General features: G+C 39.8%; 1 protein-coding gene across 1 annotated transcript; it reads right to left on the bottom strand.

Moving 5' to 3' along the window:
* Positions 1-63,352: 63,352 nt before the first annotated feature.
* hs3st4 (heparan sulfate (glucosamine) 3-O-sulfotransferase 4) lies at positions 63,353-142,540 on the bottom strand. Its single transcript, XM_085783819.1, has 2 exons — positions 141,089-142,540; positions 63,353-65,165 (listed from the first exon to the last, which is right to left on the bottom strand). The coding sequence occupies exons 1-2, from the start codon at positions 141,685-141,687 to the stop codon at positions 64,511-64,513; spliced, it is 1,254 nt and encodes a 417-aa protein (XP_085639945.1). The 5' UTR covers positions 141,688-142,540; the 3' UTR covers positions 63,353-64,510.
* Between the last annotated feature and the right edge of the window lie 1,639 nt (positions 142,541-144,179).

Raw genomic sequence — 144,179 nt, 5'->3', positions numbered from 1 at the left:
AGCTGGTGGCCGGTGACGAAAGCTGCCTCCAAAACGTCATCTGCCTCCATCTCAGCCAATAGAAAAATTTGATTGTAATAGCCGTGTTTCAACCCATAGAGGGCAGTCACTCTACATTTTTACTACAAAATACACCAAATTGAAATATTTTGACTAAAATGTCAAAAGTTGGACCAGAATCAACTGACAACACTACCTTATACCCAAATACATTTGTTTTCAGCAGAAAAAAGTGGTTTAGGGGTTTAGTTCCTCTTTAATGACCCCAATTGTGCAGGACAAAGAGAACCAGGAGAATGTAAGATGGTGCAAACAACCGTCCTTTATTACAAACTGGTTGTGTATGGTGCAAAGGGTTACCATGATAACTACAAGATTCACTTTGAGAAGGCTCCTAATTGAGCCACATGGTCAGTGGCGTGCACAGACAGAGCTAGCACATCCTCGCCACTGAAGAGGGCACTTTAACGTGCGTGTTGGCTCCTAACGTGCGTTTTTGCCCCCCCCCCCCCCCCCCGTGCACGTCACTGCACATGGTACATGAAGGAGCGTTCTGTAGACTTTTCTCTCCCCAGAGAGCAGTCTGATACTCTTGCACTTGCTATTATTCAAGTTATTTAATTCAACTAATTTATTTTTCATTTTTAGACGAGAAATTGGTGTGCTCTGATAGAGGGACTCATCTGTGGTTTATGAAACATTTTTTTCAGGGCAATCAGAAATCGGTAATGATAAAAACTGAAGATATGGTCTTTTATTCCTCATAAGAACAAAACATGCTCCCATTAATGGTACATTCATTATTTTCCATTTACAGTGGAGTAAACAGGAATATAATTGGAAAACTGACAATTACTCAAACTGAAGAGTTTCCTTTGTTTGAACCTGTAGCTGTTTTTAATGATCAAGCTTTTTTGAGCCTTGGGAAGGATTTTGCCTTCACATCCTCACCACAAATTATTTATCCAGTTTCATTTAAAAAAAAAGAAAAGAAAAAAAATAGGGTATGTGACTTTAAAACATCTCCTGTCTCAATCTGATTTTTTCTGTTTTGGTCTTAACTAATCTTTTTATAGCTTTAAATGTGTTGTGTTCTTGTTCGTTTATCACAAAGTGAGGTTTTCTTTCTTTAGTACCTTTACATGTTTCAGATAAACATGGAGGAACATCTGAAAGCCGTTCAGGAGAAGGAATCAATCGAAACAAAAAGACGCCACATTGACAAACTGCACAGACCTGAAAAAAAAGAAATCAAATATTTTCTTTTCTTAAATAGAAATCAATGCATTAAAAAATGTGGACCACCAGAAACAGATAATCTGCTCTGTTGTTACGTCTTCCAGCCAGAAGGCTTTGGAAAATCATTCTTGAGCAGTCTGTACTGTAGGTGATACGTGTAACTGAATTGGATCTCTATCAGGTTTATGCTTTTAACCCTAACCCTTTGCGAGAGGTAGGTCATGTGGCTCCATGCTGCATTACCATCATCAGCATCCTTCCCTTCTTCATCCCCAGACTTGATGCAACCTTGCAACCACATGCCCTCTGAATAAATAATGAAAAAAGCTCAGTTGGTTGAAGCCTCCATGAAATGGGCTGAGCTGTTGTTCACCTGTTCACCCCTCTGGATACAGCCATAATTTCATTGTGACTCAGTGTTTACATGCGATAAATATCTAATACTTGAGGTACCTGCAGTGAGAGGGATGGATAATACTGTAAATCTTTTTTCAACCAGAAAAAAACAAAACATTTCATTATATTGGAAGTAACCAATTTGTATCAGTAAACAACAGCTGTGTCTGAAGCCATATAATTACAATATACAACACCTCTCAAAAACTGATTTGAAACATTGCATTTATCAACCTGGGAGGGTAACATTTATCTCTCTTTTTTTTTAATGGGTGTGCCATAACTGTGTGTGCGCTAACAAGCAGCAAGTCACAAGAGTAAATGAAACTGAAACTGCTTTTCTTTGATCTTGTTTGAGGGACAATATTTGCAAGGAATTAAATGAGCCTTTTTTGGCACAATGAGTTCCACATGACTTACCACTGAGAGTGAATTGGCTTATAAATTCAATTCTTAAACACATATAAAAAGCATTTGCAATGCAGCATGTATTGGATGTGTTCAATTCTGGAGATTTACACAATTATAAGCAAGAAAATCTCTACTGACATAACAAAAACATTGTAATGAAGGAAACAATTCCCATAACAAAAACATTCAATGCTAATTTCTATATAAATTAAGCAGAAGGAAAATGAAATGTCCTGTTGTGGCACTATAGCTGGGATTTTCTGGCTCAGGACCTTTGTCTCATGTCACCAGGGTGTTATAATATTTCTGTTGCTCAATGATTCTTTAAATTTGTTTTCTAATCTAACATCCAATAAAAATGAAACTTATTATTCCCAAGTAGTTCTGAGTGATTAATCAACTACTGAACACATCATCACCACAGTCAAGTTTGCCGGTCATCCTGAAGGCGACGTATGTGAACAGCAGCAATCAATCACTGTGGCGTGCAGAAACACCTTGGTTGCGATGTTTAATTTCCATGTGCCACAGGGTCTGCTGTTTTTATGAAACAATTACTGAACTGTTTTTGAGGCAGACTTGTCATTATTTTCATGCTGAATAATTAAATTAAAAGCACAGGACACACAAAGGTCTCAGTTAACTGTATGGCTGCATTCAAAACCACTCACTTATAAAGTCCACTATAGAGTGAGAAGAGAGAGATGAATGAGTGACACAACCTTTATACAAATAAAATACCCTTGAAAGAATAAAAGAAAACAGTCTCTGTCTTATAAGTTGTAGCTATTCAGTGGCTGCTCTATAGTGGAGTAGCTACATTATAACAAACATCTTATCTTCAGAAACCGAGGGAATTCAGTCAGCCATTTTCCTGTTATTGCACCATGTGGCTACATGGAATTGATTAAGCAAATATGACATAGTCTTGTTTCCTGAAAATCCCTCCAACTCACAGCATGTAGCTCGACCAACAGGAGGATATGGATGAATTTGTGGTGCAAATCATAACAACCCAACTGTCTGAGCGTATGAAACACACTTCCAAATTAAATTAGGGTTTGACTAATCGCACAGTCTAAACACAGATTTTATTTGCATGTGTAGGTCTATGGGAAACTGTCAGAGTTGAGTTTTCATGCTGTTGAATAATATCTTGACATAAATAGGGGAAGCTGTGAAAAGCAGATAACATTATCTGTCAAAACAAACTCTTGAGACAAGACAGCAATCTGACATGTGATCTGACTGTGTAGCAGTCATCTAATTGACATTACAGAATGGTTCTTGACAAAACGTGTTCACAGAATCATGTAAGCCTACATATTGTCTTCATTTCTGTATCCTTGCAGATACAGTAAGCAATGGCACAGGCAGTATATTCATAACAAAACTAAACGTCTGTTTTGCCAGTTTGTATTTTACAGCTAATTTCCTCTTCAGGCAGCTGTGGACAAGAACAGGATTCTCACTTCTAGAAAGCGAGTCTAGGTTTTGTCGGCAGATGTTATTAGCTAGCTACCTACAGTAATTGGCTACACTGTTTTCTTTGTAAATTAGCATCTCTGTTCAGACGAGCAGTTTTGTTCTGTATCATGAGTAGTCTCCATCTGTGCAAACACACCTGAAATAGCAAACATACGTTGTAAGTAGGAAGAAGATGATCTACTCTGAAGTTGGTTAGCTGTAACAAAACGTGGGCATACTGTAGACCACTGGTAGTTTTATGAAAAGCAGAATAAGTCTTTGGAACAAAAATGAATTAGCCCTGATATAGACTAATGTTAGCTTCATGAAATGGTTTCCTATTTTGTTCCTTACTCTTGAATGCTTCATGCCGAGTCGACTCCTAGTAAAGCTGTATTATAAGAGCTAAGAGCTAAACCTCATAAACATGGAGAAAAAAAAACACGAGAAACCTCAGGATGAGCAACAGAGGAGGGATCCCTCAACCAGGACGGGCAGACATGCAATTGCTCAATAGAGCTCACTAAAACTCATAGCTTGCTATAGCTGGCCAACAATTGCAACTTTGGTTAGAATACATAAACAAGTGTTTAATTACTGGTAATATAAGTTTTAGAGTAGGAAGAGGAAACTTCATTTACGAAGTATCACTTTTACTCTCGCTGATGCGCTATGACTGGGACGATCGGTTCTGACTCCAGTTCTGTGAGACTATTTGTCATGTTGTAGTTGTGACAGTAGGCTATGTCTGAGTGTAACTATTCTTGAACATTATGGCCAGTATCCAGATCTTACGGAGAACACATCATACTGTGACTGCACCTGTGATTAATTTAATGCAGTTTTTCCACATGGCTCTCTCCAGCTTAGATTCCTTCCTCTGCACATCCTATTCTCTCACCTTCTGACCCTGCTTTTCCTGAGACACTGCTTTAGCACACCTGGCTGCCTCTTCCTGTGGATGTGTTAGATCTGCCACCATTTTTCTTCTCCCAGATGATGACACTATACCTTTACTCGATGTTGCCCTATTTACAGGTTGAAGCCCCCTCGCCCTTGTCCCACCTGCCCTGCAATGTACAGTATATGCCTTTGTGCTGACGGTGCCAAAGTCTCCTTCCTGCTTCCTCACCTTTTTTTGTTGTTGCAAGAAAACAAATTAATCATGACTAGTAAACCCCTTCCCACTTCTCTACAGCGTTATCTGCCTCCTTAGTTACACTTACTGCATGTTAAGCTCCTCTTAATGAGTGGTAAAATTCAGGTAGACCGAGGTTAATGGTGGTAAATTAACAGAACGTAAATTGAAACAATATCGTGCCTGGTGTATAAAGTGAGGGTAATGCAACCTGCTGACATCATGAGTGGGTTTCTCTAACCATCCAGTCAGGGCAGGGCAGGTCCAGTCCACATTAAGCGCTGCATGATAAGTGGACAGGGTTGCAATAGATGGCAACTGCACTGACGCCACGGAAACCATCTGGTCTCAAGATAACAATAACTGGGGGAAAAAAAGCACTTATTATCAAGATAATGAACCAATACATTAGCTAATTGAGCATTCATAAACAGAAAACCCTGTCTCTTTGCGCGTGTGTGCAAAAAAAAAAGAACAGAAAAAGACAAAAAATAAAAGTAACCTGACAGATCTTTGCAGTGAAAGCTAGAAAAAGGAGGAGGATCGGCTCGGGGAAAATGATGAACGCTCATTGTTTTTCATCTTTTGCTATGCTTCTAGTCATCTAATACTAAATTAGATTAAAATTAACGATAATAGATAACAATAATAATATCTGATATAGAACAAGAAGTCTCCTCCTCTTGGCTTTTCTCCAGATCAGATCAGACCACGAGACAAACATATGTTCGACCGCTGTTTGGCTGTTTGTGGTGAGCCATCTGGTCCCTTCTTGTCAAGGTCATGCACTACATCAACCACGTCATGCAACTTCACCCTGTGCCAGTTCCTTGGCATGCTATAGGTGTTTCACTTTTGTCATTACGGACAAAGTTCCTGGGGATATGCAGTGTATTTTCGGTTTTGGTCGTGAGTAGAAAGGAGAGGTGCTCAGTGGGAGAAATGATGACATTGGTCATCTGTTAAAGTGCTTAAAATGACTGTGATTTTCCATACGAGCAACCTCTTGCAGTTGTGCAAAGAAGGGCAGCTCTCCCTCAGGATTAAAGGTAAAAGTACATTTGCGTGACATCTACTGCCCCAAGAGGTCCTGCAGAAGAGGTTGAAGGTTGGTATTTTAATATTTTTAGTTAGACGTTGATAATTGGCTCAGAAAAATTGGTATGAATTTGACACTTTCTACCAGTTTCCAGTTTCCCGTACAGTACTATCTTTTGCTTTATATACTCTGAAACACTCAGCCTCTTTAGCACTCTTACTTACTTGTTATGCACATTCTCAACTGTTAGGATAAATATTTCATCGCCGAAAGTATCAGCTCAGACAAGTTAACCAGAAAAAAAAAATCTTCAAAAGAATCCCGAACACGAAGCGAAAACATTCCTACTCATCGCATCACTGTCACGTAAAGCTTTACTAAGTGGGCTGAAAAAATGTCTACAAAGACGGCAAAGTGGGTGAAGCAAAGTGTCACGTGGTCCCCCTCTAATGACAGCTGTGAACATTAAGGTGCATTTTTAACATCTAGCCTCTGTAAATGTTTGAGAACCAAAAATGAACATGCACATTGAAGATCTAGTTTTCACTCTTCATGGTTCCTACGTAGCACAATCTACCTACCTCATTTCATACAGATATTCCATGTAATATATACACAAGGTAACACACTTGTAGGTTAATGCGCTCAACTGATGTGAGGTCTGTCTGTACGGGGCTTATGTATTCTCCTTGCATGGTGTAGGTATAAAAAAAAGACTTAGAGTCGTTTACAATGATGCCACGAGGGAGTTATTTTGTGTGCCAAGACTTTATGGTGTTAGTCATGTGTTTGTCAGCCTAAATGTACCCACATGTGAGGCAGTGATAAGCAACCTTATGTATAAATGTATGTGTAGATTGAATAAGGTAGAGAACTGTATAATTGATGTACTGCTAAACCCTGCCAAAAGCTGCACATGTTGTGCATCAGACGGTCTCTGGTGGTAGAGGCTGCTTGTGCGATTTGATGTTGAAGTTTTTAATTGCAACGCTTTAATTTGGAATCCTGGTTCAGAATGAATCTAAATTACTATTTGATTGATTGAAACATAGAGCTGTGGACACTGGGTAATACTGGCCTATACAAATAAACCTGACTTGGCTCATTGATTTCCTTGTTTCAATGACCAATACACATCAGAGTGTGTACAAAGCATACACTTCTATTCATGTCTACACTCATTAGCATTGCACATCTTCTACCCTCATGAAAACATTATGACAAGCTTAACATAACCTAAAAAATAGGCCATTTTAAAGGTCCCGTATTTTAGAAAGACTTAATTGTTTTTGTTGGTCATGAGGCATGTCTAGGTTCTATAATAATAGTGTGAACGTATCAAAGTCCACATAGAAATGCACATATTCCTACAACAAGCTGTCTGGCCATTTGTGCCCTGGTGATGTCACAACAAAAACCATACCCCAAGCTCCGCCCACTCAAACCATCATTCAACCTTGCAGGATGTGTTTTCTGTCTGTGTTTACCTGAAATTTGTCGTATTTGATATATATTGGATTTATCAGAAAAAAACAGTCAGCCAATCAGTGGAGGGGCTCAGAGTCTCTTTTCTGATTGGCTGACTGAGTTGTTGTTAGAGCTCCAATGAGAAGCCTGAGACAGGTGATGTAAACCTACATCAATGTGTTTTGGTCCATGAAACCACATATATATGTTTGTATGGATTAACACTTCAAACAAAACACCAGGAAAGTGTCAAATATGGGCATTAAGTGTATGTTGTAATAAAACAGTGTTTCTGTCGTAGCATGCGTGCAATGCGTAATTCATATTTAGTTTGAAAAAGCAACTAGGGCTTAAGCTTGTTTGAGATATTGCACCATATGTTAAAGGTGCTCTATAAATACAGGAGGAGATATTAAAAATGTGATGTGATCACTCAATGTTGTGGTGGAATGCAGTTGCCAGAGCCACTGACATTTTACATCAGACTCATCATATGCCTGCAATGAACCATGGAAGCATCAAATGAGGAGTGTTAAATGATGCACGTCAATTACTAGCCTCCAGTTATTAACTGACTCAAAATATTTACTCTAAGAATTGCGCTTTAAGTAAACAAAGGGGAATTGTGAGAGCAAATGGGATAGCTTGGGAAAAATTCTACGTGAAGTAATCTGCAGAAACACCCAGGTGCATATCCACAATGTCCCTGAAAACCATTTGGGAGCAGTAAAGTAAATATGACTGATACCACCATAAGCCAATACATTTTTCATATAGATTCACACTGTTTCTCTGTTATGGTTAACAGATGCCCGCTTTTGGGCCCCAGAGTCATTACCTATGTTCTTTGCCATTAGATTTAGCTCATCTGTTTTGATTTCCAAGTGCATCGCCGTTTAAATAATGCTTCTCTCAATGTGGTTGTTACAACCTTGACATTATAGATTTGATGATAATGAGATGATGAAACATTTATGCTAGGCATGTATAAATTGGAGAGCTGCAGCAGTAATTGGGAATATGATGCATCAACAAAAATAAACTATGTTGAGTTCAGCCCCTGTATCAGCATGTGAAATACTTTCTTACAGTAAAAAGTTGAAGGTACTTAAATAAAGAAAACTGCTAATATATGATATATTAAAGAAATGGTGAGTAAAAAAGATCATCATATGGGAGAAAAATTCATAACATCAGCAAAAAAAACGATACTTGTGTATATCTCATTATCATTGTCATGATCAGCTCTGTATTAAGGCGTCTAACAGTGTGTTTATAAATGCACTTTCCTGATAAACTTGCATCATTTTACACACAGCGATACCATGTCCAGAAACCAATTTATATGGCGAAAACCACACATTTGCTGAATGCGATGGTACATTTAACAATCACAGACATATACACAGTGAAGACGTATGACTCATGTAAGCGGCGCTGTATAGAGTCGCCTGGAGCATAAAGAGTCGATGATAGTCAGCATGTGCAGGCATCTTTTGCTGGCTGAGGCCGGGGGGCCGGGGGGCTGGTGGGCAGGAAGCTCCGTACAGTCTCAAGTCTGATGGCTGACGCCTGAAGTGCTCTGTGCAGCAGCCGCGAAGAAGGTGCTTTTGTAGCTTGATCAGCACACGCTGTAGGGGGTGGCAGGTTTGTTATATGGTGTGAAACAAGTGGTTCTGGATTCAGCAGTGATGACACACACTCCCCTCTGTGCACCTCTTGGCAGACTTTAAATAACACACACAAAAACCCCTGGCATATCTGACATCAACATATTGGCCTGACCATCCGTGGAGCAGGGGTCTTACTGTAGGAGTGACACATGATTTGGAAGGGACTCTATGTCAAACTGTTGTTTTTGTTTTTTTAAAGCAAAATATGCTCAGTCACTCTCTTTTGCTTCAGCTCACAAACATGGACTGGGTGTTTTGGTTTTCAGTTGGCCTTAGTGTTAAAATACATGCTGTGTTCCAGGGCTTGCGAACTTGGCAGCTTTACCTTGTAGAGACATTAGTTACAGACTGGCAGTGCTATGTACAGTACTAAAGGATGAGGCCGGATGCTGAAACACATAATTTCTCTTATTGTGAACTAAATCCTACAAAAAGCCCAATAAAGCAAAGTCTGTTTATATTGCTTATTCCTCTCTGCGGTTCCAGGGTGCCATTCCGAAGGGCCGCCACTCCGAACGTTTACTTTAATTTGTCGGAATGCCGACCCCTCGGGAAGTTCGAAATGACGGACCTTCGGGAATTTTCGGACTGGCAGACCGTCGGAATGGCGGTCCTTCGGAATGGCGGTCGCCCCCCCCTCTCTGCCATATATAGATCTCCATTGTTGTTTGAAGAATGATTAAAAGCACAATACTGAGTGAGTCACATTGTTTACGTGGCATTTATTTTGTATTTTAAATTAATCCAACATACACTGCCTTGCTGCTGCACTGCTTAGCATTTATTTTACGTGAAACTATGTAACTACTATAGATACAGTAGTTATAATAACTTGACTGCTACTGTATATTTGTGACCTGTTTTTATTTATTTGTGTATCTAGTAGTAAATAACAGGCTTTGGTTCAACACATTTGTAAACATTGTTTGTACTTTAATGTAATCTACTGACACTTGTCATATACTGTAGAGAAAACATCTAATCATTACCAAATCATGGCAATCAAGGAATTAATGCACACACAGCCTAAAGGGAGCAGGTTATCAAAATCAATTTACAACCCATCAACACATTTTCTATATTATAGCTGTCATTAGATGCTGGGCGCCGATGATAGCCATGGGTCCCGGATAAATTATTTTCATTTAGCATAAGTGAAAATTATTTACCAATGAGTAATGTGAGAATTAAAGTGTTTTCACATGCAGAAAAAAAAAAAAAAGCAAAACAATTATTTAGTGTATGTATTGTAATATTCAGTGAGTCCTCTCTCATTCTGTTGAAGGTGTTATTAAAGTAATATTGCTGAATGCAGTGGATAAGTGCATCTGCATGTATGAAAAGAGGCCTATGTCCCCTCGCCTCTTTGAAAGTGCTGAGATGGTACAATGCAACAGCTGCATTCAAATGACACTGCCTTTCAGGTGGAGCTCTAAATATAAAAAACTCATTACAGTGTCATTTTATGCCAAATTTTTTGTTTATTTCATATCAGTGCAAAGTGTGACCTCTTAATCCTGCGCTAATGATACCAATCATTATAGTGTATAGTATACCACTGGCCCACATACTGAAAATTACAAACTATTATCTAATCTAGTGAAGGGATATACTGTATTGTTTATAAAGGACACAATAATAGCCTAATATAGAGAGTATTTACAGTAAAGACAGTACAAATGAGGATGATGCAATAGTATGATATGTAATGACTTCTTACAGTGTTGAAATTGTGTAACAATAGACACAGACGACAGGATACATCTAAGTGTATAATTAAATAAACACAAGTGATGATAATAGTGACACTTTCTGGGCAATAGCTGTACAACATTAATGCTTTTGGAATTCAGTTTGACAAACTTTGCTTGCACTGGTGCAGCTGCAGAGAAGCTTTAATGATCTAATTATCCATCGTTCTCCACTGAGGCCTGCTCACCACTCACACATCCTGGGAGCAGCAGAAAAGTCCCAGCTCAGCCTGAGTCAGTCTGTGGAGATGTGAAATCTGTGTTCGTACCAAAACACCATACAGTACATATTGTGTGTTGTGTAGAGTTTTTATTTTTGTCTCTTGCATAAATCAATAGCAGTTATACGATTATGTAAAGCCCCATAGTTACACTATTCCAGTGTTTTATCTTAAGTTTTGATGTTCACAAGAAGATATCTGTGGTTTTAAGAACCAAAAACTATCTCAGAGTGGTTTTACATCTCCTCTCTCACGCTCCTCTCTGGAGCTCTAGCACGAACAGGGAATTTTGAGTCTGTCTCATTAATATTAATTAGCTACTTTTACAACTGGCTGACTGCTCTGAGTGACACACAGCCAGACCAACTACAGGTAACAAATTGTAGAGTGCTACTTATAGCTCAGTGAAACATTTGTAGTAAATGCAATAGTTGATGATCACGGTCATGCTTGGGAGTTGTGAGTGGCGATGGAATCATTGTGACATCACAAAATTACATAAGTCGTGAGGGCTCATTTTAAGCCATTTCTCCATTTATTGAGTATAATGATATTTTCACAGTATTAATATCTCACTTAGACCTGCTTTATAGTTATCAACATGAAAAATGGAATATTAACTGTAAAGAATGTGACAGCTTTACGTTAAATCATTCTCTGAAATGTGTGGACAAGAGATTATGACATCTCTGAGTTTATAAAATTGACATGAATATCGTTAGGGATAGTTCAGTATTCACTGTGTTCCCACATGCTGGTATACTCAAGTTCAACCACTGTTGGAGCACGGGTGAAACGCTGTGGTTGGTGATGATTTTTTAATTTAGATTTTAACAATTCAGGAGCTACTTTAACATTCAGTGTTGAGTATTTGGCAGCAATAAGTCAATAAAAGATTAGATTTTTATTCAGTAAGGAACCCAGGTGCATCTCTTGTGGTCAGATAGATTTTCAAATATTCCTCAGAATCAAACTGTTGTTTCCTTTTCTCACACGCTTTACACTGCATCAGGCTTGTTTCCACAAATGCATATGTTGCCATGTCCTCTTAATGATCATATTATTATTTCTAATTTCTAGGCAAGGGGGTGGTTGGTCAAAGCAGCTACCATGTTTAAGGTTGTCTTCACCCATATAACCTCTCTGAAGGTGAGAGCAGTAAAAAGCACTTTCAGTTATTTCATAATTAACTTTCAGTGTATCATATAGTATATCATCTTCAGGGAAATTAAGACTAAAACGTTTTAATTACCCTATCATTCTCATTTATTCTTACAGGGAACCAATTAATACATGTAATTGTACTTGTAAAGCTTCTCATTAAAAAAGCTTTTAAATGACATCCTTTTGTGAAGTGTGTTCATCATATCAGCTGTAATTATGGTTTTGTGTGTGTGTGTGTGTGTGTTTTTTTCAGAATACAGGATTGCTCCTAAGAAACGCGCTGACGTCAATATAATATTCATAAGACCCAAAATAAGGATAAAACAAATATTGTCGACTTCCCAGTCTGAAGTCAGGGAAGTTTTTTTTCTAGTTATTTTTCACAAGCTTGAGGCGTTTTAAAATAATGTGTGAGAAAAACAGAACTTTTATTCTTGTTAATGACCTCCACATTTAATAGAGCAAAATTGTATGATGAGCGGAAATTTTCTCACAATGTTCTCTTTTCAACAATTCAGTGATCCTAACTAATTCGTGTGGTGCAGATTTAAACAGTGCTGGCCAGACCAATGTGTGAAAATTAGTTTTCTCCATTTCCAATCCATTGCTGTGTATTCCTCTCACATGCCCACCTGCCTCCATGCTGTCTGCATTATTAATTTAGCTATCATATTATGACACATTATTTTTCCCCTGACATAATGACATAAATGGAAAAATCATTTTCACTAGATTGATGAGATGATGTGTCCGTTCATGTACTTGATGAAATTTAGTTTATTTTCCATGTACCATCCAAGGGCCCGGGGTACCTTTTGCTTCCAGTCCTATACCTGCTCTGTTGATTAGGTGCTCAGAGACAAAACCAGCAGTCCTAACATGGGATGGATCCTACAGCTTCGTTACTCCTCCTCCAGGAAGTAATCTGGAGCAGAGGAAGGGGAGGGATGAAGCAGCAAAGGGAAGAGAACAAGGGAAAGTCAAGGCAATTTGGCACAGTGTGCTTTCTCCTCCATCATGGACGTCAGTTATTTATGAAGCAGCCCTATTGCCATGAATGCCAAAACCAAAATACACCACATTGCCTATCAACTTTTTGAATTTTGCACAATATGTCCATTTTTTTCCACACACTTTCATGGATTAATCCTTTTCCACATTCATACTGAGCACAGAATGACTTGCTTTGCTCACATTGGCTCTTCTCTTTGATGCTGAGTTACAGTGCAATCTCACAACCTGCTGTATAACCTATTAGTCGGCTATGTAGGTACCATGTGAAGCCCTAATAAGCTTAATAAAAGTAGACATTTGTGTCTGTGCTCACAGCAGCAGCAGCCTCTCTTGAGCTGATCCATAATTACAGTGTTTATGCTCTTGCTAAGAGGAACAAACTGGCTAAACTCAGTTGTTGTGCAGCTTCGTTGGCCAGAGGCAGGGGGCATGTGAATGTCTGTGTGAATTAATGAAAGGAAGAGACAAAAAGAAATAAATAAACTCCATAATGAAATTAAAATAATATTGTGAAAATAAGAATGATTAAATTATATATTGAAATAACAAATTCAATTTTATTTCATTTAACATTTAATTATTATGTGATTATTCATTAGTTAATTATTCAGTTATATACAGACTGGAGCTCCATACTCAACTTTTTAACACAACATGAAAACAGTTGTGGCAGTAGAAGCTGAGCTCCATGCTGCTGACTTAGTCATGTGAAAGAATCATTTACGTACAGTAAGTGAAGCTGATATTTACAAACTACGAAAAGGACCATATTGCATTTTAAACCTTTTTCAGCCTCCATAACTCTTTTTTCTACCCTCAAATTAACTCAAATGTGGGGATCTGAGTAGAAAAAGTGAACACAAGCAGCGGTGCCCTAACCAAAATGTCCTTGTGAAAGTATGTGCACTAAAGGTAAGGAACACTGACATCCATTAAGTGCAGGGAAAATACAAAACATAAAAAGTCCTGCCAACTCTTTCAAAAAATAATGGAGCTATCAGCTGTAATGACATGGCCTCTGGAGCGGGAGACTCAGGGAATATTCAATCTGAAGGCTATAAAAGAGCATTGTCAACCCTGTTAACAGCCGACCCCTAAAAGCAATGTCTGGTTACATGTTAGGACTTAACCGGTGGAAGCACTTCCTCTGTGCACTCCATCTACCCCAAGGAGATTGAGTGTGAAGATAATGCACCAAGAAAGATGTCATAGTCACAGCTTAGGCCTCCCCTCCCATACCAATGTAGTCATACTCTGGAGGCATCAACAAGGTGTAGGGACAAGAAAGTGATAAATCTAATACACGCTGACTGAAAGCTCACAAAGTCAGATGCTGTTAAGGGACTTTTTCCCTCCCTTTTTGTTCATTTTTTAAAACGTTGCTCGAATAAGAGGTGCATGTTCACTCAGTCTCAAACAGAACAGATTTCTATATTCCACCCATTCCACCTTGAAAAATCGCACTCACCGTCAATGATCGTAGATGTCATTAAAATTGCACCACAGGCTCGTCGCCGTACGAGCATGTCTGCAGCCTCACCCTTGCAGCCTTTGACCTTGTGTGACTGAAGAGAGCAAAACGTCATAAGTATGGATTGTAATATATTTTTGACAGGGTTATTTCTCCTGGTCACATGGGAAATGGAGATGTCAGCACACTGTTGTCAAGCTATAATGTAAACAGATATTTTACATGCCTGTCAGACCGGGCCTGACGTCAGGAGACTGCGAGGGCGCAGCAGTTGCCCGCAGGATCACATATTCGCTTTAAAACAAATAGATGAGAGTGTTTTATGTGAAAGAAAATAGCATTATAGCACAAAATGCATTTGTCTTGGAAAATAAATGCAGTCACTTACGGGTTTAAATGAAGACAAAATCATGAGTTATGAATTATATGAACAATACACCATTGTTTAATGCAGACAGGGCTGTCGCAGAATTTTTGCCCGACTCTGTTGGCCTGCATGGTGATTGTGTCCTCACATTAGCAATCAGGGCTATGTACTTTAAGGGTGACAGTAATGAATTACTTGCTCTTTATGGACAGCAGGGCACCCAGATAAGTGATGGCTTTCCATACATATTATTCTGTTTTAAGATGTGCACTTATCAGTCTCCTGCTGATTAACAACGGCTGTCGGTTATAACTAGCACTTCTCTGATTGTGACTAAAGATAATTACTGGTTGAATGTTTTTCTTTACTTCCTCCTGGTAAAACACTTGATGGGCTTTGTTGTGAGAAAATGTTCTGTGACAACTGCTTGAAATATTGTCAAAAATGGACACTATTCATTCATTCTCTTTAAACATGACCTTCTTTCACTTTACATGAACTATTAAAATACTAAGTGTATTAACGCTTATGGTATCAATTATCAATGAAAAAATATTGCTGAAGCAGTTATCACATTACTGGCACTTTATATCATTTATAGCAGGGTTTATTGTGTTTCTTTTCCACGTAGGGGCAGTGGATCAGGCTGTAAAAGCCCTAATAAACCCCATAAAGTTGTTATAGCCAATCTCTGTTTACACATGCAGCAGACATGGAGCAATGTTACCCTTCATTTGAAACCTTTTTTTTTTTGGCATCTCCATGAATGCAAGTCCAATAGGCTATTTATTCTCCAATATTTCACCTCCTTTTTTCTTTTTTTTCTATCAACTCTTGGGGGAAATATCTGGCTCCTAAGCTGTTAAATGCTCCACCTATATTAACTAATTAGTTGCTAATTTTGTCTGTCAGCTGTTTGTTATACTGGGCAGGTACCATACGGCCAAAAAACAGCTGCCTGCTGCTGCTGGTGCAAATAAGGGCGAACTCAGTTCTGACTATCTGATACCGAGGCTGTTGTGGTGGACTAAGAGAGATGAAGATTTGTGTTTTGTTTTTCATTACGGCTGCGTGATGCGGTCGCTCGCGCTAATGAATTAATAAGTAAATAAATAAATAAAGCATCATCACAAGGGCAGAGTGGTATCTCAACACGGCAGCGACATGCAGTCATCCACCCTCACAGTCCTGCTTTTGGGACATCCACAGCTGCTTTTCAGTGCCAGTTCGTCCCTGCTGTGTTAATTCAGATGGAGTTTCCATTACGCGTGCCACAGCCTTTGATCTCTGCTTTGATCTGACGTCAGATGTGACGGGACAATCTATATAGATATAAATTCACGTGTTGATTCCGTTAGTTGCATTAAATAGTGTTAATTGTGGATATTTATTGCATTGAAATGTGCCTGTGAGGTCTTGGTGACGTGTGTGCACTGCAGGTCAGTCAGCCAAACTTCCACTGCACCTGCTGCGCTCCGCCCTGCGCTGAGAGTAGACCTGGTTGGAGGTGGCGAGCTTTCAGCGCAACCTCGGCGGGACATTTTCGCACAAAACTTCCACTGCACCAAGCTGAATCTGTGACGCCTCCCCCTGCTGCGCGGCCACGCCTATCTCAGCGCAGCGCGATCTACCAATCTTCCAATCTGACTTTGCACTAGGCTGCGCTGGTCGAAACTTGCATTAGACCGGCTGCGCTACCTTGCGCCACCTGCGCTGCGCCAGCAAACTAGGGCCCTATAACTTTAGCCTGATGTTAAAGGGGGAATGCAAGTCTGGTCGCTCTTCCTCTGTTTTGCTAACCCTCCTCCCGACCATGTGCATTAAAGGAAGCCGGTGAGAAAGCAATCAGTGGAGAGGCGGATAACGTTCTATATCACACAATATATGTATTTGTGTAGTCTTATTGATAGAGATTGTGGGTTACGGGCTGCATTTACAGTATGTTGTGGTGCCACCGTGATGAGAGATGGGACACCAGGTCGACAACGCTGATATTGCAAGGTTGGTTGACCAAGAGATGTCATGTGGAAGGCAGAGAGCCAACAAGTTACAGGTCATTTACAGTATTTAACCAACACAATTACTCCAAAGCTGTTTAATTAAGGTAAAAATGTTGCATTGTTAAGGTAAAAATCCTTCCTATTTAATGTGTAGCCAGCTAATGAGTTAGCTACACTATTAAGCTAGCTGACTTTTCTAATGTTAGCTTGGCACTTAATTAATATTAAACGTCTTACAGTATCTAATGTTAGCAAACACTGTTGCTCAATCATGAGCAGTGAGACAATTCAGATTAGTTGTTGTAGCCTAGAACTGACATTGATACCTATAGATCTTTTAAAAAAATCTCATGTTATGGTTGTAACACTCTTACTACATTAATTTGTGTAACAGCTCTTTACTGAGCAATTCATTTTTATTATTTAGCTATTTATTGATTGGGTCATTGAACATGTGTCCAATGCCCCCATTCACTGGAGCACAACTGCACTATACTGGCTTCCCTTTAACCCTGGAGAATTCCCCCGACTGTTATTGTATAATTCACACATGTTTTTTTCTTTATTTTTTTTTATCAGAAAATGTTTCCTTTTAAAACAGCAGTTTCAAACACAGCAGATGAAACATATAAAGTACAGCAGATTTCATTTCAGCAGTCCCGAACAAGTGGAAGCTATAAAGCTTTTATGCCCAACAGTAACTATAACAACACCCTCAACACTTCCACCACCTCTGGAGCTACACTTGAGAGCCACTCAGAGTGCACACCCCACTGCGCTGGTTCCAACCTTGGAGCCTCACATGAGAATATGCAGCTTCCTGCAAGATACACACTGGAGGTCATGAATATGGAAATGAATGCCACATTCAAGTTTTAATATGTGGACCCAGACTTATACTACTTGGATCATTTTATGCTCTTTTTATGTGCACCCCAAACTGCAACATCTGATTTCCCCAGATGTTGTTTATAATTATTAAAGTGAAATATGCATGCTGATAAATACTGTGGACAGCCTATACAGTCAATGTTTTTTTTGCAAAAAAAAAAAAAAAATCTTTCATCCTTCATTGAGTTTTTGGAACATGTTTTTATTGGACTAATGTCTTTCATTTCCAATCTTGCATTCGCAATAGAATTGGCTTTACAATTTTGTATGCATCCACACACAGCTTTGTCTGTCACTCACAGAGGTTGGTTGAATTTTAAAACATCAACAGAATAAGCAAGCAAACACCATCAAGGCTCGAAGAGGAAGCAAACGTGATTGTAATGTGCTGAATTTAACATTCAGTGCATCCATAGTGCATGGATATGACTCGGATCACTGAGGTGTGCTGCCATGCCTCTTCTAAGCCGGTGGTGTCCAGTGCTGTGCCCTGCAAGATATGCAGTTTGAAACTCCAGCCAAATTCAACACCAGCTGATTTGTTCCTCTCTGTCTGGTTGAAAGCATGCCAGTTATTAAAATTAGTGGGTGAGGTTTGATTGGATTGAAAACCAGCACACTCCACCACTGCCAGGGAACAGTTCTGTGAATGGTGTCCTGCAGTGCCAGATTGAACAGCAGACACCCTCCCATCAGCCAAACAGGGTGTCCAGGAATGTTGTAACATTAAACTCATGTCCATAATTCTTTTAAGCACAACGAGCACATGCAACACACATTTTAGAAATTTCAGTCTATGTCAGAAATTCATTTTGTGTTTTGCATGTGATAATTATTCCCAGTTAAATGCCTTAACTGCTTACAATGTAGCAAATTGCATCTTTCTGCACTTTAGTTTGAAATAAAACCAAATTTCACACACTCTGCACCATACTTGACTTACACATGGTAGAACTGTACAGAACTCATTCCATGTGATGTGCAAGATGAATAATTTAGAGAGGTTTTTTTTTTTTTTTCTGGACTGAAGACCTTTTTCCTTCTGAAATCGTCTGAGCCTCTGAAGTAATACCATTTAAGGACTGACAGAATATGATGGATGCTATCTCTCTAATTGAGACTTTATCTGTTTCCTCGTTGGTTTGGCAAAATGACCCAGAAATGACAACCTCTTTCACTTTAATCGGCCCGCTAGAGTCCCAGAAAACGTCCTACAGAAACATTTTCTTTAAAAATGACTTTGGTTGAGTTCCTTTCACGGGGCACTTTTCAGCAAGTTCCCTCTGTGATACCTGTTTCAAGAGATGAAATGTTGTTTTTACTCTGGGAAACCCTTTTTTTTAATATAATTCAAATTAAAGCAGAAGTAAGTGGTCCGGTCGTTTTCGCTAATGCTGCGTTCCAGGCAGGCTTTTGAAATCGTAAATTACAGCTTCAAGTCTCAACTTACAACTTTGTAGCGTTTCAGGCAACCCACTCTTGTTTTTCCGACCTGTTTTACCGGTGAAAGTCACTATAACGGCCACTCGTAACTTCCGACCAGTGAAGTCGTACCAGATCGAACTGGTACGACTTCACGGTCGGAAAAATACGAGTTTCCTTGAACGCACCATAACAGTCCTCATCCCTACGTCGCCACATTCACGGCGTCCCTTGGCTGCACACACAGCCCTGCATGCCGTTCTCTCTCCTCATTGGATAAAAACTGTAGGATACGATAAATGTTTTCTCCTCGGCTCAGAGCAGAGCAGAGTGACTGACAGACCCGTGTTTCGGTCCAAACACTCTATGTAAGTGATTGCTGTCGGAAGATATAACTATTTAAGACTTATATTAACACAAATATATCACTTACTTCTGCTTTAACATATATATTGTAAAAGTTCTCAATGAAAAGTGATAGCATTTGTAACTCATACCTGCTTCATAAAAGGAACAGCTTTTATTCTGAAGTTGTATCATTAAATCTTTCAACAGTAAACACTTGAATAAAAGCCCTAAATAACCAGGCTCCATGGTGGCAGTGTAATCTCTGGGTTTCTGGCTCAGTAACTTGGTGTGTCCATGGGGGACTTTGGATGCCCTTTTGCAAATCCTTGTTTGGACAGATGTCTCTGACAATCCAGGAGATCAATGTGTTTACCCACAGATTTCAAAATGGATCATGACTGAAATTATTCTGAACTCAAGTTGAAACATTTTTTTTAAGAGGGGCCAGTGGTGTAATAATAAATGATTACATTGCATTGCATTTCAATGTTGCAGAGGCTGTAGAGTGAATACTGTGGTATCAGATCCGGGTCCATACTGTACAGTCACTGGTGTAGTACAACTTGGGCCATGAACATATGCCACAAAACCAACAACTACAGTAAACACAGGCATCCGTAGTGATTATGAGAGTTTATCAGACATGTGAGAAAGACTGTCTCCTATTGTGTCTCAACATGCTGCGATTACTGGGTGAAGATTTATGATGACTGATGATTTAGAACAAAATTCCCAGTTGTTATAGTTGAACATGAACCGAGGACAAAGGTGGAAAATCATCTGACTCTTGAATAAAGACTTGAATAAATCTGAATTTTCAGTGGATTCATGTTCTCTTTGTTTCCTGGGCTGATGCACAAAGAACCGTAATCACATACTCCAAAAATATCTTAAATTAGGTATTCAAAATAAAAACACGGGGCTAAAACCAGCTACTGATGGTGGTGATCGGTGCACTAATTGCAGATCGAAGCTAACTTTCAGTAGCGGGTTTTGTGAGGCCTTCTTCACTGTTCCCCTCAGGGTTAGGATTTCCCCTCTGTGCACAGCAGACAAATGACTACTCTCATTTTGCAGATTAGATTTTGAACAATCACATTGGGCAGGGTGAGTTTATCGGCATACACGCAAACAAACTAATGAACCTCTGAATAGTCAAAACATGAATCTAAAGTATAATCTTGTTTTATATCAGATGCTGAATATTTGCATGGGATGCTGCACTGGTAAACCTCCTGTTATCTTAAGCAGTATCTGTGTAATATAGACATAGTGTGCAAAAAAAACGTGTACATGATAAAAGATTAAGACTTGTGTAAATAATACTCACAGTAAAACAGAGAATACTACTTTTCCAGTTATGAATCACCCTGAAAGATGTTATTGACTTGGAAATTACATGATTTATCCCCAAGGTTGTACCCGACTGTATTCATATTTTACACACCTGAAAGAGTTGTACTCCTGGTTTTATAAACTACATTAAATATGTTCTCAGAAATACACACAAGATCTCGGGGCATATCGGCTTGTTGAAATATTAAATGGTTTGCTCAGCGTTGTTTAAAGGCATCCTCATAGAATAAGCACACAATTCAGTAATAAAAAATAAGCTTTTGTTGGAACATTTAATACACACTTTTGCAGGAGATAATTTTCAAATTGGCTACACTATAAAAACCTTGTCTTATTAATTGTGGTGGAGGTCGTTTGAATTCACAGGGTATTGTTGCTGTGATGCTAACAGTCAAAGATAATGAAAAACCTTATGTGTAGCTCTGCCCACCTCCTCGGAGTTATGATTTCAATTGCTATGCACAACTTGATTTTCAAGGTCTGGAGTCTTTCTTGAATGAATGCTTGGAATCTGGCTCTGGGGGTTAACAAGGAGGCTCCATCTACTGTTTAACAATTCAGTCCATGCTCACCCCACGTGACTGTGCATGCAATAGGGCCTGCACTTGTTTATATCTCTGGATAAAGCATCCCACTGGCCGCAAATTAAGCATTCAGGCTCGGCAGCCTTGTTGTGCTCCAGTATGACGTGTTTGGAGTACCAAATCTGACTCTGTGCCCTAGGTACACCACAGTCTTGTTTGGGAGCTTCGTACGTCCTGAAGATGTCATATCCTTTGAAATGACTTCAATACACATGTTTCACACTTGATTTAGAAATGAATTCATCCATTGCTTTTAAATGGAAATTCTTTAGAGCAGTTTATTGCTGGGGAGCAATAACAAATTAGAGCCATAGGTTTGTCACACAATAAAATGAGATTTAGTAAATCCAGTGAAAAAAATACCCATTCTGCTGGATTATGAATGGTATAAAAGGTCAAATTAATCAGACAGCAGAAGAAAAAATGACTTTGTTTGCGTCGTCTGATGTCGAAAACACCCTATCAGAAGACAAAAATAAATATTAAATGAAATGTCACCGACATTTGTAATCCTGCTTTACCCTATTTCTATTAAAATCCCTTAAAAATAACCAAAACATTACAGATATTCACCTGACACTAAGTCAGGTATATCAGAATCGACTTATGAGCAAAATAATTTCTCGCTCATTCGCACTCAGTCAGAGAATTCAGCTCGCAGGGGCAGAAATGTCAGTGGAGGAATGCAGATCAATGAAATGAGGAAAATACATATCTGTGATATTTCCCTCAGTCATTCTGAAATCTGGCCTGAATAGAACCATCAGCCATCAATCAAGAGCAAAACATGACACCCATTGAGTCATTTTTAAATTCCCCAGCATCCTGTACTCTTTGTTTTGTTGAGACACGTTTTTTCCCCCACATACAAAAATGTCATATGAAAAGTGCTCTCTGTGTAAATACAGTATTCCCATCAGCCACAGCACTAGAAATTCACTGTGTTTGAACTTAGTCCACTGGATGCACCAGTTCAACTCAGCCGTGTATTAGACCGCAAAGTTCTCCACGTACGTCAGAAACCCAACAGAAAGAGTTCTTATTAGAGCAATTCAAATCTTATCTGGCACTGACGACAGGGGAAAAGCCGGATCACACACTTTGGCGACAATTCCTCTGACAACATATTACATGCATAATTAAGCACGAGATCTCAGTTAAGCACGAGAGGTGAGTCTCTGAGGATGATACAAGAGGAGACACATGTCCTCATATCATATTTTCAGCACTTACCGTGGCCCCTGTCTCAAGTGGTCTGCATCTGACACTGTGGCGCAATGTGGACAGAGACAAACCATGGTGTGAACTGCCTTTCTTTTTTATTATGTCTCCTCTCTTCAATTAAACTCCCCGCATTTTGCAAAAAATCAATACAGTGAAGTCTATAGAAATGTCAATACCTTAAGCATAGACTGTAGCTCCACAGAAACTGGAGATAATACAGCATCCCCCATGTGTGTTTGCCTAACAAGTTTCCCTCTTTGAACTTAATGCAGGCTTCTTTTGTGAAATACCAAAGCATTGATTAATCCATCTGTACTGATCTGAATTTTCTCGAAGTTGTGTTGCATCTCTTTGAAATATTCAAAGCAGAGCTCTTGGAATAACCATTATATGGACCTCTGCTCTCCTAGGGGCAAGCAATGAAAGTGGCTGCATACAAATTAAGCATCAGCAAAGCAAAGGGAGCACGGAGTGACTGAAACCACACTTGCATAATCATTTTGGATAAAAAAATAGCAAGTCATTCATTGCAGAGAAGTTGTACACAGAGCTGATTGCTTATAAGAACTGCAGAAGTTTTGTGCGTATGTTGCGGAAAGGTTAAATATGTGCATTGCTCAAATTTGAGTATTTTTAATATTTAATATAAACTGAAGTATTAAACATTTCTGCATGGGATGAGAACATTTCCTTTTGTGTTATGTTACATAAACCATTTAAACCCCACTGGACTTTTTCAAAAATTCATTGTCACAAAGCTGAAAACAGGACCCTTTCTTTTAAAGTTGATGATTTGGTGGAATGTGGCTTTGACAGCTCTTGTACTACACAAAGCGAGAGTGATGATAATACATTTGTTAACTTAACAGAGTGCATTTTGTCCTTGAGAGGAAACATTTAGATGATTTAATCCATGGTTGGTGTTGGTGAATCTCATAACCCTGAGTTTGTGATCATAAATTCAACTGAGTAACAAGAAAAAGTCTGTTGACATGGATTGATGGGTCAATAAACCATTGTAACTGTACAGTAATTATTATCACCATGACAACAAGATAATCCGAAGCTAATCAAAGTCATTAATTTATTTACTCATGTATATCAATATACTTAGACGTACTCAATAGCTGTAAGGAGCAAGTATCACAGTGTTTGTGGCTGATGCTAATTAGCGACACCCATCTCCAAAAGGGCTTTTATAAATATGAGAAATTAAAACAAGGCATACAGCTATGAATACAATTAAGCACAGATTTAAATGTATCACATTCAAAAATCAAACATGAGCCCTTAAACCCAAATCCTGTCAGGGTTTGAGAGGGGATGGACTCAAATGCACACATGAAGAAACACACAGGTGAATGATTCCCAGGAATTTACTGAGGGAACCAAAATGGTGCAAACTCAAAGAGCCTCTGAACAAAAGAAAATCAAGGAGTAAAAGGCCTACAGGTCTAAGTCCCGGACGTCATGAAATAGAAACACACACACACAAAAAAATCTGCAACCAAAACTACAAAACAACTCAGAAAACCAAAAAAACCCAAAGGAAACACAACTGTCTCACTGGGAAGGCAACACACTAGTGCACACGACACGACACAAGGCAGAACAACAAGAAAGACACAGGCTGTATTCGAAACCACATATGCCTACTCTGTTAGTATGTACTGTATACTGCATACTGAATGTGGGATTCAGTATGCTATTTCAGCAGTCCGACACTGTTCACACCGCAGTATTTCCCAGAATGCATTCTGCAAAAGTGGAGCTTCCTGTGTGTATTGCACAGAAGAGCAGCGCTGCCTTGGGGCTTTGTATGTAGCTACAGAAATCACCACATTTACATCAATAAATACATGTTTTACAATGAACTGATCAGTCTGCTTTAAATTTTATTTTATTTTATTAAGTTATATAGCCTAACATGGTTACGGTACACGGCAAAGATACTTCACTACTCTAAACCGTCTTTGGTTACGGTTAGAGGTCAGGGGCGCATTGCATTGTGGGATACAGTGTCAGATGCATACTGGAGATATTCCAGGAATGTTTTGCATACTGCAGATTTTGCTTTTGTTTGCATACTTTATGTATACTACATAGGCTACTGCATTTTGGCCAAATCAGTACGTACTAGCAGTATACAGTAGTATGTGGTTTCAAATACAGCCACAGTGAGAAGATGAAGTGCAGTGGGACAAGAAGGCACAGGTGAAACACATTAGGGCGGGGCATGTAATCACACAGGCGGGGGAACTCGACAGGAAGACAGCAGTAAGAGACTTATAAAATGAAACAGGAAGTGACAAGACAAAGACCGAAAACTGAACTAAAAACTTGACAGACAACATTTACTGACTGGTCCTGACAAATCCCAATTTTTTTTCCATGTAGTTTTTGCTCCTGAACCTCACAAATCCATAAACACCATGGCAATGAAGCTAGGTAGGCTACAGAACTCTTCTTCATTAATGTATTGCTGTAACCATGACAACCGTGGTCCGGTAAGCCTACCTCCATAGGGGTGTTATTTCAGGAGACGTTCCTATGGGTCATATCAAGGGGCTCAAAAACAGGATGTATATATTATGTTCAGACTTGTTGGTTTAAACACTCACACCCTTTGTTTTTCTACGTTTGTCCGCACATTAGTGCTTCACTCCCCTCATGTGGTTAGCTCTATCATCTTCTCAACATCTAATTGGCATAATCAGACACTATTGTGTTGTTAAGTTACACACAACAATGCGTTGTTTAAATTCACATAACAATATCATTCCACGTTATGTATTCTGACTAGATTGAATAATTATGCTAATAGTTTTGTAGCTTGTGTGCAAATTAATTACATCTGAAAATAGATTCATTTTGGATGTATGGTACAAATTTAATGAGTAAATAAATCTTTTCCTTTTGCTGTCACATTGGGAAGCATGATAATATTTAAAAGTAAAACTGAAATTAATTGAAATATTCAGGATTAAGGTTGTTGTGATTACGCTATAAAGCATTACATAAGCCCACAGGGTATATAATGACTAAGATGTTTTAGAGGCAAGAGTGAGTAATGCGTGACAAGAAAGTTGTGCTGAACATGTTAGGAGACACGAGCCTTACCCCTAAAGGCTGAATTAAATATTATCACATAGCCTACTTTTGCTGTCAACCTGCACCATGACTCAGGATTTTGTTGAACCTGAGCTGTCACATTTGTGTTTGGTTGGTTAGGTCAGTTAATTTGATTCAGCCTGTTTAAGACCTCAATTAAATCCCATTAAAATATGACAAAAGATTACAGATATTAAGTATTTCTATATATCTACGATGAGCAATCAGCGAGACACTTCCAGTCTCGGTGGGTGAAGGTCTTTAAAGTTTGAACTTGCCCACTGGTGATAGAATAACATAGGAGACAGTTGGCCCCTTCGGTGCAGGAGGCCAACCTAGAGTCCTCATTAAACAAACAGGTAATGTCTGTTCTCCCGGTTCCTGTCATGTTTATGATCTTCGGTTTTTGAAAAACAACGCCGCAGGGTCAGACTCACCTCATCAATGTGGTCCATGTTGGCACAAATCAACAAGTCATACACCTAGCTGGGTCATCTGTAACCCTCCGGGCGAAGCTACCTGGGCCTTGACAGACCACTGGCAGGCCCTGCCCCGACACCTCAGGCGTCTCACAGCCTCGGCTGCTTTATTCTCTAATTTAGCCTTAAAATATGCAGCAGTGTTTAACTCTCAGCTGTTATCAGCACGGCTGGCTGTCTCCGTGCAGAAATGCAGGGTGTGTTTGACTTTTCTTAAGAGATTCTGCAACAGGGGTAAGCGTCTCAGCTGGCCTCAGTGTGTTATCTCTGGCACACTGCCAGTGTGATACAGTGTTCTGCACTCGGCTGGTTTCATCACATTAGAGGCTGACACACTCGTGGCACGATAGGGGAAATTAGTGGTTACAGCCAGCCACCGACTGTCTCACAGGAGACTGAATTCATGTTAGCAGTGGACACAATGCTGCTTAGCGTGACTTTTGGTTAACGTCTTCTACTTTCACTACAAATTCTAACACTGAAATCCATAGATTAGTTTATTCCCTTCAATAAACCCCAGCAGTGGACCAGTCAGTGGACCGTTGGTGCTAGGGTAAGGACAGTAAAGGGCTTGGGCATGCTGACCATGCTGATATGCCTCACTACTTATCCATGGTAGCTATTATCCCTCTGTATACTTTCATACGGGGATTACAGTGAGTTATTTTGGCAAACCTACACTCATGTTGGCCTTGAACAGAAATACCCCAGAAATACAAGAGAAATGCACATAAGTTATCATTTCAGATTGTAGTAATAGAATGCTGCAGCAATCAGTCCTAAAACCCCACTGTAAGTTAAGCATTGTAAAATTTTACTTCCCTCATGCAGAAGTCATTGGGTTTTGTGTTTTGACGTGAACAGTTGGCTAAATGAGATTACATAGGTTGTCTCAGGAAAGTTAAGTATCATAGAGATGGCATTGACTTCAAAACCAACACCAACCAAAGTAGCCTACAGTACAAGCTGGTTATAGCAAAGTGATGTGAGTGACTGACAAACATTAGCTTTTTACTTATAGCGATTGTAGCTATTAATGCTTCAACAATACAATACAAAAGTAGTGTTCATTAGTAAAGATTGTTCTACTAAGCAGAACATGTAAGTATCATGAACTTTTTTGTTTGTCTCTGAGCTTTTCTTCTATTTGCAGTAATCCAAAAGCCCACAAAGATACATGCAACCCTCTAAAATCTGAATTCTTTATTCAAACCACAGATACCTGATGCAGCGATGAATCAAAACTGCATGGGCATCACGAAAAAGGCTTAAATGTAGATTCCAGCATTTGAAGTTTGTGCAAGGAAGTTTGGATGAGTTGTTGCTGCTGCAGTGGTGCTTCAGTGTGCCCAGTGCAATGGTCAAGTGTTGGTATTTCGGTCATTTTCTATGACTGCAACCACTTCCACATTTATAAAACAAAACAGTGGTTGTATACTGCAATGACTATATTTTGTAATTTTGTAATACAAACCAACGTTTGGTTGTATTATACAACGAAACGTTTTTCTGCAATTTACATGAAAAAGTTATGTCAGATGAGTGTTTATGTGTATCAGATTTTAAACAGTGTCACTCTGACGATTAGTTTACACTGAGGATTATAAATGGATGTGATTATTTCATCGATAATATAAAAAGTATAATCCAAGGATTCTAATTAAAATCTGTAATTAGTTTTTTTTTTTTCTTTTTAATGAAGTCTCAGTTGACAAGGAGCAAATAATATGAGTCTGTGTACTGCACCACCTTAAGAGCCTCCAGGGGCAGCACTGGTTTGCAGTATGAAATGCTAATGAACAGACTCATTCAAAGCCATGTGCATGAGAGAAAGGATGAAAAAAACATTAAAGCTGAGTTCTTTTAAGAGATTGTGGACCAATGCTAAAAATAAAACAGTACAGTATCAGCCACACTCCTACAGAGTAAACTCATTTTTTAAAACAGAAACTCTGTGCTATAGACAAACAGAAGTGAAATCAATACTTCTATTTAGTGCAGCAGTTATTGCAGCAGTATTAGATGCTGGTGCCAAGAATTCAGTGTTTTATTGTGTAATCTATTTAATAGTGTAATTTTCATTTGGACTGACCCCCCACATTCCTATAAAAATAATCTAAACCATAAAATCTGACAATTTCCCCCAAATCTGTTTCTTTTCTCTGCCCTAAATAGCATATTAAAGTTGAGCTGTACTCCTCCACACTCCCTCAATTTGTCCTCATTATATTGTGGCCATTACTCTCTAAGCTGACACCGGGATGTCTTATATGAGAAATGGGAGCGTATTTTACTTTACGCAGCTGGAAGTTACCTCTTTGATTTTCTTGAGAAGAAAAAAGAGAAAAAGTTTGTGTTGTCTTCAAAAATGAAAGGAGATTGTACAAATAAAATCTGACATGTTTGTCCATTATAAATGTCTACAGATACATACAAATACCCCAAAGCTTATATAACACCATAAAACTGTGAGTGTAACACTGTACGTCGTGGGATTTGTGAACACTTGGCAAGTACGCATCATGGACATCAGGCTGCCTATTAAATCCCAAATACTGAAGACATGAAATTGAAGGTCTTGGAAAATGAATACATATGTAGGCGGCAACACAATCATGTATGAAAGCACAGAAGGCAATACTGTGTCTGAAATCACCCTCTTTTTCCACCTGCACTACATTTTCTGTTATTTATTTTAGGGCCAGAACTGAGGTAAAGCCTGTGCAATCAAAGTAGAGGGAAAGTGTAATGAAAAATATAGTGCCCATGGCCTGTTTACTTCTTTTTTTTTTGCCAAACAATCCCACAATACACTGCTTCCCCTTCTGATTATGAACTTGAAAACAAAGAAGTACTGCAGTAGCTTCCTGCTGAAAGAAAAGTATAAACACGGAGGAAACTTAATGTTAAAAAAAAAAGCTTTTTTTTGTTCTTTTATGTTTTTTTTTTTTATGAGCTTGGTCATTTTCATTTCCTGTTTTATTTTGAAGAAACTTCCTAAACAATTAATGAGCTTGGTTATTTTCCTTTCCTGTTTTATTTTGAAGAAACTTCCTTGTATGACTTGTTTTTACTTCCTGTCTTCCTGTTTGTCCTGTTTCCCTCCAATTTGATTTGTCTCCCCCACCTGTTGTCCTTGCCTCCCTGTTGTAACAGTTTCTCTCTTCCACATGTTTGTCTGCCGCCCTGTATTTTTAACAAGTGACTTTTTATTATTTAAAAAAACGAAACAAACAAAAAAAACATTTATTTTCCACTTAACTCGGCTTGGCTGCATGTGGGTCCTGTTTGAAGAATCCTTAGCAGCAGCCTTTGGAGTAGGTGGGCTATTTAAGCTTTCAATGCTTTGCTTTCTCTTTTGATCTGACCTTAACCATTCTGTTTGAGTAGCATTGACAAAGAAGCTCATCTTTCAATAGGATGGCTTCAAGGTGACAATGGAGTTTTCTTTGACGCTGATGGGAACCTGTTGGCCTACTGAGATGTCGGAGTGACTTCTTCAACCAAAGGTAAGAATTTACTAGCTACATGGTCTTGGTTCTGCTCAATCTTTGTGTACTTATATTATTATATATTATACAATATGACAACATCAAGCTGCAGGCTGATTATTTTCTGAAGGTTGCTTCATTTCTTTACTGTGGAACTGCTCGCAGGCAAATTGTGGTTGCAAACTTCTGCTCTCATGCTGGTAGGCTACTACAGTATCTGTCTGAGTCACTTTGCATTGGTTGAATCTCTTTACTGCACTAACTGCTCATTGTCTTTGTGGCTGTTGTTTGGCATTGTTGCTTTGATGCTCTCGTGTTGCTTGTTGTGATATCAGTGAAAACTAATGCTCATGTTACTGTGTCATGTTTTGGGCCTAGTTAGCTGTGCCACATATTTTCCCCTTGGCTGTAGCTGCTGTTTTATTGGGTTTCTTCCTGTTGCGAGAGGCAGGTCTCCAGTGATATTGTATGTTGTTTGTAGTCATTGTAGTCCTATACACATCCCAGAGTCATAAAAATTCAGTGCTTTTAATTAACTCTCACAGGTAATTGTAGTAACCATTTTGCTTCCTCATCTGTTTCTCAACCCGAACAGTCTTTTTTTTGGGGGGGGACTCGGCACAGCTGGTGCTTTGTTTATGTGAGATCACACAATGGCCACCATTTTTATTTCCTACACAAAGAAAATGATTTTACTGTGCAAACACCACACAACCAACCAACATGATTTAAGTACAAGAGTCCGAACGGCATCATTTATGGATGTAAATGCACGGACTGTGGTACAGCATTAACATCATCTTTGTAACATCTGATTACAAGCATCATGTATGGGATGGTAGAATCTGTAGACTGCACATAAGAGGTGCATTCTGCTCCCGGTGTGCAGGCATGCCTTTAAAATCATCAATCATTCAGAGCCTGCTCTATAGGTTTTAATATTGCTGTCATGTAGGACTGAGGCATTAAAAGATGTTAAGCCATCTGGCAACATATTTGCATTACAAAATGTTATTCTTAATGGTATTCAAGTGGTATAGTGATTACTGACAGTGCAGGGTTTTGCATCTGCAAGTATGCATTGTATCCAAAAACACTGGGCTAGCCGCTAATACTTGACTTGTTTGCTAAATCATCTTTCAGCCATGATGTTATTGTTTTATTTTCCAAGTACAAAGTCCCAAGTCTGAAGTCACACTAAATAACTCAGTTGTGTTAGAACAAGAAGTAGCCTAAGACAGTTCATTCAGCTCTCGTGTGAAGTGTAATGACAATAAGGGAACCATTAACTTCTTTCCTCTCATTATAAAATCTTCTCCTGTGGAAGCATGTGGTGGATGACGGCCTACAGCCCTGGGACTACATTTCAGAGATACAAGTTAAAGTAAAATATTTAATTGAACACACACTCCTGCTTCACTGATCACTGCAACAAATCAGATTTAACTTATCCTGATGGTGCCTCTCCTGCCACACAGAACAATTTTACACCTCATGAGATTGGGGATTTAAAAGCCTTCTCTTTCATGCCCATTCAAACTTTTATCTGTGGTTACGTGGGAATTCATTGTGAGTTGTCTTGCAATGAATGGACACTTCATCCGCTGTGTAGCTTAATATCGCTGCTGCTCTTTACTTTCACAATTGAATTTTCATTCAATTCAGGGCAATAAATGTCAGAAATTCCTCCTCTATATCAGACTTATGGGTTGAACTTTGATTAAATGTAAAGCATCTTAAATCTCGTACTATAGAGAGGGCATCAGTTAGTTTTTTCACTGAACACTTGGAAGAGTTGTTTTTTAATGTTTATTTCCTTAGTTGCAGTCATCAAGGGTATTTGAAAGCACTTTGATATTAATGCTGTCGTATTTACCTGCAGGTAAAATCAGCTCTAGATTGAAACCCATGCAAAATTACTTTAATTAATGCTGAGACTTTAAATGAACAAATGATATTTTAATCTTAATTAAATCTTGCATTTGAGTTGGGAGGTGTTTATTGCATAAACAGGATAAAATAATCTCTTTCATTATGTAGTAAACTGCACCCAAAGTGAAACTATTGTTTCACAGAGAACAGGTAGAGCATAAAAAGCGTTAACCCTCCCTACACATAAACAAATCTGTATTTTACTGTATGTGCAAACTGAAATAAATTTGGAGGAAATGTCAAATTGAATTTGCCATTGAAAGGTATTATCGAGCATAATACTCAACCATTTTATTTATAGCCTGCTGAAAGGTTGTTATACACCACAGCCAGTCATTCTGTGAGGCAGCTATATTATATATATTTTACATGTCTGAATCTGTCAGTTAAATTTTTCCTCTAAAAGGATATTTTATAACATAAATCCATGATGAGATTCTGCCTAACACACTATGTTCAGTCATAGTCACAAAAGACAAAAGCAATATGCATTTTTTTCCTATTACCATTATTATAATTGTGGACAAAAAGAGGTGATTCATCATATTTTCATTGCCAGTGGTGGAGTGTGTGAGCGTCTGAGTGAGCTGTTAACCTGCTAAAATGGATCAATCGTGTCTTCCATGGAGAAAGTAGTTCACAGTTTGTTTCTGGTTTAACAGTATTTGCTAAGCCAGATGTTAGAAGATGTGTTTTTTGTCCAGTGTGAAAGGGGCTTAAATATCAAATATACTAACTTTTTACAGGGCTAGATGAAAATTCAGCCCTGGATAGTAAATGTGTTTAAACTCTTGAATTATATAAAACCTAGAGTACATCTTATGATTAGGTTCCCCGAAATTTTGTGAGGCTGTGGGGAGAAAAAAAAAAAAAGTAGTAAGACGCACTAAACTGTCAGATGTCCCATCCCTCTACCAGGGAATCTGCTGCCCTTAGGCAATTAGAGGAGCTATCAATGCAACAAACGGAACAGCTGATAACATTTATTTGGAGAGAGCTAAAAAGGGAGAGAGGAAGCGAGAGAGAAAACAGAGACGGATACAGATCCTCACTAACTTGCCATGACACGTACTGATACCGTGTTTACTGCCAGTAATGCCTTAATTATGTGTCAACTTTTGGCTACCTGACAGAAACAGAACACCTTGGTTGATAACTGGCGTTAAAACAAAACTGTTGCCAGCAACCCTTTTGTAAATGCATTAAAATCCTAATTAAAATAAAGCTGTTACTTAGCTGTTTTGATACTTTTTCTCTTTTTTTAACTTTCTGTCAAGTCATTACTGTGTCTTTCACTTATAAAATGTCGCTAAAGTCAGAGATGCAGTGTTTCTCCGCTTCCACTGTCACACCTGGTCACCGTGACTTGGGCTAAATTAAGCATTACAGGGATGCATTTATGTGGAAGTTCCAGCCTGCTTTTCTGAATTTCTCTCCATCTGTAAAAAAAAAACTTGAAATCTCTTAGGTCCCCTCACCAGGGTCAGATTGTCCCGAGGACAAGGTTATAATTCAAAGGGGGCTGCACGTTTGCCATCTGTGCTCAGAAACGTAGGAACAGTCTATCCCTTGATATTAGACTGATTAAACAAGAACTGCAATTTATATTCTATGCTTTAACTAGCTTCTCATATATATATCAACTCTTGCTTTCATGCATTTGGTGAGGTACTTTGCAGCCTTAACTAGGAAAACTGTTCTATAGAGAGACTTATTTACAAAAGGAAGATTTCATGAAGGTTAACGCTTGCTGAAAAGGACCAAAGTAAATACATATTGTAATTGTGGTGCGATAACAGCAGATATGATGATGGATTGTATGGTGTATGATTGCAAGGACTCAGTCATATGGCTGTACCAAGTGAAGTTCAGGTCTGTGGCTGCGGTGCGAGTCTGACAAGAGATCCCTACACTGTGCTACTGTAACCCTCCCAGAAGTTTTAATTTCTTCCAGAGATCTTCATCAGATTCTGTCAAATCACCATCTCAAAGCAGAACAAGCAAGCTGAGCTCCCATTTGAGGGGCCGTCGCAGCCTTTGGACAATGAAGGTGTGGCCCTTGAGACGGTCGGTGCCAGCCATTACCCCGTAGCTCCTGTCACTCAGCAACCCTTGACAACATGTCATTTTTCTTTCACTAAAAGTGGAGGTTTAAAGGCCCTTGATTTTAACTGTTGTGTTCTTAGCTGTTGAACTGAGCTGAAACACAATACTTAGAGTATCTCTATCAGTGATATTTGGTTTCATGACTGGTGCACAGACAGTCAATCTGGGAAAAGGTTGAGACATGAAGGATCCACTAGTTAGACACAACCAGTCTTCAGCTTTGGAAGGATACGGTGCCTGAATTGGGACACAAATATAGACACAAATACATGATCTCAGGCTGGACTAATCACAGCAGAGCTGAGCAACACTGTCTAATCCTCCCACATGTAAAAGGCCTGTCCCTATGGAGGGCACACAGTTCAAGTCAGTCTGTATATGGCCTGCTGTGCTTTGACTGTGCCTGGTCTCTGCTAGATAGAAATGTTGCTTTAGTAAAATAGTTGGCAATAGCTTTTACAGTGTAAGATTCTTTTTTTTTGTGATCTAGCACCTGTGAAAGTTGTTTTTGATGTGGGTGCTTTACACTGTTTGTCCAAACTATTCGAAGGTGTCACTGCTGCAGCGCTCGGTGACAACAATCAGATAGTGCAGGAATTAGATTGAAGTCTTTGTGCCAGCCACTGGCAGAAGGTTGAGGTTGGTCAAAGTGGACAGCAACACCAGTATGAATGTGGCAAAAAAAAATAAAAAATAGAGCAGGCTCCAACCAAACGGTTCATTTGCTCCACTTACTGTATGTGTCGAAGAAACTGGGAGACTCTTATCAAACAGTCTTATTTTCAAGGTCTTGAGCAGAGGCTCTCATGTTGTTTGCTAACTTGCTGTGACTCTGGTTGGCTCAACACTTTCAGTTATATAAATACACAGTATTTAATGCTTTCTTTGCTGGCGAAGATAATATTCCACCTTCCAAATTTACTTCAAAAGGTGAAAATAACGTGGAAATGATGGCTGGCTTCCTGCCAGAGTGTGTCTGGCAGAGTTGACAGGCTTTCCTGTCACTGCCAAAGATTCAGCAGCATTTGATCTGCCTGGTGGCTAGTGTTAATTTGCCACCCGCTAACATGAAATAGTGCTCTTCAAGTCAGGCAAAGAAACTAATTGCAAAGGACTTACTCTTTCTTTTACAAGCAGCAACCAAGGCCAGCCTCATTTGTGTTGATTGACAGACAACCATGCTCATGAACAGTGTCATAATGAAAACAGAAATGAGGAAAATATGTCATTTGATAAAGACAATTAATAAAGAATACAAGAACCAAGAAATAATATTGCAGAATGTGGGATTGATTATCTTAACGGCAAGTTTTGATTACAATGACCATTTAGAAGATTATTGGTGATGCCATTTTTCTAGTATAGTATACCAGAAAGCTGAGATTTGACAGTTGGTTAATAAAAAAGTGAAGAACCACAATAACAGCTGCCCTTTGGAAAATCAATAATGGGAGTCAAACATATTTAATGTTGCTCTTCATGTTTGAGTTCATACAGAGAGTTAAAGAAAGAGTTTATTACAAATTCCATCCCATATAAAGACTTGAAGGTTACACACAGTAATCCTCATTCTGTAAGAAAAAGAATGTGTCTCTATTGGATTTACTGCACATAATAGATCATACTGTGATTCATCTTATACTGTATAACTTTAATGTTATGTATTACTGTGCTCTGGAATTACAAACCACTCACAATCTCAATTTCTGGACAGAATTTTTACCTATTTACTTCTCAGGTGAGAGGAATAGATGCATCGGCCCTCTCTTTATTTTGGACAGATGTCACAAATATTCATCAATAACAATGCAGGTCTCAGACTGGTTTTCTTTTAAAATTTTGTCTCATCACAAATAACTCCAGACAAGACGTCTCCTTTGTGCATTTTAATTGGACTCATGGATTTACTGTGGATTTTTGCATTAGGGCCTCTGCAGCACAAACTATAAACTTAGTATTGACGCAGGCAGCTGTGTGTGTGTATATGTGTGTGTGTGTACAGTATATGCCCGAGGCTTCATTAACTTAAGATGTGACCATGACTGGCATACTTCATAAAAAATAACTCACGGTCAGCCTTCTAAGACTGTCAAGATATTGAAATACATCTGCTGCAATTAATGCATCCTATATTTGCCTATGAATATTTTAAGATGCTGGCTACATTAGAGGAACAGGTGTTTTATACATCTTCACACTCAAGCGTTCCTCCATACATTTACCTTTTTTCTCCCTTTCATACTGCACTACTCTTGATAAGTGCTGTAAAAAAAAAAAAAAATCAGGTTTATTGAACTTGTTGTGGATATGAACCACCAAATTAAAGCTTTTACATATTGATGCTGTGGAAAAAATCTATTTGATTGTTGAACACAGCAAACACACAAGTGTAAATGGTTTGTTGCTCAATGTTAGTGGTAATAGTTAGGATTTAATTTTCTATGCAAAGCAACCTGTTTTTTTAAAAAATGGGCTAAATGTGCACATGCAGGTGATAAAAGAAATAGTTAACTGAGTGGAGAACGCAGACACTTCAGGGTGGGGTAGTCTGTGCGTGGTTTGAATATGAAAATCAAATGTGATATTATTTTTCTCCTGTCACTTGTAATGGGATTACTATCATTGGCCTACTTCATGGTGTTCTTTAAGAGAAGAAGAGCATTACTCCAACTAACCCATCACTGCCAGCTCTTTTAGATCGCATTCATCTGCTGACTTTCAAACAGTGAGCAGTGTTCATCGTCCCCGGCCTCCTCGGATCATTTTCTGCTTTTTGTTGTGACTCTTGTCAATCTCCCAGCAAACAGCTCAGTAAACAAAGATCTTCTTTGTGTGTAATTTCTCCTAATGACAGGGTAACAGCAAATGTCTGTGTCACTATCACTTGAGATGTAAACTCGTCCACAGGAAGAAAAGATATTGCCAGACTGTATGTGCACAAATAGCCTACTGCACCGATCCACATTACTATTATTATTAACTACTTCAAGCTGTCAAGTGTACATCCAATGTAGTGACACAATAATGCAAGAGATAAAAATGTGTTTTATTTTGGACTGAAGTTACTTTAACAACACTCTTTAGTTCTTGTGTTTTTATTTACATATTCTAAATTACTAAAAATTTAAATCCTCCTTATCCTCCCTAGAAGGAGAAGCTTTTTTCTTATCTCCAGCCCTGTGTCTTCAAGTTGTAATAAAGATCAGTAGTGCGGAGCAATGTGGAGGAACAACATCCCTGCTGTACTGCAGTGGCAGGACAGAAGAGTCTTCACCCTCTCCCATCAGCAGGGCAGTGGAGCAGACCAGCAGGAGGAACTGGTCTGGCCTCAGTGATACTAAATTAGTGATCTAAATAGTAGAATATTCAACACAAAAGTATACGAGCAAGAAACTCTCCCTTTTATCCCTTTTCTTCCCCATGCAGCACAGTCGGTGCAGCAGGGAGAAACAAACAGTTCCGCTTTGTTTCTGTGACGAACATGTTTCTTCCACAATCATAATTAAACCTCGAAATATCAAGTTGGAAATATGAAATGTATCTACACATTATTCATGCTTTGCCCCAACACTGCTGAGACACATTCATTTGTTTTATTTTCCTCACTCACATTCATTTGGTTATTTTCCTCACTCACTTTCTCACATACTGTATTATATCACTTCTGCCAATCTAAATACAACTGTTAAGAATAACATGCAACATCTTCCACATTGTATTATTATTATTCTGTTGCTAAGGTTTAATCTTGATGACACAATATACAAAGACTTTTATACAGCTCCTACAATTATAGCTCTGTGTATGTACTCCAAAAGAATAAAATCTGGAAAATAAACTAAACTGTATCCAAGTAGGGACATGACAGCCCCATAGAGCATTACAGATCCTATATCTGACACTCTTCCTGGTCCTTGATGCATAAGAACATTATACTTGTGGTTTTAAGGACCAAAAATCATCTCAGTGTAGTTTTGAACCTCCTCTCTCAGGGCTTTCTCTGACTGGCCGACTGTCCTTTGAGTGTTCCAGTGAAAGTATACATTTAGCACATTCGAGGTAAAAACTCACAGAAACTAAATTGGACAGTAGGTCCAGGTGAATGTGGGCTTTAGGGCATGACTGAGGGCAGCTTCATTGTGACATCACAAAGTTATAGAAATTCAGACAGCTGGTGTGCATTTCTGTATTAAGTGCTTTGAGACTTTCATAGTATTTATAGAAAACCTGCAGCTTTGTTATTGTAATCAAAAAGATAAAGGAATCTACTGTATGGGACCTCATTATAAAGAGCTGTGTTATAATTTGCTCAAAGGGAGTAGTGAGAATTTTGGTGATAGACTTAGGTGATTACAGTTGAGATATGGATTAAAAATAATTAAAAGCTGACAACTGGCCCTTAAAGGGATAGTTCACCCTAGAATGATATTTCGCTCATTATCTACTCACCCTCATGTTGACTAAGGGCTGGAAGAAGTTTCAGAGTCCTCCGTCCCTTCTCTGAGTTACAGGGGGTCTTAGCGTAGCAGTGCATTTCAAGGCAACGGTTGTAAAGGGACACCAGAGCTCTTCGTAAAAAAACACACACAAAAAAACATCCAAATACCTCCATGATGCTCGTATGTAATGTCCGTCTTGTGCTGAAGCCCCAAATTGCGTAATTGTCCCGAAAAAAATTAAATAAGTCCACATTCCAAGCATGTTTGTAGCATTAGCTCTGTGTCTGTTGTCCGGTCTTCCGCTGCCAGCGCGCATGCGCAAGGTTCGCACTGAGACCGACTCGAGTCTCAGTCTGGTTGCGCATGCGCGCTGGCAGCGGAAGACCGGACAACAGACACAGAGCTAATGCTACAAACATGCTTGGAATGTGGACTTATTTAATTTTTTTCGGGACAATTACGCAATTTGGGGCTTCAGCACAAGACGGACATTACATACGAGCATCATGGAGGTATTTGGATGTTTTTTTGTGTGTGTTTTTTTTACGAAGAGCTCTGGTGTCCCTTTACAACCGTTGCCTTGAAATGCACTGCTACGCTAAGACCCCCTGTAACTCAGAGAAGGGACGGAGGACTCTGAGACTTCTTCCAGCCCTTAGTCAACATGAGGGTGAGTAGATAATGAGCGAAATATCATTCTAGGGTGAACTATCCCTTTAATATCATTTTCAATTTCTCATTTAACACCACTAGAATACAGAGCCAACATGCAATAACACAAACAATATAGTGTGTCACTGTGAGACAGTTGTATTCACTGCATGTATGTCCAGGTCCTGGCTGAGATTTCCATAGTTTGTTTGTTTGTTTGTTTATGAGAAAACTAATATTTCCCGTGCAGGCAGCGCTGAGCTTATTTTCTTATGCTTCCTTATAGCGCCCGTCTCCCCCTCGGTGTGGCTGGTTGGTTCCACATCCTGTAGGATCCTGTCTGAATTATTATCATCTTACAGCAGGACAGAAAGAATCCAAGAACAGAAATACATGTGTTTTTTCTGTCTTCATTTACAGTAGATTAGACAAGATTCAAGAAGTTTCCTTCTGGGAGCGTCTTCACAAACTGCTTTAACTAATCCTAAAACTAAAAATAACCAGTAGTGCAACTTTAAGCCATGCAGCATGATGAGGAGAGTGAGGGGGAGGAGGAGGAGGGTAGTCATGCACTGCACAGGTGCTGTCGCTATGGCTCTATGCAGTTATTTTTATTTGTCATTATGATGCACCAAAAAAGTTGAGAAGGCACAGCACAGATTTCTTCCCCTTGCCTGCACCCACTTGCAGATGCCATGCTGCTGTTGACACCCCCCGATTTCAAATAAGGAAATTTAGCTCTGCAGTGCTAAACACAAGGAGCTTCAAAGGCCAACAAACTGCCAGCTGATGACAAGCTCTGTGTCCTGGGGTAAACTCTGCAATCACCAATCCAATAAATGTGACATGAGCAATACGGAGGTTTGTTGTCTCTTTGGTGACAATGTGGAATACAAGATTTATTTCTGGTGTAGAGACTTAATATAAAACTGGAATAAATCTAAATTTTAATCTTCATACAGTAGAGGACTCATAAACATTGAAATAATCCACTGGTGGGTGCTCTCATACACCTCCACCCACCACCAGCTCTTCCCGGCTGCCCCGTATCCCTCCCCACTTCTCGGGATCTCCGCCCAGGCCGCGGCGAGAATGAGCTCATGCTTTTCAACGAGGTCAATATGAAGACAATTTTAGCCAATGATATATCCTCACCGGTGTAGCCCGGCATTTCTCAACTGTCATCACCACCCCGGCTCAATAACTTTGAAAGATTGTCCAGGACAAGGTCAGTCCTCAGTCACCGTGTCCCAGTAGTTTCCAGCCGATCTTAGAGCAATCACAGGCAGCCAGAAGGAGCTGAGATGAAATGATCTAACACATGCTCAGCATATTGTTATAGCTTGCAAACTTGATTTGGACAAACAGAGCAGTTCCCTGCAGCCTGTGTAGTGACACAGACAATATAAAGAGGGGGAGAACAAGCAGAATATAGCTGGAAGACTGTCATTATACGAATAACTGATAAATGTGGAGGCAAACCCTGTCTTTCTTTTAAGTAATAAACATTGTATTATGAGATGTTCTTTATGGGAAAATATAAAACTATACTAATGACCTTCGCACACTGTATTTCATTTCCCTCTCCCAAAGAAATATTATTATCTTTTGAAGGCTTTGTTTGTCTGACCTGACAGGAAACTGGCATCAAAGCTCCTCAAATGGGATGTGGCCTTGAATAAATGCCCTGATAAATTCAAGCTAGAAGGAATGATTCACACTGGGTATGAGTTTTTGCTCAGACACTACTGTATTTGTTTGCCGCACATGCTGCAGTCTGTTTTAATAAACATTCCACTCTGTCTCCCTTTTTGTGCTATAGGGAAGAAAGGCACTGACACAATTGTCAGATGTCTCCGACAAAACAGTGGAAATCTAAGTGACTATAGCAAACATTACCCGACTGCAGCTGTGTCACTTACTGAATGTGCTCACTGCCACAGAGGTCGCTGATGTGAAAGGAGTACAACACAACTCAACACTATCTATTAGCAACCTTACTTTTTTTTTGCCACCACTAGTTGGATATTTATTTCAATCAGGACAGACTAATAAGGAAGAAGAGAGTCAGACTGAAAAGTGAAATGACATTTATTGTGCATAAAAAATAGACTTTGGCGCTTAGACGCCGGGGGAGTAGATCAGCGTGGTGCACTGATCTATGGGTGAGAGCTTGCATCTGGAGAAGATAACCCCCCGGGCCTAGACACTGGTGGTGGTAGAGAGCATGGGGCCGCCCGTCGAGGAGACTTCTGGTTGAAGATCCCAATGAAGATGGTCGGCGTCTAGATGGAGGTGATGAAGGGGTGGAGGTGGGCTGAGAGTTTTGCTAGATGACAGCGGGATGACAGCAGAGAAGGAGAACACTTTTACATTTGACGCTAGTGACTGATTGGTAGGAGAGAGAGGAGATGGCAGGCTGTGATTGGATGACTTGGGTGAAGAGGGCCGAGCGAGAAGATGGTGGGAGAACTATAGGGAGAGGCTTGTGCTTAAGAGATAGTCTTCCTGTCTGAACTTTCGCTTAGCTTCATTTATTGAATTAGTGTTCCGTCTTTAGATCACAGTGCTAAAAGCTAAACGCAAACACGACTACCATTTTTTTTGTAGGGATATACCGAATGGTGACCTGACACAAAGTAAAAATAACACCACATGGTCGTGTTTAGCTTTTAGCTAATCTAGCATTTGACTGTTTTCTTAGTGCATCCCAGCATGGTCTGTCACTATTTGTGTCACTGTTTGTTGTTGTTGTTGTTTCCATTACACCTGTCGCCAAATTGATGAAGTTGTTCTCTGAATTTGTAGCACATTTTTCACTTTGCATATGTTTTCTTTTAGTTTCAGTGAAATGATCCCTCAGGGCTACTGCAGGGCTGCCTTTTTAAAAAAACCATTGGACAAAGTGACATTTCATCTAGTGCCGTCATCAGGTCAGACGTTTAGAGGCTACTCAGTTATTACAATCGATCCAGATTGGGACAATACTGTTTGTGTGATGGCAAGCCACATAGTGTATGTAACTGCTCATATGTTGGACTTAAATCCGCAAATATCAACCTCATGTTTGTACAGGCAAAGTCAGAAAATCACCGCAGATAAAGGGATATATCATGTGTGCACCTTTTTGTTGAGATATTTCAGTTCATAGCGCAGTGACACTGACTTTTTCCATCCGTTGAGTCAGGCTGCTGCTCAGTTAAAGAGTCATTTGTATTTTGCCGATCTTATTATCATTTTGTGTTTTCGGAAAACATGTTCTAAAGAATCTAATAACTTTCTGATTTTGGATTGCATTGTGACAAAAACAGATAATGAAAATATCCTTCACACAGCTGAAAAAAACTATTTCCAACACTGTTGCCACACAAACACCTTGTGTACGATACATGCCCTTGGTCACAGCGTTTTGGTTTCGCTTGGCAGCAATTTTATATATTTACTTTAAAAGTCAACCATATTAAAGTCATTTGTATTGTGAAACTTCATTGTGACATGGTAGAATAGAAATACCAGGGTACAGCATGAAAGAATGGGAAGGTTATGAGCAATTATGATTCCATTATCCAGATTTTTTTTTTCATCCAACAGTGAAAAACAAAACAGGCCTGTCAGTCCACTGTGATTTTAACAAACATGGATTAGCTGCAGTATATCAGGAAATAAGAGAGGGCAAAGTGGAAACTGCTGGCATTGAGAGAGGGGGGGGGGGAGAAAAATGAAAAAAATAAATGAAATAACGCTTAAGTGACAGGGATTAAATCAATGGGACTTTAAACATGAATAGCGCACTATGCCTCCAGTACAAAGCAAAACACTCAATTTCTCAGCAGTGGCTTGATGTGGCCAGTGTGCAGCAGTGACTGTTCTCAGGGGTAATGATGCTGCCTTTCACTCTATTAGACAGGTCCATAGGAACATTGGTTGCATATGGCGATTGTCTTCATGATCCATGCGTATGCAGCAAATTGTGCTGCAAAATGGGCACAGTATAGGCCACGAAAAGTCTATAGCCTATCTCACATCCCATAATGATGACCATTGCCTCTGCACTGCCTGCACTAAAAGGAAATATGCATTGATTTAAAAAGCCACAGTGATTTAGTCGTTTCTTCTAGCTATATGATGGTGGTTGAATAATTGCTATTGAATCATTAACAGTTTTCATGCTGCGACCACAACAGTAGTGTAGATGGTAATTCTAAAGATTGTGTTGTTGTACAACATTAGAAATCGTATTCTTTTCTAGGATAAAAATCTATCGGAAAGAGACAAACAAGACATTAAACCACACACACATTCACTGCATCCGGACATCTTACTGTGGCATGTCTGAGCAGTATTTTGATTTATTATAAATAGCGACTACAGAGTATATTAAATAATATATTTTTTGAGATTTTTAAAATTATTTATTTTGTACATTTCACTGTTGCTACATCAGCATTAGCCTTGACAGGTGTTTACTCACTATAGCTTGTTGATACATTCAACCAGTGTTGTGTTTACAAGACAAGGGGTTAGTCTGAACGCTGCTGCGACTCGGTATCGGAGAGTGGTGAAACAGACTGGAGCTAGCTGGCTAGCATGCTGGAAGCACAGCTCTTGTCAAAAGGTTGAAGCTGAACTCAACTTTTCTTCTATTCTCATTATGCTTATGTACAGTAGCAAAAGCAAAAAGCTTTAGTATTTGTTCTGTGGTTATGATTTAATTTCCTTTCTGTGCGGTGACTTGCCGTTTGCTTTTCATATCTTTATTGCAGTCTTACACATAAAACATACAGAAACATTGTTACATAGAAATATATTCACAAACATTGTGGATTTTTCTGTAGGCATATTATATTTCAAAAATGTATTAGCTGTGCTAGTGTTTGCCTGAAAACATTGGTTAATTTATTAAGTGACTTATGAAACAAACCAAAGTAGATGTTTATGTGAGGTCGTTATGAAAGGATTAAAATGTTTTGTTGTCGCATATTTGATTAGTAAAGCCTGGAAGTGAGCTTATTTCAGACATTTATTAGACAAGTAGTAAGTTAAAGCGAATGCATTTGGGAAATCTATTAAGTCAGTGACCTGGATACCCAGAAGACGGCGTACTTAAATAAGACTAAATATCTTTGTCAATATAATTGTATTGCATTGGACTGACTAATATTGTTCTGGGGCCCAGTGCATGGGGTTCTGGTCACCCTTTGACAATCTATTCATCAATACTTAAATGCAGCAAGACACAAATGGATTTTTTTTTTTTTGCGCTGACAAAAAAATGTTCTCTTGACTAATACATCATTACAAATAACAGTGGAGGGGCAGCACAGTGACAAATGCTGTTTTGACAGACAACTGCCCAGCTGAATCTATTAAAACACAAGCTGGTTGGTTCTCTATAAAGCACATGCCTCACTGTTTGAGTTTCCAATAGTGCGATTGAGTGCACTCCTGGGATGAGCAGCGGTGATTTCCAGCATATTGCAAGTCGGTTTTTTTTTCTGACATTGTGGGCAAAATGCAGGTGCATTCATTATCCTGTAATTACCCTGCTGTTAGTCCTCTGGTATATTATTCATTACATGCGTTCTCCACACGGTGTTGTGACAGGAAAGGTAAAATGAATGAACGCCATAGATAGGATCAACTACACCAACCAGCACTCACATCATTAATACTGTGTTACAGCCCAGGAAGTAACTCGCTCTCAAGGCCACCGCTAAGTGACCGCTCACACACACATATACAGTATACACATAGACACACACACGTTCACTAAACCTCTCATCTAGTACTGAAAGCGTGTGAGAGCCAGTCCAATATTGGCCTGTGATAGAAACAAATCTCCAAAATCTTTTGTTCACATCGCTCTATGAAGGTAAAATTCCAGTCCATTACTCTGGGTGCAGGTGGCACTTCATTCTTGGAAGTTTTTCATTTTGGTGCAGGAAAACGACAACAGCTGGAAAATGTAATGCTTCCATAAATGATGCTTTGCACCTGATGGTGGAGCACGATGCTTGCTGACTAATAATGTTTCAGGGGGGGGGTTGTTGAAAACAAGCCAACATAGAGGGATTTGTAGAGATGGGGCAGTGAATCACTCTGTAGGGATCACTGTGCAGGTGGGGTAGGAAAGCCGGGGGTGGGGGGTAGATACCTGTGAAAAAGGTAAGGATACATTGCCATTGTATCGATTTAGATGAACACAGCGCAAAAAGTCTCATGGACATCAGACACATTATCAAGATTTGTTATGCCGCCCAATAGATTGCATGTAACTGTACAGTTTTCAGCCATCGTCTACCTCCTGTAACGTCAAGAGAACAGACAAAACTGTTTCTATAAATTCAAACCTCTTTATTTGAATGACATGAAATGCTTAACTCCAGCTTTCAAATGAATGCAAGCAAGAATACACTGTAACAAGAATTTGAAAGCCACAGCTTGTTTTAAGAATTAAATAATTCACCACACTTCCAATTCAAACCAGATATAGAATTTGAATATCATTCCAATGAAAAATAAAGGCACGTGGCCTACTTTGCATTTTTATGAGGAAACTTGTTTGTTCATATAATACTAGACAAATACATCTTCACATTTGCACTGAACAAATCATATTAAGTACCATTGTTAGTGCTTATTCACTGAAGCTTTAAAGTTGTAACTCAACAGCTACATTTCCAATTTTCATTTTCAGTATTTCACACAACTGTATTGCAAAAATTGACTTACTGCTAGGGAATATTTTTATGTTTTGTTTTTATATATTTTTTTCTATTGTCAAGATCTAGCGGGGAGGTTTTTAAAATCTACAGTAGATCTTGATTGACAGGTTGGTGCCTCCTCCTGTACATGAGACTGCAGTTCACAAATTCTATAGGCTGAATAATAGAAACACATGCCAGTGATGCAGTCCACTTCAACACCACTGCTAACTACACTCTTCATTTTAAACATATGTGGCAGTGTCAGTCAAAACTGAATCTGTATGGCTGTAATATTGGCTTGCTTTACCTAATGAGGTGTCCCCTGAGTGTATTGTAGGGAGAGATCGTTTGCACCTGAAGGTTAAAATACATTGTTATTGATCATAATCCAGGCTTTTTGTAGAACATCTTAGCCGAGCAATACATGTGTCAGTAGCTTCAATATCGGCCCTTTAATTGTGGTACCCTCCGCCGGCAGAGACGTCTCCCTCTTAAGTCGGAGTGAAATTGTGATCAATGTTTTGCTTTTTCCTGCAGTTTAGTATTTTGACATTGTCTCTGCTAAGGTCAGACACTCACGTTGTTCATGGACAGACTACAGATTTTACAATATTTAGCACGCTGCTTCTTTGTCTGGGTAAAATAATTACAATTCTCTGAAACCCCATCAGTAATAATTATCTTAAAATAAAATAAAAGAACAGACAAATCCTGTCTGGACCACATGTGTTCAGACTGCTCTTCATCAATGAGAAAACACAGTACTGTATATGGCTGTGACACATTTCACCACACTGCTGTGAGTATAATATGTCCACGATACATGGCGTCATACTTGAGACCTTTTTGCAACACATATTCCGACCGAGAATGTGTTTCTCATCATGGCCAATTAAACGGACACCTTTGTTTATGTGCATTCAAAATTGATTTTTGCTACAAGCGGTCCAGAAGTGTCCAAAGCAAAGCAGTCCTCGCCCGTACGTTTTGCCTTGAACCTGAAGTCCCACTCGGGGTTTGATTCCGGCCCTCATCTTGTGCCTCGAGTTTCTGCAACACAGCAACATTTATATTTCAACGGCTGAATATGAATTATGCACAATAAGCAGTGAGAAAGAATTTAATGATGCCTCTCTGGTACAGTCTGCCTCAACAAAGGAAGAGTGATTCCCCCTGTCTTAGCTGCGGGGATGGAGGTGCTGATTTGAACAAATCTTTGACCTCATCCTTCTCATTTCTTAAGGTTTGCAGTCAACACGCAGGTTTGGGGCGAGAGACGGGAATGAGGGTACCACACCCTGTCAGAATATTGATCCACCCTGACATCTAATGTAATGATTCTTTGTCAGTAAAGAAATGAGCGGGCAGAGTGAATTTAGGTCGTATGACCAGCGACTTTTAATTAAGACTTCTCTGCCATCTCCCTTTGACCCCGTCATCCTCGTGCACTGAGAGCAGATTTTCTTTTTTTTTTCTTGTCGTCCGAGAAGGCGACGCTTCTCCTGCTGAAATTGGCTGAGTTATCCTCTGTCGCTCGGTATAACCTTGATTTGTGAGGCAGATAAAATCTCCTCCTTGAGATCAAATAATATGTTGTAACAGTAGCAGCGTCAACACACTCTTGTATGCACAGGACGCTTCACTCTCTGTGTCTCACATCCCTAAGCCTCATAAACAACAGAAGGACAGTTTGGGCTTCCTTTACAAACATTGAATGTGAGCTCTAGGACAAACAGATTAAGTGGTCATTATCTTCTAAAACTATTAAAATATATAATATCTGATTACTGAACAATATGCAATCCTTCTCTAAATACCAACCTTATTTTAGAATCTAATAACAGCAGCTGCCCCATGTGTTGAGGCTACAGTCCTGGTTCGAATCCCGCATAGAGTGGCCCTTTCCTTCATGTCATTGCCCCCTCTCTGCCTCCCAATTTCCTGTCTCTCTCGACTGTGCTTTCAATTAAAGGCGAAAAAGCCCAACAACAAAACAAAACAATTAATTCAATATTATCAGTATTATTGCAATCGAAGCTCATTGTTATTTGGAGTAGTGGGCAATTAATGAAGCATTTTGTAACAGTGATGATACCAATGGGCTATTGGTTGCTCACAATATCAACACCCACTCATCGCTGTGATAGAGGCTCCTTTAATCTTGATTTTCTATAAAATGCACATGTTAATATTTATTCTCCAGCTATTAACATTTTCACCCCAATTAACCTGGTGCACCCCTCCTTCCATACACCCAACTGAGTACGCACACATTAACACTGCATTGACAAGTTTCTTAATCAGTTACATTCATGTCTCAGGGGGCAATTGGGGATAAGTAAGTCTGCAAACATTCAAGTGCACAATTTAACAAAATTGTGTGCAGTGCTGAAACACACAAAGGCTGTTTAATCTGTAGCTGGGAAACAATATCCAAATCCACACAGTCGCATTATACCATGCATGCCCTTAAAGTGCAAGGGTAATTTATCTGTATATATACACATAAACAGAACATTCCTTGCGCTGTGCGGTTCACAAGTTTAATGGCTTCTTCTTTTTCTTTTTCTTGTTCTACGTGCTGCCTGATATCTGCAAGATTTTATCCTCATGATAATCCAACTGTTCCTCCTTCAGCTTAATACGAAGTCAAGTATTTCCTGCTGTGATGGGGGAGCATAATATTATATAGTATATTTTATAATATATTAATATGTTTTACCCTTGGACTACTTGAAATCCTCCTGTTTCATCCCAACCATCCCTGGGGGTTAACGAGGGCGGTTGTTACATGCCAGGGTGTTAACATGAGATCACTCTGGATGTTGACATTTAATATTAACTATGACAAAAATAGGAAGAGAACTGTTGGATGTGGATGTGTGCACTTGCCTTCATGGGGTTTGATTCTGAGCCAAATCAAACACTTTTAAAATTAGACGCTCCTGTCGAGGCGTCAGTGTTAAAATAGAGGGGCAAAAGGCTGTGTGTTGGCCTGGTGTTTGTCTACCTGCTACCACATAGTATGAAAGTACGTAAATGCATAAATGTGTCATACATTTTGTCCTTCTTGCCTGCATGGTAGCTGTAGCCATCATATTGTGTTGTTTTACTCTTTCCAGAAATGGGCCAAAAAGGAAAAAAAAAAACACACACACAAACATTGGAAGGTGTTGGGTTGAAGGGTTCTTTATTTTTTAGGAGCTGAAATGGTTTTCAAAATGTTTTAGTTTGTCCGTGCATGGCCTCGGGCTTCCATTTGAATCAAGTCACAACACAGTAAATGCCTTTGGACATTCACTCTTAGCTGTGAGCTATATTCAGTTCACTACAGACTTTCTCGAAATGAATTTGGTCTCAATTCATGAGCAGATTCTTTCTCTCTCTCTCTTTCTCTGTCTTGTTTGCAAATCACAGAGACACCAAAGAGTGTTTATGCTCAGAACGAGGCGTTTTAGCCCCCGCTAGCCTATGCATAGCAGATCTCCTCCTCCTGAAACAGATCAATGACTCTGACACTGCATCTAAATTATAATTGGGTGGTACACATACTGTAGTAATACCGTGAAGACCCTTTGGCCGGCCAGCCATCCACACATTTCTGTAATGAATCTGCCTCAGCGGAGTTTCTGCCAGCTATGGATCACAAAACCTCGGTTTCATTCCTCCAGAGTGAATCCCCACCTGCTCTGTCTTTCCATTAGGGCCTTATGGGATGCAGTTATTTTTTGTCTTCAGCACAGCATGCCTCATCTTACTATCTACTGTGATTTCTGCTGCTGTCAATTTCCCATTCAATTAAATGATAAGCCTTTTTTCCCCCACTATTCAAATGAAGGCAATGTCCAAACAATTTTCAGGAACAAAGGTTATTCCTCTAGAATTTAAGATTTACGTTTTAAAGCTCTTAAACAGTCTCAGTTCCTGTTTATGCTTAATTCTTTCAACAGTATTTGTATTTATTCTGTTTGTTTGCACAATCTGTTTGCATCTCTGGTAATGTGAAGCTTCTTCTTGTTCCTTGATTGTAAACACAATCTTTGGGAGCAGGTTTACGCTGTATAATACACAAATTGTTGTTTCCAGCAGACGGGAGATGGTCTTATTTGCTGAAGACTTTAACATATTGCTTGTTGTTTGACAACATGGACAGCAAACTGGGAATACCTGCATGCTGCTGTGTAATCCCAAGAAGGTTCATTACACTAAAGCTGCAGAAACCTTATTCCCAACAGAATGCATCGAGGCGCAGACTGTTCAATGTTTTGAAGTTGTTGTCTTCATATGTCCTGCATTTATACAAGTTTTTTTTTTCCTTCATCATTTCTTCTTCCTTTATTGTTGCTCATTGTCACTCACTTAACATGTTGTTCTGCGCTGCAGTGGACTGCTTGTTGCTAAGAATGTTGCCAAGCCCTAATTATCTGTAAGAGATGTTATCTGTAAGAGATGTTTCCATGCACTATCTGTATTTTTCACTTTAGCACTGGTCTGCACTGGTTTTTGCTTAGGAGTTGGATTGCTTGAGGCAAAAACCTGCCACGACTTTGAGTCCTACATCATTTATGCATTGTCAGCATCAGGATGCAGTGGTTGCAGCAGACTCAGTCCAGTGAACAAACATATTGACATGTTGCCACCCAATAAAAGATTAAATCAGCACCATTCCTTGCTCCATATCATTCAAATGAAAAACAAATCAAATTTTTATTTAAAGTGCATTTCACACAGCAGAGGCCCCAGAAAAACAAAGAAATTAGGCAAAGGAGGGCTGCTGTTTAAAGAGCTGATGGAGGTAGAATATACGAACAAAAAGAGGTAAACGCCAGCAGCAAAAATATCCTCCAGACACTAAAATAACTGTGGTCGGGTAACGTTGCGTACATCACTGTAGGCAGTAGAGGTTTTTCCTGTGTGTGTTCTTGTGCTTTTGTGTTTGCAGGAGCCAATTTGAGCCTCAGACTTTCAAACTCATATTTTTCTTCAGTAAAAGGGTCTTCTTGACAGGTACTTAGGACTACAAGGGACTTTTCTTAAGGTTTGAAGCAGGTGTTATGGATGAGGGTTAGGGGAAAGTTTGGGAAAAGTTAAAGTTAGAGAACCAGTGTGTATAGGAATTAGAGGGGGAGACTATTAGCAGAAATTGAATTAAGTATTAATGATAATTATGCTTACATAAGTCTATAATAATCACCTGACATTGTGAGTCATTGTGTTTTCAATATCTTAGAATGAGCCCTTCATACTGCATCTGCCCAGGGACTGTCTGTTTTTGCTACAGGAGCCCAGACAGGACAAACAAAACACCAACCAGGTGTGTATTGCAGTTTCAAGCAACATAGAACATCTAGTAGAGAAGGCATGGTGCTATGAGATGTGTGAAACTATGATCAGACTATGGATATGTTATAACTTTTTTTTTCTTTAGCCTTGCCATTTAAGGTCATGTCAGGTGATTTGGATGACCTCTGCTTAACTTCATTTTCAACCAGAGTGTGGAATAATAAATCTTAATTGAACAAAAGCGCTAACACTTTAAATTATGCAGGGTGTAACAAGTCTTAAGTTAAAAGTGGGAATAAATTTAGCTTGAGGTCATCACTGCAACTTCTGGTTTGAGAAATACTGCATGTCAGACGTGGAGTTTCTGCTCCTCTTGGGGCCAAAAAAAAAAAAAAAAAATCACGATTCTGGGCTTATTTGCATTCAGCCCCGTGATGCTTTTCGTCGTCCTAAGATTTATGCCTGCCACATGTCGGGTCAAGTGTACTTGCTCAAACTTTATCTCCAGGCTGACAGAGGTAGAACTGGTGCGGGAGTGGGTAGTATATCATTTAGTAACATTTTAGCAGCAAAATTTATGCTGATAGGAAATGTAAACCGTTGTCGTGAACAGATGGAAGAATGGAAAATCAAGCATGATGAAAAGATGCAGCTGTCGGCTTCTCTTGTCCATTGCTGGCTGAGGTTAGATTGAAAGTTGAACCTACCACCATTGTCTCACTCGATACACTGCGCAATGCCCCCCCTTTTCCTCTACCCATCTGCTTTAGTATTTATGGAATGTGTTTTGAATAACCACAGGGTATATTAAACAATAAATAAACATATCATGATCCATACATTTGCTTAACTTTTATACATTATTATATGGCACAATGATGGTGTATACATGAACCCAAACTCAACATTTTTTCTGATGTACCGTTTCTGCTCTTAATTTTCAGTAATATTTCATTCCTTTCTTTTTTTTCATTCCAAAAAATAATGATTAAAAAAAATATATATACTGTATAGTTTAAGTGTTTTTCAACACTTTTTCCCACACAAAATCCTTTTATTAGTGCCAGACAATGGGCCACTGGGTGCTAAGTCCCTGAAGTGTGAAACTCTCTGGCTCCCTTTAGTCTTGTTGTAAAGCAATGCATTCACTTCTTTCTTCCACCTACGCAAAAGTATTCATCCTCCACTGAAATGCTGTCATCAGATTCCTTTATATTTTGGTTTAAACTGAGTCACAGTATTTTTTATTTTACAGTTTTATGCTCCAAAGTGACAGTGAATAATGATTTTTTTTTTTTTCTCAATGGTAACTTTTTCTTCTACATGCAACCTGTATGTTGCCCTCACCAAGGCTTTCTGCACCACATCAGGCTATAACCATTCCGAGCACATCCACTTTATGCACTATTCCTTTCTACTTGTCTTGTTTCTCTAAAACTCTTTGTTTGGTGGAGGATTTACTGGACTCCTGCTGTAGCTGCCTTTCAAAGGAGTCAGTAAAAATGAATAAGTGTCATATTCTGGTGTTGAATCCCATTAAACAAAACAAAAAAATATAGTACCTGTAATTTCCCAGTGTTATATGTATTATCCAAAGATCAAATGCAGGTTGAGTTATGAGCAGAGTACACACAGTGTGAGCTTGTGCTCACTCAATAATAAAGATTTGATTTCTTCTTAGCAAACTGACTTGTCGGGGAGAGATGTGGACAGAGGAGACGTTTTCAGGAAAGTCCTTTTTAGTGACTTTGGCAACTGCAATTACCATCACTTTAAAAATCACTTACATGTACAAGCCAAAAAAGTGCAGACACAGATGTGATGACGGTGAACATCAGCTTGGCAGAACTTGAATGCAATTTCAGGAGTAAAAGAGTCTTTAGTGGATTACTGGGCAGAGTTGCAAAAGCCCAACATAAAAAAAACTAAAAAGAGAGCGGGTGTCAACTTTTTAGATAAACACAAACTTTGTTGTGGGACTTAAAGAGGGAGCTTTATGTGTGATCGATCTGTTAGTCCTCAGAAAAAATAAAAGAAACCTGCAACATTTAAAACTTCTCCCAGCATATGGAAGAAGTTGTTTTTCTCAGGAGCTAAATACTAGCTGTTCCCTATGAGTGGAATTATAAATAAGAAAGAATTACCATTAAACCAGATGAGGCCAGCAGACTGTACAAATCATAGAGGGATGTAGCCCCCATGAATTCACCCAGAAGTGGTTTTGAAGCTCAGACTGGACTGCTCCACGGTCTTGATTTTGGCAGTTACTAATCCAAAAATGGGCAAAGAGGTTGGGCATGGGTGGAGCGACTTGTGATCCATCCGTCATTAAAGCCGCTGTACGGACTTTTCATTTAGTGTTGATTTTGGCGGTCCCTGTGGACGAAAGCGGCGGAATGAAGACTGCATTTCCCACTGTTATGAAGACGTTTGTCTGGCCGGCGCGTGTAGATTTGTTTTGGAAACGTCGGAAAGAAGACGGGACTTGCTTTTTTTTTTTTTTTAGCAGTGTAATGTATCTATTCGTATCGTTTCGTCAGTGGTCCGACCCGACCATGCCTTCCAGAGGTATAGAATTAGACTACTTAGAAATAGCGTATCTTCACACTGATGGGCTCATTTGCTGTTGTAGGTAACAGAGACACATCAGCAGAAACCAGAGACTTTTGCGTATCCAGTTAAAAGCTCCGTACAGGGGCTTTAAAGAGACCACATTCAGGGGCTTTAAAGAGACCACACTCTCAATCACGTAGAACTTGACGTACTGATACATTTCAATGAACGTACACCCCTGTACAGTTGTTCTTTTTTTTATTTATTTAACCTTTATTTAACCAGGCGAAAAATCATTAAGAACAGGTTCTTATTTGCAATGATGGCCTGACAAAAAGCACAAGCTTCTTGAGGGGAGAGGGGGAGAGGGCTGTGAAAAAAAGTACAAGTTAAAAAACAGTGGCATAAAACAGCTAAACAGACATGCAGCAGAACGACCATAAAGACAATACACAAGCAGAGGCACAAAACACAACTGAACAGACATGTAGCAAGACAGTCACAAAGACACTCTAACATTAGCTATTGGATGTGATTATTTTTGATGTAAATTGGGAGATTCTAACTATGGTAATTGATTTCCTTATGGTGTCAACCTCAAGTGGCCATTTTAGGAACTGCAGTTTTTTCTACTCAAATGTTGGTTGCATTAGCCCTAGGCCTAGAGGTTGCCATGGTCCAATTCCAACTTTTAAATCATCAATAATACTGACCTTTGAGTTCAGAGGTAAAGTGTGGAGCAGTGACCAGGTGCTGCACAGTGCTCCCTCATCGCCTGTTGCGAAGCTATGAGTATTCAGAGCATGATAATTGTCCTCAAAATACATGCATGACTACACAAAACAACACAAATAATCCCCCTTGTCACGTCCGGAGCAAAAACACACCCAGCATGAGGTGAGAGATTAGAGCAGTTCTGGTGGCTGGTGGAGGATCAATGAATCGATCATCTGAGTGTAAGAAGTCTGCTGGACATCATGAAAGACCCCGAATGTTAATTGTTTTGTTTATGTGGCTCCAATCACAACATATTACACCTCTCCCACAGAAAATTAATGATTACTGGCAAAAGGTTAATATCCACTCAGCTGAAAATGAATCAACAGTAAATTAATGAGATCATTACCTGCATGGATTGATAAGGAAATTAGTCTTCTTTCAGAGCAGCACTGTCTGGGATGTTGGAGGTATTGATTTGAAAAATAATGCATCTGTTGGTGAAGCCCTTGACCAGATGGCCCACGCTGAGTGATCCTCAACTGTTGGAGGTCACAGATAACTGTTAAGGCTGGAATTATATTGCCGGTAATTTCCCTTATCTTTGAAGTGGCATGTAGCGAATTAAAGAAAAATGTGTATTTTTAAAAATCTAAATGTCACAAATTGTAAAAGACGGTCCTGGAGGAAGCCTTTGATATTTGACTCAAGGTTTGTCTCACACCAGCTTGTTTGTGCAGTCCTGAAGAGCTAAACTATTAGCAGGTCCCTGCAGTAATTTCAGAGGTGATTCATACACATGAAATATGTCTCTGCAGAAAAGTGTGCTGGGTTATTAATTGGCAGGGAGTCAGACAGTACTTAGAGCAGACTCTAGAGATGGGTTGATTCATGTATCAATTCTTCATTTGAACAGCACTTCAAAGTTAACCAGTCAAACTGAATCTGCAACAGAAATGAAATTTCATATCAACAGCGGCCTGTACTGTAGCTGGGATGTGCTGCACAGTCTTCGTAAGATTATGAAGCTAAACTAAATGTTTAACAGAAATGCAAAAGGGGAAAAAAAGAAAATTAAATTAAGTCTTAAGTAAAAAAAAAAAAAAGAAAAAGATTGAGTGGGGCAGTGTTTTGCTCAGTTGGTAGAGCAGCCGCCCCATGTGTTACAGTGTCTCACTGCAGCCAGCCCCGGTTTGAATCCCACATCGAGCGGCCCTTTCCTGCATGTCATTCCCCTCTCTGACTCCCCATTTCCTGTATCTCTGTCGATTGTGATTTCTATTTACTGTAAAAGGTGAAAAAGCCCAAAAAATATACTTAAAAAAAAAAGAAATAGTAATAAGATTGAGTGTTTCTCCAGCAGAATTTTACTTCTGAGCAAAACCAGAAACAGCTCTCCAAACTTAAATGTTGAAGAAAAACATCCCTTATGACTTTAACTGGATGTTTATACTTGGTACAACCAACCTTATAAGTGCATTTAATGGTTTCTTGATATGAAAAAGTGGCATTTGTCGGCAGGCTGTGATTACTGTAGATTATCACATTCAGTAAATTTTTATTATCCACTAGTATGCACTCGCATATAAATTATGTGAGCTTTTTACCTGCTTACTTGCACAATTATGTTGTATGTCCATTCAACCAATCATTTAAATGTAGGTTATTTAAATTGAGTAAGTTGCCACCGCTTCATTTGTAAATATTCTTATGTAATAGCGTGAGAGTTATAGTGTAGTTCTCGTGGATGCATACAGGGATCAACAATGTAGTCTAGTGTCTTCCATGGCTGCTGCATCTCATCTCCTTCTGTGTATTTATGTAAATGATGGAACACGGTGCAGACAGTGAGGCAGAGCAGCAGCTGAGCTGTGGCGACGCTTTGAGATGGGAGCGAGCAGAGAGGAGGGAAACATAGTGAGCGATCATAATAAACAGCTTTTAAAAGACAGAAAAGGGGACTTCATTTTGACACGGTTCAAAACAGAAAAGTTGAAAACGGAAGAAAAGGTCAAAGAGGTTTCAAATCCCACGGTGGATTTGCGACACTGCTTTTACAGTTCAGTTTCATTTGTTTATTTTAGATCAGAGGTCCCCAGAAATGTTCTGTTTTTGTTACGTTAAAATCAACTGAATGCATGACTGCACCCATCAATGCAACTCTTTAAAGACAGAAGATTCTGCTACTACTTTTTTTCCCCCATATACAGACTGTTTTCTTATTTTTTTTTTTTTTTTTTTTTTTTTTTTTTGGCTTTTCATGCCTTTATTCGATAGGACAGTTGAGAGTGTGACAGGAAATGGGAGGCATGGGGGAATGACATGCAGGATAGGGCCGTCCGACGCGGGACTCGAACCGGGGCTGCCTGCAGCGAGGACTATAGCCTCAACACATGGGGCGGGTGCTCTACCAACTGAGCTAAACACCGCCCCAGACTGTTTTCTTATTTAAAGGTATAGTTGGAGATCCTATTCTGGAGCATTTTTTTACAAAACTGTTCTTCACACCTCCGATTGCAACCAATTTGCACAGTTTTTTTTGGCAATTTGCTTTTTCACAAAAATGTAAAAAGTCAGTCACCTGTGGGACGGACAATTCTGTGAAAACAGCATCCAATTAACGTGAATGCAATATTAATGTCAATTGGATCGTGATGTGTCAATCAAGCTGCCGTCTCTGTCCCTCCCTCCTCTGCTGCTCTTCGTGCACTGATCGCGTGCACGATCAAAGTCTTCATCGAGTTACGACCGCAGAAAAGACAACAATAGTAACCCAATGTACCACACTGCAGTCTGGTAGGGGGTGATGTAGCTCTAAGCTTGATGCTGGGTGGTTTATTATGATATGTGTGTTCTTTAACGTGAATGAGCCTTGAGAAAAAGCTGGGGGAAAGTCAGTGATGCTGCGCAGTGACACGCAACAGTATTGTTGAAAGCCCCATTGGCCCCGCTCACATTGGGATTACATTGGGTGACGCCGCAAGTGCGACACCTTCACAACTTCACCTAATGCTGAACAAGCGTTGCGTGTTCTTGAGCTCTGGAGGCGTGGCTTCAGAGAGAAGTCTGAGGAAAGGGGCTTGGACTTTTGACTTGTGTATTTTCAAAATGTGACCTGCTAGAACCATTTTTCCAGGATCTTCAAAGCTCTAAAATCTTGACACAAACAAGATTTAAAACTTTTTGTTCCCCGCTTCTGTCTCTGGCGGAATCACATGTCTGAAACCCTAAAAACTAATATTACATCTAGTTCATTTGAGGATTTGTTTTGTTTATTTTTAGAACTTTGAATGACATGAGTTATGCAAATGTTCCCCTTTTTTCTCAGAGCCTAACAACCGATCCCAGTTTCTTAGAAGAAATGTCCCAATTTCCTCCTCACAGACTGAAGCTGCTGATGTTCATACATCAGAAAAACTTCAATCATCATCCTCTTAGGAAAGGTTCATATCACTAATCTTTGTCACTCTGTTTACGAAGACTTGAATGACACTGTTAATTCAGTATCTTGGTTGTTTTTTAAACACAAGTAGCATCAAACTTGGCTATTTGATGACAGTGATGTTTGCTTGTTTGACCTTCTAGCTGGGATTTTCAACACCACAGCTCATAAATACATCGCTGTCCTTCAGCCAACTGTGAAGTCTCTGTTCATTAACACTACGGCTTGGCTTCTGGATAAGAATCTAACTGGATCCAACCATGACGTATATGCCTCAGGCCTCCTCAAACTGCCTGCTGAGGGCTCATCATTAACAGAATCAAAAAAATAAACAGTTAAATGAGATATTAATATCCTCAGTTGTATAATTTGAAAATGTATTATTGACTATTTTGCATGACAGTCATTTCAGTGTCCTACAAAATTAACCATTTATTTGGGGAACTAATCCTGTCCGAAACGGACTCAAATATTCTCAATGAAGTGAAAATACAAAAAGAGTACACACAATTTTGCATGGCTATGTGGTGCCAAACCTTCAAGCTCGCCAGAGTTTGTGTTTCAGCAGTGCCGTTGTATTTCCTAAAGACCTTGAAAGACAAGACTCTGTTGTTTCTACTGTGCAGTACAAAGGCCCTCAATTGAAGAAGACAGAAGACCACCTTAGAAGAGCTCTCCTGCCAGTAGAGTGCTGAGCTTCTTGACGAGTCCCTGTTTTGGCCTGAAGCCTAGACTACTCAATTCAGCTCCTCGAGGGCTGGTGTCCTCCAGGTTTTTGATCCTCCTTTTGATCCCATTCCTTGATAGTTAATGTATCGCACTTGGTGCCAAGTAGATACAGACCAGGTGTGGCTTGTTAACTGTCGGGGAGGATCACACACCTGCAGGTCATCGGCCTTAGAAGACTAGAATTAAGCACCAAGAGGCTGGATAAGTAGAGACGTTTGATTTTCCCTACGGAGTGGGGGGTGGGGGGTTTTAGTTGAACGATTTTGTTATGCTGTTGTTCAAGTCACATGCAGCTACGTGTGAAGGTATCAATTACCTCAAGGTTCCTTCAGAGGACAGGCTGAACTGTCAACTTTTTCTGGAGGGACAAAGATATTCCTTTGAGGCCAAAACTAATGTACAGGAGCAATAATTAACATTACGTGATAATTTCCACTTTCCTGTCAGTGTATTCCATCTTATTATTATTTTCCATCATCGTCATAAACATCAGACTTGTGGTTTCTGTTGACCATGATATGATGGTATAGATCTATAGTAGCCTAAGGTAGATCAAGTGAAACCCTGATAATTTCTAAATATTTGAGTAATATCAATACATACATTTCCCCCTCTGGTCATGTACATGATTTTAACAAAATTTAACTATTAAACATTAAATGTATGCTGCAGAAAAATAAAAAAAAATCTATCAATGTATTTATATGTTTTACATTTTGCATATCAGCAATATAGGATGCAGATCACTCAAAAAGATTTGACTTTCTTCTTTTAGTTGTGTTTACAGTAAATGTAATGTAAAACAGACCAGCAGAGGTGTCCATCTTGAAGGAATCTAATTCAAAACCTATACAATTTGGATTCGAGGATCATGATGGTAAGGTTAACAGCTCTCTACAGCTCAAACATGAGTGATATAACCAACCCAACATCCATTTAAGTGTACCATTTGTGTTACCAAGAAACCTCATGTCAGGGTTAGGCCAAGTAAAGCCAACCACACAATTCATGTGATAGGATGTATTTACTTTATTCTCAAGCCAACTTTATTTAGCACCAAGTCCAAGATGTTGGCCTACCTGTGGGCACTAGACTATAGAGCAGCTAACAACTGGGTTTCTAACGTTTGGAGCCAGACTGAGCTTCCTTGATTACACTAAATTAACTACATTTATTACATTTACAATTATCGCTTAGGGAGGCAGATTAATTGCTAAACTGAGCTAAAGAGGGGGAGTGTGAGGGAGAGCGGGAGCCATTGCTAACTCCTAACCTACAGGAAGTAGCTCATTGGAATGTGTAAAATACTGTCGGAGTCTCTTAAAGGGGAGAGCTGAGTGCTTGAGCAGCTCAAGAGTAAGTGCAAATGTATTGTGGGTAATCGCAGCCGATGTGATGACGAATATAGAAAATAAATGAAATGTAGCAAAAAGGCTACCTGTAAGACAGAAACACTATAGCAACAGGAAACACTTACCGCAGCACAGCAGGAGGACGTTGTGATAAATTGTGACCATTTGTTTCACATGCTGCCTTCTGACTTTGCACGTTGACACATTAATGATCACCACTAAATGACAAATATTAGGCTTTTCATTAATATTGAAAATAAAAGCTTTTGAGCAAAGACTTGACTTGTCTTTGACTTTGTCGTTTGGCTTGACTCTCACCTCAGTAATTTGCTTGAGACTTGAAGGTTGAGACTTGTGACTCGTGCATATGTGACTCCTCACACCTCTGCTGATACAAATGGAAACCAGATGTGGTCTGGATACTCAAGAAGGAAAGTGGCAGCTTTAACCAGCCATGAACACCCCCTGAGTGTGTGTGTATGTGTGTGTGTGTGTGTGTGTGTGTTTCTGTAAATTAGACAGAGCTGTTGGTGTCATAAGAATTAATAAGAGGAGGTTGCAGGGAGGAAACTAGTGGGTTATTAATATAATTCAGTTGCAACTGGATTATTGCACATTATTATAGCACAGTTTGAGGAGCCAATATGATTTTCTGCCGATTTCATTAAACATACATTAATTATGTATGCCTAATTTATTGGTCTACATTATCAACATGTTTATCTTTCAGTGATTACAGTTTAATTGATGATTAGATGATAGCTGTGTGTGTAGTTACGCTGAATGACATTTTTGGGGGGCTTTTGAAATCATCTTTGTTCAAGCGGGCCTTTAAACATCCCTGCAATACCTGCAACCTGAACACATGGCATCTCATTAATTAGTAAACTAATTAATAGTAAACAAGACAAAAATTAAAAAAAAAAAAATCTCTCAGGACTTTGTGTCAGATGAGGCAGGTCTCAGAAAGATGGAAAATCAGCCCAACAGCAGAGCAGAGAATGGGCTGTAGGTCAAGATTTATGAGAGGATACTTTTCCTCTCCTGAGGTGGTAGAAGAGGAAGTTCCTGACTCAGGAAACCAGGCATCAGATGAAATGATTACTTGCGTCATATGAGAAAATAGGAGCCATGTGTAATTGAAGACATTTTCTCCAATTTTAACTTATTCTACAAAGCGGGACAAGACTTGAATAAATTTAAGATTCATGGAAAATTTAGCAGATGCGGAGGAGAGGACTTTTGCTGAGGTAACAGGGGAGGCTGACGTTTATGGTTTGGGTTGTGAATCTCATTATGCTCCCTCATCAGTGTGTGGGTTGTCCTTGGCAACCGCTGGATGCATTGTCCTTATTTTCTGACACCCTTCCTCACACCTAAAGACAGACATATTGAAAAATCGAGTGAAAAAAAAAAGGATGACTGCACTAAACATGGAGGGGATTGTGCTTAATCCCTAATTTGCTGATCAATAAGATTCTGGTGCATGAGTAGCAGCAAATTCAATGAGTGACTAAGCCACCTTGGGAACATTTCCATGCAGATACAATTGCAGTGTGGTTAAATGAATGATTTCATTATGGATGAAAATAGATGAGCGCGTGGGGAGATTGTACAGTTGCATCTCATTTTCAGCTTATTTCATTTTGTGGATATTTGTTTTGCAGTGATTCACAGCTGTTCATAAACCCTTACTGTATGTTAACAATGAGCAAACTCCCTTTTGTTGTTTAGCAGAATTCAAAACCTTGTGCTGAAACTGCACCGGCTCACCTTTCTTTTTGGGGATTTCCTTGTCAGTGGGCAATAAATTGAAGTCATTTAGAGTCTGCATTAGAGAGCAGGGTATTGCAAAGTTAGTTGTAGAAGTTGAAGACACCATTGTGCCTCTTTACACAGCTGTTAATCATTCACTCAAATGAAGTGAAAAACCAATTAGTTGCTAGTGATGGAGACTTCACTACTTTTCAAGGGTTTGTGCAAACACTAAGGCTTCCAGAGTGAAAACTGTTCGCACTGGTGTAGTTCAGATGAACAGTTACTATTACTATTATTTCATTATTTTCTTCTTTTTTGCTGCACCATTCCATCATCCTAAGCACTTTCGCAGAATATAATTATAGCTCATGTAACAGAATAATGAAATACATCACTTAAAAGCACCTCTCATACACAGATTATAGCCCTTCAAGTAAAAATAAATAAATACAAAAGCTACAAGTGCGAATCATTTCCAGGTACACGCAGGTGCCTTTTCATGCCATAAATTACAGTTTTAGCACAGCCAAATAAATGGTGAAGACCGACAAAGAGTGAGTTTGCACTGCATTTTCAAATGACGACACTTAAAGCAGTGTCAGTTTGATGAGCGGGCAACGCTCATTTACTGTATCATCAGTCGTCTTCGCTTGCTGCTGCAAATACTTGATGAACGGCAACAACACAGCATGACCCCCGCCGGGAGGAACACATAAAGGACAGCTTAGCATGTCTTTCATGTGTCGCAACTCTCGCAGGATCTATCACAGGTACTCCACCTGCACCTAAAACAAGCAAGCGGAAGGCTAAAAAAGTTTAAAAAAAAGAAAAGGTGAGCGTACATCTCTGTTAATGAGAGGTGGGATCCAAGTTTTAACTTTGGAGGGGGAATTCCCTCGTGCGTGTGATCCTGGAAAATGCAAATGGCAACACATGTGCATATTCATAGATGGAAAATAGAGTCTTCATCTGTCCTAATACCGCTGCTGGGTGCCTGCTGTGGTGTTTCTTTTCTTGCATCTCCACACTGAGGGTCTTTCTGCTTGAGAGGGTGGATTATGCATGTTCTAAAGCTCGGGGAAAATTGTGGATAAATAAATAATGATAAAAGGCTTTTTCTTAACTGTATGATTAGCATGTCTTACTTGCAGTTGGGTTGATCTTTATACGGAGAAAGGCACCTTTGCGAAACAAGCTTCCCACCAGCTCAGGGGATGACATGTGTTAGCGTGTGTGTGTGTGTGTGGAGGGAGAAGGAATGAGAGGGAGAGTCGTGGAAAAGTGCAGAGAGACAGAGAGATTGTCAAGAAAACACCAAGGGATGGCTGTATAGAAAAAGCCTCAAAGTGGAAGTTGCGACTCTGGGATGGTAAGACTCAGAGGTAAGTGTTCAGGCTTGGTGCTACAAAGGGCAGTATAGTGCTTACTTTGATTGAATCAATTGCTCTGAGTAAGTAGCTGCTGGTACCGGCCTCCCCAGGGTGACAGAGAGGTCTGCAGAGAGTGAACCAATCCAACCATCCATGGCCGGAGCACAGGGAGGATTAACAGAGCAATGCATCATAGCTGTAGCAACCAGTGATGTGTAGCAGACTGTATTTATTGACTCATTGACTGTATTGATTGTCTCAATTGATGAAAAGTCCAGAGACAACAGACAGACGCACAGCGAGTTATGCATGAAGCAAATAAAAAGGAAAGAAAAGATGACGGGTCAGGTTGTTATTTCATTGCATGAGTAAAGGAGCATTTCACAGCATTAAAGAAAAAAAGAAAACCCTGTTCTTTTCATCACAATCATCTGCCCAGTTAAGTCCTGCTGATCACAAGTGTTTGGTAGCAAAACTCTGGTTACAGCACAGTTTCCTGGCAGACATAATCTCATTCAAGTTAAGTACATACAGTAATGGCTTGGTAATTTACCTGGGCATGTATGTAGCTTCTTTTTTTTTCTCGGAGTTCTCCGTGACAGCAAATTCTCTCTGACATTGACAATGTTCCAGCAGCAGCGGTTTATTTAACACGCCATTAATCTCTAACGACAGAAGACCGCATTGCAGCAGATGTTTGTGAACAAACCTCCGCTCAGTCGTTCTTCACCCTCTTTAACACATGTTTACCTTGACAAGAGGAGCGGTCACGAGGCAAACAGTCAAGCACTGTAAGAGTTAACTGATATTTTGGTAACAGGAAGTAGTTTTTTTTTTTTTTGTCTTTTTTTTTATTATTATTAAGATGCACAGCGGAGTCTTGGTATTTGTAGTACATGGATTCACTCGTCAAATTATGCCAAAAAACCAGTGATGCTGTGCCACATCTGAGTGCATGGTCATCAGTATGCTAATGTTCAACTATGCAGTGAAACAATCCAATTATTGAATGACGGCCACTGTACATCAGCTCTCTTACTGAATATGTGTGCAATTAATGAGTGCAGAGCAACCAGAACACTGAAACTGAGGAAATTAACACTTTGGTTAAACTTAGACTGAAAAAAAGAAAGAAAAAAGATTGTCTCCACTCAGAATATGGAAAACTAAAAAGATGAGCACATGTCAAAAGACTATTATACTATATGTCTATCATTTTACTCTTTTCTCTGTCTTCGAAAGCAGCAGGACAGTGTTGAAAGAAATGATACAAAGCACTTCATGGCGGTAGCCATTGAAATAGAATATCTTTTTGTACTGAATGCTGGTGAGTGGGTGTGAGGGCAAGAAACTGCAGGAAAGTAAAGGGAGGAAAAACAGGCAGAGTTTACCCTTAGGGCTCATGAGGTAAGGACACTTAACTCATCGCATGCATTGCCATAGTCAACATGATTTTTAGATCAACTCTATGCTTTAAAAACAAAGGAATAAATCATCTCCTTTTCACAAATATAAATATATTTTATGTTTAGTATATACAATAATGATTTGCCATCATCAACAACATTAGTACTGAAGGGAGAGAAAAAGCATGTCAGTAAACTCTTGCTAATGGATACAGACACCGCAAAGACAGCCATGACTGATTGGCGTGCTCAAGCACTCTCTCTGAAGACGAAGCGAGACAGTAGTAGTTTTAGTGTGAGAAGGCTGGTGGTGTGGCTGCGCCGTGCCATCCCGCGGCCCGCTAGTCCTGGGAGCCGCGAGACTCTCTGTCGTCCTCCAGCTCCCACTCAAAGTTCTGGCCGGTCATTTGGTAGAACATCATGTTAAAGGGTTTGTAGAACTTGTGCAGCCGCCGAATCACATCTGTGTCTATTTTAGGGTGAGTTCTCCCTTTAGACTTGCCGAGGCATCTGGGAGTGCTGCTGTCCTCTGGCTTCTTTAGACACGGGAATCCTTTAGTCTTATTGAAGTAAAAGTGTTTGTCCGTGACGATCCGCTTCAGTCCCAAGAAGTCCTGCACTTTTGCCATCTCACCTGCGGGATCCACGATGAGCCTCTCCCCGCTCACAAAGTGCATTTGGGAGAGAGGGAAGTACTGCATCCAGCTCTCCAAGTGGAGCGCGTATATCCCGATACGCAACGCGCTCCATGAGGCATCTATAAGACCCAGCGTCCGGTTCTTAAAAGCCAGAACCTCAAAGGTGGGGATCTCAGGTTTCTTGGACAAAGTCTGTGTGTAGTCTGAAATGGCTCTAGTGACAGGATTACGCACCACAATAATAAGCTTGATGTCCCTGGCCATAGAGTGGATGCGCTTTGGGGCATGGTTAGTCACAAAATAGCTGGGTGTCTTCTCCATGGTGATCTGCCCCTCCAGCGTCGAAGGCATCAGGTCTCTGGGAACACAAACAGCAGAGAGAAGAAGGCAGCTTAGTACGGTATTATCCTCAGCACGTCTTGCAGTGCGAGCGAAATATCCAAGGACACAGTGCAAGCAAATTTGGTACATTTATTAAGCAGTACATTATTTGAAATTACAAGTGAAAATAACTGTTATTATTACTGGACATTATGTTGTGAGGAGAAACATACAGCTAATTACATCCATGGAGTAATATGCGAGAGATAAAAGAAAGAAGATGAAACGGCAGGCAAGCAAGTATGCTCATTGCTTAATTGACTCCATCTGTGTTACTCCAGGAGCTGTTTTGGAACTTTAATAATGAGTTCACTGCATATCATTAATACTGGGGTGCCTGGGGTATTGTTTTGTCATACATTTATTATGCATGCCAAGCTCACACTCTGTGCAGGCAGTTTTATTTCTAATGCACATTCACTTCCCCTGCAAATGGGCTCAGGCAGCACTCTCCCTCTCCTTTCTCCACTACATTTAAGGTTAGGGGGCTATTCATTGAAGGCAGAAGTGATTAATTATCACATTCAAGGTGATAATTTGTAGTACAATAGAACCGTCGCCGACTTGAGAAATTTATCTCAGGGATAACAGGAAGCCATTTGCCATTGCCACAAATATTATGCTCAACTCAGTCTGGGAGAATGAGTTGTAGGATGTGACGGTGCAGCAGGCAAGTGCACCACACGCACAGGAGCAAGTCTTGTTTCTCCAGTGTCTATTTTTGTATCGATAATAAAGCATAGCATTTGCCTGAAGCAAATCCTTATCAAATGTTTACACTGATGTTAATTCCAATCCATGCTGTTTTCTTTGTTTGTAAGCTATGTGATTCAGTGCTAAATTGGGACATTAAATCCTCTGTGAGACACACCGTTTTTTTTTTAACTAGTAACAAGCATGAGCTCAGGAGCTCCACAATATGACGTAAAGACGGCAGAAAATCAGAACCTGAGCGCGCAGACCTTTTTTTTTTCCCATACTCATTTAGCTAATGTTTGCTTGGAAATTGTTATATGAAACAATCAACCACCTTCAGAATGATTCCTCCACTCTGAAACCACAGAGTTTGTGGCAGAAAATTCTCTATAAGTTTAGGATGAAAGCTATTCCCCTCCCTCTGCAATTTTTTTTTTTTCTTTTCCATTAGGCCTCCGTGCACCACAAACCTACAGTTGTAACGATATAGTCACATCAATCATTTGCATCTTGGACATATTCTAAATTAACTGTTCTCCAGCAAAGAATCCAATTTACTCTGCAAAACATAAGAGCTGTTATGCACATATCGACCACCCTCGCACACACACACATGCACCCATGGATACTGGGCTGAAAGTCTCACAAGTGGCCTGGTAATTGCATCTCAGTAACAGTATTGCCTTCCTGATGGGTAATTTCCCTCTGGATTATGTTTGTCTCTTGGCAGTATAGAACTGTGGTTACTTCTGGGCCTGTAATGGGATATTAAACATATCTACAGATAGCATACTGACTAGGAAGAGTATTAGTTTTCATTATATTCCATCACTTTCCTCACTTCCTTCCTTATAGTAATGAATGGCTAAAGATTTTTATAACCTTTCAAGGACTTCAGCTCTGTTTGCCACTTAACTCCAAAATACAGTAGTTGGTCTGAGCGTGCAACATCCCCATGTATGGTCATAAAAAATAAAAAAGTGCTCAAGTACGCTACAGCGAATCACCTTGAAACATCCGATATCCTACTGTATGGACACGGGCTTGCAGCATCTCGCTGGTAATGTGCTGTGCATCTTTGGAGCATGTCCAAATTGATGGGACAGATGTACAGCGTTCAAGGTTACCATTTTGAAGGCGCGCACATAACAGGCTATCGCCCTCGTCAGGCTCGGTGTTAATCATCATACACTTAATTATAAAACAATGCAAAGCACACGAAGCAAATACTTTGTTATTGTGGCTTTGATTGGGAATCAGTCATGGATCATGTGCGTCTAAAATGTCAGTGGGACGATGAGGCAGGATAAAATAAATAAAAATTAAAAAATCCAAATGCTGATAAACAAGCTAATTTCTCCGTGCATGGCAAACGACTCCCTTGGCCTTGTAAGTGGAACTGGAGTAAACAAGTTAACTCTTGCTTTTGTGTTTTTTCTTTCTTTCTCCGCATCAGCTGTTCAGCTCAACACAGGTCATTCAGGTGGGTAGGCAAATAAAATCCATAGCGCTAAAGAGGCCCAGTGAACCATCTGCTGTTTACTACCCTCACACCCAGGACGGACCACGTGACATTTACTTTCTTGCGTTTCAGCACATGTCCGCAGCTTCATTAACATTGCAAACAGAAGTGAGAAGATAACAGGTGCTTGGAAAAAACTTTTTTTTTTCTGATCTCTAACACAGGAAGCGTGCTGCTGTATTCTAACACAAGCATGGTGTTGCATTGTGGGATATAAATGCAGAAGTGCTAATAGGCTACTCAGAAAGTGTCTGTGATATACTTCATTGCACAGAAACTCTTCTCATTACATTTCTATAATAAAAAAAAACTGACAAAGGTCAGATCCGTTAAACGTAGTTCAAGCATTTAGAAAAAAGACCTTGCACCGAAAATCAATCTTTAAGACTACATTGTATAGAAACGGTGGATTAGAACTTAAATAGGAAACCCACGTCACACCAAGTCCACACAAACCTCTGACCCAGATGATGCCCAGTTGTCTCTAAAGGTTGATAAGTCCATCAGAGCAGTACAGTGTGTCATATCAGAGTGAAAAATGTTTGTGTTTGTAAAGACAGGAAGGAACTAATGTTCACAAATAATCACAACTCCTGCCTAAACCGCCCACCGCAAAAATGTTTTGGAAGATGCCCAGGCATTTAACTCAATGTTTCATTATGCTCTGTCAAACTCGAGCATGGGGAATATTTTGAGGCATGATGAGGTGAGGGATCACACTAATTTACATTCCCAGATACTAATAGGTCCAAGCTGTTTCTGGAGGAATAGAGTTTCTCCAGAGAAGCTCAGTTGTTTCTAATAAGCTCTGGCAGAGAAATAAAAGCTCCACCAGTCTCTCATTTGGATTGATCACGGCTCGGCTGCAGAGTATCAATCGGCCAAGCTTCCTTCCATGTCATGTCAAATACAATCAATTATTCTAAAGGAGTCCACTCATAATAAGCTCCTGAGTCCTTTTTGGAGTCAGTGCCAGAGATGTGGGCAGATTGCTGTGTTGCTCTAAATAATTCCTTAGAAAAAAGAAAGAAAGAAAGAAAATGTGATGATTTTGAAGAGTGAATTCATGGAAGGTTCTGTCAGTGTTTCAGTAACAGATGGAAATGTCTTCTTTTTGTCTTTTTATGCAAGGAACACATTTTATTTTGATATTTTTCAAGTAAAGGGGATATTGGGAGATGAATCAATCATCAATAAAAAAAATTTAAAAAATAGAAAAACAGAGCCATTTTTTCTCTGTGTTCCGACAATAGAGAGGCCAATGAATAGTAATGTTCTAGAGACCAACTGCAAATATCATTTGAGGGCGGCTGTTCAGCAACAACAGTCTCTCAAGACATCTGAAGTGATAGGTACTGTGGTCAGTTTGCAATGAATAATCCCATTATTACACCCTTAGTGACATGTCTGTGATGTACTACAGCAGCACAACCAACAAAGACATTGGTTTACTGAGAAGTGGTTGGAAAAATAAAAAAAATAAAACGGTCGGTCAAATGAGTCATTCCTCACTCTGCTCTCCACAAGAGGATGCGTACATGTTTAGCACTGAGAAAAACAAGCCCTACAGGCCGGAGCAAAGGGTCCTAGAGGGTCTGTTATGGAGTGGGAGGCATTGTTTTGTCACGGTTAAGGTGCAACTTTTAGGAGGAAAACAAACACAGAGTACGCTGACATTCTCAGTGATCAGATCAGACTCAAATAATAGTGGGGAGTTTGGTTTGTTTTTGTTTTTCTCCATCTCAATCTGACCTTTTCACCGAAAGGATAGTGAAAGGATCCTGTAGGTCGGCTTGCCTCGCAGCTATCCAGCAGATCTGGTTATGTAATATACATAGACCTACAGTGGGTTAAGTTGTTTTTCTTTTATACGTAACTGTTCTTTCCTTTTAGTCTGTTGTCAGTCAGTAAAGGTGAAAGCGACGGTGTGCTGCCTCCATGAAGTTGCAAACTAATCTTGAATGAGCGTGAAGCAGCAGCAGCAGCAGCATCATCCTCATGTATTTCTGCCTTCACAAATCTTTAATTCAGATACTGGATATTTAATGAAACTCTGGAAATCCAGCTACAAAAGCCACCTCGCCCTGACACTCCTCACTCGCACCTATTACCTCCCCATATCCTTTCATCCACTCTCCCTTAACACAGTTCTCTCCCTTAAACCAGTCGATCATGCAGCAGTTGTGAAACGCTCTCCTGTAATTTATGGAAACTGTTCCACAGAGCTGTACATTAATCTTTACAGTCGTGTTGGGTGGACAGAAAACAAGAACATATTACTGATAATTTAAATATCATCATATTTGCAATTTGTCAAGTATGTAAATCCACAACATCTCCTCATTGCTTCAGTCGAAAAACATGTTTTTATAGAAACGTATTTGCTGTTGCAGTTTAGTCGTGTAGAATTTTCTCAGGTTGTCTCAGAAGCTGCAGTTTGTGCTGCTGTGACACTTTATACTCATAAGTGTTTCTAATATTTTGTCCACCTCACTCATATTAATGAGCTATGACAACCTCAAGCTACTTTTGGGGAGATGGTCACAGTCAAAATTTGTCAGGTTTACATGAATGTAGGACACGGAAAACAACTTAGTAGCATTTTCTAGTAGCAGCAGATGTAACAGACTGTCACCCTCATAATAAACAAAACTGTACTCCTCTAAAAAGTATAGTTAGGTTTTCTCGTGGCCAACATAGTGTCGTAATACAAAAGGGTTGTAGGTAAGGTTAACCACATTGTTGTTATTGTAACCGACAACAAGGATGGTCTAGTCTTTTTTACCCAAATCACGATCAGAGGCTCCATCTTCTCAATTTTGCTCACTAATTTTGAGTCTGGTATGTCATATTATTCTGTCATTAATCAACATTGCTGCTGTTGGCGACTCCACTTACACACAAACCATGTTTTGTTGAATGGCATGGAGAATAGAAATAAGGAGACTAATTAAAACACCACACAGCCTCCCCACTCTATAAGCCCATTATACTTGTACTGCTGCAGGATTGTGGGCTTTGACAGAATAGTTGAGGACAGAAGTGACAGCTGGTCCTGATCAAAACCTTATTCCCCGCTCTCTTCCTGAGATCCCCTAAAGACCGCCCCACTTCCAACTGTGGGCAAGCCAGGTACTTCTCCCCCCCGATATCAGCAGACTGGAGCGTTGACATCTGAGGCTGTGTTCAGATGCCCTTTGGACATAAAACATCATGAAAAGTGGTGATGAGAGAAACTGGGAGGATGTTTGGGATGCTGCATCACCCTGCATCATTAGTCCATAACTGTGTATATGAGCCTGAGAGGCTATTTTTAACTTGTATTAAAGTCCATGGAGAGAATAGAAGCAATCTTATCTCACATCAAAGACTCACAGAGATATTGCTGTTTTCAACTTGCGTGTCTAGTTTTAACGTTACTGACTATAAAAAGGAAATGAGTTCTCCCTGCAAACCTAAATATACAATATAGACACTAAACCTAAAATAATATTCTTACATAATGTGCTCATCTGGGCTCTAATAACACAACATGCAGTGGCACTTCTCTGAAAGATGATTTTCTTCTTTTATTGTTATTTGCGTGTTTGTTTATTTGCCTTTAGATGAGCTGAAGAGAGCACTTCAGGCTACACTCATTCAATTTGATCACAATTGCCCTCAATATTCTGTTATTGATGTTGCCACTACAAAAACAAGCAGTCGTGATGTGCCAGGTCCCCACGCTGCAGCAACAGTAAGCACTTTATCTGAACACGAGCAGAAAACTATTACCTGAGACGTAACGCAGCGACCACGTATTATGTTAGTTCATGGAGTATCATATCAGTTGATATCAGTTTAAAACATAAAGGATTGTGCCTCCTTCAACACGGAACAACAAAGAGTTTTTCATCCATCTCTGCGTCTCCTGTAATTGGAAGTCACACCTGAATACGTCAGAGTCAAAGGCTAAAATTTACATCCTGGAAATGCTGCAGATCCGGCTCAGTTAAGCAGAACCAATTAATATGACAGTTTGAACATGATAGATTTCCTTTCCTGAGAAAAATGGCCAGTACTTCAGGATTCAGTCATTTCACTGAGGCTGACCACAGAAAAAAAACTCTACACCTGTCCCATTGAAGCATTCGACACAAACTCTCCTGTGTTTGTGTGAGCTCATATATTAACCTTACATATTCATGGGACTTTGTACTTTTATTTAGTAGGTTCATTTGAGATAACTCCAACAGTATATGTGAATCTATCAAGTGTAATTTTCAAAATGAGACCATTCCTGGCGTTTGGCATTTTCAATTTCCAATTACAGTCCATGTACCGAGCGTTGCAGTGATACAACAACTGACAAGATGACAAGATTGAAGGGCTTCAATTATTGTCTGAGTAAACAAGTGGCTGCAGAGGATGTAAACTGCCGCTGACACCTGGACGTGAAACCTTTCCGAGAAATAACCTATCACACACACTTTTTTCTCTCTGTTTTTTCCCCCCAATTCATTATGGAGCTGTAGGTCAGTGTGACACTGCAAAACAGGAGGCAGCACAAACTCATTCTTCCATTTTCTGAGCGAGACATTAGTGCATATATCAGGTATACAGACAGAAGTACATTCAGAGAATCAGCTGAAATGTTCTCCTTTTATCAACTTTTAAGTTAACTCAGTAAATGCCAGGATGGATATCCGGGAAATGTTACAACAGGCACACCTGTTACTTTTTCCATCCCTCATGCTGCAGATATTCGTAAGGTGTACCATAAAGCTGTTGGGAAATGTCATCGTCCGTCTCTGTCCAGAGAACTGTAATATTACCACTGGTTTTTACATATTTTATCAGCATTTTACAGGACACTATTTACTCTCACTGGTTTTATTTATTCCTTAAAGGTCCCATGTACAGACTGAGATTTAAACTGAGCTTTAAAACCAGCCGTCAGGACTTCTGTAACTTTGTGATGTCACAACAAAGCAATCACAGCTCTCAGCCATGCTTTAAGCCCCACCATCCAACCCTCTAGTTGGATGGTGGTTAGTTGCCTGAAATCTCCAGTATTTTTATTCATTCACTCGGGAAAAGAAAAATCAGGCTTGGAATATCTCTTCTGATTGTATAGAGCTCCAGAGAGAAGCCTGAGAAAGATGTAAAACCACACTGAGATGTTTTTGCTTCATAAAACCACAAATATATCTACTTATGGATCAACACTTCATATAAAATATCTGAAATATTTGGGAGCTTTTAAATGCATTTCTTGGAGTATAAAATGTTTCACAGCTACAGTAAGAGGAAAAAGTAATTCCATTTTGTTGCCAGACTCTTAACCCGAGAGTTATACACATTATCTTGATTTGAAAATCCAAAGCTTGGTTCAAGATTTAACACGTTTAACAGGAGAAATCTGATAGTTACAATAGAAATGAATGGTTTTAGTGCATTTTTCCTCTCTCACACATAGATGAGAGCTTAACCTTGCTCCTTTTCCAAGCTCAGCGGGTATTTCACAGGTATAAATGGTGTGGGAGTCTTGTGCTTTGTCAGGAATTAAGAGGAGCAAGAAAATTAAGATGACAAAGATACATTTCATCTGCAGCCCCTAAAATATTTATATAATCAGCAGAAAGGGGGTTAAGTAGTTTAGTTAACTTGCCAAACTTTGAATTAAAACTAATATGAAAGTCATTATGATTCAAGAGTCTTCATCTATACTGTACAGGCTCCAGGTTTTATGTTTGAATTCCTCAGTGGACTAATCGCTGTGGTTAAACGTCCAAATCCAACGATGAGGAGAACTGCCTCTAGCATGTATCTCTCTTTATTCTTGAGCCAGTGACAACGAGGTCAGGTCTTGATCATCTGTATCAGTGTCTCTGAAGTGCTGGTCTGACAAAAAAAGAAAAAGCCTTGAAAGATTTACTAATGGCGTGTGTGTTACCTCGTTGTTATGCATCCATTAAGATCATTAACACTATAGGCCTTTTATCTGCAGCGTCTCTTCCTGCCCATCTCCGTTTCATTTCTTCCTTTCTAAATTGAATCATTCAGGAGATTTAATGAAGAACAATAGTGGACTAATAACGGAATAAAAGTCATTGGATCGTAATTCTTCTATATTTCCACTGCAGAAACGTCTCCCATCAGCATAAGTGCAACCAATGCATTGTGACTTGTGTTTGACCCCCCTGCTATAATGGGCACATGTGCAGCACCAGCAGCAGCCACCCCACACTGACATGAAGTAGCACTGGAATGTGTATTGATTCTGCTATTTAAATTCTGCTGCAACCCGAGGGGATTTTAAAAGTGGGCTTAAAAAAGCAAAATGTATGTGAAGTGTTTTATCAGCAGTTTGCTGCTGCAACTGGTCAGCAACGAGATGTGACAAACGGAAATGAGTTTCTCTCTAGAGGCGGTGTCGGAGTCAATTCTATTGGGCTTGGCCTGCTGGTGTGTGTGATCTTAGATGATTTGAGACAATCCATATTGATGATACTGAAGACCTTTTGTAAGCAGTTTCCTACATTTAAAATACAGTGTAAATTGTGTGATAATGATGTCAGGCTGTTATTCTTGGTAATGCCATCCACACCGAGCACTGCAGGTGTGTGTTAAGCCTTTTTAATATCATCTGGCTCTGGGTGTTTTATATATAGTGCTACACCGAGGAATATTTCCCACATACGTATGCTTGAGAATGTGTCACCCAATAGACAGAAAAAAGGGAGGCATGAAATAAAGTGTATCTATTACTTTTTGTATGATGGATTCACCTGCTCCCTGTCTCTGTGTCTTTGCACAAAGATTTCTCACACACGTTTAATACACGCAAAATACGCAAGGGTGAGTAGTCTGCTGCAAAGGCACCTTAAATACCAATCAAATGCTGTGGCACAAGTTAAATTCTTTCCAGCTGCTGTGGCAGGTCATCTGGGCAGGATGGCCCACCCCACTACTCACTGTAAAATATTAATGTTGTCTGAGGTGTTAGAGAAGAAAGGGGATGGAAATGGGTCCTCGGTACATGGGGAAAGGCTGAAATGTGGTAAAACTGACACTGAGGAGAAACTATACAGTGTTCATTATAGAGGCATTTAGGTAGTTGTATCTGCACAGATCAGTACTGTTCAATCACTATATATTTTGTGTGTAGATTTGTTAATGCATTTTCGCCTAAAAGGAAACCGATTTGAAGCAATGTTAAAAAGGTTGTTGTAAGTTTGAACGTGTTATTGCAGGTGGTTGTCATTGTCAGTTGATGAGAGCTTCAGTCATTGTGTGAACATGAGGTTGTGATCCACTTTTGGAGTGGTGCTATATGTTCCTGGCAGATTCTGAGTTGCTTTCCGGAAGTGACGATGGGCTAGAGCTAGCCAATTTGCATGCTATCATCAGTAGAAGATTTACAATGGTGTTACTTTCCAACATTGGAAACAAGTAAAGAAACTCTAAATATCTCTTCCTGACTAAGTTAATATCTTACAATATTAAAGGTATATTTCAACGCCTATTGCCATAACCCCTATACTGTAGTCTTAGGGGTATAGGTTCATTTAATTGTTGGTGCAAGCTGTTTTTAGATCGGCGGGGCAAAGACGCGGGCTGCTCCTCAAGAGTGTTTTGGAGTTGTTGGATTGTGTATTTAGTTTGATGAGGGAAACATGGAAATATCGTGCAGCTCGCACCTCTGCCCCGCCGATCTAAAAACAGCTTGCACCAACAATTAAATGAACCTATACCCCTAGGACTGCAGTATAGGGATTATTGCAATAGGGGAATTTGCCAAAATGTTGAAATATCTCTTTAACACTGGCTATGTAGTGACAGCATAACTCACACTTTAAGTGGCATACTGCTGAAAATATTAACTTATTTCTAAAAGACAAGAAGAGCACAGCTCATCAGCTGAGGCCAGGAATGCTAAAAGGTGCACGTAACGTAAACGAAATGACCGCTGATCACCTCAGTGATCTTGTGCAGGATAATCAGTGTTTAACAATTATACTTTGCAGCCATTCATTGTTCCTAGATGTTCTGCAGTCGTGATGCCGCAGGCTGCCCTGCAGCGATCTGCTGGAGAAGTGTTGCTGCCTGAATGTGTTGCTCATGAGCTTCCACTTCAATGTTTGAAAATGTTATCTATATATAAAAAAAATCCAGTATTTTCCTGTGAGAAATGAACACTGACTAATGTGACGCAGACAAGTTGATGAAAATATAATATAGTGCACTTTTTGTGAGAACTGATAGTAAGATTGTTGAAGTCCTAAGAGAGAAACCTGTTATTAGAGGAGTCTGGGGGGTTTCTTCAGTGACACTCAGAAAATGACTAAACACAAAGCCATTCACACAAACATTTGGACTGTCATTTACAAGAAACAACTATTGATTTCTCAAGTAATCTCCTTTCCATCACTGACAACAGCACTTATGAAAACCTTTAACCTTATTTTGGCCTGTTGTACTGTACCACTTAATTGATTGTGCCGAAAATGATGCTGTGAATCAAAATATACAATACACCCTTAAATTCTTGGCATAGGCAAGTGCACTCGAGTAGTACCTGTGATATGCGTGATACTGTAATTTGCTTTCCCACCAGCTTGTTTCATCTAGAACTAACGTTACTGTTGAGAATGCATCCCCAGTGAAAGGTCTGAAAAGTTTCCGAACAAAATCTCAAAGCTATTGAAATGCAGAAAGTGTAAGAAATGACTGAGTTGCTAAATATCAATTCACCAAAAAGGCATCCTTCATATGCCAGCATTTGTAAATGAAGTGTCACAGCTGAAATGTCTGCTGTGTCTAAAGTAGTTAAAAACGCTGTTGAAGTTGACATTATGATGCTTTGATTCAGCAAACGGATAAAACAGCAAAATCACGTCCGCGATAATAACTTGTACAATAAATTGAATGTGGCAAATGAGAATTGCCTGAAATGTTTTACAGCTACAAGAAATGATTTGGAAATTTATTAGAATCGACATTATAGTAGCAATTTGGTGTCTTGTCAAGATACATCATATATGCAAAGATGTTTTAATGGTGGATCATTTTATGTCCCTGTGATCTAAATTTGTGTCAAGCTTATAGTGAGGCAGAGATGTTTGTGCTGTAACATCTGGATGCAAGGAAATAGGCTGCTGAGAATGTTATAATCATGCAGACAAGGCCTAAGCTGCTCCATTACGGGCTAAGCTGACCTATCAGTGGGGCTTTTACTAATCCAAATTGTGCTTTAGCTGGCAGAGATTGCTCAATTCAGACAGTCTGCTGGGGAGGAAAAAAAACAAAAACACTAAAATAGTTCACCTGCCATGCGAGCCATCATTTATAAGATATTTATCTCCCAGTATCATATGTGCACGAAAGCTGAGCTATTTCTTCACTTAGAAAAGCTCATTTTCATGGTGAATATTCCATTTGCTTACCATATAAATACCAGCTCTGACCAGTTCAAAGTGCCTTGAGGGTGTTTTTATTTGACACAAGCTTAATAGCCACAGCTGCCATACTTACATCATGCTTAAATGTGCTGACTGACAGTTAGATTTACTACAGCAGACAGCAGGAAGCACAGAGGAGGTTCTTTCATGGAAGAATTTCTGCGTTTACAGTATTTGCAGCAGTGCATTAATGGTTTCTGTTATGTCTGACAAAAAGCATTTTAGGGAGTATCTGTTTTGAACTTTTGAGAATGCAAATATTTGCAAAAAAAAAATTTAGTATCCTTAAAATCTTGTTTGTCTCGGGGGACTGTATGTTTTTACTTTGACTTTTGTACATCGGCCAGACATCAGGTCAGGATAGTTGTTTTGATCCAAACACTGGTATGGAGTCACAGAAGTGCCGCAAAGAGAAGAATATATTTGGATAAAAGTATGGAAAAAAGATTAAGTGCAAAAAAATAGTTGAATTACTATAGATATTTATAGGTATTTCTTTGATGTCATTCTATAGTATTATATAGCTATTGGTTTTGCTATAGTCCTTTAGGGACTGCATTGTCAATCATCCGGCAGTGGGAGGGCCGTTCTGCCCAGGTTAAGTGGTAAATTGTTTCAGACATGAATCATGGTTTGGCAGGGGCTCTTTAGTGCAGACAAAAGGAAGTAGATGTGATGCAGGCGTGTGCTGTGTGAATGTCGAAAGTATGAGCTTCCACTATGTGTGTGGACAGTGTTGATGTTATGTGGCCAGTTCAGCTGTTACATGTTCTGTAGTCTGCCACAGCAGGTGGTCGTTGTCTTTACATCTCCACATTTCTTTACATATCCACATTTATTTTTCTCATTCTTTTAAAGAGAACAACAATAAAGATATACATTTTTTTGTGTGTGTCGCCCCTATGACTCCAGAGACTACAGCTAATATCAGCAGCGTACAGTTAGCTCCACAGGTACACTGTGTTAGCCAGGCTGACATGACACAAGGGAAATTAATTTGCTCCAGCCACATAATGGTTGGTTATTTAATCACTGTTGGATTTAATCTAACACCTTAATCTCAGAGGCTTTCTTCTCCTCTTGGAGTTTCATAACCGCAAAAGACTAGAGGCATCGGAGATAGAGTCCACTTTGAAAAGGACCTATGAGTGGGTTCAATGTGCTGTCAGGAAGAAAACACGAAAATGGCTCATAGACAACCACTCCATTAAATGTCTCTCTTTATAGTGGAATGGCTTGAAATTATGGCATCTGAGTTGTTTGGTCTCTGTCATGTATATTTAATAATTTTCAGGATCAAAGCGTGGCAAGTGCCACCCCACTCTCACTAACTCAAAGACTTGCAATCATAATATTAGGTGAACACCAACCAACGATCTCTACATGCTGCACCGAGAGCCACGGCCTGCAGGACCTCTATCCTGCTTATTGTGGCTGCTCTGCATCACTTCTGCTGGTTACTGCCCCGGAAACCTACAGAAAGAGATTCGTTATCACTGAGGAAACGGACAGACAACACCTCAGCTGTGAAATGGCTGTTGCAAGTCATTGAACATCTCGCTGGTTTTCAATACTCAAGATGGGAGAAGATACAAGGATGTAATCCTTGAATGAATCATAATATAGCCTCCAGCCCCCCTGAGCAGCCTGTTTGAGCACTTCCAGTAAACCCCTGTACACACCCTTAATCTCCACAGCAGAGGTAGTTTGACACAGCAAGTGAATCTGCCATAAACACACATGACAAATGCAGGATAATGTTTTAGATATACAGATTAACTTGTGTAATCCAAGCTGCCAAAGGGAGAGCTTAAAGAGAAATGTGTCAAATATTTATAGATAGAATAAAACCAAAATATTGAACCTTAATCTCTGGGTTTTTTTTCCCATTGTTATCACGTGTTCTGCTCTATTCTGGCAAGGCGAGAGAGATTGGTTCAATTAGATAGCAACAGTGTAAAGTAAGCTAAATAAAACACATGAAAAACATCCTGACAAAATAAATCCCACAGTTAACTTGACTTAAGCTTCTTTTCGTTTGTGTTTTTTGCTGCAGAGGAACTTCATGTTTGGAAATTCAAACTGTCACGCAAATGGATGTGAATTGGAATTCAAATGGGCACAAAATTCTTTGAATAAATGTCAACGAGAAAAGAAAATCTCGGCACTAAAACAAGATTCAGTCAATAAAGTGGAGTCATCTTCCTCCACATGCTTTTTCTCCTAGTAATTTCATGGAATGACTGAGTGCTTCAGTGTCACACAGCAATTTGCAATTAATTTAGAAGACAAGGGTGTTAAACACAAAAAGATGTCCGCTGCCCTAAACAGATAACAGAAGTTCCTCTTGAGGGAGATGGAGATGTGCAGCTACGCCGGCGCCATCGCTGGATGTAGGTTTCATTGATTGCTGTGTCATTTTTTAAAATAGAAAACAATTTCCATTCTTTTAAATGTTTAATGTGCATTACTGGGACTTCACACACATATATTAGCATAGTTTTGTGAATATGAAAGCAAATGTTTTTAGTATTCTGGATCATTTGGGAGAGGGCATTGAGGGAGGAGGAGGGAATAAAAACAAAAGAACATTCAAAACATAGACTATGATTAACTCCTTTGCTGAAGCGGTCACACTTGATCAGTCCCACAAACGTCTTTCAGCATCGTGAGGTCGCATTTTCTCTGACACCAAGTCTGAAGGAATAAAAAAAAAAAAAAGAAGATGAAGAAAACAAAGAAAACAGTCTTTGTGTTTTCTGTGATGTTTTTGTCCAAAAGCTGATGCACTGATGCGCTGAGAGCAGACACAATTCTGGTCTAAATAATAAGAACAAACAGCTGAAGGGGGCACATAATAGTGCTGTGTGACTGTAGCACCATGGAAACCATTTGCTTTCAGGCAGCATATGGTTGATGCTCAGGAAGCGGCGTTGGCCTGCTGCAGCTGCACCTCTTGCACCTGAGAGCGGCCAGCACTGTTGTAATCCATGCTGTAGTTGCTCTACGATGCCTCTGTGTGTAGCCTCTGTGCACATACACCCGGGGCAGTATGACAGTATCAACCCACCAGTTGAAGGGTGAAATTGAAATTTCTGCAGGAGGTTCAGCTCTGACACCAGTTATCCTCAGCAGGTGTCGTCATGGTTGACTTTTGCCTACGTCAGTGTGATGTCACATCGTCTCTCTATTTCAAATGTGTGTGTGTGTGTGTGTGTGTATACCAGCTCGGCTGTTTGCTTGGCCCTCATCTTTGCCAAAGAAAACTTGCTGACTGGATAATGCACTGAGAGCCACACTGTGCGCCACACTGTCCCCATGCACATGACTACTAATTGATAAATGCATATTTGCAAAGCAAGGTATGGAGTCTGTGGTCTGTTGAACTTTGAAGTTCCTGTTGTCCTTGCGCTGGTGTTTGTCAATATTTACCGCGTTAATATGTAAATTAAAGGCGCCTTTCTGAACCTCTGCTATTGAACACACTTCTGCGACCTACATTGATTGTATCTGAATATTTCCCATAGCCAGAGGGGCACAGCTCTGATTTCATTTTCAAAGTCAAAACCTGTTTAATTATAATTGGAAAAAAACAAAACAACAACGATAAAACACTGGATAGCTCGATCACTGCTCAGTTGTGTCCATTGACAGGCGACGATTCATTTTCTGGAGAAGTAAAACCCTTATTGCTGACCGTGAAAATTCCTAATCAATAACCCAACACTTAAAGCAGATACACGTCCAACACACAGGATAAATGAGTCAAAGCAAATTGTCCATATGGGCAGAGTAGCATGTTTTAATTAATTGTGAATCCCACTCTGCTATCTCCTCCCGTCTGCATTTCACAGCATTCAATTAGCCACTGTGATCAGATGATTTAGCTAGAAAACTGCATTGCAGGTTTTTTTTTTTATATAGCTGAATTATATATATATATTATATATCTTGTGCTCAAGGTGTTTCTAAAACCATAGGCACATACTGTATAGGTGCTGCTTATATAAGACATGAAAAAAGGTCTTTTCGAAACATGCCGTTTTCAATGACGGTTCAAATTCAACAGCATGAACAGTTTCACACAAAAAAGAGAAACTGCTTTCTCCGTCAGTGCTCAGGTTTTCCTCAGGATGCAGTGAGTTGTGCGTTACTATACATCATTAAACACTGTGAGCACATTACAGATTTATCATCCAAAAGAAACAAAACAAGCCTTTCCTTGGTACACCAGTGAAGATGACCAAACCTTGAACTTGTTACGCTGCAGTGAGTGTGGACCCTCCCCTTATATAAAAGACAGCCCCAATTTATTTGAAGACTATAATTTCACTCTCAATCTACTCTCATAAACAGAACTGGACCCCGGGGTGTGTAAAGTTATACAATAAATTAATTACCTAATGACTTGCACATACAAGTAATATATTCTCTTGATAGCTGTGATAGGGGGCTTCTGAAAAGGCTCATGCTTTAGTCGAGGGCTTACAAAAGCTCCGAACAAGAGCGCTTTTTAGCTCCCTGTTTGCAGACATGCCTTGTAATCTTGTAATGGCAGTTCAGATATCATTCACAACACAGTGCGTCTTCATATTTTCTTCAATAGCAATCTGTTTAAGCAATAGATACGTGAGGAAAGCTCCAAACAACATTGCTGAAAGCCCGCTCCAGTAACTTAACTTTACCAGCTCAGAAAAGTGTAAAAAAGGGAAAACAGTTTGTTCCCTGAAGTGATATGATTATCTGCTCCAGTCTGAAATGTTTTGTAAATGAAGCTTCAGTGTGGAGCACAAAAAAAGTGAGGACAGGAATCTCCAGCTGCTATTTCATTTAGAAGTCATCAAGTCACCAAATTACACCTAGTTTTTTTCCTCTGTGTTGTAAGGAAGGGGGTTTCTTTCAGTGGCAGGATTCTATACTAGTAATTCAATCTGAATACATGAGAGCAGGGTATTGTCATTGACCTCCAGCATCAGGTCATTTCTGATCCACTAGGAGTCAACTCCATGTGATTTCAGATACGATTTGAATCAATGTTGATTTGGTTGGAAATTCCAGTTCTGGTAAAGTTTTATATGAAAACTAATCCTGTAAATTGAGACTCTAACCTGGTGCATTAAAAGGTAGTAATGTTTGTGTTAAGAATTGACCTAAAGCAGTTACATAAGAGCACAACAGCACATCTCAAGAAATTATAGGTACTGTAGCTAAGCAGTGTGTTGTGAAACTGCCCCAGTGGAGCAGCTACAGTGTGAACCGACAGATTATTTTTGCACATCTTGTTTCTGGCTTAGTGTTTGTTCAACTCTTTGCTATCATTGTACTTTATTTTTTTAAATCACATATGCACGTCCCTATGCATGTCACTAGAGAGCTTGTCAAGCCAGAGGGCCAGTCATATAAACTGTAATAGGCATGTATCAAAATATTGATCTATCAATTAGAATTTTTTTTTCCCAACGCTGCCCTAGTGTGTATTTATTTCCTGCAGAGAAAATGACATTGATCCTTTCAATTAAATGCATCTTTGAGCTGTGAATAAACTACCAAGAATTAACATTCTGTTTAGAAGTTGTGCTATTTTATTGTATGCAAATTGCTACATGCAAATTTTAGACTCCACGGATTTAAGAAATCTATGTAAAATCGTCTTATTTAACATGTTGAATTTACCACATAGTTTGTAATATATTGTCCAATTTACATAACGATTACTGAACAATCCTCACTGCAGCGCAACAGGAAAAACAAATTGGTACTACCACTATCAACATAATTTGTTAGAAATGGGGTTCTCAAAAGATGGTTTCCCAGTTTGATGTGGGAGAACATGCCCCAACTCCCAACACCTTAAGGATGAACTGAGTAGTTGACTGCTTTAGCCAGGTCTTATCACTCAACATCACTAGCCAACCTCACTAATGCTCTTTTGGCTGAACGGGAGTAAATCCCTGCAGCCAGGTTCCAAAACCTTGCAGAAATCCTCCCCAGAGGAGGGGAGGCTGTTCTCTTTTTTTGTTTTTTTGCAGTAGATGAATAGTGGTGGTTTTAGATAAGGGTGTAGTGTTCAAGTATCTTCATACTTTGCCCTTCTATTGTTTCTTTCTCTCTTTTTTCTGAATAAAAAGAGCAACAGGCAACCCTCTGAATTATATTTCACAATGTTCTTCACACTGTCATTATGCACATTATACGCTTGTTTTTGTTCCGTTTTAGTAGAATTGCATCCCAGTGCAATCATTTTTGTCACTTCCTGCGGTTTCTGAGAGCAGATGTTGGTATAATTAATATTACACACCACAGTCATCTTTCACACAACAAGGCCGTGTGCTTCATGGTTTAAACTGGAAATAACAAGCTGGTGGCCTCTCCCACCACTTGTATCTTGAAGAAATTATGAAACTAAGAGTCTCTTCCACAGGGATAATCTCAGATGAACTGAAATGGGTATAGAGTTATTAATGTTTTTAATGGACAGTTTTTATATCTGAGCAGAGCAGTTAAAAGCCTGTCGGAAAGAATTTTCTCCTCAATTAATCCTTTGCTTGGTTGTTCACATGATCACATTTCAAATATGCATTTTCAAGTCAACAGGCTCCACTAATCTTTACAAGCACGGCTGCATGGCGTGTGCAAAACCTTTGGCAATTTGCATGACTCATGTTAATATTCACACACAACTGCAGAAGCATGTAATGTATTGTTTGTTTTTTTTAAAGGTGTAATGAGCACGAGAGGAGTTTGGCTGCTTGTGTAGAGGGGGCAGGGTGGGGTGGCTTTTAGTGAGCCAGGAGAATTTCAACACATATTATGAGAAACAATATTATCACGAGGTCCACCTGATGATTGCCTCATTATAAATGGTCTCCACATTGACTTCCACCTCAGCGAGACAGAGCGCTATTAAAAGATGCTTTATTCTCCCCCTGGATGTTCATTATTTCTCACAGTTAAGGATGTTGACATCTCAAACAAAAAGCCTGAAGTGACCAGCCTCGGGCCTGTCAGAGAGAGCTGAGATAAGCCTCATATGCAAACCCCCCCCACCACCTGTTTATATTTCGTTCAAATGACTATGGGTTGTATGCCATGCATCATGATAGTGTCATTTCTTTGCAAACATTTTTTTCAAAACACATTGCATGTTTTAAACTGATCTTTGTCTAACCTGTTGGTACAGAGAAGGAAACAAAGGTCTCTACAGCTGTGTTAGACATTTCTGGGACAAAATGACGAGAGAAAAGACTTGTATTATTGATAAAGATATGGTACGAGTCCCACTTGGACGGCTCTGTATTCATGATGACTTAATACGCAGCTTGTGACAGGCACAACCAATCTCATGAACACTTTGTCAGACATTCCCAATAAAGCCTGTAATTATTCATGTTGCTTAAGTGCTCCAAAGCAGAGAAAGTGTTGGGTTTGACTTACTTGCTGGAGAGAAATTGGGCTTGTTTTCTTCTCGGCACAGTTGGACTCCGTTTAAATTTTTTTGAGACAAAACCCAAGGCGTTTTGCACGCCAGAGAGGTCTTTAAAGTGGTGAAGTGTTGACGTTGGGCAAGGGATTCACAGCTTACGGGACACTCACTGCTCCCATGCAGGTAATTAAAATTTCTAACTAGTGTTTGTATACCTTAAAGGTTAATTCTGTTAGCCAACACTGTGTTCTTCTGATGTCCCTGACATGCTAGTAATCAAATAAGACATTTATTATGTTGATTTGATTAGTATTTAGCAACAGAGCGTACCCATGATATTTCCCTCTTATTCTCAGAACAGATGTTCAGTGCAATCTGATGGAGCACTGCGGACATCTAAAAGAAGCTGTTAAAACGAATATTAAGCAGATACACCACGCTGCATGTTTACAGATATGATTGGTACTATAAAAATAATGAATACAATTTGTTTCAAAATTGAGAGGTAATTGTCATAAAAATAATTTTCAACATCCAGCATGTCTCCTTTTTGTTGCTGTGACTGACTGCTCTTTAAGCGGTGCCTTTCTTAGTCACTCTTGCAAAAATGTGTCAGGCTGTTGCATATTTACCTGATGAAAAATAAAAACCTTGGCTCACCATGCTGATGATCACCAGTCCCAATAGATTGGTTTTACCTAAGTTAGCAGGCACAATGGTAAATCATGAAAATTTGGAAAAATATACTGTGAAGTCTTAGCATAGCTTTTATAGTCTTGGTTCTCATTATGTTGCCTGCAACCCTCCCACAAAAACCCAAACCCTACCATTGTCGGTAAATAGCCAGTAAGCCAGTTAGCAGGGAATGCCATCAGTTTCAGCTCATGTTAAAGCATAAGAAAACACAATTTGATACATTCCTTACATTTTCGCTTTTGTAGTTTTGGCTTTGTCTGAGCCAGACAGGCTTAAGACGCATTCTTACATTTACATACAAGTTATGACTAGAAAATCACATTTGGGGGACAAGGGCTAGCTGTTGCAGTTTCTGTGGATTATTCAACAGGTATTTCTACGTAGTTCGCCTTTTCCACTTTTGGGAACATCACTTCCTATGAGTCTTTGTGATGTTTTGGTGATATGACACCCTCTCTTCTGTTGTGTTTTCAAGCAAATGTTTCTTGGCCCCAGACAATCCTCCACCTCCACTGTGGGCTGAGTGACAGAGTCCCATGTCTGGCTGTCATTTGGCTTGACCATGACAGAGAAGCACATGGCTGTGGGCTGCATACACATTTCTCTGCATTGAATCTGCCTACAACACTGACACTCCATTTCAGCTGGAATGAGAAGTGCTCAGACCCTGAAAGCAAATGATGCTGTCTGTTACAGAAGTAGTTTGTGGGTGCTTCTGAATACCTTTCCAGATGTGTCACTCTTGACCCTTTTGGCAATTTAAAGCAGCAACACAAGAATCACAACAGAGGCTCTTCAGCTGGTATTTTGGTGTCTTTCTTTCTTAAAGGAGCAGCATTCCTTTGAACACAATCTGATACCATAACTCTCATTCTCCATCAGATAGAGTGGTACAACTAAATAATCTTCAAAAATAGCTATCATTTTCATCCTGCATTTAACTAGCTGTGGCTACAATGGACAGTCCGCCTTGGTGTTAGAGGAAAACAGACTTTGCCAAGTATTTGTGAAACAATAATGAAGTTGTTCCACTGACCTCTAAATTTGATTTCAATTCAATAAATCGTTTGCCAAGACGCCCGCTGATGTTGGCAAGCGCATAGCACTAAGCTAGTTGTCACTGGTTTGTTTCAATTAGCATAAGCTGCTCCAAATATGCTGAACACTAAGCTTCTTCAATGGGCCTAACGCCCCAGGGCCAGTGCCTTAGAGAACAAAATAATTAACAGCTGTGCTGACACTTAAATCTGTGGTGTTTCACTCGTTTCATTATCTGTGTCAAAATCACTTAGCTGTGTCATCTCCACTGAGAACAAACAGGAAATCGTAAACATTTAGTCCTCAACTTCATATGTTTCATCCCTGTGAAACAAGCAGTAGTTCAAAATCAGAACAAAATCTTATGCTAAGCTAACCGGATACAAGGCTATAGTGTCATATGGACTGTGAAATGAGAATGGTATTTCATATAACTCAGCAAGATAGTGAAGAAGTTTCTTTTTCCCCAATACCAATATATATTTAAACATTATGTAAAGTTTAACTGAGGAAAAAGATGGCTGACAAGGGAGAAAAAAAATCTCTGGAGACTTTAACAACCACTCTACTGGTGGTTTTAGTGTTAACGCTAGGCTACTGTCTGGCCTTCATCCTCTGTCCTATGTAGCCTGCACCTTTTGTCCTTTTATCCACTTAAAAATGTACTCTCAGTCCAAGGCCACCTACCAACTGCCTCTCACGCCATCTAAGAGCTTTACCTCCTCTCATTCACAGCGTAAAAAAGACTCGACATGCCAAAACAAAGAGTTGTGCCCATCACTCTTCTTCCTGCACCTAGTTACTGTATTTCCTCCTACTGACTGCACGTCAGAGTTTCACAGTCATTAGAACTAGAGCCACCTGAGACTAATCAACAAGCTGAGGAATCCTATAGGGAATAACTCTCCACACAAAGGGATTGTCTAAAATAGCCTTATTATTATACATGGCCATTAAATATCTTCAGTATTTCCATATCCATCAAGTGATGATAAAACAAAGGAGACAATGTGCATGTATGTCCATGTGTGTTTTTTTTTTCTTTTGCATATTGTCTTTCTGTGTCTCTGATATATCCAAGGACCCACAGAGAAAATAGGTCTGACTTTTCAGTCTTTGTTTTGTCGAAGGTTACCCTGCTCTCTCCTGCACTTCTTGTTCTTGAACTTCTTGTTGTACTTTAACATTAGCATAAATCTTGTCTAAACGGCTGTCATTCCTCTGGAGTAGAGCTATTCCAAAGGTTGCACAAAGGAGATGGTGAGGCTATTATCCGCATAGGCTGAAGTGTTTTGATAGCTGTCTTGATAGGATGGCCTTGTGAAATCTTGTGAATGAAAATATGAAGAAACTGCCATTCAAAAGGCAGCAAAATGTCATCTAAAATTCAGAGCAAATCCGGGCCTAAAACTTCATTTCAGCCAATTAAATACAAATACGCCACAGATATGAGAGACGGTAGGTTATCAGGTCACTTCCATTTCATAGCAATTAGTCTGCTGAAGTTCCTGTGAAGGCTGAGCTCTCAGCACAGTGTGAGGAGCTCTTTGGACCTGGCACATGACATCAGTTAGCTCAAATCAAAGTCTCTGACCTTTGCTGCCTCAGAGGTTGTCGAGTCGTCTGTACAGCGCTTCCCACGGTTGTAGCATGTACATATCACAGTGAGGGCTGATCCTGCGACCCCTAGGCCAATGCACTGGCCACTTTTTTTTACCCTTCACTTGTTGATGCCCTTCATGCTGCACAACACATGGCCTTTACGGACTAAAAAAATAAGGAAATACCTTTTGTGACCTTTTGAATGTTCTACCGTTGCCATTAAATTGACCCGTGGTCGCAATTACTTACTCCCACCTGCTGGAAAAATAACAGTTTAAGGATATTAACATAAGACAAATAAGTCCTTTCAAGTTCAGCGCCAACAGGAACATAAGCAAAGTAAAGTAATTCACTTTTAAATACATGATCTCACAAGCTACGATTTCATTGACTTTATCAGAAAGATGACATGTTATGAACCTTGTTATCAAGGATCAAAATGTGAGCCAGGTAGCACATTCAATTTCACCTTCTGCTTGTTCTCTACTTTGCAGCCCATTAACCTTTGCCCAAGTTTAAAATGTAATGCTAGCATTACTAAAATAGACACAGCAAAACTGAATTAAATTTATACAGTTTCTAAAGAAGACTGAGACCAGTGTAACACGCACCTTCTGTTCCTGTTCCTCTCAGATAATGAATTCGAGAGAGGTGATCACATATTTACACTCCTGTGACATTATTTCATTAAAGACAAATGCTGCTGCTGTGGTAATTATATGGAAGCCTATAGGAGACCATATTAAAATGGTAATGTAAACTTGAAAATGAGAGTGTGATTCCACGAAAGCATTATGATTTCCCTCCTATGCACAATACATGTTAAGTAAAAATCAAATTGGTATTTTCCTTTACACATGCTACTGTAGTTTGAGTATTTTATGCCTGTATATGAAAATGAACATGCAAACGTTGTTTGACAGCTCATTTTCAAAGTCATTCCTCACTGTACAGTGAATAATCTTCAAATATTAATTATGTTTTGAAAATTAAAATGCAATCTGAACAGTGTAATCTGATCAATGCCTGTAAGCAATATTCAAGTTATGATTGAAATTAAAATGCAGCTGTCTATCAATGAAAAGAAAAAAAACTGTGAATAAAAATGGCACAGTCTATTGCATTTACATTTATGTCAACACAGTTTTGGTGTCAGAATGATAATTAATATTCAATCTGTCAGTCGTGTCATCAAAGTGGGCCTTCAGTTGTCAGCTCAATGTCTAATAGGCTCAACACTATATTACAGGGTATATACAGTACCACATTCTGACTGTCTGTTGCACTGGAGCCTTAGAAACTAAATTAACCCTGACAGTGACAAAGCTAAGTCTCCCACCTCCACCACAAACTCCTACCAGTGCAGGTAGAGTCTGCGATTTCATTTCAAGTCATGATTGTGAAAGCAGAACAAGAAATAAACTGATCGCTGATCCAGAGATGCAGTCAAATCACATTTGTGGAAAATTCTATTGTTGCAGGTAATGTTATTGTGAAATTACATGTTAGCAGGAGACACTAATAGAAAAAGCTTCATTCATTTAAACAACTGCAATTATTGAACCGCTGGAGTGACGGTGACATGGAAATAAAAATGATAAGTTTGTCGTTACTTCCCAAGAAGGTGCAGCCTCGACAGCAACATTTGAATTAATGTTTTAAACTGAGGGGATGATTCATACTTATAATGGGATGATGAGTAGCAATTTGAGGGTAGGAGAATAAAAAAAGTGAATTTTTGGTGATTAGATCGGAAATTATGGATATTTAACTGGAGTGTTCTTACTGATTGAAGCACTGCTAGGTTTCAGTACATTTCTCATTAGAGCACTAGATACTAGCTTTATCTTCTGATCTTCCAGTCTCTTGAGGTAAAAAAACAAATCATTGTTCCCAATTTAAGATTACATATGGTATTATGTAGTCCTGAATATTTTATATATGATTTTGTTGGTCCAGATATTTTATTCATGCCTTTGCATCGACTCCTTGCAAAAAGCCTACTTTTATTCATCTGGGTCCCTGATGCTCCAGAGGCTGTTATGTTATAAAACCTGATGTTCCCTGTGCAATATCAGAGTTTATGTACTGTAGTAGCTACAACTAAACAAAGAATGCAACATTAATCTGCAGCCTGCAGCATTCAGCTCACCGGGAACTGAATTATTGATGCCTTTTGTCAGTTTTGTGAAGCAGCCATCCTACTCTGCCTGGAGTTTAACAGGTTAATCACTCAGCCACATTGAAGCACAGAATCCAGCAGGTTGACGCATGGAAAATACACACTTCAATTTGGATGATCTGATGCAATACATACAGTACACTAGTCAGGATGGCACTCTGGAGAAAAAACAAAGTTGGGGAAACAAACAATATCATTAAATATGGATGTTTGTCTTCTCCTCTAAAACAGTGTATTTGACCAAGTAATGGATTGTTCACATAGCAATTGAGATACAAAGACAAAGGCTATTCAAGCAAAACAATATGGCCCTTTGAGAGGATATGATCGTAGTGGAAACACTGTATTTCCTACGCATACAGCAGGGCGATGGTAGCGGTGGTACTGTGGAAAACTGCACACACACACACACACACACACACACAGTCTGATGAGGTTTGTCTCCAGCTGTTAAATTTTAACCTGCGATGGATTCTTTGATGTTTTATTCTGACATCCAACGTTCATCAAGTCTGCTGCATCTGATTTTCCATTCCTTCAGCTGGACTCTATTGGACATGAGCTTTTCTCTAAAGGGCCTCTGCCATTTCCCTCTCAGTCCACTAATTGGCATAAGTGAATAATCCACTGCACCAATGACACTAATAGATGTGAATATATTGATTTTTCAGTTACTGCGATGACAGTAAAAGGCATGAATATCTATGGGAGATCTGCCGACTTGATGGAGGAGGGGAAGAAAAGGCAGCCTATTGTTCAGGCTCCTGTGAATTAAAACAGAAACATGTTGAATATGCGCCTCCATGGACTACTAAGGTTTAATACTAATACCTTTTTTCACAGCTGAGCGTCACTGCAGTGCAGCTAAGGTGACACAGTCAAAGCATGAGACCACCGGGGTCAGAAGTTAGTGACATCAATGAGGTTTACCGTATCTGCTATCAGGGACTGCCACCGTCCTTCCTGTTTATGAGGTGTGATGTTTGTCTTCCTTTGCAATTCAAAATACAACAACAACTCACCCATCCAGATTATATTTAAATATCCTTCCTTTTATCTCTTAACATCAAGGTAGAAAACCATAGTGTGTGTTTTTTTTTCTTAGTTTTTTTTGCATTTCTCAGTGTCACGATCAACAATAGTTCTCTGCAATATTCCGTTATCAGTATATATCCTGTTTCATCTCCGGGGAAGACGTAACCTCCTCAGTTTCACATTGAGACCCTGTCTAAAGTGTGTGAAGCTGCAGGGTTTATTTACTCCTCTCGTCCATCATCTACATGTCAAACACTACACTTTAAAACTCTTATCACTTCATCTATGGAGAAATGAAGCAGCATGGTAAAGCGATAAGAACAGCCAGGGGTAGGACAGACAGAGGCCATGCGGATACACAGCACTGACACATATGGCAGGTGTTTATTTTTTTATTTAGTGTGGCTAATGTTTTTTTTTTTTTTGTTGTTTGTTTTTTTTAAGACCAATGAATATATATTTTTTCTGTAATATAGAAACCTACAGCTTCATATCCCCCCGGACTTGGGTGAGGGATAAGTTTGCACCTGCACTGTGTGGTTACCATGGTAACAATGCAAAAGGATCATACCAGGGCTATCTGTTTATATGAGAGAGAAAAAAAACATGAAGAGAAAGGAAGTCAAAACAAAAAGAGATTCAAAGATGCAGCTATTACGACGGGCCTGACGAATGCAACAGATTTACAGTTTAAACGTGGGCTAAAGCTGCTCTGAACAGAAAAAAGTAAAAAAAAAAAAAATAAAATAAAAATTGAATTTAAATAGATCACAAAAAAAAGTACATTCATAATTTCCAGGGATAGATTCTTGAGTAGTGGTGGCGTGCTCAGTATGTAGTTAAGAGGCCTTGCAATATGAGTAAATAACATATTCAAGTCGACATATTTACTGCAGCAACAACAACAACAAAACAAAACGGAAGAAAACTTCAAGTCAAGGTTCATCCTCCACTTTTTTAAGCTCTTGAGACTCAGCTGAGTGAGGCCTACCTTCAAATGGAGGTACAGTATGAAAAAGAAAAGAAGTAGAACCTCCTTTGGGATCAAAAGACAGTGAAAAAACATGACCTGAAACAGTAAATGGAGCGTTCCTTTGAGTTGTCTTTGAACAAGCTTTTACTGAAACTTTGTTTTATGAATCTCAGCTGCATTAGCTTTTACTGTAGTGCATGTCGCCTTGAAATAGTCACAGTCTCAGTTTAGTTCCTTTCTGCTACAACTCCAAACAAATGCAAATCACTATCAAAACAATGATTTGATTACGCATACAAATATAGCCTACAACATTTGAGTGCAGTGAAATCAGCCAAATGACAGCTGTTTTAAGGCTCTGATTTTTGACGGTGATAAAAGGTAAAGGAGTTGGTAACTGGGCCTAATAAGTTTTATCCTGGGAAATTCAATATACAGTACTGTAAGACAATACCTCTATGGACAAGCAGTTCCTTTCTTAAAACATTAACAGTGATATACAGTGAACAGACCTTTAGTATCGGTTCAATACGTGCACCTACAGCTTCTTCAAAAACATAATATATTATCCAGTTATATCTGTTAATGAGAAGCCCTGATCAATAGAAATTAGATAGAGAAATATCAATAAAAGTTGTTTTACTTTTGTAGGGACACAAGCATAGAGCAGTCAATGATTAATCCACATTAATGCACATATCATAGCATCCAAATAGCCTCGAGCTGATTGGCAGTGTCGGTCTCTACATCGCCTTTAATTGCAAACTGCCACTTAAATGCTAACACCATGAATTTTTCAGTAACGTTTAACGAGCAGTAGTGAAGGAACAGCATTTAATGGATTGATGTGGGTTTATAAAGCATCTTCAGTTTATTTCTGCGTGGGGCTCCAAGTAATAATGTACATTGTGTAGTTTATGAATATGTTTCCTTTATTTTTCCTCTGAGGGGAAGGATTTTATCCTAGTGACCAAAAGGAAAACACAATAATTTTCCCTGAAGCTGAGTTAAAAGACTGAAATAATCTTGTCTCTAATGTGTGCTCTGAGTCATGAAATGACAAATCACCCTTTTGTAGCCAAAAAGAAAAAAAAACACCTATGGTAACTGTCATTTTGTAATCTTTTTTTCTTCTTCTTAATAATCCTAGATGTTGTTTCTGTCTCAGGGGAACATTTCAACAGAATGACTTCCCTTCTCCATTCACAACAAGATTTGTTTGATAACCACAGGTTTTATTTTCTGCGCTCGCTCCGCCAAACATTTTTGGGGAAAAGGGTTTTGACAGTGACACAAAACCTAAACAGATTAACGGACATTAAAAAGCAGTCACGGATTTATTTATTTAATTCTTTTTTGTGAATATCAATCATAAAAAATGTAAAATCTGGAAGTTTTAGAGCGGCGCTGAGCCATGTACTCCCTGGTAATCCTTTAAAACCCAACAAATTCAGGGAATTTGGGAAACTAATGCCATGCTTGACCGCTCCGATATGCCGACACTGCTTTTTAGCGCAGCAGTGTAGCGAGCACAGCCAGTTTTGACATCTAAATCACTGTTTACCAGCACATGTGGCGAGAGACATTCAGTCGCAATGTACAGCTGGAAAATACTCTCCCAGGGGGTGGGGGGGTGGGTAGGTAGGGGGATCAAACACGAGCAGCGGTTTGCAGAAAGGTTGTGCTGTGTAAGCCATAATTATCTTATTTGAGAGTGAAGCAGACAATAATCATTATTAAAATAAATGACAGACAAAAAAAACAGACAAACTAATTGAGCGTGTTAAGTGTCCTCAAACCAAATGAGGTATGACTAAATGCATCCTTGGAAATATAAAGCTGCATTAGGTTTAGGAAAACAAAGCGCCATTGCGTTCCTTATCAAACACCACGTACAGAAGCATAGGCTATGATTTCATGCCAGATACATAAAATCACCAATCAGCAGAAAACGGTGTGCCAAGGAGCAACACCATGATTTCTAAATGTGCTGAGGACTATGATGGAAATCCTAAACGAGCTGTGAGCTGTTTGCCTGTCTTTTACATTACGCTGTGATGTTCTGTCTGTTTAGTTTCAAACAAGCACTGAAGGCAGCCAGACACCGGAAATACAGATGAAAATATTATCACTAATTCACAGGACTGATGTCAAACATCTGAGATAAGCTTGAGATACAGTGACTAAGAAACACTTTTTCCTCCAGATTTCCACACCGCAAAAAAAAAAATACTGGTCTCTATGAGCTCTATTAGTTTTATTTCTTGGTGACTGTAAAAATAGACACAGTGATCAAAGGCACATCTGGGACTGGTGAGAAGAAAAAGAATTCATCAGCAGTCAGAGAAAGTGGGTCTGCAGCTCACGTCTGTCTAAAAGCAAAGTAGAAACTGGAGCCGCTTCTCGCTGAGTCTCGACTGAGAGAGAGCCAGGTGCTGAAAAATCACCTGAGGTCACCAACTCTCCTCCCATGTGGGCATCAATGCCCTCTGCAGGTGCTATCAATGTTTAAAAGCTTTAAGCGCGGAGAGACTGAGAGGCAGAGAAGGGGTTTGTCGTATAGAACTAAAAGCAAGAGAGAGAAAAAAAAACACTATTAGAGAGACAATCAGGGGGAGAAAAAGCAGAGTTAGGGGAATAGAAACTGGATAGAGAAGTGGTCATTTATGTTCACTTTCCAACCTATAACTAAAAAACCTCTTATTTTTCAAGGCCAAAGTGGGTCACTCATTTTGGACATTGTGTGAGGCAGATGTAACAAAAGGGCTAATTCCCCAACTGAGTTAAAAGCAGAAAGGAGTATGAAAAATTGATGGGAGACAAAAGACAGCACTTCATGAATGCCAATTAAATCTCTGGGCTCTAGTAAAAATAACACACAAAGTATCTGCTAAACACTGGACAATACGGGCTAATTTTATTTAAACATCAGTTTAGCCAGGAGGAGCAGTGCCTTGCAGTGTACAACTCATTTAATTAAATAGTTGGTTGCTACATTTGCAGTCTGTTTAATTACCCCCCAAAGCAGTAAATAAAAGGAGCACTGCTTCTTCTACTTCTTTCTTTTTTTTTCTTTTTCTTTCTCGTGATGTAGCACTTTTGGGGATGACGCTACGCTTTGGGAAAGAGCCCAGTCACCATGTAACACGGTACGGTGTGATGTGTGTGCTTCATACAGAGAGTCACTTTTAGCATGACTGCGATCCAGGAACCTGTGGTGTAAATTACAACAACAACCAGAGCCGTCAGCTAGGAGTTGGCCGGGTGGAGGGAAACCATTACTCTAGTATGTTGCAAGTCATTACTAAGCGTGAGGGTTTTCTTTGCTAGAGAGCAGCAAGTGTGCGAATAAGTGTGTGTGTGTGTGTGTCATTTGGTCGGAGCAATATGCCATGTGAGGGATGGAGCTCAGTGTACGTCAGTCTGAATCACAGCTTTGCCTCGACAAATGCAGTTTGATGCACTGAGAAGACCTTTTGCCTCTGCTGCCCATCCTTCAGATGAAAGTGTCAAGGAAATACTTGGCAACATTTTGATCTGGCATAGAGCTGAAACATCAAACAGTCACTCAGATTTTCAACTGATGAACTTTAGTCCTGTGAGAAGACGTTTGAGGAGACTCTCTCCGAAACACTTGACATGGGAATCCAGATTACGAGGAACGGTGTGAAAGGTCCATTTGTTTTGCTCAAGTTTACAAAAATGTAGATTTTCTCACTCAGCTCTTGTGGATTTTAGACATGCAGATAATTTGAGTTTGATTTCTCATGGTTTTCTGTGCGTTTTCTTTTTCCTACCATTCAAAAAACTAAGTGAAGGAGATTTTTTTCTCCCACATAAGAAAAACTCACAGTGTCTGTTTATTCTTAAATGGCCTTTTTGTTGTGTCGTGTGAAGGTTGAGTCTTGGCCTAAGTATAAATCCAGTTCAGACTCTTTTGTTGGATGCTCTTCCATCTTTCTCTCCAGTGCTGTTGTTGAGTCTCGAGTGTCGAATGTCTGAGTCTAGATCACCAAATAAGTGAGAGCTGACTCTCTATTACAATAAGTCTAGTTCGAGTCATCAAGGTTGAGTTGAGCCAAACAAATGTCACAAATGTGTGGAGGCATTTTATCCAACTTACAAAATTACCAAAAAAAGAGCCCTAAATCAGAGTGTAAATCCAAATCCAAGACCAAGTCGACATGTCCTCATTTTTGTGAATTAGTACCACTGATTCATAAAACAACACTGTTCATAATAATGATATTCATTATCATAATAATAAAATGATTTGGAAGCACACACCTTTTACAATTGAGCTTACATGAGATAATGTAATGTTACATCCATATTCATTCAATTCATCCTTAATGAGCAAAGTGTGACAGCATTGCAGCCAACATCTCTCAGCGAAACATCTGCCTGAGGGTGTAGCTATAAAAATGCATATTGACGAGAAGAAGCTCTGAAGTATTGATAAATGCCCCTTTTTTCATCATCCATTTCCATACAGGACTTCTGCATAATGCTCGTGTTGAATGTAGCGCTCGTATAGTTGGTGGACGTTAAATAGTGTGTCATCAAACTCTGCCTCATTAACCGCAGCATCATTAGGTTTTAGGCAGCTTTGGGAGTAGCGCTCAGCCATGTGACAAAACTGTCAGAAATGTGAGGTGCGATTGCACTTAATGAAAAATTTGCATCTCAAAACAATTTTTTTTTTTTTTTTCCCTGCACGGACAGGATGGAAACGGAGGCTCTCGCTGCGTTTTATGTACATTTCAAGTTGTCAGTGTTAGCCATGTCACATTCCTGAGCATAGCACTGTGAAAGCAACCCACTGTGCTGTAAACGAGATGAGATGAGTCCTGTTGAGAGGTGGCTGCACAATCTGTCTCTTTTTTTGTGCGGCTCTGACCTTCTAATGATCGAGTCACAGGCCCAGGACGGCCCCCTTGTCTGAAACTGCAACTCAAGCCAAAGCCTGGGGAGGGAGATATGAAGGGTTAAGACTATGTTGCACAGTGAAACTCATTTCATAGCAGCTTGAGAAGCTGATAAACGAAACAAAATCCACCCCTCCCCTTCTCTTTTAATTACCTGGGAAACTGCAAGCCAAACAGTATTAGGCTACAAACACCCCCCCATATCCTTTGATGGCATTTGTCATTTTAGAGAGACAGGAAACAAAAACTGTCAACTAGGGCTAACCCTTGGGGGGGGATTGGACACTCGGTGGATAAACAGCGAGTAAGCAAACAGTTGTAGTTCCTCATCAAGGCACGTATAGTAAGTAAACAGCCCTGTCAAAGCGTGAGAGATGTCCCTAGATTGTCAAACATCCAAACAGAGGATGTACCACAGTGGTTCCACTTCAAACTGGTGGGGGAGGAAGACCTGACAACCAGTAGCGTATGTATGTGGTTTTATTTATTTATTGTGCTCTTTTAGTTGTTATAGGCCAGAGAACCTTTTTACAGACTCCTCTTCATAGAACGGCTTGAAATATCTTGAATAAGATTTTTTCTTCCTTCCCAGTGAAATACTGTGTTCTGCCATTGTAAGCAATATGCCCGGGGTGAAAAGGCGCTAAAAGCTACGGTCTGGTCGAGTCTGATGTACAGTATGCTTAATGGCATGGAAACACTTTGGGTCAGGGCTGGTGCTTCTTTATGTTTGTGTTGGTAATGGTAGAGAATCTCCACCAAGATGTGCTTGAGTAATTAATGAGGTCAAAGGATTAAAGTGGATTTTTACAACTTTGGAGCTTTAGAAACAGGACGATGCAATATTCATAGCGCCATTCTTTATATCTCCTGATGGTACAAAGGATTTCAGTAACTGTTATTCTAATTACTGTATTCCACTTATATAAAGAGAGTGTTTCTTATCTTAAAGGTAGAGTAGGAGATCCTGGAAAAAATATTTGAACAGGTTACATTTTGAAAAGTCCCTTTCTTTAGACTTGTCTCTGAAGCTGTCTCGTTGAATTTAGCAAGCTAGCATAAACTCTGGCTCTGGTGTTGTCTTTTCCGAATCGGAACTCATTGAAGACTGAGCATGCTCACAATTAGAGGGAGGGGGGCATTTTGATAGACGCATCACGATCCAATGAATTCCGTTTGTGGCCTTCAAAATGTTTGGATGGTGTTTTTACAGGATATTCTGTTCTACAGGTGACTGACATTTTTCATTTTTGTGAAAAAGCATTTCATTAATCGGTTGCAATCGGGGTGTGATGAGGATTTCAAGCAAAGCAGTAAAAAAAAAAAAGAAAGCTCCAGAAAAAGATCACCTCCTCTTCCTTTAATCAAAGCATGTGTAAGTTTTAGGGCTGTCAGAGTTAACGCGTTAATCGCGATTAGATTAATTAAAAAAATTAACGCGATTAAAAATCGCAGTTAATCGCGGCCCATTTTGTCCTCTGTCTGCTGGACTGGAGGACTGGAGTGTGGGACCTCCAGTCCAGTAGGTGGTGGTAAGGCACCTTCAAGTTGGTTGCTACACAAATATACACAGTCTAACATATATCCACAGCTCCATCCATTGATTTTTTGACGGCTTCTGTTGTCAACAAATGCACGTGGCCAGGCAGAGGCGTAGCAAAGTAAAGGGCAATTTCCACTGGATGCAATTCGTTTCAATTCTGTGTGAGTTTCATGCATCATGTGTTATGATTAGGTACTAGGCCTACTAGGTCTGGTCTAAAAGTTGTTTGTCTAGAGATTATAACACTTTGGAGGGTTGAAAGTCCAAAGCGCCATATATAATATTTTTAATAGAGATTAATCGCGAGTTAACTATGGAAAAAATGCGATTAATCGCGATTAAAAAAATTAATCGTTTGACAGCCCTAGTAAGTTTGCATTTGCTTTGGCAGCTTCAACATTTATGAAGGAGTGATGGTACGATTCTGTATCTGTAGTAAGTAGCAGTATTTCAGGGCCAGACCTTTGCACAACGTACACATGTGTTGCCATTACTCCAGAGACTTTAGTGGGTCTGCAGTAATGGAGAAATTAAAGAGATTTGATGATAAGCAGATAGGATCACTTAATTATTCTGGTTTCATAGAGACAGCAGGTTTGACACACTGTTATTCCAAACAGTAATCAGTGTTACATATCCTTTAGAGCCATCTGGAGTTTAAGTAGCACAGCGAGGTGATGATGAATGACTCTGAAAGAGGATCCGATATTTCTCCTTGATCAATGTTATCTCGCCCTTTTTTTTTATTTTTTATTCTGCAATGTTTTCCGCGCTCTGCTCTTGTCCACTTGCAGTAAGTCTCACTCGAGATAGTGTCACTGGAAGGGTATGATGAGCACTTTAACATCTGTTCTTGAGACGCTCTTTGTCTCTCAACAAGTATCCAACCAGACACGGACGAGCACGCACAAAGGTTATCTGTGGCCATCACTACCCCACCAATGAAGATAACTTCCTGATCCATACGACATTCAAACTGCAGTATAGCTGGGTGACACGCTGGTGTTTAAAAAATGAATGAATAAATAAAAAGCTAGATATAAAAAAAAACATTTAGTTTGAAAATTCAGTTTAAAGAGTGTATATTTATTTCATGACAGGTTTCCTCCCAAGCAGTGTTTCTACCTCAGTAAACAACACCCTGAAACCCTGACTAAACTGTGTGGTTTTCAGAAAACTGAAACAAAAATATGTCTCAGGAGAGGAGAGAAGGAGAAGTGGGCTCATTTGATTTACTGCAGAGACTGCGAAGAAGAAAAGTTGAAAGACACAGGTTTACTGTGAGTGAAGCGAGGCTTCCCCCGGCACACACTAAATTATCTTTTTTCACTTTGAAATTTAGAAGCAGAACAAGAACCAGGAAAACAGCCTTTTGGGGAAAGATGGACATCTGTTGAGAGTTTTACTCACTTCTGATAAAAAAAAAATAAAAAAATGTTTACGGATTTTATGTTTTTTTTGTCCTGCAGCAATTCTTCCAGTCCTCAGTGAGATACATTACATTACAGTTTAGTAGCTAGATGGCTCACCTTTATTCACTGATTATCCTACAGTGGTTGGTGACCTTGTTTCAGACTTCTGGACTGTTGCTTTCTTTGTGACATTTACTGTAGCAAGTTTTGAAATCTCATTTACCTCTCTCCACAGGTCTGTGATTAGATGCAGTGAGACAGAGGTCTGCAGATAAATCGTGCACTTGGCAACGCCATTTTTGTGCAAATGTTAGTACTTGCAATTTTCTTTTAGTTTTGAAAATGGCCTGGTTACTAATTAGAGCTCTACGGCAAACCCTGTTTGAAGACTTTATCTTGTCCAAGAAATATTTGAGCATAAAAGTGACATTTACCATGAATGAAAAGATTTATATTCCCCTTAACTTCCCTGTTATAAAGTGGTGCTTCTTTAATATCCCCTCAGTGGCTGATAAAGAGGTGAAAAGGTCTTTCCTGTGATAAATTAGGATTCTTCTCCTCTCCTCATGACACGTGGTGATGTGGCAACCGTTCTCTGTATTTAACACTTTACACGGAGTGTGGCTTCCAATAAGTTCAGCGCGAGTAAGAGGCATTTAAAAAAAAAAAGAGAGAGAAGGAAAACCAGCCAAGCATTTACTGGGTAGAGCAAATGTCTTTATACCTTACGGCTGTAGTGAGAGTAGCTTTATGTATATAGAGAGTAGCAGGATAAGTATGTGCATGGTCCTATTTTATCCAATTTGAATTCAAACTGAATCAGTGTAGGATGATAACACACTTGAGTCGAGCCTTCTAACAACGTAGTCACCTGCTAAGTATTAGACTGAGTCCTTCTGAAACTATGAAGCACATGCAAATGATAGGTTATAACCTGTCCCGCGTATATAACAGTCTACCCACAATGCTTCAGCCAAATCATGCACTGGAGGCCGTCTGATCCTGTCTGAAGTGTTTGCAATATCATAAATATGGAGATGCTGCTGCACATTTTGAGACAGGCTCTGCTGGAAGAAATTGTTGCACTTGGTGCATTCACATTTTATATGGGGAATTGTGGAGAAGTATCTTTTAATCAAAAAAACGAAAAAACAAGCAACCGAGATAAGTCCTCTTTCACCCCCCACACACAGATGGCTAATCATGGTTTAAACCAAGAACAGTGAGGCTTGAAGCTAGATGCTAATATCAGCATGCTACTGTAACACACCCACAATAAAAATGTTCACATGGTGTTGATGGTTACATGGTCACCATTTATGGTTTGTTTACTAATACGAAAGATAAATCAAAGCAGATGTTGATGTGAACCTAATCAAACTCTGGAACAAACTAGAAATCTGACCTGGTGGTGGCGCTGGATGAGGAGCTGAGGCTCCCCAAAGCATTTGCATCCTATGAGGGACATTCATACAAACACTGTGACAATCCATCCTGGAGTTGTTATGTTGTAATTGTGTGATATTTCACTCAAAAGCACAGATGTGAAGGGTTTTTCCTTTGGGGACAATGCATGTCTGTACAAAATGTCATTATCGTCATCTATCAAGTTATAGTAGAGATACTGACAGACTGACTGACTAACTGACTGACTGAGTGACTGAGTCTGTGCTGCAAGTATGCGTCAAAATCTCTGTTTGTTTGTTCCCAGTGTTTTCAGATGTTTGTGCTGTGTTTCAGTTTCGCCTTACAGTTGATTTAATGAGCAGCATGTGCATATAATTATACTAATTGATAAGATATTTTGACAATATTTAATAGGGTGCAATTCAAAATAAATATTCAGTAAATGTAAATGTGCCTCCCTTCACGAGCTAATTAAAAGACTGCAGTGGGTGATGCAGGGTACAAATTGGGGTTCACTGCCCAGACTGTAAAAGAATGCAACACAAACAGTTGGTAAACAAGGCTGCTGTATAGAACATTAGGAAAACGTCTCACTCTTGTAAAGACTAAAGTAGTTTACTTTCGGGGGAGAGAAGGGGAGATGCCCAGTGTTCACCTCTGCTTGCTGTTATTACAGTTCAGTAAGAGCAAGTGAGGCTCAAGTAAAGGATGATTCCGAGCACCAGCCCACTTCACCTATCGAAAGCTTTAACGGCGGTTTAAGGCGCCCGGTCAGTTGGGGGGAAAAGCAGAGATAGTTAATTTTTAACATATCTCCTCATTTATTTATCTTCTGCATGCACAGTCCCTTTGTGTTGTCCATCGAGGCTTGAAAGGAGCTTTCTTGTGGGCCTCCATAGGGAGCCAGTCATGCAGTGTAATGGTAGAGCATGCAGCAGATAAGAGCGGGCTCTTGTGACACACAATAAGATGTTCAAACATAAGAAACTAAAATCTGCACAGAGCACAAGCTGAGGCAAATGACTCTTGGTTAAGCTAATTTAAATAATCTCACAACAGATGCCCACAACTATTAAACTATTAGCTAAATTAGGCTGAAAGCCCTATTCCTTCCATAATTTACACACATGAAATGTGCCTGGTTAGTAATCCATTTAGGTGACTGCAAATGCATTTGAAGGCACTCTGACAAGGATGGGAAAGGCTGATAATTGTGATCATGGAAGTTACACATAATAATAATAATCACATAACGGAAACACACACACACGCACGTACACACATACACGCCAGCCACCAGGGTAATTGTTAGGTACAGAAATAACCAGTCTCACCTCAACACTGTAATCATAACCCCACTTTTTTTTTCTTCTCACATCAAATAACCTCTACAGTACACATAGCATGTTATCCAAACTGTTTTAGGTCGCAGGCCTTGAAACTTAAATGATCAGTCAAGATCTTATCTCAACCGATCTGAATATGGATGATTTAAAATATTTGGTTTATTCCAAAGCAAATAAGTCCTGATCCCTTGTCGTCTTTCATTGGAGAGAATGGGAAAACCAATTACTCTCACTTTATCTTTTGCACTCCAAAGTCTTATAATAACTTTGGCTATATTAATTTTTTGTAATTATCATCTGACTTTGACCATGTACTGTATGTAACTATGTTTTAAATTCAAATTGTTAAATTATCTTAACTTTCAGCTCATTCATAAAATGAAGTTTTTTGTTTGCTTATTTGCACGCAGCTCCCATCATGCATTGCATAAAGGGCAACATTCTCCAGAAATCATTGGAAAACTGAAATAACTTGATACTGTAACAACGAGGCAAGACAGAATTAATGATGAAACACATTTTTTGTTACTCTACATGTGTTAACCTCTGTTTATTCAATATATTTCAACTTCTTGAACTATTGATTTTCTTTTTGTCTTTTAAATGCAATCTTTTCAGCTTAATGTCTTATTTTGAAAGTATATCCAGCTATCAGTTTTCTCGTCTTTGTCTCTCTCGCTCTCCCTTTTTTTGTGTGTGCAGTGCAAGAGGGAGCATGTGCAAAGAGCATAAAAATGTATCAAAAGCAGCTCATCTTGCTGCTCTGGGGCTACATATTAGACTGCATGTTGTGTAGGGCTATAATGAATTGTCACAGAATACCAACTTGTGTGTGCTTTCCACACAGGATGAGAACAAAAGACAAAGGGATAACAGAGCTAGTTGTCTCCGATATTGGATATTACACACTATGCCCACAGAATCGCTAATGAACTTCATCCAGTTTCATGCTAATGGTTATCAGGGTGATTTCATTCCCCCGGCCTTTGTGTGTAATTATTGATTGTCCCAAGAAAGGTGGGGTGTACAAAGCCCAGTAAACAGCAGGTAATTAGTATTTCTGGACCTTTGGCAGGATAATGTCCTATGTTGCCTGTATTTGTATGCATGAAAGCGGAGAATGCAAGAATTCTTTTCACACACCAAGATAACTGGGACCAGACTCGTAAGCTGCAACCTGAAGCTTCATTTTATCTCCTCCTTTTAAATGTGTTAACTGTTAGCAATCACAATTGGAAGATGCTCAAGTTTTCAATTAAAGCTGCTTAGATTAAGAATCTGCTAAGAATCAGAGTTTTCCATGATAATAGGAGTGGAGCTCCAAGGAAGAAGTCTTCTTCATTGTGCCCAGATGTCTGAGAGGGAATGCTATTACATGTTATTCCAATACGCCACCATTATTCCCATTATCGTGATTTATCTGACGCTTTTCAAGAAAATGCATTGTACGAATCCTTCTCCTTCCTGAGGATAAATGGCACACACTGAGTATAATTTAGGAACGTCCGCTTTCATATTCATGAGGTGTCTCAGCTTGAGGAAACCACCGGTGGTTTGTGGTATAATCAACATAGGGAACTGCCTAGGGCTCCATTGCGTGGGAAGGTACATGGAGAAGGTGAAAAGAATCGCTCCACCTTTCTTTCACACCTCACACCCCTTTTCCTCAGAATCATAACTCAGTCTAATCTGAGAACACAGACATGATATACAAACTATAAGCCTGGAATAGGAGCAACTCACACTTCCCTGTGTTACATAAGATGACCATTGCAGATAAAATTCCACAAGTCTGCTCTGAAAAGAGATGCTTTCTAGATAATAAGTCTGTAGCATTGCAACTGAGGAAATCTGGTCTATAATAACATGAATTTGATGGAATCAAATGTCTTGTTTTGTCAAAGGAACCACTTCCAAACCCAAAGACTCAATTTAGTCTAATTTAGTACAAGTAGAAGACGAAGAAGTCTTTACATTTAGGAATTTCCAATTTGAGATTATCAGCGTTTTTGCTTGAAAATTAACCAAAAGAGTTAGTCAGTTAAGAAAAACACTGTTTATTATTGTATTATCAAATGGCTTCTAAAAGAAGCAAGTTCACTGTTTTTGGTCTTGATCTGTGTCAGCTTTGAGGGATGCCATCATTCTGTTATGATGATGTGTTAAATTATTTGGTGATTGTGACTCACAGTCTGATTTTATAGGTCACACTTTGTATTGCAGACTCAAGTTTTTTCAGTTTTTCGAGTTTACAGAGGTTTCTTTGCCCTAGACTTCCATGCTGTAGACTGTAATTCTGTGAATGAAGGAACAGATTCCTGAGCTCAGATCCACAGTAGTTGTTGTTTTAGAGCAGCAGTAGGAGCACAGTAATGTCTTGTCTCAAATGTCTGAGCTATTTAATGACTACTGTCCTCCAGCCCTAAGCACTGATTACTGAATGCTCAGCAGGTGGGATGCAGTGTAGAATTTGCACCAGCAGAGCATTAACTCACCATCATCACCAGCATGAGGCTATGACCATGTGTTTACTGCTCATGGATGTGGAAGCATTAGTTTTTTCCATCATGGAAATCAACCAGGAACCGTTTTTTAAATAGCATTTTTTCATGCAGGGAGAAATGGAAAGCCGGTTTGTGCAGCTTGGTGAAGCATCACCTCCGCTGGCACTGGTCGGGATGACTTGTGTTGGCCTGGAAGAACACAACAGACTTCCATGAAAAGCAACACACCATTAACGGACATTTGTTGTGGATCACTCACTCCAAAAATGTCAACACGGTTGCAGGCTGCCACTTTTTTTTTTTTTTTTTCTTTTCCTTCTCCAGTCACGGGAGCGGGACGATGCAGGGTCACTATTAGAAAGCCCCTGCAGCTCTTCATGTGTATGCATCATTCATGGGCCGGCGACAACATACACACACTAAAAATAATTCTAGAAAAACAGGAGCATCTTAGCGGTGAATACACAGCTGTATATTTAATATTAAAGAAAACCATATACTGTATCTATATAGACTGTAAAGGTAAATAAATGAAACAAACAAATCCAGTATGATTTTGATCCCTGGGCTTCCTGCTGCAGTCTGTCCTGGACCTTCAATGTTGGCCCAGTTCCTAAATCCAAGAAAACTTCAGCTGTCTAAAGTTTTGGGGAGCGAGTGCCAGATTTCAGAGGAAATATGCACAAACACCCACACAAGTCAAACCACTTTTTGTTGACACAGGTGGTTGAAATTCATACCGAATTTAAGTCTTGAAGGAACTTCTGACATTTTCCCATTAAGGGCTCGATCAATAACTGTATGATGTGAGGCTGTGGTGAATTGTTTCGGCTTGTTTATTTCATAATTCTCTGAAGTTTCCATTTTATTTACAGCTAAATGTCAGTTTAATGTACATTTATTGCACTTTTATGCTGTGCAAAAATTAAGACTGAATTCTATAACATGGAGAACTAGAAAGAACAAATAATGACGCATTTCAAATGCACTGTGTCCTTATAGATTTGGAAATATGTCTTACGTTTAGTGTGGATATCTGGGGGAAAAAAGGCATAAAACATGAATATTTTTATGGTTAGTATATACTTTCACAGCTGTAACTATTAGGGTTTGCATGCATGTTTGCTCAGTACTTTGAAATTCAAGGGTAAAATTTTGATGGATGTACTTTTATAGACGGTTCATAACCAACACCACCTGTAATGGCATATGCTGCCTCCGTCCTCCTGCCTAGAATAAATCAAATGCAATGATCTCAAAATAAATCCAAAACGAGTACACAACTTTTAACTGCATATTCTGCACAGCCTGCTGGTTGACTACATAAAAGCAGCTCAGCAGCACTTCATGACTAACCATTGGACATTTCATGTCAGTCTATCTTTTGATTTTTCATTTCAATTTTGAACTAGATCTTGCCCCATTAAGTCTCTTTAATAACAGCCCACCAAACGAAAACCTTTTATAAACTATGTAAACTAATAAAACTGATGTCTGCGTGCGCTTCCTGTGAAGTAGGCTGAGCCCGTTCTGATGTAAAAGCTTCAGAGCGAACTGTTAAATCTTTCAGAGATATTTGCAAATCCTCTGAGTGGGAGCACAAAAACCTACTCTTCTCTGTGTACCTGATGCATTATTTAACCACCTCCTAATGACACTAAGCAGTCTGAAAATTGAATAAACTTCAAGGAGGAACCAACTAATTAAAACAACCTTTTCATTTATGCACATTTATGGCAGTGGTGCAGGTATATGGTCTCATGGGCTGGGACTGCTGCCATACTCCCTGATGGACAGGCCGCCCGGGGCTCGGCTGTCTCCCCCTGACACCAGATGACCTGATTGATTAGGGCTGCTGCCAGTCTTCTTGTCTTGCCAAAATAAAGGCATCAAGTGTGCATCTACAATTACACAGCAAAGATTCTCAGCACAAGCAGGCTGCAGACGCATTCCCACCTGATGTCTGAAATTTCATATACTCCAGGCTCCACCGTTGTCTCGTCTTTGGGCTGCATTTTAGGAGGATTAAAGTCATCAGCAGTCTGATGCTGCTTTTGGTTAAAGGAGTGCAAGATAAGCTGGAAAACATGATGATAAGGAACTATCCATAGAACTCAACGAGAGAAAAAATCTTTTCAGCTTTCACAGGTATAGGATAATTACTCGACAGTGTTTTAATCTCCACTTTTATCCACTGCGGTGTTGGATGTTGCCTCTCTCTGACAGAGGATTGAGTCCAATACATCATAAAAAGAAAAAGCAGAAGCCATACCTGTGTCCCTTTCAGAACGTATTGAGAATGATGTAAAAGGTGGAAAGCACACTTCATTAAAAGGACAAATATGAGGAGAGCAGAGATGTGAACAAAGAGCAGTGTGGTGTTTAAGTGTGCAAGTCAACACACCTCTTCCTTTAATTAATTCTGCCACACAGTGCCTACTATAGCATCTCAGATTACAGAAAGTAAATTGCTATGTAATTACACGCTAAAAGTTGGACCATTACAGCTATGTTCTCTTTTCTACAGTAACAGCTGCATAATCGTATGCAAATTAGCTTTGGGGGCTGTTATCACATACCTATGTGAATGGCATGCTGAAATCACCGAGTTGGGTCTTTAATGCACTAAACACTTTTTAAGATAGAAAACAATGCCTGGGGTGTGATTATATCAGTGGCTACACCATCCTGTTCTCTAAATAATGAATTGTAATATTAGCAGCGATTTTGTTTTGTGTTTTGCTTAGTTTAGCTCCCTGGACATCTCACTGATGAGAATATGGAACGAGGAAAGGGTGGGCGATTATTTTTTAAGGTAAGGGGACACGGTACAGCGAATGTAGGGAAGGACTTATTTTTACTTTCTCCACTACGGTGCCTCCTGACAATCACTTATCAGCAGGCAAATCAGCTTAGTCATTGACCTTGTGCCCTTTGGCACTCATTAGTCCGGCGCGCGACAGTGATGGAAGGGTGGGCTTGTCCTGGAGTACACCGAGCACACAGGGAATACAAGGGTCACAACTAGTGGGTGGTCAGATTAGTGTGTACCAGAAAGACCTTTCTGGTGTGTGTGCCCCAAGCGAGCTTTAGCCTCTTTTTGCCCCCCTCCCTCTCTCTCCCTCTCTCTCTCTCTCTTACCAAAACTCCCCCTCTACCTTTTTCTCTTTCACTTATTCTGTTCTTGTTACCCTCAGAAAGCAGAGGAGAAACTCGAATTGGAGAGCTGCTGCACTGAGTGATGTCATGTAGCTCAGGCAAGCACTCAAGGCATTATGGGCCCAACGTGCTGAGTGCACTGAAATGAGAGAGGATCAGCTGCAGCTCTCTAGCTCTCTCTGTACCATGATGGGCCACGCATGGTGTGGCACCTTTGGAGGAACCCCTTGGGTCACTGTATAATCAGTATATAGATCAGTGCATATACAGTATGGTGTTATTGACTGGAGCCAGGAAAATAGGACAGTGTACTTTCTGCGGTGGCTGACATAATGGATATAATGAAATCCAATATAGCAGCCCATCAGTGAAACCTATAATGTCACACACGTGTCAAATTCAATTCATGCTGCATTTATAAATGCAGACTTGCATGATACTGTAAAGCACTGCTGTTGTTTTGCACTTGCAGCCTCACATTAGGATAGTAGTTATGACCTGAAACAAAAGGAGCATTTACTGCAGGGCTGTTGTTATGTTGTATTGCAAACAATCATGTAATAACAAGCAGAAAAACAGCTTTTTGTACTGCTATGAGGGAGTTCATTGGTAATACTTTTCTCTTCCTTTAAATGTCAACCTATCACTAACTTCAGTGCTGAAACACAGCTAGATAAAAAAAAAAAAAAACATATTTTTTTGCCCAGATCCACACATCCCCCTCCCACCTTCTCACTATTCCACCTGGGGACTGGATTTTCAGCGCAGTTACAGTAGGTGCAGGCACTGACGCATTTGGAGGATTCTTCCTGGATCTTTTTGGGGTGTTGTTGGCTGCGCTTCCCTAAATAACACAAAAGTGCTATGTTAATGCACAAAGCGTTCCACATGTGATGTAATTACGCCGTGTGACCGAAACAACGTAAAGAAATTTCTGAGAAAGAGAAGACTTGAGTATGTGGGATGTGTGGCTAATTTCATTCTTTGGTATAGGCGGGTGTGAACACTATAGAATAGTGTTCACCCACATACTGTATTGTCCAGATTAAGCTGGTTGGACAGAAGCTCCCGTGGTATTTAATCAGCTTCCCCAGGCCATTACCCCAGTATGGGGGAGTGCAAACACCCAGTATTGTCTTTTCTCTAATTCTCTGCTATCTCTTATTAAACCAGCATGACAAGAGCAGACGTGGGAGCAGTAGCGGAGGTGGTGGTGTCTGCGTGCGCGTGTGTGTGCGTGCGTGCGTGTGGTTGCGTGCGCACAGAGGGGTGTACTCTTGCAAAGCTGTAAGAAGGAATGACAAGAGGAAAGAAGTCCATGGAGAGAAGGTAAATAAAGGAATATCTCAACCTCTAACAAGGATTTTAATTGGCTATTCAACGATATAATTACACAGACTTTGAGTAACAGTCACTCCAAATATATGACCTTCAATGCTGTTAACAGTAACAAAATTAGCATTGCAACTCTATAGCCGTGGTGTCCTTAGAAAGAAATTATCCAATAATGAAATTATATTCCATTAAAAATGATAAAGGACAGAGTGTGAATGCGACGGGGAGAGAGACTTTTTTTTTTTCCTCCAGTTTGCACCTCTTTAACTTTGGTGGTCAAACACTAATGACCGAAATTTGCTGAAGTGGTGACCTTGAAGATAGTGTTGTGTGCTTTTTATCATATCATACCTTAATATCGTTATTAATTTTCACCCCAAAAAAAAGTGGGGGAAAAAAAACATAGATGTTTGTGAAAGTTTTCGAGTGATCTGGCCTCTCTGAAATGGAGATGAGTTACCACAAAGCTTGGAGTCGGCTGTTCCTGAAAAAGGCATTAACATCGTTATGCGCCACTTCAGGAACAGATGTAAATTGAAGCGCACAATCATGTACAAAAGTTCAAGTGTTAAATCTGCAGTTTTAAGTACATTTGAAAGTGACATTTGGCCGGGATGAAGCGAGCGTTATCTCATCCGTGCATTTTGTAGACTTAAATCATGATCCGACCGAGCTAATAAATATTTGTTTTTCACCTTCACTGTGATAGCAGATGTTAATTTAGGCATGAAATGATTGAATTTACATCAATTATATGGGAATAACTGTTTTGCCTGCGGTGACAGTCAGGCTTTTTTTCCCTTCTTTTTGCTCAGCTTTTCTTTTGTTCCCCTCAAAACAGGCACACATCCCTGAGCCACAGAGCAGAGGAGAAGTCAGGGGCAGTTAAGATGTTCTGGTAGAAATCAGGCAACAGATCAAAGTGTGGGACTTTTGTCCGGCGTGAGATCAGTCGGCGAAAATGGGACTGGGAGACTGGCAGACTCAGCTCTTTCCCTCAGTATTGGGTTAATATAGCCGTGCCACTAAACCTGTCAGAGCCTGCAACAGCAGGGCAGATGTACAGCTGCTAGCTCTAAAATGCTGTTATTGGTGCTACAGTCAACAGCCACAGTGACGGCTACCAACACAGGCCAGGTCATAAACATAAAAGAATCCAGTTAACTATTTTTCACTGTTTTTACAGGAGCATTTTATATACTACGACACTCATTTATGTAAATTAGCATCGTTGCAGTCAACTTAACCCTTGTAGTCTACTGGTTCAGATTAACATGTGATGGCCGGTACATAATACTTATAATGTTACCTTCACTGAGACTGGAGACGTCTCTGTTGCCATATGATGATGTGTCTTTGTTCTAAAGATGAGAAGATTTAAAAGCCCTGTCACACTTTCATCTCAGACTGACTCACTTCACAGGCCGGTCTCAACCAATACAGCTGCAATTCAAATGAAGTGCTGTATCATCTCCTGCTCCATCCCAGAGACCACAAAAAACAAAACAAAACAAAACAAAAACAAGGACACACATAATAATAATGCAGGTGCCACGAGAGGACACCATACCCAAGAGCATTTTCTTTTCCTTCAGCACCATTTCTTTTTTGTATCCATTATGTTCTTGATTCAGAGGCCCCTCAGAAGGGAAGACAAAGGAGATTTAGTTTGTTCAATACGATGTAGGCCATAAGCCATAAAGCAAGGATCAAGCCCGGAGTTGGTCAGAGGACACTCTGACCATCGCTGGAAGGAAATCAGAGAAAGCCACCAAACCCAGACTTGTCCCGTAGGGGGTTTCCACAATTTATTACAGACAGTAGTAAAGCAAACAACACCATGGAATACGTAACACACACAACTGTATTATGGTGTTGTGTAAGAAATTCTTCTTCTTATCCCTGCTTATCTTCTTTATTTGTTTCCAGAATATAATGGAAGTTATTTGCATGGTGTGTAAGTGTGTAACTTACATGGAACAAATATCTTGATTAAGCCATCATTACATTTTTTTAATTAGCTCATTAGATAATAATAAGGCACAGAAAACCAGGGTTCATACAGCCTTTTCCGCACATAAAGAATAGAACTAGTGGGATTGGTGAAAACTAATTACAAAACTGAACTAATTACAAGTTCAAACCACCACTGAAAACCATGTTTTTGTCTTTATTCAGTCAGATCTAAACATGTTGCTGTATCTGCACATACTTGTGATATGCAGTCATCCTAATCAATACTATTGTGTTTATCCTATGTTCTATGATAATACTAATCCCATCAGGATTACATGTTCAGTGAATGATTAATTCAAGTCATTGTTTACACAGTACTACGAATACTGTTGCAAACTGTCTCTTTATTACACTTAAAACCTCATTAAATAATTGGAGTATGACCTTTAAATTAACCCAAAGCACCAGTTACTGTAGATTTTTCAACCCTGTTCATATAAAATGATAAACACCTTGAGTTTTATGTTGCTGCAAAACTAAAACCTTTTTTTTTTTTGATGGCTTATTAGGCAAATGCACTTGACATTATTTATAGTATGATATTATTTACTTTTATAGTAATGCTGCTGTATATCGACTAACATCTTGTCAACACATTTACCGGTACTTGCAGCCTAAAACAAAATCAATGGTGCAGCATGTGTGAGATAGAAGGAAACAGACTTCCAGGGGTGAAGTAGAATGATTGTTTAAAACGGGTGTGAAACAAGCAACTGAAAATGTGGCTGGAAAGATTAAACTAGAAGTAACTAGATCAAATGTGTCAAGCTGATATGAAACATTATTTTTTTTATTTTTTTGCCATGTGTAGACTCATGAGAAAACAGATACTTCTCATAGGAATTATGTCAAAAGCATTCATTACTGAGCAGTTGTGCTAGTGATGGTATTTGTAAAAACAAGAATAATTCATATTCGAGAGGCACACCCACACATTTTGTTTCCTCATTATTGCTGCTAAAAAAAAATAGCGTGTCAAGCTTTCTATGTGATTCATAATTTGAGAGAGAGAGAGAAAAAAGTGTGCTTTGTAATAGTGAGGAATCCTAGGAGCTTGGTTTTCATCTGTGCCCACAAGGACTCCGAAATATTTAAAAGAAAACAGTCTGTGGTTTATTCTGCTACTGTAGCCTATATATTTCAACAAATCAAAACGATCAGATCAGTTTAGGCATTAATATTAAGTGGAGATGCAATTCGGAGCACTCCATGATGATGAATGTCATCCCTCATTTTTCACACCACGAGGTGAAATTTTCACTCAACTGCAATTTACACATGTCTGTATCTACTCAGTTAAGTGCACAATAGAAAAGATTCCTGAGATTTTCAGCCCATTTGCATTCATACACAGCTGTATTTACCCCCGCCTTCATAAAGTGGCAAATTATATGAACATTCTTCAGCGGAGTAATGTCGCAAGCGGTGAAACTCATTACTTTCCCTGATTCAAGGATGGTTCTTTGGCTAATCTGTTGTGCAGTGTCAAGAGCTGATTTTGATTAGCTGGCTAGCAGAGTGAATAAGTTGGTTTACTGTTGCTATGGAAAGCTGCGCCTCACACATTGATCATCTCACCATCTCAAAAGAGTTTGTCTCTTTTTTTCTCCTTTAGGGAAGTTCAAACCCCTTCTGAGTCGAACTCATCAAAATGATCAACACGTTTATACCAACCAGATGCCCTGTGCGAAAAAAGAACAAGCAGTTGCACTGTTTCTGTGTTCATTAGAGTTTCACAGAAAAGGCGTAAACAAAATTTCATACCCGTCTGATGAAGTGCTGGGAGCTAAATGCTCCTCACAACAATAATTATGTTGTATTTTGATTTATTTTCAACAATTCATAACTCTTCATCGTTGAAATCAAAATGCTCTTTTATTGCACATTTCTAATTTTATCAACCACTCAAAGCGCTTCACAACACATGCCACATTCACCCATTTGTACACGACATCTATACATACTTAGACACTGACAGAACAGCCATTAGGGACAATTAAGGGTCCAATAAAACACTTCAACCTGCAGACTAGAGGAGCAGGAGATTGAACTACCAACCTTATAATAAGCAGATCTCTCTTCCTCCTGACCCAAACCTGCCCCTCATTTAACTCGACTGCCAACTGATAAGTGTTTACTATTTGCGTTTTGAGTGTCGCACATTAAAGGAGACATATTATGCCCCCTTTCCACAAATGAAAATAGTTCCCAGGTGTCTAAAAGACATATCTGTGACATGCTTTTAATCAAAATAGCCCAAGGATCAAACATCACAACTCTCTTTTCATACTCTCAAAACAGCCCTGTTCAGAAGGGCTGGTTTCAGTGCCTGTCCCTTTAAAGAGGATCTATGCAAGTCCGGTCGCTTTTCCGCTGTTTTGCTAACCCTCCTCCTGGCCATGTGCATTTGTTTACAACAAAGCCACCGAAAAATCAATACATGGAGCAGTGGATAACTTACGTATATAACACATACAATGTTACGACGTGTCTATCTGTGTAGTCTTAACTGTCATAAACAAAAGATTACGGGTTACGTTGCGTGTTTGCGTCACCGAGAGACGAGAACTTAAACATTCTTTAGAATTTCAACTCAGGTCAAACCTGTTAGAACTACAGATCCGTCCCTTTAAACGGAGAGCTGGCCCCATTTCTAAGGGGCTAATTACTGGGGATCTAACAGGTTACTGTCATTGTCTTGTCCGCGGTCATAACTCGTTGAAGACTCTGATCGCACATGCGATTAGTGCATGAAGAGCGGTACGCGCAGAGGAAGGATGGAGGGAGAGTGACAGCAGCTTAATTGCTGAATGCTGTTTTTACAGGATTGTCCATCCCACAGGTGACTGACTTTTTTCATTTTTGTGAAAAAGCATTTAGTAAATTGGTTGCAATCGGAGTGTGAAGAGGATTTAAAACAATTTTGTAAAAAATGCTCCAAAATAGGATCTTTAACCCTACCTTTAAATGTTTTAAATGGGCAGTAGAAAACTGACATTAATGCAAAATATCACGTACAATGTATTTTAATTGGTTTTGTGTTTCCATGTGCTCCATGTTTCTGCTTTGGGATGGGGGAGCTAGTCTGTCTACTACATACCTGACAGCCCTGCAGTAAAATAATGAATAATATTGCACAGTGAAGTCTAAGAAAGGGTTAAGTGCATCCAGCTCCAGGCTCTGGCCTGACAGCGTTACCGTTAACAGTGACGGCGGGCCGGTCTCTATCAGGGATGCAGCAGGCATTACCACAGACAGGTATCACTACAGCCAGGATGAATGAGGACAAGAATGAGGGTGGATATTAACATATCCTCACATTACCATATTAACAGTGTGCATGGGAAATGTGGCCCTAGCACTTACCTCAATTAAACTACAGTTGAATTCCAAGGTCACAGCTACATTAACTCTGATCCTTCAAAAAAATAAAGAATAGTCTAAATAAATCAGTTTTTCAAAGCACAATATGTGATACATATTCACTCTGAATAAAACAGGGTCAAAGATGTAAGGGAGTTATTTTATCAGCTGAGTGAGGAAGTGTTTTTTTTGTGTGAGGGTGTTTCTTGTATTTTATAATCATTTCTTGTGCTTTTGAGCTTTTTGCTGAACGCAGGGACAACTATCCACTCAAACAGTAGATATCACTGCAGACTGGAGCTGTTCTAAAATATTCACAGAAATTAAACACGGAATAATTCAGAAAACGATGAAGGCACGATTAAATGTTCAGAGAGCCTGACACGCTATTAGTGAGGATATAGTGGTTAAAATAACACTGCTGAAGTTTTAGAGTCACAGGCAGATTTGTCACCTTCACTGTTTGGACAGATGGGGAGAACTGAGCCGAGCGTAGGTTAGCATACGCTAAGGCAGGATGGTAATTCCCATATCTGTACAGCGGCACACTGTTTACATAATATTCTAAAGGGAGTTGTGAACCACATACTACATGCTACTTAATATCATACACTCCACAATTTTCCAATTGCTGGTACGCAAACAGCTCGCTTTAATCACTGAGTCATACAGTATATAAATAAAGCATGAGTGTAAAACATGCAGGCAGGGTTAAAAGGTTCAGCTTCTGTTCGGTGAAATGCTAGAACAGGCAGGGCGTGTGATTACAACTTTTAACGTGTCATGACTGTTTGGTACCAGACTCTCAGAGGCAGCTGATCCTCAGAGAGTTTGGCGCATGGTGTCTATACTTAACCAAGAATGGCGTGATAAACCAAAATAAACATGCAGTCGCGGCCATGTGATGGAGGAAATGGAGCGTAGAATGTTTGCTTTTTTCTCTTAACATGTGTCAGGCTGTGTAGTATCTACTGACTATCTGAGCACAAAGCTTACCTAAACATTGTCATAGACTATATTCATCTCTTTAAGGCCAAAGTGAATGGCCAATTCCTAGGTGGCTGTTAAAGCAGGATGACACACTGTCTTAAAATGTTTACAGACTTTATTTCAGTCAAACTGCCTGTGCAGCTCTCAGATAAACCCAACGCAGCACCTTGGAGATGAGGTGGAACATCTTTGCAGCAAACATGTTCTGCCAAGAAATCTGCAGAAATGGCACGGTGCTATTGAGTCTCCTGTGGACCATTAAAAAGACCTTGTAAAATTCATTCCAGGAAATATCTGCAGGGTTTTAGCAGAAGTGGATACAGTATGTAAATCTATTTTGAACAGAACTGTTGTTTAGTTAAGAGCAGTTGACATTGCTCGAGGTGACTAAAGAGAGAGTTGCACAATGTTGGGCTGGAATTTGACAGTACGGTTTCTACATTGTTAATGTGAAGTTAAAGCTTTTCTTTTTTTTAATAGCATGATAACATAATGTGTCACACTGTCTGAAATTATTGGTTCTAATGTCTCCTAACCTGAGGGTGTCATGAAATGAAGCATTTCATTTTAAAGGTGCCTTAAATTACACATTTTGGGTGTTTTATTTGAAGAAGAATTACTTTTCCAGTTCTAAGCCAAACCAAAAATGAACCGTTATCAAACCAATGCAGTTTTACATCCCCACTCTCAGGCTTCTCTCTGAAGTGCTAGTAGTAGGTTGCTGAGGTAGGGTAGCCAATCAGAGGGGAGGCTTTGAGACTGTCCACTGATTAGCTGATTGTTTTCTAAATATTTTTTCTAAACGAAAACCCAATAAAAATGTAGCATATTTCAGGTTAACACAAAAACAACAACACATTCTTCAATGCTGGGTGGTGGATCTAGGTGGCCATGGTCTGGAGCATGGTTCAGAGCAGTGACTGCTTTGTTGTGACATCACAAAGTTACAGAAGTCCCTGGTGATGCATTTTAAAGCTATTGGTTTCTGAATGCAGGTTGTGTGTTTTTCTCTGTGGACTGAGGCTTTGAAACTTCTACATTATTAATATAGATTGTAGACCTGCTTTATTATCTAAAAAGTGGAAGTCTGGCATTTTACAATAGCGGACCTTTAAGTTCACATGTGCAGATCTCAATTTTCTTGGTTTGTAAGATACAAATATCATATATCATTATATGAGGATTATGTTCTTTGATTTTTTAAGTGCAGTCAACGCCACCCCACCCTCCATCCTTAAACACAAGCTCAAGGAAGATGGTCATTGACTTTTGGAGATCTTGGCCAATCTGTCAGCCAGTCATTGTTCGAGGGAAGGACAACGAGTTGGGGCACACTAGATGTGCACCTGGACAATTAAATGGACTCGTTCCCCAACACAGACGCCATCTACAGTACCTGAGGGGGCCGAGCCAACTCTTTATTTTCCTCGGGAGGCTCAGGTCTTTTGATGTCTATAGTGAAATGCTGCACATGTTTTATCAGTCAGTGGTGGGCAGTCTACTGTTTTGCATGTCCGATATGGACATAAGGAGACTGAACAAGCTGGTATAAAAAAAAGAGGCTGGGTCTGTGCTTGGCAGGAGTACGGACACATTCAGGAATGTTGTTGAGAGCAGTGTGGGCCATCTTGGACAATACGAGCCATCCTCTACACAACGTTCTGGCAGGCAAGAGAAGCAACTACAGCTGCAGCCAATGTCTCATCTCGCAGTTCAGGAGATCCTTTGTCCCTACTGCCATCAAGCTGAAACACCTCAGCCAAAATCTCAGCAAAACAATAAACCATTCAATAAAATATATAAAAGGTAAAATTACCTGGATGTATAATAAGGAGGCGGAGAATTCAGATGTAGACTCCTCCTTAGAATTGTATACAGCATAAATAACACATTTTATTTGTTTCAGACATTCAGTGAAATTACACATTCACAGACATGTTGCTAGGACAGGCTGTCAGTTTGAGGAATGACTCATCAGAGTCATGCCCATGGGCAGTGTGAATTGAGCTGCACAGCTGGAGTTATGTTAAACGTAAGGCGAAGTGACAGAAATGCTAATCAAGTATCAAAACTGACACTGCATTCCCATCGATGCACATCAGACCTTCAATGATTTATTAGTCAAAGTGAAAGCATGTGTCACTGCGTTGAAAGCTCATGGGTAAACATGGCTCGCGCCAAGGTGCGCCACTTAGCAGCTGCCCCCTCTACTTTTCCCTCCAGCATGAACAACAGTCTCCACGAGGACCGCTGGTAACGCAGTCCAAGAGTAACTTTCAAAACAGGTAAGCCACATGCAATGTATCTGGGCAAGTCACTTAAGAGCGCACTAAAGGGCTATTATAACAGCAGAAGGCAGAAGTGGGAGTGAGTCGCTACTTCAAATGGTTTCCTCTGCTGAGTAAGCGCTGCCACCAACACCCCACCCCTCCCACCCCCATCGCCACCCGCCCGACTCCCATCCTTCCTGTCCCCGGATCAGAGGGAGGACAGAGAGCCGCAGCAGACCCCAATTATCTGATCGTCATTCACAATCCTTCATTTACCTCCTCAATTGCTGCTCACCACTGCATTAATTTTAGTCGGGATGTTCTTGCCAGAGCCTTGGGGAACCAGGGGTGGAGAGGTTAAACACTCCACAGAGCAACTGAGTTTTGGCATAAGAACCAAAGGGATGAAGCATACAAAAGAGAGAGAGAGAGAGAGAAAGAGAGAGAAAGTGAATTCTGCTCTTCTTTTCCCCACATGCTGGATGTTATTTGCATCATGGACTGAGGAAGAAAGTTGTCTGTTTGCTGTGTCTCCACTTTGGTGTGGCCAATTAATTCTGAATTTCTTTGTGAGTGGATTGCTGGAACAGGGCCTGGTTTGATGGATAAACAATGCTCCAGTGCATAATTTAGTTGAGCATGGGAGTGAAAACATTAGATCCATTCACTCTTCATTCTCCCAGCTGTATTCTTAGCATCCACTGACTGGAGAGATTAACGTGAGTGACCAAGTAAAAACTGATAACTGGACACTTTTTTTTATCACTTGTAAAATCAACTGGTAACTGTGAACTCTAAACATATGACATTGTGCCTGTTTCCCCCTCTATGCAATAAAGAATATCACATATAGTGATAAATATTGAAATAGCTGCTTTCTGCATTATTCATACATCTTAACATCTGAGAGAATGCCTGCCCCCGCCAAGACATTTCATTGGCTGCCTTGCAAATCAAGACAAAGTCCCTGCTGCCAAGTATTGCAGCTATAGTGGGTTTGTTCATTTTTAATAGCAAGGGGGAGAAAAAATAGAATGGCTAATGATGTTGATTATTCAGTTGGAGCAGACCAACATGTTTGGTTTTCCTCGAGAAAAGTGTGAATCATCTGCAGAATCATGGACTTCCCATATAGTCACGCCAACACACACACACTCTCTCACACACAAGCACAATTTACTCTCCAAGGATCTTATTTGCATTAAGTTTCTCCAGAAACTTTGATGGTGTTTATCACCATTAGCAAGATTCCTTTGTTCATGTATGTAATTAATGCAGTCTCTGATTACTTCAACTTCATTTCTAGAAAAAAACTGAAATTAATATTCTCCTCAAGGCAAAATTTATTTCCACAGCATTATAATTATGTAAAATATAAATCTCTCCAACCCTGAGCCCTGCTGTCCTATGCTGTCTCCTCCCTTCTTTTCTTCCTCTTCTTGACTGATTCCCCATCTCCCTGGGAGTCCTGTGTGAATATGGTGCCTGTTCTCCTCTGTTACAGTATAGACACTGTGAATCGTTGTTGCATGAGAGTAGCCTGGAGCAATTTATGCTTTCATGTGAAAAGTGAAGCGTAGAATGCTGTGGGAGATTAATGGTACCTAAACAATATAGATGACTGTGTAAGCACAGAACCGGTATCTGTGCATGCTTTATTTATTTATTTATTTTTTACCTTTATGCATTTATTTATTTATTTAGTTAGTTAGTTCGAGGCAATTCTGTAAAGCAAAAACCCTGACAGAAACCTTGCTGAAGAGGTTTATATCCCTGATGCATCTCAAAATAAAAGAATTTGCAAAAATATCTTGAAATTCACCTGCAGTGGTATAATATTTGTTATAAATTTCTACCTAAAATCCCCTCCAGGAGGACATGTTGGGTTTTATAACCACAGCTAAAACTAGTCCAAACACATGCTCACTGGCCAAATATGACTCATTCCGAAATGGCGAGCATCTTGTGTCATTAAGCCATTTCTCATTTGGTTGTCTGGCGGCCCATTTGCGGTCATTTCACTCATTTAAAAGAAACAGGAGGACACAGCTTCTCTAATACTTTAAACACAGTTTACATCTGTGCTACAAACAGACCGGCTGTTTTGAGAGACGAGAGAAGATGCTTGGCCTTATTCAAAGTTTTATCTCAAAAGACACATGAAGGTTTTGATGGCACATTTGTACTTGAATAAAACGAAAAGGTGCTTGCTGGGTAAATTTGATTATAGGAGCCAGGTCGAGATAAACACATGCTGACAACAATAAAAAATTCTTCTGTCTGACCACGTCCGTATCATTGGATGATGAAACGAAATCTGATATGTATGTGCAGAAAAAAGGGCTGCTGCAAAAAGCAAATCTCTGACACCATATTGCTCACTGAGCTCACTCATCTCCCCATTTGTTTCATATCGAACATGCTAGTTACAAACTCTCATGTACTGCTGCAAAACACTCAAATGTTCTACGATTTTCCTTTATGTGTTACCAACTATGTATCAAAGGCTTTATATGGTGTGTTTGTTTGTCTGCATCCTTTAAAAATGAGGGGAGAATCATTTGTTGGAGAGTTTGTTGACCGAGTGAACATCAATTTGAGGCCGTCGGAGGGTTTCTAATGGAATGCAAATGTAAGTGTCCTACAGGGAATAGTACCTTTAATTAATCTGGACATGAACTGCATGTTTTGGATTTAGGATTGAGGTGTAAACAGATGAGTGTTTGGTGATATATCTCTTCTCTGTAATAAAGATGTCCCCGAAGCTCTCCCAAATGCAATCCCAATATGCAAGTGAGGAAATTCATAGTGCGCCCTGATTTATTTGCTTTTATTAATGAGGCGTTGTTGAAGGAAGTGGTCTGTGGCTGCCAGCACAATATCTGACCTCTGAGAGTGCATTAAATCAAGGCATTAGGGAATGCGGTAATAAAGAGGCCGGCTAAGGCACTGAACCTGCTCCAAAACAAACAAACCACAGCATTAACAGGGACAAGGCTGGAATCCCACCCAGATGCTTCTCGCACACGGAGGAAGACAACATGGAAGTCGGCCATCATGTGTCAGTACAACAGTAGCAGCTGTTTACTGATTGCTCAAATGTTGTAAGGTTAGGCATCATAAAACACGAAAACGTTTTTTTTTCTATTCCCTTTCCTCTTCTGGTAGTTTAAATAAAAGATGAAAACTTGCTCTCTTTGCTGTAGGTGTTGAATTGTATTTTATGTTCTTTAGTCAAACTGTACGTAAGTGCAAGCTTGCATCAATTTCCTTTGTTTATAATATTCCTATTAACAAATTTAAACTTATCTCAAATGGTGAAATGAAACATCTGGCCCACTAATAGCCTACCTGGGTCTGGCCCATATACTGCTCTTCCACATCTGGCCAGATTCTGGCTGTTATCCTCCACCAGTGTCTAACAGCTGCAAGATTCCCTGTGTGTGTGAAGTTATTGGTTCAGATGTGAGATGGCATGTGACACTCATGCATCATGTAGTATGTGGACCAGATTCAACCACAGGCACATGGAGGGCAAGAAGAAATCAAGAAAATGGCTTTAGCTTTTTAACGAGGCACAGTGTTGCCATAAGATTAATAAAAACATCTTTATCCTAATATGCTTACACTGATGGTAGGTATGAATTATCATTTTTAGCTTGTTAGCATGCTCACATTTGCTAATTAGCACAGCTAAGGCTGAAAGGCATGGCACCAGATAGAAATGACTCATGTAGGGGCTACAGCCTCAGAAAGCAGGAGCGTGTTGTGCTACTAAATCATGAAAGAAAACATCAACCTGAATGGGAAAGTGGTCTCAGGCTTTTGGACCCTCACTGCATATAGAAACAATATTGGCTGCATCAAGTAGACCTGTTGCTTATTCAGACACTCACTATGGAGCGGTTCCACTGTGAAAAGCATTTAATCTGTCTGAAGCATTGTGCACGTTAAGCCTGCTGTACAAGTTGTATGCTGGTAGCCGAGCAGCAATTTCAGTGTAAAATCACAGTAATCACAGGCGGTTATAACAGGGGAGTCAAGGGAAGTTCACAGTCACCTAAAAAAAAAATAAAGATGGAAATATCAGAATAAAACCTGGCAAACCTTTGCAATGTTTGGAAATAATAAAAACTCTAATTCAAAATCAACAGTTGGAAAAGTTTGTTCCTGTTTGTCACAGACTCAGTATTCAACAGTCATTGTGGCCATGCGTCATCTCGGTTACTGCATTTCCCCAGAGCTGTCACTACATGCATACAATATGGTGCAACCTCCACATAACCAAACAATCTTTTGACTCCTACTCACATCTCTATGAATTGTCTGTCAGCTCACAGTGTTTGCAGAAGCCTTTACTTTTCTGCTGACTCACATACAGTTCTCACATGAGGCTCATATATGTTGATGGCAAACCTGTGTTTGGCTCTTTGAAAGTTATTGCCAAATATGCAAAGTCTCAGCGCAATTAGGCCCTCTTGTTTGCCTGACTATGGAGTCTTTGTGCAACATGACCAAGCATTTCCAAGTCAAGACAATCAACAGAACTTCAGTGGACATGAAGTGAGCTCTCTTGCAGATGAACTTAATGTAAAACTGACCTGGTGGAGGAGCAGTGGAACATGATTATCTGTCTTAAGCACTCACCTACGCTAATAAATGCATGTGAAGCTGTTCTAGGAGATTATTTCATGGATATTTTTGCCCTTTTCTTTGGTTCTTGCATAATACTCAAACACACAGGCTCTTTAAAAATTCTGTATAAACAAGACCAGCTCAAAAACTTAAAACATCTCTTGACCGCACTGTATTTGCATTACTGTATGTCTGGTGACAGCTGCTTTCAGCCTTTTATCTGTTTGCTGCTTTCCTGCTCCCTGGGTGCACATATAAAGTGATATAACACAGCCCAATTCCCAATAAAGCTCAGCTCATTTATATGTTTTTTTTTCTGTTTCTGTTGACAGAGCAAGAACGAAATAATGACATCAGCTATGTGGTCAGCACAGAGAGAGAAAGTCCAACTTGCTTGTTTTGCATCAAATCATGGGCCGACAAATGGTGTAACCTTGTTCCGCAGTCTTGCTGCATCTGTATGATGAATGGTAAGATTTTATCAGTATGATCCTGCTCTTACAGTCCAGCCAAAAACATATTTTTTAAGAAACATTTTACAAAAAATACATCTTGCAAAAATCTTTGGAATTATTTTGTTGCAAAATCTAATATAAAACCTGAACACTTTGATTTGGTACATTGGAAATGAGCTGCAATGCATCCAAACATGAGTGGCATTTAGATATTCTTTTGGCAGATGCCTTTGTCCAAAACAACTTAGAAAATTCAAGTATCAGTACAGTAGGAGACCTTGGGAGTGGGCTCTAAGTACTAGAGCTATTCAATAATACAAAGTGCAAGGAGATCAGGCAAAGAAAAGCATGCTAAGTGCACAGTAAGTGCCAGTTTGGTATGTTAGAGTGTAAGATGTTAAGAGATGGGGTGTGAAGGAAAAGATAGAGAGGGCCACCCCGACTCTGACAGTATTAGCGCAATCCAACAGCAGGGGGACCACAAACGAGAACAATCTGGGCTGAGATTGCCTCAATGCCAGGGAGGTTCCTTGGAGGACCCGGGTAGCCGAGAAACAGCATAAGCCTGTGATTGATTCAAATGTAATGTGGCTTCTCTTTGCCGACCAGGAATTCAATACATAGGCTATCAACACATTTATCTGAGTGAATTTATGGATAAAAAAATCCCAGAGATTTTACACTTGGATTGGGCAAAAGTTTATGCACGAACAAAAGGAAAGTACAATAAACTGCCATGGTAACAGACTTGTGAAATAAATACTGATGTGGATGACAAATGGGAACTAAATGTCAACAGATTTCTTAAATTTCAACAAAATCATTACTTTTTGCACAACCCTGATATATAAAATGTGGTGTGTGTCTTCTGGTGTAACATCACAGTTGCAATGTGCAGTGTAGTCTTCTATTTCTATTCATATACCCTAATTGCTCTTTGTCACTTTTCCATATCAACAACATCACAGACTCAACACTTGAGTTCTACCACTGTTCCTTATTTCCTACACTTCCACCCGTTTAGAGACACTATACATATCTATATATATAAACTGTACAGTACACACACAGCAGTTGGTGGAGAGCGATCTTTCATTGTGTTACATGCTCATAGCTCCGGAAGCTGATTTTTTTTTTTTGGTTAATTGCATCAAAACAATGGGAGGTTGGATGATTACATTAATTTTCACTGCACGATACCTCTGGCGACTTTTTAAATTTGACAGAACATGCAGTGGTCATTGTTGTGCTCTTAAAATTTTTTGGCTTTCAAAAGTCAAAAAAATACAAAGAAAATGACTAAGGAAACAAAAAGCAATGAATCCATGGAGGAAAAGAGCTGTGTCTGACTCTGTGGGTTAGCACTTATCCAGGGCAGGGGGTTTAGCCTCTGTGATGTCAAAGTGTCTGTGCAACCCACTGTCTCATTATAAATCTGAATAATTTGCCAGTGCACCTCTGCAGGCATTCCCTTGTGAACTGAGAATGGCAAATGTCAGGAAAAAAAACATACTGTCACTGACATTGTTCAAGCTGCATTTGTGAAGGATTGTAATATTGAACGATGTTTTTAAAAAAGTAAACATTTGCTGAATTGTTGGCGAGCAATTACAGTGGATGGATTTGGAAGCAGATGAGTGTTTAAGATGCTGGTTGTCACTCCGAACCCTCCGGGCCTGAAGGCCTGCTGGTTTCCACTCCTAACGTGTAATCAGGAAGTGGTTTACACCTGGGAAGCCAGGTGAAGGCAATTACCTGCAATCAACTAGCTGGCAGGATAGAAGGGAGCGCTCCAGCTCCTAAAGAAAGAGTTTCATTCAGTGTCGTCCAAAACATATCCAATGGTTTTACAGGAAGAAAAAAACAGTGTTCAACAGTTCATTCAACTTCCTTGAATAGAGTTTTCTATGGAGGTGTAACATTTTCATATTTCAGTTGTTTTTTAGAAAGCATTAAGGCACTCTGGGATGCTGATGACTGGTTTGAAAATGTCTGCTGAATATATCACTCCATTAGTAAACAACAGGATGAAGCAGGAAACTCAATGCACTCATACATCTCACACAAGATGAACATGAAAGTATAGTCTGCGGTGAATGCAAATATCCTATACAACACTCAATTCGACAGTCTCCAACAATCGTGCCAGTGATACGATATGAAGCATACATACAAACAGGCTGACTAAAATAACTTCACAGAGGAATTTTCAAATAAGTCGCTGCCATTGTGCTAGTATGTGTTGATCCATCTGTTCAGATGTGACAAAACAGCACCAGGACCATGAAATTACATGAAGAAACATATGCACATTACAACCAAGGCAAATTACTCTATATATATATTATTAAACTCAAGGTGTGAAATTCCCTCCTCTGGCATCCCTCTGTTGCTTAACTAATTATCATGCCACATTAATTTTCCAAACCCCGAAGACTTTGTTGCGTTTACCCAGTGTGCAGAGCGTTCATGTTTATTCCTGTAAATGTGAGGTGTATTACAAAACAAATTTAAGAGAGAGCTATTTGCTTGGAGCTGACACAACCCAGAAACCAGCAGCTGCTCGGGTCGCTTCATTTGTATTCTGGAGATAGTATCAGAAATTTGGGAAATGTTAACTGGAGACAATGTGTTAAGAGGCAGATATGGTGTGACATGTAGCCAACGTAATAGTATTAAGGATGAATTCATTAATACAATATGCTAGGGGTGAAAATAGGATGCCATCCTCAATCCACAGAAGTACATAATAGATGACAACGGATAACAGTTAATGCTAAACATTTGCTTTAACAAATAGGCTGGAGTGCCTTTCGGCTGACACATTGAAATCAAAAGACACTGCTTCCCTGCATCCAACAGTGGACATGTTGACAAAGCCCTCATTTATTACAGATTCCCAGCCCAGCAAGCATAGCCCCAGCGTGACGCTGATTAGAAGGCTTGTACGAAATAAGCTTGAGGGCCCATTTCACCACAAACCTATATTCATTTAGTTCTGCAGATTTATACATCCAGCTATCTAGGCATGAAAATCCAGCATGACATGAGAGTGTATTCTGCCCTTTCGAAAAGGGGGTTAATCTCTCTTTCTTTCATGAAGAAACCTCAATCTTACAGTGACCAGCATGTCTCATATGATGCAGCGGCTGAAGCAATAAATTGAATTAAATAAACCCATTAGTTACAGCAGCTACCTTCTCACCTCAGCCCAGATACACTTTCATGGTAAGTTGGTCCTTTATAAAGACCAGAGGACACAGCTTAAGACTGTGATGGCAAAGTGACCTTGAGTCAAAAAGACATAAGGCATTATCCTTGTTCATTACTCAAATCAATTAAGACAGCCTGTTTGCTGCACAGCACAGCGCCAGTGTGTTCTGCAGGTGTTAAAGAGTAAATGTATGCTCATTCAAAAATCAATTCATACTTAGGATTCTGCCTCCTCCTGTCTTGTAGACATGAAACAAGCTAGAGGTCGATTAGAGAAGAAAGCGGCTATCGGAGGACTCGCCCTGAACGCACTTAAAATTCATGTGAATGAATAGTAATAGTAAACAGCTCACATACCTTATGAAAACAGAGATAGAAAGACGTGAAGGATCCTGTCAACAGCCCTAGAGCAGATTGGTTTGTTTTTCTAGTTTTGCCCCCGACAGTCGATTCAAAACTCAAACTGAATGTTGTCCTACGTTTTTGTATGTATGGGTGTTAAATCTGATCTTTCTGTATTTGTGAGCAGCATTGAGAAAATACAAAACAACAATCTTCTGTGAGAGACCTTATTTACCCATTCATTCATTGTTTCTACCTTTTCAGCAACACCACGTGTCTAAAAGTTGTTTTTTTCTTGGTCTCCACTGACGAACGCCAAAGCCTAACCAAGGTTAAAGACACGGATCAATATTTTATTTCATTTAGAGACTAAAGAAGTGGTTACAAGCAATCAATACCATATTTCTGATTTTGCTCATGTATCTATGGTTACAGTATTGCCACAGCAGGGTGCTAGCTACAGATGTGTTTTTGGCTAAAGCTTTATACCTCAATTTATTAGAGAAAAATGTCTAAAATACATCCAGTCAGACACCTTGGTAGTTGGGGTTGAAAAACTGAATGACCCAAAGGAGACTTTTCTGGATCTGACAAACGATGGTTAATTCCCCCCGTTTGCGCTCAATTAGCTCAATCATTGTGGTTTCTCGATTTAACCAGTTGTGACACTTCTGGCCTTGTGTTGGTGAAACCAGGTAAAAGAATGTTAATTAGCCGTGGGTTGTAACAAGCTCATTGAGAGCTGCACCCATCTCATACCCTGGCCATATTTTTCCAGCACCATGAAGACTGGAAGTTAGACAAACATGGACATGTGTTGGCACAAGGCCATTTTTGCCCTGGGGTTCATTCTCTTAAAATGTCCAACGCTGTTAGATCAAGAATTGTCAGGGAGATTACCAGCATGATGGAGAGTGTTGCACTTGTGGAGACAACACCCTCAACTGCGGAAGCCACACTGACTGCCCATTCCCTTATCTCCTCCTTCTTCATATGTCTCCATAATATGAAACGCCAGGTGATTGCCAGTTATGAAATGAGAAAGGAAATTGCCTTCTAAATGCCCGATTAAAAATTCTGAAAGCTACAGCTTTAAAAAAAAATATATATATATATATATATATATCTCCTTTGTTAAATTATATTATTTATAACTTTATTGATGTGTTGAATGGCATACTTGTTGCTCCTTTTTGATTGGAACTATTTATTGATTTTTAAATATTTAAAGGTTGACTATGTAGAATTACAAAAAAAACAACAGAAAAAGAATTCCAGCAGTCGATTGCCAGACCGTTGCTAGGTAAAACGGGCCGTTGCTAGGGACTCCGCTCTGATCAGAGGACAGACAGGAGGAGGACTAAGCAGGATATTTACCTTATGTTTCATTTTTACCGTCATTAACAGCATAATAAATGACTTGTAGCTTGTTACAGGGAGAGTGGAGGCTCTCTGCCTTCCACACCGCTGCTGCTCAGAGCCTCAGAGCCTCCGCTGTCACTGCTCTCCTCAAGTTGAAAAAAAAAAAAAAAAAAGAGCTCCGTGGCACCGAAAGTCCGCGACGATAAACGTGTTTATGACAGATAAGACTACACAAATACACCCATCCTAACAAGTATATGATAATCCATTGATCCACCGATTGATTATTAAAAAGGCTTGGTTGGAAACAAACGCATACGACCGGGAGGAGGCAGGAAAATAGCGGAGAACTGAGCCACATGTCGGCTACAGGCAGGTACGAATGTAAACAGAACGTTGACAGAAAGTCATTGTCGAGCCCGTCAAAAATATTTAAAATAATAATTCAGACTAAAAAATTTTTTTTTATGGAAAAGCAATACTTTCATTCTGTACCCCTCTAAAGGCCCCATGGATGTATTATTTTTGAAAAAATATAGCTTTTAATAAATATTCTACATATTCAACCTTTAAATCTGTAAATTATTTTTATCAATTTGTCTTTGTATTACCCTTATGCATAATGAACTACATAGACCATCTAATGAATTCATTTGTAATCAAATGTATAATTGTACTTATACTGTATATTGTACAAAACTAATTATGATTTATTACTATTTATACCATGGTCTGGGTGAATCCTCGATTCTGATTGGCTGCTGGGTGTCCATTAAAAAGTGATAATGGACACCCATAAAGATGTTCCGGTAAAATTGCCTGATTACGTTCTAAATATTACTGCGCTGGCTCAAACGCTTGTTGGTAACCACGGCAACGGACACTCGGACCAAAACTACTTTTTTTCAGCGCATCACGGCACTGAGTCTGTAAACACACAAGCGGTAAGAAGTGCACTGGACCTCTGAAAAACTTTGTGTCACGTAACATTTAAGCCGTCACCTCACCTCCCTTCACTGATCAACTACCAGGCTGTGGCAGAGTCACTGGCTGTAACGTTACGCTGTGGTCACAGCGGGTCCCTCTTTTTTTTTTTCTTTTATTGCCGACGAGTGTTATTAAATAGTCTGCTCGGCTCAGCCGCTTAAAGACGTATGATTTTAACGGTAAAAACAACATTAAAAAGTAATTGATTTAATATGTATTTATCTCGTAAGTGACCATGGTATAAGCGGGATAATGCCCTTCGAGGTGTCCGATTATCAGAAATGAATGGACGACGCGGAGGCGTGAACCGTCCGACGCGAAGCGTTTGTTTGCTCTGAAGAAGACCTTGTGTCGAAACGTCAGCAGCCGCACCTCAATAAATGTTTATTATTTGACCGTGTGCTCCAGCGTCCTCCCTTTGTCTTTGGGCATTATCCCTTACTTCCATGACACTTGTGGTCCTCCATACTTAGGTCCATAGAACTTTGTTTTGAGTAGTGAACAGATATGAAAAATTCTGAATCTCAGGAGCATTTAAAGACATTCGTCCAAGGAGGATATTGAAGGGATGGGGAGAAGTGTGTCTGATCCCAGTAATATATTGTTGACACGTAGAAGAAAATATTACATGTATGCAGCATAATGCATTGAGGTTTAAGGTGATCATAAGTACTGGGGCTCAACATGGCCCTCTGTTGGCATTTTAACATGATATGAAAAACCTACAACAATATGAAACGCCATCAGTTCAATATTTGAATCCAACAATTTGATTGTTGAAAATATTTGTTCATGCTGAGGGGAACTTCAAAAAGCACTGCAGTGGTGTATGTTACTTTGGAAAACGTGGTTTGTGAACGTCAGCTTTATAATAACAGAATGAAAAGAGCCCCCCCCCATCAGCCCAGGGCAGCACGAAGGCTGCCTGCCTTATGAGATCTCCTTCAGCTAAAAGTGTTACCACGTTTTCTCTTTGACGCACAATTCATGGCTGATTTCATTGTGCGTATGTGGTGCATTGTAGACAATATATCACTCACATGAAAGGCTCCACTAGGGAAGAGCATGGCTTCATGGTTGAGAGCAGGTAATAGCCTTATTAGAAAGGCAGAACACGTCAACTCTCTCCTAAATCTCTGACGCCGATAATCCAAATTATCCAGGAAAAACAATCACCTCCTGATACAGCAATTAGCAATTACCATAATCCCTAAAACCGTCCTTTTGCATTTCACTGGCTTAATCCAACTCTCAGGGGAGTTTGGCAAATGCCACAGCCTGTGTTAATGACTTCCAACATACCAAATGCACTGAGAGTGCTGGTGGCAGGGACGTCAGCGGTTTAGTTTGTTCTGTCACTGTTAGTCAGGGAGCCAGGATTGTGACTGATCGAAGACTTCCCCCTCAAACCTGCCTGTCGGTCAGGCACAGCGCCGTCTCTACTGTACTCTGTGTAAGTGTGTTGACTGCAGTTTAAACACCCAATACCACGCTCATACATTGTTTCACACTGTGCTAAAATTATTCTAACAGAATACCCCATGGTGATTTGAGGGAAAGAAAGAGCATGAATAAGTAAACAACATAAAGCGATGAGAAACTTCAAAGGCGATGGGACAATCACAGCAAACAAGATCCTGGAAGCCAATGAATGTGTTTGTCTTTGTTTGTGACAGTGACTCAGGGGTGTAAACAGAGGAGTTAGCTCACACCTCCGGAGTCTCAACACATCACACAGCTATAATTGAATTAAGCCTGTCAGGTTGTTGCTGAACTGTAGATATTATATAGAGCATGAGATGTATTTGGCTCCAAAGATCATGTCTGTAAACTTCTGTTTTGTTTTCATCCAATGATTACATTAAATCCTTGAAAAAGAAGTTAATTGGTTGAAAATGAGAATCCTGAAAAATGGCTGAAATTGCAAACTTGTTTAGCGGCATGCTAATTCTTGTGTGTTGCAAAAAAATAAAAAGAAAACATAGCCAAGGTTTTTCATGATGGAAAAATCAGCCCCATGCTGCATATATCCACTGTGTAATGGTCATATGATAATGCCGCCTATACTAGAGGGAAAAGCCAACATTTTCATTCTCCCCATCCTTCAGCATAACACACCAAGAGAAGCACCAATCAGCACATGGACACACATTTGAAACATACTCCCAGCAGTCCCTGTATCTTGGCTCCATGACCATTCCTGTCAGGGTTTTCCCTTTGACTGAACAAATGCATCAGCTTGTGTCATGAGACCACATCCCTCGCAGCCAATAAGGAGCATGAGCAGCGCAAGTGCTCCAGGAGATGTGGAAGGAAAATTGGAATCTTGACAAGTATGATTGACATGCGTATTTGTCCCAAGGTAGTCTTATTTGCAGAGATTTAAAGACGTCTGTAAACCAGCATTCTGGCGAACAGAATCATTGTTCCTCCAGACTAGAAGCACATCACGGCAATTCTGTTGCATGCAAATAATCTTTTGGGAGAGATGAATCCCTTTGAGCATAAAATGACTTCAGCTTATACTTTATTTTGGGTCCAAAATAAATTATTTAACAGATGAAGCTATGTCTTTCATTTTCAGACAATCTGTCCATGTCGCGGAACAAAAACACAAGCCTAAGTCCTCCCTTCTATCCCAGCCACAACGGAGGAGAAGGCTGCTCTGAATTTTATCTGGCTCTTTTGATGGACACAAAAATAAAGTGGATATGAGCCTTGATGGCGAACCATAACCCACGGCCACTTCATAGCAATGAAAGGGGGGAGAAAAAAAACAGTGAATTAAATTCTAACCATAAGTAAAATAGACTTCCACTTGAAAGCATCAGAGTGTAGCTACAGCAGGGCAAGAGAAAAAGATGGATGTGTGTGTGTGAGAGAGGAGGAATGCACATGAATTCTGAGCAGGACCAAAGGCAGGATGAAATTGGCTATACCCATTAACTGCTCAAGAGGGTTTTTTCTTTTTTTTTCTCCTTCTTTTTTCTCCATATGCAAAAAGGATAGAGCAGTATTACTTCTTCCATAATTCTCGAGTTACAATACAGATTGCTAGAATAAGATCAAACCAATTTGTAATCCTGAAATGGAATGAAAAAACCTGGCTCTATTCAGCCAAAACAAAACAGCAGTGAAAGGGAAAAACCTCCTGAAAGGCAATTCAACACTGCGCTTTACACACTATGTGTAGATCCATGAATTAGGATATTTGCTGGAGAAAATAGAAAACCTGGAGAAGTCGGTAGGTGTTGTAATGGTTGCACTAATTAGCTGTGCTGACGTAGTTGCAGCTTTGTGGCAAAACTTGTGGAAGTTTAAACTTAAGAGAAAAAGTTTTCTGAGATTAATAAAAAAGAAATAATCAAAGACTCATGATGTTAATACTTAAAAAAGAAAAAAGCAGAATAGCAGCCTTGAATTGCTCCACAAATAACACTTACACATTTACAGTACCACTCAATTCAATCTCAATGTGGAAATAATGAGCAAATGGAAAGGTGAAACGTTCATACCGACATACAAAATGTATAGCCTATATTTTCCTCTACTCATATCACCAATACAACATGAATTACTGTGACCTTGGTTAGTTGCTTGGCAAGGCAAAACTATGATCTTCTCCTGACACTAACAGAAATAATTCAACCTTTCGGAAAAATATGCCTCAGTCTTCGCTGTCTTGCTGAAAAAGTCAGAGGAGGCAATTGACACGGACACTCTTCATGTGCGTCAACTATCTGGAGGCAGATGCTAGTTAGCTCAGCACAAACCCAGACTGTTTCCAAAGGTAACAAAATCCACCTTTTCCACACAATAAGGTATAAAAATGATGAGTCACCATTTTTTTTTGCAGTTATCCGATTCTTTCTTGGCTAGGACATAACCTTGTATAACCCCATATAATGAAGAATTGTTGTCGGCATGTGGACAGATATGGGCTAGCTTGTTTCCTAGTTTCCTGATTTTTATGCTAAGCTAAGCAAACTAACTTCTGGCTGTAGCTCCATTTCAATGGAACAGACACGAAAACGTTTAAAAATTTTCCAAATACTATTTAACATGTCGACCTGAAAATGAAACACTCTAAAAGTGTAACAACCATCTCCAATGGATGTCCGAAGGCCTCGGGTAAAACTTTGTCCAGAAACTGACCAATTGAACACAGGAACACAGGAAGACCAAAAAAAAGGACAACATTCTTTTCAGGTATAAATTATTGCAGACAAAAGACCAAATGTAACTCCAATTGAGTGTAAAAGATGTGAGACTGTGCAGTTTTAGCTTTGAGATTGCACAGCCACTTACTGGTACTCCACCATTACACTTGACAATCAGCTATGTGTTTGATAATCACATAGGAGGGCCTCTACAGAATAAGACGTGTCTTAGGCCTACTCATAGGTTGGATGGTTCTTTTGTATCATTGATGCATCAGGGTGGACAGGAATAACATGGAAGTGTAGAAGAGCTTTTGTTCAATACATTGATTTATGAGGTAGGTTAGTGTGTGCGTGTGTGTTAGTGTGTGTATGTGGTGGAGCAGGAGGAATAAGCCTGCCCTTTCTAGCTGTGGGATATAATGAGTAATTTTCCTGCGCTATGCTGCATCTAAAGAGATTCCCAAACAAGAAATAAACATGATTGCTCCTATGGTTACTGGAACCTCTGAGCCTCCATGTTCCTTGGGAGTTTAATCAAGTGGAAAGAGGGCGGGCAACGAGAAAGACCTGACTGAAGCGGTCCACTCTCTTGACAACGCAGGGGTATGCTGCTAATTAAAAAGTTTAATTCCACAACTGCAGCATTGGCATCGGAGCACTCAGAGGTGCGTCCTTGTGAGTCTTGGCGCCGTCTTATCAGGCGTAGGCAGATTCTGCCATGTTGGGGAAGGCACAGGACAGGGAGGCACTGCAGCAGCACACAGGCCCAGCTGGAAGGGATGGCACCCTGCCTACTCAGGGATCTGGCCCACCTTGCTCTTTCCCATCTCCCCACTGAGCGGAGTCACAGGCTCCCAGTCAGGTGGCAAGAGTCAGGGGCTAAGCTGCCCACGGAGCAGCTGAAAGAGGGGAAGACAAGGGATAAATGTTGGATTTAGACTTTTCTTCCGCTGCGCTCGGCAGTGGATCCGTGTCTCCATTACACACCTCCTGTCACCAGGTCCTGTCGCACAATCGAAGGTTGCAGGTTCACTAAAGCCTGTGCTGCATTACACTCTGTTCCTTCAGTGTCCTACGGCAGCTGAATCAACCATGATACACCGACACTGCCGTCATGAATAGACTTTAATATGTCAAAAAAAGAGATGTGATTTTTTTCCCCCCTCACAATACAGTGAAAGAAAGGATCCGTTGCTTTGATAAGGCGAGGCGAGGAGTGTGTGCACTCTATTGTACGGCCTTGGTTGCGGTAAAAGTTTTGTAGACACGTTGGATGTATTGATTAGAGCACATTACAAGTCGCACAAAGAAGAAAGTCCTTGGAAATGGCAACGCTCATTCTGTGACATCCTTTTAAAAGGCCACATCTTATGAAGCATCAAGAAAGGATGATTGAAAAGCAGTCAGCAACAAAAGTAAAATAGATTCAGAATATGCCGGAATAAAAACAATGTCTGCAGGGACTTGTCGCAGAGGAGCTGGGAGCTATTGCCGGCTCATTTCTCTGCGCAGGGACGATGCAGCCATGAAAGGGTAAGAATGCCTTCCAAAGATTTATAGGCACATCCCCTCAGCTTTTATTGCATAGGGGGTTAAAGTGTCATTTTAATAACACAGAGATATTAGACCCTGCAAACCCTAGTAATGCTTTGGTTCTGGTTCACAGTAAGCTGATTTATCTTATGTTTAAATATTTTTGAGAGGAAACAGGAAAGGCTGCGCTGACATGTTCACCTCCCATATCTTAATTCTAGGTGACCATCATAATCCTCTTGGATTAGTTTTTAATGCCGTTTCTTTATGTTCGTTAATGCTGCATGAAAGTCACGCAACTACTTCCACCTAAGCTTGTTTAGTTTAGTTTTTTTTTCCCCCTCCCTCATTTTTTTCCTCTCTAAAAGACGCTTTTAATTTAGTGCCGCCAAGGCCCGACTGCGGGGCTGTGATTTTGATGAATGATGTATTCACCTCACAAACAGGTGAGCTTTGCAATAAATCCTTTTACACTGGGTCAGATCCATGCACTCTGTGGTGAGACCCAGTGTTTCACACGGTGGCAGCTGTTGGGTGTTAGCGGTCGGCTGACAGAGTGATACGTCATTCAGGACGGCCACCTGTGGGTTCATATGCAGGATCACATATATACACTCTAATTACCTTGGAGTGTATTCTCTCAGTGGAAATTGTATATATATATTTAATCCTATTCGGTCTTGGACAGAGAAGCTTAAATCAAAAGGTCAGATCCCTGGCTCCTTCAGTCCATGTGCCCTAGTGTCCTTGAGCTGTGAAGATGCCAAACCCCAACTTGCCTCTGGTTGCTGCTCCATCAGTGTATGGGTGTGGTGTGTAAATGGGTGGATGTGGTATCCGGTATTGTTAACAGCTCTGACTCCTATACAAGTGCAGTCTTTTAAAATGTTACAGCTAAATTTCATTGTAATTCAAGGCTTATTCTGCAGGTTTTCCACCAGGTATAACGGTTCAAGTGCTCTATTATTCTGTGTTATGCTGCCCTCATAGATTTGTGACAAAGTCAATGGTGCCTCCTGTGTGTCCTATATTTGCTGTTCCATGTTCTGTGTGCTAGAGATTTCAGCCTGTGTTGTACATGGTTGGTGTTTGAGTTTGTTCCATGTAGAATTGTTTCCAGGAAGTGGATGTCTTCAAAGTAGGTAATGTTACAGGGGATCAGAGCACAATAGGGGTCGGTTGCACACACACACAAACTCAAACTCACACAGACATACCAGACTCACAACGACACAGAGACAGGGTTGCTTGAAATTTTTAAGATCTGTGTTTCACAGCCGTATCGATTTGTGATGAATTTCACACAGAATTTGGTTCAGGTCTGTTGGTTTTGTGTCGATGCAGCTGTATCTCTGACTCCTCTATTGATTTTTCGATAGGTATCAGCTCAACTTTGCACCAGAGCAAATATGGATACTGACTGTACGGAAGCCTAAAGTTAGAAAACTAACACGTAAGGTACCTTTCTTTCCTTTGAACTGCAGCGTTCGCTCATAAAAACCCAAAGATATCTGATGACGCGTTCATATTTCAACATTTCAAATTGCTTAATTATATATTCATTACATAACCCCATTATTACATTGCATGTTTCTCAGCACAATTGCTATATAGCCATTTTTTTTCTCAGTGTGAAAAAAGCCATTCTTATTCGTTGTGAAAAGACTGATATAACTGTTCCTACTTTGCCCACTGTCCAGTTCACACATCAATGCAGAGCAGAATTCCTTTGAGCCTCGAAAGATGAGAAATCTCATGCCTCCTGTCGTATTATTTGATCTGGTCACACATACTTTTCAACTGGAATTAATCTAAAACGGACACTCTGACACTTTTCAAAGCGCTGTAATTTTTAGCAGGGGGGTCGACTGATTCTGCCACGGTTAATCTGCCCATTAACACCAACTATAAAGCACTTTAAAAATTTAAATGTTCTTATTTAGTAATGTAATGCCCTGTCTACAAGATTCCACTGTAATCATTCACACCATGTCTTCTACTTGTACATGATTAGTAACCAATGTCATAGTTTTTCAGATGAGAATGAATGATTTTATTTATTTTTTTGCTGTTGTTGTCTCCAGATTCTTAGCCTGGATTCGTTAACACTTTTTTTTAGATAAACTATTTGTTTGGTATTTGCAGAAGTGCCTGACATACCAAGCAGTCAACCTTACTAATAAGGCCTCATTAGACAGATCCCTAACTAGTGTGAATTCCTGCTGAGGACGGTCATCCACATGGACGGCATAAATCTTCACATATGACTGAAAATAAATGATGTTCTTTAGCAAAATTCATGAGGTACATTAGCTCTCCACCGAAGTCTACCAACACACTGGCACAGAGCTGGAGTAACAGTTGCTGTGTTGGTCATCATGCATCAAATGTTTCCTATTCCAGGATGGGCATTTGCACCAGGTTGACAAATACTCAAGAGAACAGATAAGTTAAATCCTTGTGGTGGTGGCTCATCCTCTTTACTCCGAAATAGAGGCAACATTAGAAGCGCCAATTGGCTGATGAAAGTCCTCTGTGTACGGTAATGATGGCACTACATTGCTAATTGCTTGTTCAAGTAAACCCAAAACACAGTGGAGATACTGTCCAAGAGCGCTAAAAACAGGAACGCAGCACCAATCACCCATCTGGGCCAGTCTGTAGAGGCTCATACCAGACACGCACGCACCGAACCTGGAATCCTGATGTGAACATTAGATGTTGTGCAAATGTGTTTCTAGACATGGAGTCTCTGTGTCTGCACCAGAAGCTAAAGCCTTCCTCAAACCACATCAAAGGAAAGAAACACTGATTTATTTTATTATTTTTTTCTCTAATGATTCCAGGCGATATGTAGGAAAAAAATATAAACAAAAAACATGTTGGCCATATTCTACAGAAAATTCAAAAAGTCTTAAAGTGTCATTCCCCTTTAGGAATGAGAAAGCCTTCAGCTAATCTGACTGCCCAAATTATTTCTTTACTAAATTTCCCATGTAATAGGACTTTTATTTCCTATCAGTAGATTGTTCAGTCGTTAAAAAGGATTTCAGAGAAGATTTCAGAAAAAAAAAGGATCAGAAAAGCTGAGAAGATTCATCGATGAATTGATTAGTCAAGTGAAAGAAAAACAAGGAAACTAATTTGATAATTAATCACGCATCAAAAACATATTTGACAGATTGATCGATAATGGAAATAATTAGTTACAGCTCGACAAATAACATTGCAAATTGAATGCAGCCTATCGTGTGTATGAAGGCAGCCTACTCATCCATGTAAACAACCCGCTGAATCACACTGAAGTGATTCAAACTAGATAAATAAATTAAAAACTCAATCAATTACATTTTTGTTTTGTTCAAATATAACTCAAAACTCGATAAAGGGCAGTCATATTATTAATCCTCCATAGACATGTGGTCATTGCATTATAAAAAAAAAAAAACATCAAGTGACTTTCTGGATTTGATTCATCGAGAGCCTGCTGGTTGCTTCAGCTCCCAACAGTGGCTGTGGAAGAGGAGGGGGTGTGGGCTGCTGCCTACATAAAACAGCTCATATTTCTTTTACTGTCGCTGACGTTTGACCACTTCACACATTTCCCAGGATAATGGAAACATCCTTGGAGGATCTGATTCTTTATGATATGTGCTAGAAGAAAAGCATCTACTGTACTGTACAAAGGTGTCTGAAAGTAAAGTTTTACTTTGCTGTCCAGCTGGACTCACCCAACTGCCCATGACCCTGAGTGAGACACACAGTGGCAAAGGCTCCAAGGCCAGATTAAATGTATGTACATGTATGTTGTATGTTCTCACTTTGTTGCAAGGTCTTTTCACAGCACTAGACTCGGTGGAAATTCCTTAATACTGTTTTTCTTTCCTCAAGAGCTTCACAAAAAAACAACAACAACAATAACCAGCCCTCCTAACACCTTACCCCACACAAATAACACGAACAACAACATGAAATACATTCTTCCATAAAAAGTTCACCTTAATATTTGTGGAATAGGTTGTAAAAGACAATTATGTCCAGTCAATACAAGCTTCTTACTCCAACGACACACAGACGTCTTTGGGTTTACTATACTGAGAAGGCTGCCTCAGGGCTATATCCTCCATAGTTTATCTATCATATCCACTAAAATGTGGAGCAGGTGTTGCTGAGAATTTATGAATCACATTGTATTAGATTACTGGTCTCATTCATCTACACCAATGTCAAATGGTTGCAAACATCTGTAACTGATCGTAATTTCACTTCCATTAAGTGCACATTAGCCAGAGCTTCACAGACAGGAGAGAGTGATGCAGTAAAATGCATCATTCAGAAACAAACAAACAGACAAATGTGGTCTGTGCGAATTTCCTGTATCACATTCTGGCGTCAGAAATAGTGGCTCACCATCCCCAACCCCCCATCCTCAACCCCACTAGTGCAAAATGTTTCCTGTGTGTTTCTTTCCTCCCTGAACGCACCATTTCTGAGGTGAATGTTACACACAGGATGAAGACAGATATAAAATTGAGGCTCCTTTAGGGATTTGTTTGGCTCAGAGGCCCTAAAACACACGAGCACACTTATTATTATTTATGTAAGCATGTCATCCTCCTGTCTAATGAGCCTTTCACCGTGAGCGTAATGAAACAGCTTGCATTAACACAGGCTAAATGAACAGCCGAGAGCTCCCATGTCTATGCAGCAAGATGAAAGCAGATGCTCCGCAAACCCAAACACCAGCGCAACAGACCCGGGTCCTATACGGAGAGACAGAAGGGACTCTGAGTCAGCGTCATTCTCACCAGCTCATTGACTCTATTAGAAAATCCTGGATTCCTCTGGTCAAACATCATAATATGGGAACAGCGTCTAACTGAGCCATGACCAACTGACCATGAATGACTCCTCAAATTGTTTTTTTTTCCCGCCCATATACATGGCAGTGATGAACAGGTTCCTTTTCTGGCTAATAAAACCTGAACCTAAAGTGAATGTTAAGTGTCATACATGTAAAGGGCGGTGTGAACAATTCACACTCCTTTGACAGCTAGTTGCAAATCACAGACAAAAAGGTGTATCAGGAAATACAGCACTAAAACAGAAACAGTTAATTGTCAGATTATATATAGTTTGAGTAAAAGGTGAGAGCTTTGCTTAGTGGTGGGTTGAACGCTTTGTTGAAAAGCTCCTCCATTAAACACCTAAGTACAACATATGCTGTCCATGTCAAAAGCTGGTCCTATAGAACTGCGTTATGATTTTCTTAGCACGACTGTGTGTGTGTGAGAGAGAGAGAGTTAGGGCAAAACAAGTCAAAATCAGTTCATCAATATCAAAAATGACATCAGGAAATGACCTCATCAGTTATATAATCTAAACATCCTATGATTGCTGTGTCACAGTGTGTCGTGTGTTTCGTCTTCACCAGTGGAGCCGCAGCCTGAAGCATGCCACGGCTCTGTCAAAATACGAAAAGCCTGAATTAAATATTTAAAATATCAGATGTCGTTTTGCAACAGACTGAAATACCTGGAAACAAACTAGTAAAACACAACTAAAAAAAAAAAAAAAGTAGACACTGCAACTTTGCTAAAGGTTTAAACTTCAGTTTCTGTGTGACAGAGCATCACTTGAAAGATAGACCCCCCGGGGCTGCAGTGATTCTCCTCACTGAAGGGAACTGCTGTTTCCACTGTGCATCTTCAAATAGATTTCAATAGTTATAATTTAGACTATGCGATATGTTAAGACAATGGCAACACATACTAAAAAAACTAATTCCACTCATTTGTCAGTGAAATGATCAGGGCCTATTAAAGGACAATGTCAGAGTTTCATTAAACATATTTTCATACACTTTTCAAAGCTGTTATTTTTAGATCTTTTTCAATTAATTTCAGCGCAGTTTCAGTTCGCCGTTGCCTCCCATTCATGTCGAGTTGAACTCGCAGGAGGCATACTTGAATTCACCACAGTGAAAATAAATAAATAAATAAAATAGATGTTATTGTTGTGGCTCAGTAATGCAGCTCAAAGTGCAGACTGACTTGGAAAGTTTGCATGACCACACAACCGCACATTAACCATGACAACCTTGAGGGCAGGAAAGTGGATCACTCTGATGGATTATCTGCTTCTGTTCTCTCTCTATTGGGAGTTGATTTTCCCCGAACATTAAGTATTACTGGAAAGCATTAAAAAAAACTGACTCTTAAATCAAACAAGCACCAGATCTTGAAGAATATCAAAGCGAAAAGTGGGGAATGTTTCTGGAACATAAAGGTACAGTAGATCCGGATCAGACTCGACTCGGTAACTCACCTGTACCAGTCCAGCCCCTTCTCGTAGTTCCTGTCAAAGAAGTGTGGCTCATTTCCTACGGCTCTGACGTCTGGGTGCACCCTGAGAGCCTCCAGCAGGGCTCTGGTCCCACCTTTCTTCACCCCGATGATGATGGCTTGGGGAAGTTTCTTCTCTCCGTAATCCGACGTGCAGTTCATCCTGAGTTCGCTGTCCGTGGTGCTGAATTCCTGGTGCTCCCTCTCGAGCGCGGTGGTGTGATACGCCGCCGCCGCCGATTTAGTCGGAGACGCCTGAGTCCTAATCCACTCCACTGTCCTTTGTTCGGCCTCAGCATGATCCCTCACGGTGGAAACCGCGGTGGTTCTGTCGCCCTCGGTGAATTCAGTAAAGCCCTGGGAAGCGGAATAAAGTTTCTCCCTCAATGTCACAAAAGTTGTCTCCTCCGTCACCAGCCTCCCTTGATACACGTAGTTCTCTTGCAGGGGGAACTGCAGCGAGTTGTAGCAGCTCATCAAGCTATAAAACAAGTAGGTGACAGAGAGGGAGAGGGTGAACATGAATAAGATTTTCCGGGGCACTTTAGAGGTGAAAACCGAAGTGCTGGACCAAAATGCCATCTCTGATAGCAGTGATCCTCTCAAAGAAGTGGCCAGACATGTTTCCACCCCGAGTCTTGCATTGACAAATATCAACGGCAATAATCAGTCACTATCAGCGCTGCTCCAGCTACAAAAGCGTGAAGCTGGACCAAACCAACCTAATCCAACCAAATCGCATATTTACAAGGATAGCAAAGAGAGGAGGGGGAGATAGATCGTTAAAATTCCGGAAGAATATCGCGTCCTTCTTTTTTTTTCTTTTTTTGGGGGGAGTATCGATTTCTTTATTCCAAAGCTGACAGACAATGTCAAAATTTATTGGACTGAACTTGCAGATTTGAGAGACTGGAGGTCTGGCGTCCTTCCAAATGAGCAGCCTGGCTTGAACTGGACAGAGTATGATGGACGAAATCCTGGCATTTTATATGAAGAGGGGAGAAGTAAAAAGAGGGGGGAAAGAGAGGGAAAAAATGATCAGCAGTGTGTTTCTTTTTTTTAAGTGAAGCTTCTTCTCATCAGCCGCTCAGCAACGAAGTCCAGTCCAGTCGACGACAAGCCCACAAGAGTGAATTCACATCCCTACAAAATCCACTCAATCTTTCCAACGGGAGGAGAACGAGCGCACAATCCTTTCTATTCACTTTGCGCGTAAAAACAAACAAACAAACATATAAAAAAAAAAACAAGAGCAGCCTTTTGCACAAAAGCGTCCACTCTTCCCACTTGACTGCCGGGCTGCTGCTCGCCGTTCCTTGCGCCTTCTCACATTGGTAGGGTCCTACGATGTGCGCATCGGCTGGGTGAGCTCATCTGAACTGAAGCACTGTAGAAAGCACACAGCACAACTAGTGTGTGTACACCCACTTTCCCCCCCTCTCTATCCGTGCACGAGTACATGGGCTGTGAACGTCGGATTTTCCAAATCTGAGATAGTTGTGTGGAAAGCTGCCCCCTCCTCTCCTCTTCTCCCTCTCCCCTCTCCACTCTCCCCTCCCTCCTCCATTTCTACTGGCTACTTATGGACATGGGAATCACATAGCTGGAATATGTGAGAAGCTTATTACACTGTGAAATTTCCCTTGCTGTGTAAAGTTCACTGTAAAACTCCCATCTCAGAGATTATTTTTTGATAGAGATTACATTCTACAGAAAGCTCATGTCTGCTCCCTGCTGGTTTTCTGTGGAGCATTACATAAGTTCATTTAGACAAACAGACAGGGGGGGAAAAAGCAGAAGTTTATTCTGGTGATGAATATAAAAGCAGATTATACGAATCAAACCGGATAATAAGCAACAGTGTGTTTTTAAATGAAATGAAGGGTGATGGCGGTTGCTGTTGCTCTGCACAATTCTGAAACGCAAGAGAGCACACAGAAAACAATCCAGTGTTCTGCATTATGCTGAGGAAAGGGGATGCTGCTTAGGCACATTATACACTGAATTTATTATACATGGGTGCAGACTATAATTACTGATGAGAATATTCACTAGACCTTAACTTGTACACTTTGTTGCCGCAATATGAGGATTCAAAATTGCATGCCACTGAAACGTCTCCCCGCGTTAGGGAATCTCATTCATCACACACCTCCAACACAACAGGAGAGCCCAGCGTCACGCTAAGTGTTGGGTCGTAACTAATTTGCTGTGCTCCGCTCTCACAACAGAGCAAACGTTGTTACGTTTAAAGTTTCAGTATTCATGTTTCAACGTTGACCGAGTCTGTCTTATCCGAGTGCTCGAAACCAGTGTGGCGCACAAACCAGAGGTGACACGAAAAGTCCTTTTATATAACACTGGTCCAGTGGTAATAAAGGACAACAGCATTTCCACTGAATCAGAAAACCTATCGCCATCCAATGCAGTGGAATACATCACCCTGTTGCTGATTTCCTTCACACGTGGTCCAGATATTTCAAACCTAGTGGGGTCAAATAAGTTTTCTCTAGTAAACCTGCATGTGTATCTATCTAGACCTTTATAGTGAGGTGTTCTTTCTTTATCACTATGAACAAATCAGGTCAGTTATGTATAGTTCATGGCCCAATATGGATTGTTGTGAGAAGATGCAAATGTCTACAAAACAGAATCCCTGGTTTCCATGGATTCCCTCCAGACCTGTACATATAAGCAATGCAGGTGATTGGGTGAGGGGGAGGAAAGCATGGACAAGTGTCTAGAGCACAATGGTTACTGGGTGTTTGGCAGTCAAGAGAGCGTAGGAGAGCTCAATGGCTTTGTTGAAATTGTTGTATTCATAAATTGCCACTTGGAGACGGAGAGAGCTCTCTGACCTGAACCACCCCGTTTGTAAATTCTCCCGCCCGTCATCTGACTTCCTGTATGTCTAAGAGTCGCGTTTGTTGGAGATTTCTGAGCATGCTCAGACCACAAGAAGCATTTTAGTGTTAACACGAGTGAAGTGGTATTAACATGGCTGCCGCTACTCAACGCTGATGATAAACTATTATTGGAGCACAAGAGGAAATATATTGACTCGTTTTATCTTC

The sequence above is a fragment of the Trachurus japonicus genome, chromosome 8 (assembly GCF_045865225.1).
Source record: "Trachurus japonicus isolate A0001 chromosome 8, Traja_1.0".
Taxonomy (NCBI): domain Eukaryota; kingdom Metazoa; phylum Chordata; class Actinopteri; order Carangiformes; family Carangidae; genus Trachurus; species Trachurus japonicus.
Note: the sequence above shows the minus strand (reverse complement) of the source record. Positions and strands in the feature narration are given on the sequence as shown.

Coding starts and splice junctions, on each gene's coding strand:
- hs3st4 (XM_085783819.1), bottom strand. CDS start 141,687: ATGGCATTTTGGTCCAGCACTTCGGTTTTCACCTCTAAAGTGCCCCGG. Junction 65,166..141,088: donor AAGGGGCTGGACTGGTACAG/GTGAGTTACCGA, acceptor TTGTGTTCCCAG/AGACCTGATGCCTTCGACGC.